Raw genomic sequence first — 139,688 nt, forward strand, 5'->3', positions numbered from 1 at the left:
TCACAGTGTGCTTGAAGAGCATATAGGTTTGCCAAAAATACCTCTGAATTCTGTTGTAAGTGTTCGAAAGAATGTAAGCCACTGAATATGGAACCGTTTGAACGAAAATCCTAGCTGCTACTATAGTGAAATGCTTTCTTAATCTGCATCAAACCATTATTGCCGTTATTTAATAATGGTGTTTTTTGGGGGGTTTGTTTAGTTGAAACATAGTAAACTCACTTAAATCCTTATTCATAGTTGTACAGCTTTAAAGTGCAGAAAACAACCTTTAATTTGGTTACTTCAAAAACATTCCAAGTCATATAGAACCGGAGACACAGATATATGAAGATTCACGGATAATTTAAGTATTAAATGTTTTAACGCTAAAAAACCTCGAAAAAATATGACAATATTAGATATTTGTCATTTTTTTAACGGTTTGTGTTATTTTACTCGCATTGAAACTGTTGTGCCCCCATAATAAATTTTTTAGCTTTGAAGAACACGAAATAACCTTTGATTTGGTCATGTTAAGAAAATTTTATTACAAACAGAACCGAAGATATAGCAAATGAACGTTTGACAAGAAATCGAGAAAAAAAGGATAAGTTGTTATTTTTAGTTTTGTTCATTTGAAAAATATTAAACACACTTTAATCCATATTTTTAGTTGTATAGTTTTGAAGTGCTGAAAATTACCTTTAATTTGGTCACTTTAAAAATATTATAAGTCACACAGAACCGGAAATACAGCTGTAAGAAGTTTCATGAAAAATCCACGTATCAAATCTAGTTCATCAACGGTTCACACATTTAATACTTAAATTATTCGTGAATCTTCATATATCTGTATCTCCGGTTCTATATGACTTGGAATGTTTTTGAAGTAACCAAATTAAAGGTTGTTTTCTGCACTTTAAAGCTGTACAACTATGAATAAGGATTCAAGTGAGTTTACTATGTTTCAACTGAACAAACCCCGCAAAAAACACCAATATTAAATAACGGTAATAATGGTTTGATGCAGATTAAGAAAGCATTTCACTATAGTAGCAGCTAGGATTTTCGTTCAAACGGTTTCATATTCAGTGGCTTACATTCTTTCGAACACTTACAACAGAATTTAGAGGTATTTTTGGCAAACCTATATGCTCTTCAAGCACACTGTGAAGCGAAAAATAAGTAAACTTTAAAATTTCGTAGCTCAGTCAAAAAAGTCGGATCGACATTTTGGATACGCCATTCGAAAGGTCTTTGCTATTGTTGATTATGAATTATTGACTATGAATTGTTATTCGGTTTATTCATTTATTTATCAATTTTTATTACACATTATTACAATTTTTATTTACATGTTTAGGGCCTTGAAGAGACTTCGCACATACGTAATTTTATTGTATTTAATGCCCTTTTAGAATATGGGTTCGCATTTGAAATTTGATTCTTAGTTAAAAAGTAATAGTTGTTTAAACAAAAAAAATAATTTTAAATTTAGGCGAAAAATTAACTTTGCGATTTTTTTTTTTGACAAACAACTTTAACTTTTTAACTAAAAATCAAATCTCGAATGTAAGCCCACATTCTAAAAGGGCATTAAATTTTACATAAAATTACGTATGTGCGAAGTCTTTTCGAGGCCCTGAACATGTAAAATAATTGCATTGATCGCGAACAAAAAATTTCGTCACTTTGAGCGATGGTGGATTAATATTTATAAAAAATAGAAAGAAAAAAATTTTCTCAGAAACGGATCGTCACTATTGCTTCTTACTGTACACATAAAAACCTACCTTTTTTGTACATAAAATTTTTTTCTACGCCCACTTGAAAGTGGTGTACAGGCGAACGAATAAAAAGGTCGTTTTTGCAGTAAAAGGGCTGTATTTTTGTGAAAAAAGCTCGTAAGACAATTTAAAAAAAAAAAAAGGATTTTAAGGTCTCGTCAAAACCTACAAGTCCATTGGTTTAACATGTTTCTACGACTCATCTAACTAAAATGGCAAGAGAAATAGCCGAGACACAAAAAAAATTTAATAACAATTCATATAGCTTCAAAGTGCTTGCAAAAATCTTTCGAATGGCGTATCCAAAATGTCGATCCGACTTTTTTTGACTGAGCTACGAAATTTTGAAGTTTACTCATTTTTCTCTCAGGTGTGGCAAAAGTAATTGACGTCAGTGTCTATGAGCAATTCCAATACTTTTTACACGACTTTGAAAATCGGATATATGGATTTTCTCCAAATTTTAGTATGTTTGAAAACATAAAAAAAAAATTTCTCAAAAAAATTTTTAGAGCTCAAGTGCAAATAGGCCTTCTGTTGAGCTATTCAAACATCGAAAAAATGGCCTATTTTGCTCTGTTTTGACATGATCGTCCATAAGTGCCCCGAGAACCGTGGTAATGATTATTATCGTGCAATAAAATCACGAGATTTTCCGATCCTTCTGATATGCATTTAAAAATTGTAAAAAAAAATGATGATCTCAAAATGGCTATATGTACAAGTTAAAGTATAAAATAATCTAAGGGCAGGTAACTATTGTTATAAACTCTGACTCGTTCGTGTGCTTATTTATGACACAGCAAAAAGAGAGACAAAACAAGCGAGAAAACGTCTGCATACACGATTTCTCTAACGTTACTGTATATGGAACACATGATCGGCAAAGGTAATTGTAGTAATAATAAAAATTGTACAAAAGAGACCTACGCGCACGAGAGTAAAAAAAAACTCAAAAAAATAATGGCAATCGTTAAATAATAAGCTCGATGTTGCCGCGTGCGTCTCAGTAATGCAAATGTCATAGCGAAGGATGGGAAAAGTATCCAGCACGCTCAGTCCGAACGAGTAGGGATAATCGTTGGGTCGGCGCGCCGAGGTCAGATCGCGACGGCCCAGGTGCTGGTCGGGGAAGGGCAATGTGTACCAGCGCGACGGCACAGCCTCGCCGCCGCCGCCATTGGCGCAGTGGCGAGAAGCCATCATGGTCGCGGCGGCGGCGGCCGCCGAGTTCGAGTTCAAAACACCACCACTTGCGCCACCCCCCGCACTGGCAAAGGAGCCGCCACCGCCACCTCTGCAAACGCCTCCAACGACGTTAAATGCGTTGTGGCCGCCGCGGAATCGGCTGCCACGGCCGTATGGATTACTGCTGCGACGGACGATCATCCCCACGTATAATGGACACATTTTTTCGTGTGTGTGTGTGTGTGATACGTGTGAAAGGAGATAGATGACGTTTTGAGAGGAAGCGAGGGTTGAGCAGGTAGAGATAGAGAAAGAGAGGAAAAGAGTTTATCGTTATAGTTTTTGCTTTTCTTTCTTAACGGGCTATTAAATATAGTTATCATGCAATTTTCAAGTGCACCCCCGACCGATTATTATGAAAAAAAAAGTAAAGGAAATCAAAAATTCTGTACAATTATTGGCAAGAGTAAAAAATTTTCGATAAACGATACTCGTTTTGTTAAACGTACAGCTATTAATCAAGATACATTAAAAGCTGATGCGAGAAATGATTATTGACATTTATTGTTTATGATGATTTGGGGGGATATAATATGGACATAAAGCAGTTACATATGTTACAAACGCATGGCAAGAGACGATAATAAGAATAATTATATAAATCTACGTAATGGATCAAACAATCGGATTTTATATATTGTACACGAGAGGATAAATGATAATTAATTTATAGAGTTACATCTGCGACTTACTTTTTCATGACCAAGATAGTAGTCGTGATGATGACGGCGCCGAAGATCGCCACGCCGATGATCATCGTCATGTTCAGCTTGGCCTGATGAGACGTGGGTTCATCGGCCCGATTGATGCGATAGGGTCCGTTGGGCTCGGGCACGCCGGCGCCGATCTCCGCGTGGGCGTTATCCACTCCGCTTCCGGATATTTCATTGTCCTGTGATAGGTAGGAGAAAAAAAAAATAATAATTAAAGGATGAATTTTTCTGTCAAACCTCGTTATATACACGTTGGATCGTCGCGGCTTGTATATTATATATTGTATTATGAAGGTCAAGAGGATGTGGAGGAGTAGCTCGCGCGCGTGTGGCTTTACTTTACATGGAAAAATGTAGCATAATGCGCCGCCGCTGCTCTATCCTTAATTGCAACGGGATTACGCGCGCTGCGTATATGGTCGATTCTCTGTCAAGTCGAATGGACAAAAAAATTTTTTTTCTGCAAATATGAAAAACTTGTTGTATCTGATGTCAGATTTGTCCCAAAAAAATTTTAGAAAAATTGGGGCCTTCTATGACACTTTTTTAGAGGCCCAAAGTTGGCCATTTTAGGGTTTTCTTGAAATTCATGAAAAATCACAAATATTCAAATAATTCCTGGATCAGGGTAGAATGATTCAAAAGTAAAAGTGCCCAGCAACTTTTTGTTGGAAATTGTCCAAATTTTCAGAAAAAAAACATGCCAAAGTGATTGGAACAATCTAGAAAAGTGTAAAGCAAAAAAATTAAAAAAAAAACAAATAACAAGAAATCTAATCGAGTTCGAACCGGACTTTTATTTCCTAAACTATGTAAAAAGCTTCTCAACGATGTCAACTAATGCCTGATAAAGTTTTGTAATGGGTCTTAAAGTTTAACGCAATATAGACAACAATGTGTGGCGAAAAACGTGCAAAAAAGGTCAAAAATAGGCCTAAAATGCCTAAAATCCCCAAAAACAGCCATTTTCAGACCTTTTTGCACGTTTTTGGCCACACATTGTTGTCTATATTGCGTTTAACTTTAAGACCCATTACAAAACTTCATCAGGCATTAGTTGACATCTTTGGGAAGCTTTTTACAAAGCGTAGGAAATGAAAGTCCGGTTCGAACTCGAGTAGATTTCTTGTTTTATGTTTTTTTTGTATATTTTCCCACTATGATCTCTTTAGGTGGCTCTAATCACTTTGGCATATTTTTTTTCTGAAAATTTGGACAATTTCCAACAAAAAAGTTGCAGGGCACTTTTACTTTTGAATCATTCTACCCTGATCCAGGAATTATTTGAATATTTATGGTTTTTCACGAATTTCAAAAAAACCCTAACATGGCCAAGTTTGGGCCTATGAAAAAGTGCCATAGAAGGCCCCAATTTTTCTAAAAATTTTTTGGGACAAATCTGACATCAAATACAAGTTTTTCATATTTGCAGAAAAAAAATTTTTTCGGCCATTCGACTTGACAGAGAATCGGCCACATATAGCGATTATCCCAGGGAGATAAAAGGTTAATTTGTTTTGATTTTTCGCGCGCGTGCGAGCTCGCACGCGCGTGTAGTATACAATAATTTCCCGAAACAATGGACCACTCTTGCTAAGTTTCTACTCTCTTGGGTTTGAAATATGGATCGAAAGAGAGAAAAAAAACTACTCAAAACTACTTTGTTTGAGCATTTTTTATAAATATAGGATGACTGTACCGATACTTGGCGAATTTTAAAATTCATTCAATTTGTATAATCGCGGAGTCAATTAAAATTCATCAAAGCGATGCTCCTGCCTCGACTTTTACCGTCCGAGACCTGAAAAACTGTGAAATTTGAATGATTTTTTTTTCTTCTATTCTAAAAACGGAGCTCAAATGAAATAAAAATCCTTGTGAATTGAAATAGCTCTGAAGGTATAACTCTTCAAATTTTTGTGGTCATATAAAAATTTCAATCATTGGACATCGCTCTTAACTATAATAAAGTATTTAACTCAATTTTCAAGTAGAACAGCTGTAAAATGTAAAAAACTTCTTTGCGACTTTTTTCTCAATGAAACTTGGGTAAAATTCAAACAAAAAAATCTTTTTATTTCATCCATAAAAAGATTACCATTCCATTATATAAATTCAATTACATAAAAGATTACAATTCAATTACACATATATAATCAACTATATAAGATACATTCGCGCGATTTGTTCTAAATCTTTCTAATATAGCTTTACTAGTTACCTTCTTCTTCCAAACATAAAACCCAAGCCTTACATATGTTGTATAATTCTATATTTAAAAATGTGTCGTTTATAATATTTATACAACAAACGTCGGGTAACTTGGTTAATGATTGTAGGCTCTCCACGGCCTGATTATGGCAAAAATTGCGCAAAAGTATTTCTACCAGGTGGCCGAAGCAGGCCAGCTGCTGCTCCCGCCACTCATCCACGCTCCTCCATGTTTCAGAAAATCGGGAGTAGTACTCGAAGGGTACCATCTGTCTGCGTCTCTGCCGCTGCTGCCCTGGCTCCAGCTGAATTATATCCCAGAGTCGGACTTCCTGGAACAGCCTGGTCCTTTGGGCCCACACGACGAACGGATCGAGCTCCGGCAGCGAGCGCAACTCACGGATCTCGTTCTCGTAGCCTCGGTTTTCAAACGTTCCACTCCGGTGGAGGAACTCGAGCATGGCCCAGGCGTCTTCATAGGCCGGCGCGCAATTCCTCATTATAAGCATGTCCTGTATCCACATGAGATCGGCCGCCGCCTTCAGTCTCGTGCCGACGAAGCAGGGCCCGATGTCGCGATACTCGCTCGGGTAGCGAAAGTCGTCCAGATGAATGTCTTCGAGAAAATTTAGTAGCAGAGAGCACAAATACGGCATCAAATTTTTAACTGCTAGCTGCAGCGGTGTCATGCCGTCGCCGTCTTTCTCGTTGACATAAACAATTTTACGAAGCTTGCTACAATTGTTTAAGAAAAATGTCGCCAGCTCGTTATCGATGGGCTTGGCGCAGATTAGATGCATGGGCGTCGAGCCCGCCTCGTTGGCCGCGTTCGGATCGGCTCCCCTCGCCAGCAGCAGCTCGATCGTGGGCCTGTGATCTTGTAGAATGGCCAAGTGCAGGGCGGTGTTGCCGGCCCTGTCGCGCGCGTCCACGCGCAGCTTCTGGCCCCGGGAGTCGGACAATTTGAAGAATTGCGCCAGACTCGCGCCCAAGTAATTACGACTCACGATGTGCAGAGGGGTCGTACCCTCGTGGTTGGCGAGGTCCGGATTGGCGCCGCACAGCAGCAGCAGCTCGGCCATCCGCCAGACGCCGTTGGCCAGGGCGTGATGAAGCGCCGTGTTGCCCTCCTCGTCACGTGCGTCGACCCGGAGCTCCATGCGCCCGGGAGTCAACGGTCCGAACTTGAACGTCTTCAGGATCATCGTCAGCGCGTAGAGGCCCAACGAGTTGCGGCTCGCAATGAGCAGCGGCGTCAGACCCTCGTGGTTGACGGCGTTCGGATTGGCCTCGTGTTCCAGCAGCAGCTTGGTCGCCTCTCTGCTCTGCGCCTGGGCGGCGAGGTGTAGCGGCGTGTCGCCGGTCTGCAGCCAGCGTAGGTCGACGATGGCACCGTGCTCGAGGAACTTGGCCACGGCCTCGTGGCAGCCCGTCATGCAGGCCACGTGGAAGTGACTGAGGCCGGTCTCGTCGTCTCTGTAGTTCACCTCCCACCTGTCGTAGATCTTGAAGAGCTTCGGGGCCAGCACGCGCCGCTCATAATTCCACAATCTTTCCTCGTACCAGTGCTGGAGGTTCTTCTTGGCCGCGTGTAGTATTGCTGTTTTTCGGAAGGGCGATGCTTCGGCCTCACTGTTGCGGCTATCTCTGTAGCCACTTGTAATCAGAAAGTCAACGAATGTGTCGTGCTGGCCGTTGGCCAATGAAACGACGAGCAGCTGCTCGATCTGATCGAGATTAAAAATCGTCCAAATGGGGGGTAGGATATCTAACCAATCGCCAAAGTGTGGACTAAGCGAGCCGAGAAACTTTTTCTTCAATTTTGACTTTTTCCAGTCCAGATTGTCTCTCAAGATTTTCAAAAGTTCCAATGCGCTCGCGCGCGCTTGGAGAAAACTGGCCCTGGACATGTTACCGCGTTTTTTTTAGGGAGGGGGACACTCGCACATACGGAATACACGACTCCTTGATCATTTATTTCTTTGCCGCGAATTATCAATTTTTTTTTCTTGCGCTCGACGCGATGCGACCGACTTGGACTTGGGCGATATTGTTGACGCTAGCGAACGAGAACGTGTACTACCGAGTACGAGCTCGTTACGAACGAGAGAGCACCGATCTTGTGCCTCTGTCTATATTTACACGAGAGATGTAAGCGACATATGGAAATTCAGATTCTAATAGTAAACAAATGATCCAATTTAATGTTCGATCTGGCGACACTCTATTGTTATTGACTGAATGATTGCGAAGGAATGAGGTCCATTTACATTGATCTATAGAGTCGATAGGCTTTAAAATTAAAAATTATTCGAAAAATACGTCACTCAATTTTCCGCGCCTCAACCCTGATAGAAAACTCATTCTTCCAATATTCGGAAACGAACTAATATCAGAACGTTTTTTATTTCTTATATAGCCGATTATACAGCCAAAAATGTTAAGGGGACCGACCTGTGTTAAAAGCTTAAATTCAAAAAATAGCTATATAAATCGAAATAGTGGAAATTTTTTTTTTGTGATCGTGTATGTTTATTAGACACCTGATTGACAAAAAAAAACTTCTATCCAAGCTCTGAAATGCCAATTACGCTTATTTTTTCATAATACTAAATATTATAATAGAATTCACTTGCCACGCGATTCTGACGTGAGCTTTTCATCAATATTGATCTATGGGGTCTCAAAATCTTCAGAACAGTACCCTCATCCACTTAAGCGGAGCAAAATTTGAAAAAAAAGTTTGTTTTCCTTCCAAGACCTTTAATATGGCTTCTAGTGTTGATAAAATACTAATTTTCTCAAAAATTGGCACATTTTGACGTGTATATAAAGTTGTACGCAATTTTTCAAAATTCTGCTCCGCTTAGGTGGACGAGAGTACTTTTCTGAAGATTTTGAGACCCCATAGATCAATATTGATAAAAAACTCTTTTCAAGATCATGCGGCAAGTGATTTATAACATAATATTTCGTCTTAAGAAAAAATTGATGTAATTGGTATTTCAGAGCTTGGGTAGAAGTTGTTTTTGGTCAATCTGGTGTAGAATGAAAAAAGTATATATATTACAGGATAATTTTAGAAAAAAATAATTTCTCTCACATCTACTCTTGCCTCGCACAAAGGCATGTTATAAGATCTTCGTTTGGCTGATCTATTATCCACACATTCAGGCGATTCTTTTTTAATCAAACAATCTTCCTTAATACTTCGAGTTTTAATATCTTCCCTGGATGGACGATCTTTTTTTTGAGAGTTCTGAAAGAAATTCAAAATTGAAAAGAGTAAATATGGCCGATTCTCTGTGAAATCGAATGGCCAAAAAATTTTTTTTTCTGCAAATATGAAAAACTTGCTGTTTCCGATGTCAGAAATGTCCCCAAATTTTATTAGAATTTTTGGGACCATCTATCACTCTTTTTCAGGGGCCCGAAGTTGGCCATTTTAGGGTTTTTTTGAAATTCATGAAAAATCACAAATATTCAAATAATTCCTGGATCAGGGTAGAATGATTCAAAAGTAAAAGTGCCCAGCAACTTTTTTGTTGGAAATTGTCCAAATTTTCAGAAAAAAAATATGCCAAAGTGATTGGAGCCACCCAAAGAGAGCATAGTGGGAAAACATTAAAAAAAAAACATAAAACAAGAAATCTACTCGAGTTCGAACCGGACTTTCATTTCCTAAACTATGTAAAAAGCTTCCCAAAGATGTCAACTAATGCCTGATAAAGTTTTGTAATGGGTCTTAAAGTTTAACGCAATGTAGACAACAATGTGTGGCGAAAAACATGCAAAAAAGGCCTGAAAATGGCTGTTTTTGGTGATTTTAGGCATTTTGGGCCTATTTTTGACCTTTTTTGCATGTTTTTCGCCACACATTGTTGTCTACATTGCGTTAAACTTTAAGACCCATTACAAAACTTTATCAGGCAGTAGTTGACATCTTTGGGAAGCTTTTTACATAGTTTAGGAAATGAAAGTCCGGTTCGAACTCGATTAGATTTCATCATTTATGTCCCTTTGGCAGTTTTTTTGCTTTACACTTACCTAGATTGTTCCAATCACTTTGGCATATTTTTTTTCTGAAAATTTGGACAATTTCCAACAAAAAAGTTGCTGGGCACTTTTACTTTTGAATCATTCTACCCTAATCCAGGAATTATTTGAATATTTGTGATTTTTCATGAATTTCAAAAAAACCCTAAAATGGCCAACTTCGGGCCCCTGAAAAAGAGTGATAGATGGTCCCAAAAATTCTAATAAAATTTGGGGACATTTCTGACATCGGAAACAGCAAGTTTTTCATATTTGCAGAAAAAAAAAATTTTTGGCCATTCGATTTCACAGAGAATCGGCTATATATTAAAGGATAACTTTAGAAAAAAATAATTTCTCTCACCTCTGCTCTTGCCTCGGGCAAAGGCATGTTATAAGATCTTCGTTTTGATGTACTATTTACGAATTTAGGCGATTTTTTCTCAATCAAACATCTTCTTCAATACTTGGAGTTTTGATATTTTCTAGCTCCTAAAATATAATAAAAATTAAATATTGAATGTAAACAATTTTACCGTAGTATATAGTGTAATTTAACTCACCGATGATATATCTCCGACATTTGAAATATAAGACAACAGCGATGAATTGATTTCTATTATGTCTCGTTGATATTTATTCATTTTTTCAAAAATAGATTCATATTTTAAGCATTTGGGGCAGCTTACATTAGTTTTCAGATTGGGTGACGAAGATTGTAGTATTTCATCAAGTATTTCTTTATTGGATAAGTTATCTTCTTTATTTTTTTTTTTATTATTTTTTTTCGGTATTGCTCGGTAAAACCTTGATTGAGATTGGTACATGGTGAGCTTTTCCTTTCCCTTTTTTTTCTTACATTTCTTCTTTCATACTCGGTAACTAAGGCATCTTTCTTGTCGATTAAAAATTGTTCATCGTCTGCAAAAATTCAAATAATTAAAAATTATCATTTTCTATTCAATTTCAAGAATCTGTCTAGTAAATGGCGACGACCTAGCCTAAATGTAACACAATCTCCCATGCGCGAAGAACAAAATGCGTTTGTAAAGATTGAATATGTAGTTGGTTAAGTTAAATATGCGCGAGCCTGTGCTTTGTGTACGCTTCGGCCGCCAGATTCTTTTTATTCACACCTCTCAACACAGCTTTTTTTTAATTATCTTCATGAAAAATAAAGCGCTTACCTGAAATTTCAAGAATTTGACCCACAAAAATTTCAGCTTTAGGATCATCATCCTCTGGCCACATGAAACGAATTTTCATCCCTTTTTTTACCACAGGATTATCGTCTTCGACGATTATCGAACTTTTATATATTAAGCACCATGACACCGGGTTTTCGATCGCGATTGGGGTACTGCATGTCCAATTTTTATTAATAATAAAAATTCTTATTGAACGGTATCGGAGAGCAGATCGAAAACAAATATTGGTTATACAGTAAGTATATCACCGATCTTGACGCGCTTTTGGTATGTTACAGTACATGGTAAAAAGGTCCCAAAAAAAAATTTTTAGACCCCCTCGCCCCTCCTACCGCCCACTTCCGGTATAAACGTCCATTTTCGATCTATATTTTTTCTGAGGACATGAAGCAATTAAAAAATCTGAAAAAATTCATAAAAATACTTTTCGATAATTCAAACAAACTTGAATTTTTACAGATTTTTTGAGTGCTTCAAGCCTTCAGATAAAATCATTAGAAATTCAAAAAATCGAGATACGGCGATATGAGCCGATGTAGTACTCGGAAATTTTTTCAGTTTTTTATCGCATAATTGAAAAACATTACCTCAATTTTTTTCAGATTTTTTCAGATTACCTAACGCACCTTTTGAAGCCAAAAACCGCTTTTTTTAACGAAAATAATTTTTTTAGAGCGATACGGAGCCTCGAAAAATCTGAAAAAAATTTTTTCTTGTTTTTTTCATCAAAATATTATCTCAAATTTTTTCAGGACAAAGATTAATGCAAATTTCTGAAGACGGTTTCTGAAGACATTCAGAAACGATAAAACTATTTTGATGCTCTAGATTGAGCTAGGAGGCTTCAATCGGAATTCTGAAACTGTCAAAATTTATTACATTTTGTCAAGAAATTCAAAAAAAATTTTTCCAAATTTTTTCACCGAAAGCATCGGGTTCTAGGAACCTTTTTTTGTTAAAAATAGCATTTTTCGGCCCTAGAAGCTATCGCCTCCAATTAAAAAATCTGAAAAAATTTGAGATAATGTATTTTGATGAAAAAAACAAGAAAAAATTTTTTTCAGATTTTTCGAGGCTCCGTATCGCAAAAAGTGTACTTGAAGGTCTATTTTCTTCCTTTTCCGGTGAAAATGAAAATTATCGGAAAATCCGACTACACCATGAGAAAGCGGAGAAAATTTCCTATCAAATTCACATGTTTATTTATTTTTCCATTGTCATACGAGCGAGTTACAAGTTACAGTGAGCCGCGCAAGGCTGGAAATCGCGGCGAGCGGCCGAGCGCTAACTAAAACCTTCCGTATTTTCCTTAGTTTTCATCAAAAATACACTCTGAAAACTACCATACCCGATGTAAAAAGACCTCATCTTTCGATTGGAACAAAAAAAGCAAAAAAGTGGCGTTTTTCGAGATATTGAGCTCTAAATGTTTGATGACGATTTTCCGGGTGAAAATGGAAAATTTTTGAAAATCTAATGTCACCATCGAAAAGCTGAGGAAATTTACCATAGAATCTATTAGATAGTTATTTTTTTAGGTACGTTTTGATACTTTTACAGCGAGTTAGAAATTGACTGATTTGGCCAAAAAATGCCGTGCGGCAGAGCTCACGGAGGAAATTTACCCCATATAGGGCCCGCCCTGGGCCCCAGGTACATGGTAGTACATTTTCGTTGTGATATTCGTGTTCAGCGACCCCAAAAACCCCCGAGTGCAGAAATTAGACTCATTTTTACCGATATTTAGCAAAATACACATATTGACCAAGTCGTGAGTTCAAGATGCATCCCTGAAATGCGTTTATTTCACCCACAGGGTGCAAATTTTCATTTGTCCCTCATAAGTTTTGTTCACGAAATTCCTAGACGCTCTCCCGAATCGAATGCCGAAGATCGCATCTCAATCGGACTTACTGTTCAAAAGATCGGAGATTTGGCCGTTTTTAATGCTTTATTTCCTCGTCTATATCGAAACACATTGAGCAACAAGCTTATTGTAAAGAAAATTTTAAACTTATTGAATTATTCATATAATTAATTATTTATTTGTTTTACCATTAATTTGATGTATTATTAATTATAATTAATCATTTTAATATATTTTATCAAATAAAGTTATAGAAACTAGAAAAAATAAAATTTCCCGACTTCTCGTAATATTTCTCGACTTCTCGTATCATTTCTCGATACGTCGAGATTCTCGGCAGTCGAGACGAGAATTAAAATTTCTCGTCTCGTCTCGTCTTGAATGCATGTTCGCAGATTTTTTTTTTTTTTTTTTTAAGTAAAGGGTTTGAATTATCATCGTTGATGTGTTCGACTCTTGATTTAGATAAAATATATATAAAATCGTGAGTTTTCCAAGAGGATGCCAAAGTAGCATCTAGCTATCGCGATTTAAAAAAAAAAAACAATTTGTATCAACAGCATTGGTAAAATATACTTGTTGACGGGTTGATGCAAGGAGGTACCGCTTCCATTGCCGTATTATTTAATAAATAAAACTGGGGCGCGAAAATAAAACTAGCAATTTAAGGGTAAGGATTGCTTAGAATACAATACATGTTCGCAGACCCTTAGTTTTCAACTTTGAAACAGTTAAATCTCATTTATACCTTGACGTCAAGAAATTGTACGTAGATGCAAAATTGAAACTATTCATGCTATTGTTGTAAAATTTTACAAGCTATTATAAAATAGTTAGTTGGAATGTGTTATATACCAATAACCTAGCGTTAAGTATAGTAAAATTTAAATATAATAATTAAAATAAGACCGTCAAATTAACACGTATGACGCTTGATCTGGCGGGTAAAGAGGCATGTGTGTAAGACGAACACAGAGACAGGCAAGCGCTGTCGCATGAATGTGTGTGTAAATGTAAGCGGCCAACGCACACCGGCGCGCCAGGTCGATCCCACACGTATATGTATCCCACACGCGTATATATCCCGTGTATGTGTACTCGCGTGTGTGTGCAAGCCGAACACAAATTATCGGGGTCTTTGACCCCAGATAATTATTGGGCACATCTTTGTCTTGCGCAAAACAAGTCAACAAGTGACGAAATAGTTTGTAGATTTGCGACTTGTGGAAAAGTACCAAGACGTTCCCCCGCCAAAAGATGCATGATTAAATTAATAAATAATGAGCCCAAAAATTAGGCCTCTGGGCAGATCATTTCATACAGTCGAGTAAGGCGAAGCTCTGTGCGCGACCGATCTAAATATTGTAATAGCGACTCCGCGATATTTAACGGACTTGTAATCGAACACGCATAACGAGTAACTATGAATTATACAGCGCAAGCGTCAAAGTGACCAATTGTATTCGCGAACGGTAAAGCTCGAGTGAGTGCTTGCACCAGCCATATACCCGACGGACAAGTAGCAGGTTCGCCACCACCAGCCGAGCAGCCACGACCGTCAGTTCAATGCACCGCCTAGGCAGCCGCGACCGACGGCCAAGCAGCAGCAGCACAACATCCCAGCAGCAGCCACGACCGTAACGACCCGACGGCGCTTCCAGCCCTGCAGATCGACAAGAATCGGCCGAACTAATTTGTAAGCTTAGTTTAATAGTATTAAGTTCTTGTAATAAAGTCTTGTGTGTAAACCTCACTTGAGCGTGGTACACTTTATTTCATGTTCCCTCCCCACTCAGCCAACAACAGAAATAATATCTAATTAAAAATAATAAAGTTATTACCCAGTACCAATGGGTATATAACAAATATATTCAATTTTTAAATAGTAAAGTATTTCACTGTTATTAATTTCTTCGCTATTGTGAAAATCCCTAGGTTGTTTGGAGAATAGGAAACGTTTTGGGTTACTTAAAAAATAATAATCATCCCTCTATCAAGTGTATTCAACATTTAACACGTGCTAAATATTGAATTGAATAAGTTTGAATTATATGAAATCTTTCGCGATAAAATTAAAAATTATAATATAATACTAAAAAATTCAAAGAATATTCATTTGTATTGTTTTTACTCATTGAATGAAATATACTAATTTATTTAAATTAATTAATAATATTATAATTCATAAAACAATTATTTGGAAATATCATATTCTAACAAATTTTATTATAAAAATGTTCGGTAAGATAAGAAAATTTTGTTTTTCTATATCCTTTCAATAATATACGTAAGTTGATTAATTTATCATTTAATATACAAGAATAGTATTTAATCATAGTTATTAAGTTTAAATAAAATAATTTTGTCGATCTTAGTGAGGCAATTGTATATGTTTTTTTCTAACAATAAAATCGTTGAAAAAAACATATACAATTGGCTCACTAAGATCGACAAAATTATTTTATTCATACAAAAATCGTGAGCGAACTTAAATTATATACTTGGTTATTAAGTTTACTCTGCTTTAGGAACAATTGTTGCCAATAATAATAATAATAATAATAATAATAATAATAATAATAATAATNGGCTATGTTCGGATCAGCGCGTCTTCTCAGCAAAAATTCGACCATAACGATATTGCCGTATTCAACGGCACGGTGCAGGGGTGTGTTGCCCCACTTGTCCCGGGCGTCGATCTGTAACGGGTAACGTTCGCTGAGTTCGATTCGCAAACTTGCGTCGCCGAAGACTTTTTCGCAGATTAAGTGCAGCGGCGTCACTCCGTCGTCGTTGGCTATGTTCGGATCAGCGCGTCTTCTCAGCAAAAATTCGACCATAACGATATTGCCGTATTCAACGGCACGGTGCAGGGGTGTGTTGCCCCACTTGTCCCGGGCGTCGATCTGTAACGGGTAACGTTCGCTGAGTTCGATTCGCAAACTTGCGTCGCCGAAGACTTTTTCGCAGATTAAGTGCAGCGGCGTCACTCCGTCGTCGTTGGCTATGTTCGGATCAGCGCGTCTTCTCAGCAAAAATTCGACCATAACGATATTGCCGTATTCAACGGCACGGTGCAGGGGTGTGTTGCCCCACTTGTCCCGGGCGTCGATCTGTAACGGGTAACGTTCGCTGAGTTCGATTCGCAAACTTGCGTCGCCGAAGACTTTTTCGCAGATTAAGTGCAGCGGCGTCACTCCGTCGTCGTTGGCTATGTTCGGATCAGCGCGTCTTCTCAGCAAAAATTCGACCATAACGATATTGCCGTATTCAACGGCACGGTGCAGGGGTGTGTTGCCCCACTTGTCCCGGGCGTCGATCTGTAACGGGTAACGTTCGCTGAGTTCGATTCGCAAACTTGCGTCGCCGAAGACTTTTTCGCAGATTAAGTGCAGCGGCGTCACTCCGTCGTCGTTGGCTATGTTCGGATCAGCGCGTCTTCTCAGCAAAAATTCGACCATAACGATATTGCCGTATTCAACGGCACGGTGCAGGGGTGTGTTGCCCCACTTGTCCCGGGCGTCGATCTGTAACGGGTAACGTTCGCTGAGTTCGATTCGCAAACTTGCGTCGCCGAAGACTTTTTCGCAGATTAAGTGCAGCGGCGTCACTCCGTCGTCGTTGGCTATGTTCGGATCAGCGCGTCTTCTCAGCAAAAATTCGACCATAACGATATTGCCGTATTCAACGGCACGGTGCAGGGGTGTGTTGCCCCACTTGTCCCGGGCGTCGATCTGTAACGGGTAACGTTCGCTGAGTTCGATTCGCAAACTTGCGTCGCCGAAGACTTTTTCGCAGATTAAGTGCAGCGGCGTCACTCCGTCGTCGTTGGCTATGTTCGGATCAGCGCGTCTTCTCAGCAAAAATTCGACCATAACGATATTGCCGTATTCAACGGCACGGTGCAGGGGTGTGTTGCCCCACTTGTCCCGGGCGTCGATCTGTAACGGGTAACGTTCGCTGAGTTCGATTCGCAAACTTGCGTCGCCGAAGACTTTTTCGCAGATTAAGTGCAGCGGCGTCACTCCGTCGTCGTTGGCTATGTTCGGATCAGCGCGTCTTCTCAGCAAAAATTCGACCATAACGATATTGCCGTATTCAACGGCACGGTGCAGGGGTGTGTTGCCCCACTTGTCCCGGGCGTCGATCTGTAACGGGTAACGTTCGCTGAGTTCGATTCGCAAACTTGCGTCGCCGAAGACTTTTTCGCAGATTAAGTGCAGCGGCGTCACTCCGTCGTCGTTGGCTATGTTCGGATCAGCGCCTCTCCTCAGCAGTATAAGAGCCGCTTGGTGGTGCCTGCGCTCGATAGCCAAGAGCAACGATGTGTATCCCAGATTGTTTCGCGCGTCGAGCTGGACGTCCTCATACATTTTGTCGTTGATGGCCAAAAATGCCTCCATCGAGTGAAACGCGTCGACGCGTCTCGCGCAATAAATGTGCAGAGGTGTCATTCCTTCCGCGTCGGGCACATTCGGGTTGGCGCCGTTCCTCAGCAGCGATTCGGCCACCGCTTGAAGGTCGCGCTCCAGAGCCACATGCAACGGGGTCTTGCCCGACTTATCCCGGGCGTCTATCTGCACCTCTCGATTCAATTCGTCCTCGCTGGTCTCGACGAACAACTTCACCAGGTCTCGAGAATCGCGAAAGTCGCGCCGGCAGATGACGTGCAAAGGCGTCGATCCGTCCGCCTCGATGGCTAAGTTTGGATCGGCGCCACTTCTTAGCAACATTTTGGCAATATACGCGTGGCCGCTTTCCAGCGCCGAGTGTAGCGCGAAGCAATTGGGATCGTGACGTAAGCCGAGAAATTTTGACACGACCTCGGTGAATCCCCACTCGCAGGCAATTTGGAAGTGGGAGAGGCCCGATTCGTCGGTGTAATTCACGTCACACTTGTTGTAAATTTGAAATAATTGATCTTTGAGGAAGAGGCAATTGTGTCTGTGCGCAATATGCACCGGTGTAGTGCGAAGCAACGCACGTGGTGGCCCCCAGTCTTCTAAGAGCGGGTCTTCGTAACCGGTTCTGACAATAAAATTGATGAAGTTTTGTAGTTTATTCTCTCCATAGTGTGGCTTCGTCCAGTTCTCTATAACCTTCGAGATTAGCCAATCAATTTCATTGGGATGAAAGAAGTCCAGAAGATTTGGATATGGACGTCGGAAGAACCATTCGCCGAATAAATCAACGAGTTCACGAAGAAGTTCGAGTCGTTCGTTTTCGATATCCCAATCGCACTCACTTCGTAATCTCTTCAATTCTCTCCAGTTGATTTCTTTGATATGAGCCATGTCGCGCACAATGCACAATCACTTGTAATAATGTAAAATATTTTCACTTTTAATCACTTGCTGCGCGATGGGAGCGATCTTCGCTCGATGCTTGCGCTTCGGTGTCGTAACGAGTACTGGCTACTATAGACATACGTTATATTAGAATCTATATTAGAAAGTAAAAAACACACGGTCGAAGTTATTCACTAAAAATTTCAAGCATGTAGTGTGTTGCCACAGCTGCCCATCAGTGCTCTTAAAAGTGGTACCCACCGGAAGCGTGCGATTCAAAATTATGAAAATAAATTTATAAAAATTTTCATAAAATAATTTTTTTTTTCTCTATCAATCATGTCAAATGATATGAATAAGGTTTTCAATGTGAAATCATGATAATTGAATAATCCTGATTATGGACTATAAATTATTTTAAATTATCACGAAAATTCACGAAAACTATCAATTGAACCTTTACATTTTTTTTTTATAAATTAATCATTTCCATATATGAAATTAAAATATAATTAAATCTTTTATTTAAATGTTTGTAAATATTTTTTCAACGATTGATGCTGCCAATTGATCGCTGCGTTAATGGAATGAATCAAGATTTATACTGATTTTCGTAAATAAGTCTAACGCAATAATTTCAATTCTTTCTAGATTCAATTTCAACTGTGTTTATTACTGAAAATACTTTTTCCTCCAAGGCAGACATAGTATCACTGTAAGCATTATTTGTAAATTTCAAACACTGTTAATAGACGTTTGTACTGGAATGTTCGATAGAGCGGCCGTAACTGAGAGGCCGAGATCACGTGAGCTTACACATGGCCACACTTTCTCTCGTCGTGCACTCGTGCCACTGAGATGCGCCAAATATTCCCGATAATTGAGGCGATGACAAAAAGATCCCACGTACTCGGTATGGAAATGAATGTGGTTTCCTGGTGGGCCTCGGAGGTTCCTCCTAGTAGATGATGTACCTGGGCCTCGGTCCTCAGAAGTGGGCGATATCTCTATACATATATCGCCACAGTTGCGCGTTCGAGTTGCTATAGAGGGAGTGTAGAAAAGGTAGAGTTCACCGTTTGCTGAGATCGAGAGAAACAAGGTACAAAATAACTATATCGCTTGAGTTATGTTGATACGAGAATTTGTACACTTTATTTCCATTACGTAGCGGTTTTAAATCGGAGCTTACAATAGATGCTCACTCGAAGAAGGTCCGACTATATGAGTCGACTATTGAACTTGAATTGAGAGCCGCTGCTACTCGAAAGGCAAGTTGCAGCGAGTCGGCGGCGCGATTGTATAGAAATTCGTGGGCGTGAGCCCACACTCGGCAGTCGGCAGTCGTCAGTCAGCGCCAGGGATCCCAGTCTTGAAAGAATTCAAGATGGTGCTCGGGCGCGCAATTCAAATGATTCAAAAAGTTGAATATCAAACATGATTAGAAAAAATTGTCTGGTTAATTTTGAAAAATGTATTAAATGAAATAAAATGCATATTGGAATAGTAACCCGCGTAGCCGAGCGCATAAATGTTTATAAACAATAAATCTGCTACCTGAAGTGCCGTAACTCACGCAGCTCGTGACATATAAAAAAGCCGCTGCCAATTTATTGGCAAAGAGCTTCCTCATACAAAATAATATTAATAAAAGGCATCGGTTACTAACGTGAAAATGCGTATTTTTAAATTTTGATTCACTGTCTAGTGTCCTTACTACCAGTATATCACGACCATCAGGACCATCACTACATTTCTATGTTAAAAGGCCGAGAAAACAAAAACTCATACAGACATTTGTTGAGAATTGAATATAGTTTACAAATATATAAGGGTAAGGCTCAGAATTTTTTAAATAAACCTGCGGTCGTATGTCACCGATCTTGACGCGCTTTTGGTATGTTATATTACATGGTAAAAAAGACCCAAAACCAAAATTTTAGACCCCCTCCCCCCTCCTACCCCCCACTTCCGGTATAAACGTCCATTTTCGATCTATATTTTTTCTGAAGGCCTGAAGCAATTAAAAAATCTGAAAAAATTCACAAAAATACTTTTCAACAATCCAAACCTTGAATTTTTTCAGATTTTTTGAGTGCTTCAGGCCTTCAGAAAAAATCATTGAAAAATTTGAAAATTCATGCACGGCGCTACGATGCAATACAAAGCCCGATCTTTTTTTTCACTCATTTTTGGCATCAAAATACATAACCTCAAATTTTTTCAGATTTTTTCAGACACAACTCTGGCGGTTATAGCCGAAAAACGCCCTTTTTTACGAAAATAATTTCTTTAGAGCGATACGAAGCTTTAAAAAATCTGGAAAAATTTTTTTCTTGTTTTTCAGGTCAAAATACATAACCTTGAATTTTTTCAAATTTTTTAATTGAAGGCGATAGCATCTATGGCTGAAAAACGCTATTTTTATGAAAAACGGTTCCTGGAACCCAGAGGTTCCGGTGAAAAAATTTGAAAAAATTTTTTTCAAATTCTTTGTCAAATTTTAATAAATTTTGACCGTCGCAAAATTTCGATTGGAGCTTCCTAGCTCATTCTAGAGCATAACAAAGATTCGAGCGAAATTCTGAAGACGTTCATCACAATTACATTATTTTTCAAATTTCTTCAGAATTTCGCTCGAATCTTTGTTATGCTCTAGAATGAGCTAGGAAGCTCCAATCGAAATTTTGCGACGGTCAAAATTTATTAAAATTTGACAAAGAATTTGAAAAAAATTTTTTCAAATTTTTTCACCTAAAATTTTCTAAAATTTTGGTTTTGGGTCTTTTTTACCATGTAATATAACATACCAAAAGCGCGTCAAGATCGGTGACATACGACCGCAGGTTTATTTAAAAAATTCTGAGCCTTACCCATAAACAAAATTGTCCTACGAGGTCTGGTTCAAAATCTCGTTTTCGAGCCTATCACAGAGCTTCCTCTATGAGGAAGCAAAAAAAACAACTTTTCATTTCGAGTCGTTAATTTTAAAAATATTCAGTGAATTTTTATTTTTTTGGTCTTAAATTAAAGCCTGACTGCTCTGCTCTCATGATGACAACAAAAAATTTGTGATAATTCCGGCAATTATACGTAAAAAAATGAAAAAAAAATTTTTTTTCAAATTTACAAAAAAATTTTTTTTTCCCGTGTATTGCTAAAAACCTTTTTCTGGTCTCATTAATACTACAAACGACAATGAATGCAATTGAAATTTATGCAATCCACCGTAACATTTTCGAGATTTTGCTTCGGACATACGTACATATGGGCTAAGCCATAGTTAGCGTGATGGTCAAAAAAATTTTTTTTCTCAAATTATGTACTTTTAAAGAGTACATTGAAAAGTGAAAGTCCTGAAAGTTTCAGCTCTCTAGGTCCAACCCTATCGGATTTTCAGGGTCTTAAAGTTGAATTTTCTTTTTCTGACCATATTCTGCTTGCAATGCTGATTTTCTGGGATTAATATGAAAAAATTGTTGAATCATGGTTTTTAATGTAAAATTTGATGTAGAATTCAAAGTTGTACTTAAAAATCATATTAAGAAGTGGAGTCCCCATAAAAATGATATTTTCATGTATTAATCATGTTACTGTGTAAAAATAAACATGTTCGTATCCAGCGATATGGCCAATATTGTAATTTTAGTCCAAAATTTTAATTGCCTTAGTTGTGCTATACGAATTTTATGCGATTCAGAATATTATAGATCAAATTACGAATTTACCAAAGAACTATTAGTATTATTTGTTGATAATTTTAAAAAACAATTTCCTGGATTCACTACTTGGAACGTCCATAGTTTAATCCATTTGGCATATTTAATACATGGACCATTGGATGAATTCAGTGCATTTTTATTTGAAAATAATATGAAATTTTTAAAAAAACTATTGCGAAAAAATGAGAAACCACTGCAGCAAATTGATAGAAGATTGAACGAGCACAATTATCCTTCAAATAAAAGAAAAAAAGGAAAAAATGAATTATATCCTCAACTTCTACAAAAAATCAATAGAAGTATGCCATTGGAATGTTCTCAACAGTAAAAAAAATTAAAATTCGCTAATTATGAACTCAGCAATCAAATTCCAGACAACTGTTGCTTTTTAAAAAATTGTTCTTGTTTTGTTATTGATTTCATTGGGAAGAAAAGAGGTGAAACAGTCATCGTAGGTTCGACACATCGTAGGACAGTTCGAAAAGCTAGATTTCATTGAAAATTATCCAATGGATTCTACTTTACTGGGCATCGGCAAAGCAATGGAGTTATCAGAGCTTAAAGTTGTTTCAGCCGAGGAAATAGAAAAAAAAGCTTGCTTATTTAAAATAGGTCAAGATATTTGTATTGTTCCTTTGTTACATCATTAATTTAATTTTTTGTACTTGAAAATTTAGTAAACTTGTTGTTAAAATTATTGGAATTGTTTGATATAATTGTAAGTATTTTTTACGACGCAATTGAAATAAAAAATTTGGTCGTAATAGCACGGACTTTTCACCCACGCACTTGCATGAAAAATTTTTTTGTGTTAACTTACACACGCTCTTACATATGTATAGTTAATTTACAGTATACGCAACTGTAGATTTTTTGTGGTAAGTTTTCGAATATACTGAACAATCATATCCTGGTTATTGAAAAAATTCCGTTAATGCTTTTTTTTATTAACGCAAATAGAGTCTTATGGACAGGTTAGCATAAGTATCCGAACTTAGTTATAATTCGGAAACGTTATGAAAAGACATTTTTTGAGGGAAGAATTGATATTAAAACTTACAAGCTTTGAATCTCAAATGGTTTAATTATTCGATTGAGTGGACGGTTAATTACAGGACGTATCTGTTTTACGTTCAGAGCTAATAATCTAGACTACCTCTCGCTATATGCTAAGGTACAAATGTTGAAATCGTTACGCTGAATACCAATTTTTTTGTTAAAATGTAGAAAAATGTTTTGTTCCCTTTTATAATTTTTTTGTTGAGAAAAAACCAAAATTTTTGTATAATATATCATTTTGAAAATGAGCAACTCTGATGATCGAGATAATTTTTTACTAATTGTTCGGTAAATTTGGCCATAGTTTTAGTTTAGTATTTGTTAAAAAAAGCCCCTTTTACAATTTATTGAAAACTCTGGTGATCCATATTTTAAGCTAAATTTGCAACGGTAAGTTGTTTAAATTTATGTATGCTATCATGAAATCCCAACTCCGTCACAGTTACGTTATTCATGAAATAGTTGAAAAAACTTTTGAAATTCATTTGAGCGTCACCACATTATTCTCACACCCTAATCCTATATGTTTGAATGAACTCGCTTGATATTTTTATATTCTTGAAATGATTAAGTTATAATTCTGTAACAAATTTTAAGCGATATTTTTCACGTGTCAATTGAAAAACGTTAATTCAAAAGACTTGTTTTTAATTTTAATTTTAGGTTTTTAAAAATGAATTATTACGTAGCTATTTTCGATGATTACGTATCGATGGTTCCAGAAAAATGGGTAGATATACATAAGAAAATCGTAAGATGGCCTTTAACGAGGATTAAAGATAGGAATAAACTGTTTTCTCTAGACGTTGAAGATGATTGGTATACGTACCAGTGCAAAAAGCTTCACGGACCATACGGTTTGTAACACAATAACAAATTGAAAAAATATTTAAAGTGTAAAAGTATTAAAAATTATGTAAATAAAGTTTCTGCATAACTGTATATTTTTATAAACCCAACAGATTATGATTTTGCCTTGTTAATGGAAAAAAAGTGCACGACAGTAGATTCAGAAGTTTCCTCTGATAGAATAAAATCCACATACATCAATAATAGAAAACGTCTCCAATTTCAACGACGGATTAGTTCAAATGATGAAGACAATGATAATCGTCGTAAATATAATTATAATAATCTGCAAAATACTACAAATTCTAACAATGAACACAATTTTGATGATACCGAACATTCTAAAGATGAACGTGATGAGGACGATGAGAGCAGTACTGAAGGTAAATGTAAATTTTTTTTTTTAAATGTTGTATAATGGTAGATTCAAGTATAACTGTTATAGTATACTATGAACCGCTATAAAAAGTCGCATTTTGAACTACTTTTAAAATTTGTTAAGGGTACATTTACTTTCATTATGTTGAAGACAAATCATGTCTTCGAATCGTGTTTCATACTCTTCAATTTGCAGAAAAATTACATCTCATTCCGTTGGATGATAGTAATTTACGATAGATGGGCCCCAAATCATGCCATGCTATAAAGTGTTATTTCTCATTTATGATAATTTCATCGTACATTACTACTACTTTTACGATGGGTAATTGCATGGATACAATAATCTTATTTTCGTAGGTTCAAACGAAGAAACTGTAGACAGTGTCTCGGATAATGACCCCTTAAAAATTGCGATAAAAGGCATAAGAAACAATTGCGAACGTACCCATAGAAGATTGGCTGATCATTTTGACAGGTTGATTGCCACTGATCCTTTCTATAAAGATGCAATAAATCCTTACAGACGGAAGAGTTTAAATTTTCTCTTTATAAACCAGTAACTTTAACGTCTACCGCTGTTATTCACCATGAAAAAATAATGAAAAATAAAATACTTTGTCTTCTGTATTTGAAACCTGCTCTTTCTGATTAATTTAATTAGTTATTATTTTTGCTAAATTGAATTGTTCTACGATTTAACACACGAAAAAAAAAATTTCTTATAAACTCTCCCAGATAGAATTACTCAAAATACTCACATTTCATAAATGGATTTCAGAAACATTAGAGTCTTCTAAATCTAAGAAATCTAATCCTACCAAGTCAAAAACCAAACCTAAGGTTTCATTGAAAAAATCGAAAGCAACTAAAGATTCTGAACCTTTACTACCTTCAAGTAAAATTTTGACTTTGATATTATTTATAATATAATATCAAGTTTTACTGATCATATTGATTTTTTTAGAAAGTCAGACGAAACCTGTTATTAAAAATATCGAGAGCATGAAGACTAAATTTAATTTCGCGAAGGATAGATGTAATACTACGCCGTCATCCTATGCCAATAGTGATATTAACAAAAACGAAAATGTAAAGAATACAAGTAAATTTAACTCGTTGGTGGGAATATCTCATCCTTCGACTTCATCTTGTGCTAATGGTAATATTTTACAGTTATTAAAATATCTTGTTTCTTAAGTTTTACTGCATTAAGATGCAAATCAGTATTTTCGAGTAAATAAACATTTGAACGAATATTATGCAGGAGGCAATAAAAATAATGCATATATCAACCATGCGTACGTTGATGATGAAAATAAGATGATCGATGATGATGATGAATATAACAACGACCACGAAGATGACACATTCCATGATAGCATAGAAAATCACTTCGAACCAGCTGTTGATCCCAATGATTATTGTAGCCCGGAACTTGGACAAAAAAAGTTAACTAGTATGTTTCTTTTCCATTTATTAAGCTATTTTAACGAATTCAAGTACAGATCTCGGCTGAAATTTAATTAACCCGTTTCGGGCCAAACGGACGAAATTTTAGTTAATTTTTCACTCGCTGTAAACTCTGTGAAAAAATTATGTAAGAAATGTCAGAATAGTCATAACCGACGTAAAATTTTATGAACTTTTCGAATCTGGCGTCAGAATTGTAAAAAAAGTTGATGTGTAGAAGTTATGAACAATTAAACAATAAAAAACACAATTTTTTTGAAAAAAAAATTGATTTGATCCGAATTTTCGAGTCGAAACAGATTTGCTCTATAGGTCTAACACGTTTTTTTTGCGTCCATGGGGTGTAGACTTAAAAGTCCAATAGTTACGATATCGAAATTTAACATGGCGGACACGAAAATGGCGCTTCGTAGAAAAAAACCGTATATGAATGTAGTCAATTTTTTTATATGTCAACCAAGCGCCTAGGAACAAAACGTTATCGAGAAAATGTTGAATTTCGATATCGTAACTATTGGACTTTTAAGTCTACACCCCATGGACGCAAAAAAAACGTGTTAGACCTATAGAGCAAGTCTGTTTCGACTCGAAAATTCGGATCAAATCAAATTTTTTTTCAAAAAAATCGTGTTTTTTATTGTTTAATTGTTCATAACTTTTACACATCAACTTTTTTGACCATTCTGACGCCGGATTCGAAAAGTTCATAAAATTTTACGTCGGTTATGACTATTCTGACATTTCTGACATAATTTTTTCACAGAGTTTACAGCGAATGGAAAAATAACTGAAATTTCGTCCGTTTGGCCCGAAACGGGTTAAAGGTTTCATTGTAAAAAATATAATTCTATATTCTAGCTAGAATTTCAAACGATTTTAGGTTGTATTTATGACTGAATCTTTAATACCAACTGAAGTAAATTTTTACGTGTAAATTAGGCTTCGATCTCGACATAGATTTTTGAATAAAGTTAAAAAGGCTTTGAAAAATGGGCCTCAAGGCCCACGGATCAAACTAAGAATACTGGGCTGCATTGCTAAAGGTACCAGGAATCCACAAAAAATGTGGGTAAGAATTGGGCACCCGCACCTGGTGTAGTCTTCTTGTGAGTAAGATAAATTAAATTTAATAAATTAAATCTAACTATTTATTGAACAACACACTTAACTTTGAATACTGTTTCTGTAACATCGCGAACTTCGATGCGTATTTGCAGTACGACAGTTTGAACTGTAGTTTGACAAAAAATTTTTTTAACATCAATTCTACGACAGTAAGAAAATGTAATTATATTGAAAATTTTACGACTGCTTTCAGACGGGTTTAGCACCAGATGTAAATGTTAGATTATCCCATCAATATATTAAAATTTATATTTGACAATCCTGACTAGAGTAGAAAAGATTTAACCTCAAGAAGTCCGATCGAAATTTGCGGAAAATAAAATCGTACATTCAAGGTAGGAAATGAGAAAATAACGTGACAAAATTTTATACGACGTCATCACCGCCGAAGCAAGTGTTTAATAACATATTTATTTATGTTTGTTTCTTTTCATTTTTTTTCATCGATATCTTTAGTCATATTCTGATTCCTTACATCTGATAGACATATATTTATATATATAATTTATATTGTATATGGCAGCGTTAGGTATCATGACATTGTATAATATATATTTATTTATATATTTATATATTCATTATTAGATGATAGTGACTGACAGAACGATTCGATAATTTTTTTTATCATTTATTGTTATTGATTATTATTTATTCGTCATTTATAATCTCAATCTCTCAATTTTCTTTTTTATCTTATTTTCATATATCGATGTGAGGGCGCGCGTTTTACATATAATAAATACGCACGCACACGCGCGCACGCACACACACAAACGCTCTTACTATTTTATTTTTTATTATTAAACAACGAGCGATCATTTCGAGCGAGTATTGCGCGTCAATTTTCGCTCCAATTCAAGTTTTTTTATCGTTATTGATATTTCTCATACAATACGTTTCGCACAGTGAAAGAAAACAAATATATAACGTTACAATTGTCTACGACCACTAATATTTATACGTATTATATATACATGTATCGTATTTATAATATTTACTGGCATACTCTCGATTTTTTCTCTTTTGTTCAATATATACGCGGCTCAGCAGCATCACAATTGTATACTTTTCATCATCAACATCACTCGACAAATCTTATTGTAAACTTTTTTTCATGTATATTTTTATGTATAGTATTTATATATATTTTTTCAGCAAGTTATTATCGTTATTATTTTTATGTTTTAGATAAATTCTCATCAAGCGTTTGTCATTGTATGTATACAGATATATTTTTTTTCACATTCATTTATCAGATTGCTCATTTGTTTCATAACTGTTTTTTTCTCTGTCACATCGATACGACCCTCGCGATTTGGTAATACATCGTCTCGGTCGTACATTTTTTTCGAATGCCGACTGAACGCACTCGGCGTTTAATCTGCGTAAATTTAATATTTATAATATGCATGTCATAATGTCTACGTTTATAGTACTTGCTTCTATTTTACACTCTGACTACACTCACGTCGTAAAATATTCAGTTATTTAATGGTTTTTTTTTTGGTTTTACTTTATCAATTACACATCCTAACAACGCTGATATAACCGATGGCAATATAGTACCATTTTTATAGTAATGCATTTCATAAATCATTTTTTATTTTGGTGCAACTTAGAAAAATATGTCCCCCGTCGAGGTCATTGAACGCGGCTGGTACGCGCGCGGACGCACGTCGCACGTGTTGCGTTAACAAATTTTTCTTTTTCAACGTTCTTATTTTATTACGGCGATGTTTTCCTCCATTAATTCCTTGTCGTTACTATTTTTATTGATTGCGAATATATTTGACTTTTCGAAATTGACCCACGTTTGCTACTCCACATCTCGTTCAAAATTATTACACAATTAAAAATTAAGCCTACGTACGTTCGAAATTTATAGTGGAACACAATTGCATCCGAGTTATTTACATTAATGCATGATTAATACGATTAACAAATTACAATATGTAATACGATTAGCACCTATTTATTTATCAACGAATTTATGAAAAACTGTTTAATCAAAATGAATTCTAAGAAATTCAATCGCATACATCAATTCCACATTAGAAATTCATATACCCGAAGTAATGAAAATACACTTTTGTTAACAACTATTAAAATTTACTTAGATCGATACGAGCTTGACTAGCATATAAATATGATATACTATTTTCGCGTAAAGATTCAACGATTTTGTCCGATTAAATATACTTATACACGAATGTCTCCGTCGATGTCACTTTACTATATCAACGGCGAATCGAAAATCGCTATATATAATATTCGGACGCGTCAATAAAATCTATAGAAATAATCAACATACCCAACGATAAACTTTATCATACCGATTAATATTTTTTTTCTTCTATGTATAGATTCTGCTATCGCCTTTGCTATACCTTCCAGGATAATTTAAGAAAGTTATCTTCTTTTCTATTATATTCATTTAATTGATATTACATAATTTAATAATTCAATATCGTAGTATCATTTTACCAGAACATTTTTTAATCATCTTTATCTCAAGAGCTACAATTGACGTTCTTCATTGCCGGCTATATTAACATGCATCGCTAGATGTATAATACCTTAATCGAAATTTCATTCGCAGATTGAGACAAACCAGTTTGGCTCACTTTAACAAACCACTTATTTTTCTTTTATATGAATATAATCTCAGTTTTTACGATTAATGTAACGAGGTATTAAGCGTCGTCGCGATGGAATGCTTTCAAAGTTTACTTTTTTGTATTATTATTCATTCTTTATTTTTTCAACTTTTCAGCGAGGTGGGATATTCGTCGTATCGATGTGACTTTTACACTTGAACTTTATGCAGAGAATAATAATGAATCGATGAACGAACGAGGCTACACAAATATGAAATAGTTGGTGTGACAAAACAGAGAGAAAATAAAATATTGCCGCATTTTTTTATTAAACCTATTAACTATACAGCTTACATATAATAGATATATTGCACGTCGTCGCATTTCTGTGCTATGCTCTATACGAAAAAAAAGTGATCCTGTGCGGCAGCGGGACCTTCCTTTTTTTATACACATTAAATATATTAATTATACACAATCTAACGTAAAGTCGTGTGATACGCATTTCACATATGTATTTTACTGCTTGAGTAAACGTACTTCATTCATTCTATTATTACGTCTATGCATTATAAGATATCAATATTTATAATGAGATGTTTATTTTTTTTTTACCGATGAGTATATCGTCAAGGGATTACAATATAATGATTATTTATGCATATGACTTTATGCAGCTAATGGTAAATGTGAAGTGTTCGAATAATAGACGCGATATAATTTTGAGAAAATGCGATTTACAAATCAATGAAATCTGTACGAATTTCTCATTATTTAGTGCATGTGTTTCATTTATTTTTTATCCAGTTGGGTTTATTCATATTTTTTTTTAATATTCATAAGTGATACGAAAAAGAATTTAATGAAACGTTGCTTCAATCGATTCGATTGGTTTTCATTCTGCTAGGCGTTGTAAAAATTCAGTTATCCAACTTGTTCGCTACAGACAAGTCAGTGCGATCGTTCGAAAGATTGTTTTTCCACACATTTTGTGCATAACACGGTATTCATTTTATTTTTCACTCAGTCTCGTGGCAAATTTATATTTCGGGCAACGATACGCGATACACGATGATTCTCTATGAGATGCTTGCGATACGATAATGGAAGTAAAAATAAATGCGACTCGATAGTTATTTGATATTTTTTTTTTGTTTTTATACAATCGTTTTCTGTCAATCACGGTGTTCCCTTTCGATATTAACTGGTTGTAAAAGCGTATAGTAGTTTTATTCTCTCGTCTATGCGTTTATATTTTTTCGTCCTATTGTAATTCGTGTTTTTGTTTCTGAATTTCACGTAGATTTTAAGTTTTTTTTACATACTTCATTCCTTTTTTGAGAAAAATCATTTCTCATTTGGTTAGTCAACCTTACAAAATACTCACGATTAATATGTGATGCGTGGCTTAATGATAATAATCATGAGTACGATAGATGAGTCACATTGCAGTTGCGTATATGTATTATGTAAATTGTCATTTGATGCAATGGCATTTGTGGGAGGCTTTTTAGACGATATGTGAGATGAGCAGAATTTTCTTGTTTACTTGCCAATTCTGTAAAGCATATATATACATTCGTAATTTTCTTTTTCAATGGATATGTGCTTTCAAAATTCAATGAGGTTTTCAATGCAAAGGCTCGGCGTTTGATGATAATGAATGAATTTTAATGGATAATTCGCACGGTATATTTTTGTGCTTTACGTAGGCCTGAAGAAAACAGTAAAAAATGTATTTTTCTCTCATTGAATGGCGACTTGAATGATGATATGTCAGTTTACTTAATGATTCGCTATTTTACCAACATTCTCTATCGGATTATTCTTTTGAAAAGAAGTTCAAAAAGTTTTTTTATTAAATTTTTAGATTTTGAAAACTTGCGGGTTTTTAAAAGGAAGTTATGCAGTAATTTTTTTCAGATTCTTACATTTCATTCAAAAACATTCAAAAAACAAGAGAATTTAATAATTATATATATTATCATAAACGTCAATTATATATCACATTTCATTCTCATTCTTTTAGTTTCGTACTTTCTGTATTACGTAATTCACGAGCTTAAGGATGATCTTTAGTATCGATCGATCTACAGATATGTTACGTTTTTATTTGGTTGTAAGTTAAAAAAGATTTGTATTGTTTCGAGTGCAATTATTATAACCCGAATTCGAATGTAATTCATGTTGAAAAATCCACAGATCGAAGCATATTATTTACAATTCTTTAAAGCTCTGGTTAGATCCTCACAATGCACAATTATGTTATTGCAAATGATTTTTTCACGAATACCCTCCACATTATATATTTAGAGTATACATTAATACCGTTGAATGACTAGTTGAGTAGCTATTATTATTATTACTATTATTATTATTATTCTTTTTCCATCGTGTCAGATTTAATGTTTCTAATTATCATTATTATAGAGAATTAAAAAAATATCTTCAGTTAAATAGAGCCTTTATATTTTTTTTCAAAAAGTATTACTTCAAAGATTGTTGTGAGGTATTATGAAAAAGCCGCGAAGTTTTTTCTTTTTTTTTCAAATTAGACCGTCGTTTTTTTACAAGTGTTCGTATATTGACGAAAGCTTGTTTTTATCTTTATAGATGATTAAAAGTGTGAAAGTATTTACCAAAAGAATTCTCAAAACATTGATCGATTTTTCGAGTTAATGTTATTTTAAATGTGGACCCAAGAATGAAAACAGACCAAAAATTTTTATAAATGTCGATACTGCTTGTATGGCAAAACTTGAATCCTCAGTATTATGAAAGTATTTGAAACTTTATTGTAATATATAATATGAAGATTAATACAAAGATGAAAAGGTTAGATTGACAATGATTGCAAATTTAACGATTTTATTATTCAATAATTATTTCGATTCATAACAATATTATGGAACGATGACTTCATTAATAGATAGTCCTAAGTTATTTTCAAAATTCAATCGATTCACAAATGTATTTATCCGTGTTTAAATAGTGTCTTAAAGTGTATTATGATGTGTTATCAATAAGCAAGTTTAAAATGTTTAATGCATCGTTTTAGAAATTTTTGAATAATGTTAGCTTTTTCATTTATGCTAAACATCATTTTAATTTGTGTATCAATAATCTGTGGTCCATAGCGTTTACTCGATTTGTTTCAATGAAATCGTTATATTATCTCAGTCCCAGTTTTATTACGGAGGAAGACAAAAATCGAACTTATGATTATCAAAGAACATATCGTATTAATAGTATGATGATCTTCTTAAGTTTTGTTATTACAAAACATTACGGCTTTAAACAATAAGCAAGAAGATTAAACTGTGCGTTTTCAGGAATGCAACTGAGACTGAGTTTTTCTTTGAGAATTCATTATAGTACAAAAATTGAATTTAATAACGAAAAAAATTATGTCAATAGCGGAACGATTTCTTTTATTATTGTTACATAGTCGTAAATATTCGTATTTGCTTTTTCATTTTTTTTTGCTATATTGTCCAATGTGTATTGTTGAGATTGAAGTATTACATGTCTTTCCGTATTAAAGACACTCGAAGCGTCTTTAGTTTATCACGGTAAATTGTTACGATTATTAGTCAAGAACTCGCGCGACAAAATGACTGTTAGTTCATATATATATTCAATATTAAAATGACATATTATGGCAGTGTGCTGATTCAAAAATTTCGGTAGAAAAAGGGGTAGAATACGGGTAAATTATTTCTTTCATAAAGAATACTGATTTTTAGGGAGTTATTGAAAATTAAATTAAATTGAATTTTTTTCAGTCCTGTGTATGTGTGATGAGATATAACCATGAAAATTCACAATCTAATGTTAGCAATGGGCACTGATAAAACGATGTGGAAAATGAGATTACATTTTTATGATACACTTATTTTCAGCACCTTATACAATCAGTACACGTGGCGTTTTTATTCAATTCTAAACTAACGGAGCTTTCTATTAGACGATTGAATTTTTTTACTCTGTCGTAAATGTCTATAATGCGCGCGTTAAGTTAACTGAGATCTAGATCATAAAATTTCGAAACTGTTTTTTGCGCATCTTATTAAATTTTTAATTTTAATTTTTTTTTTAAGAAAAGGATTTTTCGTAAAGTGTACAAATGGTTCTCTTGCACTTTATTATTTACAATATCAATAGAGAAAATAAGACAGTTTAATGAAATTTTATAATCAGTCTCATTTTTATTTTTATTTTTCTATGTAATAACATGATTTTTTTTGAATGTTTGTGAGTGAATGATAAATGAAAAAAAAGTTCTATTTAATACGATACACTAACTTTTTTGATGAACATTCGCAAGCGATTAACGAAGCACATTAATATAAGAAACTTGTATCTGAATTGAAGTCTATTGTGATTTTCATCCCTATTCACGAGTTATATTAAAAATTTTTGGTCAATGCGCACTTTTATAATGCGTCAATATTTTAGCCTATTTTGTAAAAAGATTTGAAACAGTAATTATCGCTAAGATTGAAATAATTTATCAAAGTGATTTTTTTAGAACTACGTCAAAATGGACTCAAGTGATGTTTTCGTCAAACTAATAAAACCCTGTTTTGTGTTTTTAAAAACTTATGGTGAATCACCCAAAATACAAAATTATGAAAAATATTACTTGGAAAAATGTTCGAACTTATTTCATTGTTTCTGTTTATGTAATCGTTCTGACAACTTTTTATTTATAAACGTTTACATTTTATCAAGTACACGGACATTCTAAATTGTTACTTGTTCTTTTAAATCTACATTTTGATATCATAATATTCACGATGGAATCGATCAAAATTATCGAGGCGTATACTTCACGGAACAATCGAGGAGAGTCAAAAGATTCAGTGTATGCGGAACAACAATACTGACATACTACGGCAATTTTACGAATAAAATCGATGTATAATTTTAAAGCTTTCTTCATATTGCTCTATCTTATTTTCTGTAAGATTTAATTTTAATCTGTTTCAAACTAGTTGCGTACCATTATTAGTAATTTTTTTTTTCATAAGCACGCAAATTTCATCTAAACATTCGCTAACAATGATAATACTATTAATACGCTTACACGAATAAAGTTGCATTGATCTTCGTTCGTGTATCATTTATCGCTTACATATTTGATCAAGATTAGGCAATTTTTTTTTCTCAACGATATCCATAAAAAAGAAAAAAAGAAATACGAAATATTGCGTTGTTTTCTTTGTTTTGTATCTGTCTCTTTTTTTTTTCGTTAATCCAATCACTGCGCACTGCAATTACATATCGTGTCGTGCGTTCAGTCATTAGTTCAATAACACTAAGTGTTCATAAGAATCCTTATCAAAAGCACATGTATACAGTGTGACTATACTATTTATATGTGTTTATGCATACTTCGGTACGTGTTATGTTTTACATAAACGTCGCTTGATAGTGCATTTTCAATGTTATTCTAATATTCGAGGCTGTTATTGTTAAATTTCAACAATTACCTCGTTTTTCTACCCCCCTTCCCCTTTGTTACACGTCATAATTAACAAGATAGAATCGAATAAAAACTTTGGCGATACAAAGTCTTGGAGAAATCCGATTCAAATCGGTTGTTTCGCGTGAACGCGCGCGGTATACTCGCACACGCTCTCGTCAGCCGTTATTATATCAGACTTTTTTTCATCGTAATACTTTTATGGCTATTATGTTCGCTCATCTAATTGAAATCTGCAATAATTATGCACGAAAAACTTTGCTATCTGTTCGCAGACGTCGTTCATGCTACTCGAAATCTCGTTTCGAATATTTCAAAAAAAAAAAAAAAAAAAAACAATAAAATTGAAGTAATCGGCAAGTAGTCTCGTGTATTTTTCTTCTCCTTCCCGAATGGAAGTATGGGTACCACATACAAAATGGGAACATTTACAGCTACTAGCATTATTGGCATCGTGTCGCTCTCAGTTATCGCCAGAGACACGCGCGCGTGCTCATAAAAACATCGACGCCAAAATCGACCATTTGTTCATTCGTTCGTGCAGGCGATCGCTTGGCGATTCATTCAGTTATGGTAGGCGTATCCAGTGTGATTCATTCGCAGGATCTCGCGTCTCTTCGAGCCTGCGATGTCTTCGTCTCATGGCTTGCCGCCGCCCATTTTGCTGAAGCAGTCGTCGTCGCTGGCCTCGATGTCGCCCTCGACTCCGCGCTCGGCCTCCTCGGCGGCGCCGGTAGCGCCGTCCTCGGTGTCGACGCTGCTCGTCGGCGTCACGAGTTCGCCCGTGCCGTTGCCGAAGAAATTGATGCTCGGCAGTACGCCGGCTACACCGACACCCACGCCGCCACCACCGCCGTGACCGTTGCCACTTCCGTTCCCGTTGCTCATCGAGTTGAGAAAGGGATTGGTCGAGTGCACGCGCGGCTTCACGGCCGGCAACGGGCTGCTGTTGCTGCTGCTGCCGTTGTTGCCGCTCTGAATCCGGCTGAACTTGCTGAGGGCGTCCTGGTAGCTGATGGGACTCGTGCCGGCCGGCGATCGCACGTACTTGCTCGAGTCCTGGTAAGATCCCGCGGAATTGCCGATGGTCGGCGACCGATTGAACTTGGCCGAATCCGGCTGCATACTGTTGAGGTTGAATTTGACCGATTCCGGCTGATTGCCGCTCGCGTTGTAACGCACCGAGTCGTGCGACTGCTGTGGCCCGCTCGGATTGAATCTAATGGTGTCCGGCGGCTGAGCGCCGATGGAATTGTACCTGCTGGATTCCTGCTGGGCGCCGGTAGGATTGTACCTGACGGAATCCTGTTGGCCAGCACCGCCGAGGCCGTATCTAGCCGAATCCTGCTGGGAACCGAAGTTGAATCTGGCGGTGTCCGGCTGACTGTTGGTCGAGTTGAACCTCGGCGAGTCCTGCTGGCTGCCGCTGTTGTGGCTGGCGAATCTCGCCGAGTCTTGCTGGCTGCTGCTGGTCAGATTGAATCTCATGGTTTCCGGTTGTGCGTTGGTGGAGTTGTATCGAGCCGTCGGTGGCTCCTGGGACAAGCTGTTGCTCTGAGCTGCGGCGCCGCTCACGGGCGAACGCGTGAACTTCATGGGGTCCTGCTGCTGCTGAGAGTTGGGGCTAACGATCGCGTTGTTGGACGCGCGATTGAATCTCATCGAGTCCTGCTGCTGCTGCTGCGTGCTCGGGCTCCCAGCGGTAGTGGGCACGACGCGATTGAACGTCGGCGGCACCTGCTGAGCTTGACCCGGTGGTCCGGCCAGGGGCGATCGGTTGAATCTCACGGACTCTTGCGGCTGAGTACCGCTCGGACTGCTGCCCATGGTCGTCGGCACACGGTTGAATCTGACCGAGTCCTGTGGAGAGCTATTTCCGCCGCCAGTCGTGCCCTGAGCGACGCGGTTGAACCTGACCGAGTCCTGTGTCTGCTGCTGCTGCTGCGAGCTCGGACTGCTGGCGTTGCTGCCGGCCGTCGTCGGCACGCTCGGCACGGCGCGATTGAATCTGCTGCCGACCGACGAGGAGTCCTGGTAGGGATTGTTGCCGGCCGGATTGGCGCTGCTGCCCGCGGCACCGGTGGCCGCCGGTCGGCTGCCGCTGTACTTGGATTCCGTAGTATAGCTGTTGGCCAACGAGCCGCGCTGCCCCTTAGCCGATTCCGGATGATAGCTGCTGCTGCTCGGCGGCTCCTCGCTGCTAGGTGAACCTGGGGACGAGACTATCACCTGCGATAGAGAGACACAAGAAGAGAGCGACGTTTTTCAATCATTAATTCGACAAACAATTGACGTGCTCGAGGCTATGCATAATAATTATTTTGTTATTCTGACAATTCAATAATCGGGAATAATTTATTTTATCATCATTACTGTTATTTTATTCTGGAAGCCCATTTGTTCTTTAAACAAAACGTTCTTATCCCAAGTGTCATTCCGTCTAGTGCTGCGAGGCATAAAATCCTAAAAGAGGAGAGGCGATACTCAAATTAATTTTTCTGTTTTTTTTTTTTTTTTCAATCGATTATCAGACGACAGTTAAAATAACACAATTAGCATCAAGTATTAGAGCACTCATAAAAGTCGGATGATCGTGAAGAGAAACCATGGTGTTATTATTGTTAATGGATGATTATAAAAACTGTTACGTTAAGCCGCGACATGAACTTCCGTATAAAGACGTGGAAAAAATTTCAGTACCACCTCGCCACGAATATATATCGACTGCGCTGAGTGTTATATATTTTATTTGCATTGCGGGGTTGGACTAATTTGCATAAAGCGAAGCTGGATTGAGTTATTATACAGATATTCAGGCATTGCACAATCCTTTCATATTTTAACGAAGAGAATAAATGGGACTTTCCATAATGCATCATTCACTTTGATTGTAATTAGATAAATGAGAAGATTATTAATCAATTCATTAAATTTCGATTTAAATGAATCATTGTATTATGCGCAAGCAAACGTTCAGCCCATCAGCGGCATGCATTATTAAAATTTGATAATGTCGAAATAATCGTAAGCTAAAAAATGTAACATGTTAATCATGATCATCATTTACTTGAAGCGTGAGAGAGAGAGGCAATGATAAAAGTGGTTCATTTATTATGCAAGTGATAGAGTGTAACGAGTGCCACATCACACATAGGAGCGAGCAAAGATGGATTTTCGTATAATTAATAGGGTATAAGAGGGTTGATTCGATCGGTGTGTTTTTTGAAAACGAACATAAAAAAAAAGAGGGACGATCCAATAAAGAAAACAATTATAAACGAGGATATGTAGGTCAAAGGCGAGAGCAGCGGGCAAGGATGGCTGAGAAGAGTAACGATAATGTACCTGTGCAAGAAGTGGCTTCTCTGTGCTGTTAGCGATTCGGTAGAGCCGGCAATAGACGTTTGCCCTAAATACGCGATTAAACAGAGTGTAGAGACATTAAATGAACAGATCGAGATAGAAAATCGAGTTTTCGTGCTCCAAAGTCAATTATCATGGGATTTTCGAGAGTATGACGTCGGTATCTCTGAGTTACTGTATTATTACATTTACACAGTGGGGTTTTGTATGAGTGTTAAATGAAACAAAAAAACTTGTAAATTCAAAAGCTAACGAAGAAAAATGCCAAGTGAAAGAGTAGAAAATTTAAAGTAGTATTGTAGCATGCAGAAAAAGTTCGTTCTGCAGCGAGAATCGAGAAAAGTAACTCGATGCATTTCATAGACATCTCTATGAAAAAATTTTGAACTAATAAAAACGTTTCGACGTACGTGCAAGTCGCATGTGGTATCTTTTTTTCTCATTGCACTTTCCACAGTCATGAACGAGAATACAAAACAATGAAAAAAAAGGAACGCGTTCGAGCGAATAAAAGTTTATGAAAAATGTCAAGCGATAAACCGCAGAAAACAAGAGAGATGATGAAAACGAGAGAGGCAGAAGTCGAACGAACCTGCTGGCGCGGTTTGACGGGCGGAGGCGGCGGCGGCCGCGACATAGTTGTTGTAGTTGTTTGCTGCTGCTCCGAGGACGAAGCCACCGCCTGCTGGTGCTGCTGGTGCTGCTGCGTTGACTGGGATTGCTGGGAGGTAGCGTTGCTGATGATGCTGCTGCTGGTGCTGTTGTGGCTTGCGTTGCTGCTGTTGCTGCTGCTGCCGTTGCTGGAGCTGGTGGTGATGCTGCTGGTGATAGGCTGGTGCTGTTGATGAGGCGAGGGTTGCTGCTGCCAGGGCAGCCCGGTTCGAGGCAAGGTTCCCCGCAGCGGCGACTGCGACTGCTGCTGCGCTTGTTGGGATTGATGGATTGGCTGCTGCGGCGCTGGCTGCTGCGGCGATCGCTGCGGTTGCTGACTCGGCGGCTGCTGCGGCGACTGCTGGATTGATGACTGTTGATCGTGCTGCTGCTGCTGTTGCTGCTGCATAAGATGCTGATGCAGCAGCTGAGATGCGCTCGAAACAGGCGGATGATTGCTGCTGCTGCTGTTGTTGCTGTTGCTGTTGGCCGTAGACGTAGTACGTGGAAGCGTTGAAACGACGGAAGTAATCTTGCGAACTGTCTGTGAAATAAGCTACTGATTATCCGGAACTTAGCTGGTTGGCTGGGTTATGGGGATTATTCGATGACTCTCTCTGGAAATTAAGGCAGTTGTTTTCGCGCTTGGGTCCGCTTCCTCTGGCTCCTTGGGATTCGCGACTGGCGCGATCCAATGGAGACAAAAATAGCGGCTGCGCCCTTTTTTTTTACAACTTTTCCAAGAGAGCCAACAACGGCTACTTTTTACTTTTCTTTTTTATTCATTATTTACTCAATTTATTACGGTGAAAATCGTGTCATTTTATTGGTCATATGAATAATGATGACTGTGATAATCATGCGAATGCAATAGAGTTTTCGAGTGATTCGTGAGATAAGTGATACATAACAAAATATGATCGTGACGAACGTGAAAATCAAAATTCGATCGATCCATAAGTTCCATATATAATCAACGTGATACGTGTTTTGTGCGCCAGCAACGAATAATCAATCAATCGTATATAAGAAAAACAACAGTAAGAGTGAAAGGAAAAAGAAAAAAGCATTGCCATTGGTGGATGATGGGTGTAAAGAGCACAGAGCGGGCAATAAGAAACGGATCACATTACCTGACTTGACCGGCCAGATCTCCAGCAGGTACTTGAGCACGGCGATGGGCTGGGTGAAGTCGAGGGGGGCGCCCGTGTCGTCCGAGTGCAGCATGAGCACCGGGCCGAAGCAGACCGCGAGGCTGCCCGGTGACATTTTGTTGCATTGCGAGATCACCATGGCCAGATGATCGAGCAGGTAGATCAGAGTGCACTGCAATTATAATTTTTTTTTTATTATTAAAACTGTTTTTTTTTTTTTTTTATTACAACAGAAGGGGCTTTCTCGAACTCACTTTGTTTACGGTCGGCAGGCAGTCGAGTATGCTGAACATGAGCTTGGCATTGCCCTGCGGGTCGTCCGGCAAGCAGACTCCGAGCGCGTCCACCATCATCTGATAGAGGCACTTGGTGAACAATGGCTCTGGTAGTTCTCGCAGGTAGTCCTTCAGAACGCCTGCGCGCAAAAAATTGAAAAATACCATCGTTAAACGTCGTCGTCGGTTCTTAAAACGTTACGTGACACGAAAAAAAAAAAAAATAAATAAATATTAATCAGCTGCGTGTGTGACCTGTGATGACGTTGATGTCGGGCACGTTGTCGGACGACAAGTCAACCGATCTGGCGTTTCTCTCGAAGGCCTCGCGCAGTATGCGCTTCTTGGTCGCTGATCCGCACAGTCTGTACAAACCTGCTCGCGGCGGGTAAAAGAAACAGTGAACATTTTTAGGTGAAATCTGACTGGCCTCGAATCGGTTAATTAATCAATGATTTTTCACATTCACACATGACGATCGTAATGGAATGGCACATAATTGTATAAAAATAGAGCTATGAACTGATTTATTTTCTTTTCTTTTCTTTTTTTATGATTTCTATAAGTGATCGTATGTATACATGAAGTGCATATGGGTGAAGGTGAAGGTGCAAGTCGATTTATGAGCTTGTGCGGGCTCGCAACATTTTCTCGATGATTAAGAAAATTTTGTGAGACCTACAGTGGTTACCTATGATGTCTAAACCACGCCTCTCGACCTCCTCGACGCAGCGCCAGATGATGATGGGCACGTTGGGCACCCCGCTGCCGCCCATCGCCAGGGCGGTCGACACGCCGCCGGGCACCCCACCCGTTTTCGCCTCTCGCGACACCTGCGTATGTATTATTAACAGTACATGAAATCGAATCGCAAAAAAAAAAAGATAAAATACACATGAAAAAAAGGCCACTCACGACCGTCTCGAGATCGATGCCGAAGAGGGGCGCGATCCTGCCGGCCAGCGAGACGACGGGCAGACAGCGCCTGCGGAACGTCTGATTGGCGTCGGTGTACCTGAGCCGCAGATAGATGGTGCCGCGGGGCTCGACCTTCACGGCCAGCTGGTGGAGCGGCGACTCCTTGAACAGCGTGGGCAGATAGACCGAGCCCTTGTAGCAGAGCTTGTGGCGGTACTGCGGGTCCCAGGAGTAGACCAGCAGATCCAGCTGACGATTGCCGACGAGGTCCAGCTCGAAGTTCTCGTCCCAGTCGAACATGAGGTCGCCGGTGCGCACCACAGTGCGCGCCTTGTGCACCCGGTCGCACTCCAGCACGCAGTAGAGATCGCGCAGCGCGCAATTCACCAGGCTGCCGTTCGAGCCGTTGTTGGCGTTAGCGTTATTGCCGTTGAGGCCGGACTGTGTCGAGCCGCCGGGCGTCGTCACCGCCGCCGAGTTGGTGGGATTGTTGACGCGCAGACCGCGGCCCGCGAGCAGGTGCACCCAGAGCAGGCCGCTCACCCCGTTGACGAAGTCGCTGCTGCTGCTCTGGTTCTCGGCCAGGGTGAGCAGCGAGCTCGTCGTCGAGCTCGGCGTGCCCACCTGGGCCGGCTTCTCTATCTTGTATTTCAGGAACTCTGCGCGTCGCGGTAAAGTCAAGTTTTAAACACATGGGTCAATGAGTTGTTATTATTATTTTTTTAATGTGTCAGGTTTTTTCAAAGTTTCCATTTATTGTTTACTACGTGTATAGTAGTCACGATTAGACACTTGAGTGTTGCGCATCGACACTCTTAAAATCCTATCTGAGCTAGTGCGTAAGAAAGCTTCAATTCATTACTGACCAATTGTGGGTGTTCTTAATACCCGTATATTATTTCATCCCCAATATCATTTTTATTATTTGAACAAGAAAAACTAATAATATTCATTTTTTCGATTTACTCATCAATATGGAATAAACATGGTATATATACCGTACGAAAATGTTTTTGCCACTTGCGAGTTTGCAACACTCCATCTGTTGATGGAATCGAAAAGCTTGCAGTGGAATATCACGCCTTTGATTACGATAAATTGCGCTACAATACAACACGTATTCTGGAATATTAATCCTTATAATTTCTTTAAAAAAATCCAACTCCTTTTTACAATAAAATAAGGAACGTTGTAAGAGGTAAATTTCGCAAAAAAAACCGCAAATAATTTTTTGAAAAATTTGTCTTGCAATGAACATAACATCATTATGTATAGTCGCGAGTTCTATTTCCACGAGGTAGAAGCGAGCGAAATACTCTACATTCCTTCGATCAGGATCCCGCTCGTTTTTCACGAACTAGCCCGTCAAAGATTCAAGATAACAATGGCACTGGGAACAGCGATCGAACTCAACGATACAACGTCTCGTACTCACCAGCTGGATTAATGTCTAACAGTCTTTGCTCGATGGGCCGGGTCGGCGTGGACGTCGAGCCACCGGCGCCCAGAACACCACCGGCACCGACGGCCGCCCCCCGGCCGCCGGCGGCGAGCGCCGACATGACCGCCGAGTGATGATTGTTGTTGTGCGTCATGGCGGTCGCGGATGAGGACGAGGACGAGGGCTCGAGGTCGGCCATGCCCCGCATGCGCCTGATGCTGTTGGCCCGCTGGCTCGCTGCGCTGCCCAGGGTGTTCTTGCTGGCCAGGGCGGCGCGCACGTTCGAGGCCACGAGGGCCGACGAGGTGACGCGCGGATTCGCGTAGCGCGAGTGATGCACCCCGCTCAGGCCGCCGACGCCGCCCAGCTGATGATGGCCGGACGACGATGCCGCCGCGGCGGCGACCGCCGAGCTGATGGCCGTGGAGGCGCGCAGATTCGCCAGGTTGACCTGCTGCGCCGAGGCCGAGCGATGCGACAGTCGGTCGAGCGTGCTCGTGGCGTAGGGCCGATAGCCGTAGGTCGCGTAGTCGGCCTGTATTTTTTTTTTTTTTAAGATAACGTACGAAGGAAGATTAGCCAACTTGTTGCGTTGTTTACACGTAATATGATAAAAATACACGCGTTAATTACGATCCTAATGTAAAAAAAGATAAAAGCAGGATTTTCGCGCACGACTATACCGTACAAGGCGGCAATAGAGCACTCTCGAGCTCCGCAGCTTAATTAAGCCTCGAGCACGTTCTCGCGGAGATGTATGCGATACGATACGTATATAATGTATACACGTGCAGCTCTCGATGTATGTATACAGTCAGAGACACGCGTGCACGCATCGCATAAATTTCATTATAGCTCTCTGGAGCGAGTCCAATGCCGCGCATTATAATTCGGGGAATGCAATAATCGAAAGACGGTTGGGCTTTGTCGTGCTCTGCATCGGTACGACGCGTATATACAAGGGTTGTACAACGGGAGACGCAGGTGCGTTATGCAGTAATTACAACGAGGATCGTTCATCGTCATTTTTCGATTCGATGCTTTCACAGAGTTAGATGAATTTTAGGTAAATCTAATCACCAGAAGTGAAACTTCAGAGTTCTTTTCCCCGGTTAAATTTCCTTTCTGAAGTTTTATTTAAGTTTGCTCGATTTTTGATTTGCTTGAACTTAGTCATTTTTCATGTTTTTTTAATGATCTTTCTTTTTTCATATATTTCATATATTTTATGCCATCAATGAATTTAATTACAGAGAAATTTATTTGACTTATACAACTATTTTTACTTCACCACTTGCAGATTTACTATACTCGCCATCTAATGGCAGAGACTTAAAGTGATATTATCGAATACAGTGGTTGAAAATCAGTCTAAATTTTTTGAAACAATTGCCATTTTAAAATGTGCTTAATATTTGCAATACAATTGTATAAGAACAATTACTATTTGTTACAAGCCAAATAATGTTTATTTATTTCAAAACATGTTTGATCATTGGTCATTTCTATCAGGATTCCATTAGCTTTAAGATTAGCAATGAGTGAACGATTCTTGAATTTATTTCTACAGTTAATCTTTTTCAAAACTTTTATCAACTTAATTTTGAAGAGTAAAAAAGTTATTCTATGAAATAATAATTACTCAAAAATTAAATTTTTTTTCTTTTTTGTTAAGTTATTAGTGGATTTAAAAAATCAAATTAAGCTTGGAAATGTCAAAAAAAAGAAGTACCTACGTCACGCGGGGTTCCCAGTACTAACCGCGCTCAACTTTGTTTATATTCGGTGATCGGACGAGAACCGTAGCTTTCAAAGTGATATGAACGTAGACAGAATGTCATAGAAACATATCAAAATTTAACCGAATTTTTTTTTCTTCTCTCTATTGCACCTTTATTTATTTATTTTATCCCACGTTTTCGGAGCAAGTCATAATTACGAGTGGGTTTCATGTGACAATGTTGAGGGTACTTAAAACACTTTAAAAATTTATATTTCAATAGCGTGGAGTGTGGAGGGCATCGAACACAGCGATCATTAAAAAAAAATGAAAATCTCAAATGCAACTCGAGCTATATCTATTTTAAGATTTATTTGTAATATACAGCGTGCCTTTTCTACTTTACTAAACAATTGAAAAAAGTAATTCGGATACATCATCCCCACACCTTTATATCATACTAGAATCTTACTACGCGCACAAAGCATACTCGTAGTCGACTCGTAGTTCTCCGTATAATCGCTCGGATATTTAAGCAAATTATATGTACCAAAATGAATGAAATTTTCATAGCTATTTCGATGTAGTTTTAACAAATCCCTTTATGTATCGCAGTATATTACTGAGCATAGCCAACCGACATTGGAGGGGGAAAGTATCGCCAAGGAGCGACACAGTCGCGAGGTCGAGTCGCTAATAACGTACTAGTACAGTGTGTACAATCGCCAGTGAGTTTGTGCAATAAGCAAATGTTTACAAATTAGTGATACGAAGATTCGAGTTACAGTGTTGGCTACTCAAGGCATCTAACCTCAAATATGTTCTCCGTGTAAATTGCGAAAATTCACTGTGATTTCATTACAATCAATCGAATGATGGAAAGCCAAGAGGGCACAGTCAGGTAAAACATGTTTTATGCACGACGATACATTAATTGAAACTTTACTAATCAACAAACTTTATCATTCTTAAGAGTAAAAGAAGAGACTAATGACGTATGGCCAGATGCCGTCGACGACGATATTTTCGATTCGGTGGACTCTTACGATGTCAAAAATGTTCAAACATTCTCGTTTCATGAACCATCAGTGAGTTGAATGATTCGAATTATGTCCTGTTTCTTCGCTATCAAAAACTACATTACACAATTTTAATTTTAGACAAATAACATGAACGAGTCTATGCCGTTACAGAGGAAGTTAGATGAAGAAATATTTATAGATGATGAGTGCGAAGATGTTAAATATGAATTGAAATCATTGACAACTTTCTGCAAAACAGAGTATCAAAATTATCCACCATTTGTGAAAACAGAAAACAAAAATCAGCTCAATGAAATAAATAAAAATATATTCATTGATTTCGAGTGCAAAAATGTTAAACCGGAAATGAAGTTTAAATCCACAAGCATCTGTAAAACAGAGAATCAAAGTTGTCTACCTATTGTGAAAATAGAAAATGAAATTCAAAATAATTATTCGCATGATGAAGATCGGGTACTTTTGATACAAACAACATGCGATCATAATGATAGTCAATTTCCATCTTATGAAAAAAAAAAGAACCGAAAGACTTTTAAAAGAGAATTAAATCTGAAAAAACACATCTACTCGGTACATAAGGGCATTAAACCATATGCATGTAAAATTTGTCATAAATTATTTGCCTACAAAAGCTACATTAAACGGCATGTCAACACAGTACATAATAAGAGAAAGCCCTTTAATTGTGATGTCTGTCAAAAATCATTTGGATACAAAAATCATCTTAGAATTCACATAAATGCAGTACATAATCAAAACAAACCCTTCGAGTGTGACAAATGTCACAAATCATTTGGGGGAAAAAGTACTCTTAAAAGACACATAAATGCAGTACATTATCGGAGCAAACCCTTCGAGTGTGAGATTTGTCACAAATCATTTGGAGAAAGGGGTACCCTCAAAAATCACTTAAATACAATACACAATCGAAGCGAAACCTTTGAATGTAATATTTGTCACAAATCATTTGGATGCAAAAATAACCTCAATAAACATGTAAATGCAGTACATGATCGTAGTAAATCCTTTGAATGTGACATATGTCACAAATCATTTGTAGAGAAAAATAAGCTCAATAAACACATAAATGTAGTACATAATCAGAACAAACCCTTTGAATGTCATATTTGTCTTAAATCATTTGGACAAAAAAGTACCCTTAAAACTCACATAAACACAGTACATAATCAGAGCAAACCGTTTGAGTGTGACATTTGTCACAGATCATTTGGAGAAAAGGGTAAACTCAATAGGCACATAAGTATAGTACATGATAAGAAAAAACCCTTTGAATGTGATATTTGTCATAAATCATTTGGACAGAAAGGTAACCTCAATAAACATGTAAATGCAGTACATGATCGTAGTAAACCCATTGAATGTGATATTTGTCACAAATCATATGTAGAGAAAAATAAGCTCAATAAACATGTAAATGCAGTACATGATCGTAGCAAATCCTTTGAATGTGATATTTGTCACAAATCATTTGCTTATCACAGCTCCATCGAAAATCACGTCAACGTTGTACATTATCGGAGTAAACCCTTTAAATGTGATATTTGTCACAACTCATTTGGGTACCAGATTCAACTCAAAAGGCACGTTTTGAAAGTACATAATCTAAGCAAACTCTAGGAGCATATAATTTGTCTAAAGAAATTTGGACGAAATAGGATTTCTGAAATTACATTAGTAAGCTCCGCAATTTTAGAAATTCTTTTTTATAAATATCCTTCAATTTAAAAAAATAATAAATTATTTCAAACTTTTATTTATTTTGTTGTGATTGTGAAAACCTACCCGCATTTCTTACATTATCTAAAATGTGAATAAAATTTCCCAAGCATCCATTCTAGTAGAGAATCCTTGGTTTGGAGCTAGAATTACTTCTTAACTTAACACGCTAACCCCATAACTGATTTCGATAAACCCAGATAAACTAAGGGGTATCAGTTTGCAATCATCGACCCCGATCAACTACGTACCGTAAGGCCATCACTTTTTCAAAGCGAGGATATATTAATCAATAAAGCCTGTCCTTAAAAACACCAGTAAAAAAAAACTCTACGATGCGTGCCCTTAATATTTTTTTTTTATTCATACCTGATTGACGGCCGCGTGTATGTTTTCGGCGCTGTAGGTGTAACGAGGCGGCCGGCTCGAGGTGGATCGTATCTGATCGTAGAGGGCCGACGTACTCGGCGTCCGGCTCAGCCAGGCCTTGTACTCGTCCGACGTGAAGACCGACGTCGACGACGGTATTCGTCCTGCAATATTTTTTTCCGCAATGAGCACATGCGAGTATCGGGCGACAGAACGTAAAACTGAATGAATATCATTCGAAAAACGTCGGTCCTTTTTTTTTTTTTAATTAGCCTCGTCGTTCAGTCATTATACAGAGGTTTGTACTGTGGGTATAGGTTGCATGAGAACATACGATTTATTAATGTGTGCTGTTTATATACGTTTATCAGAAAATCAAACAAACATCATATGCTAATTAAGCGCTTGTCTAGCTCTATATAATAAGTCTATAGATCAAAGTATCGTGAAAACAGTAACACACAATCAACGATGCAGCTAAGTTCGATATGATGAAAAAATCGGTCATGATACAAAATGTCATATAAGTACAATGAGAAAAATAAAAGTCAAAAGATATATTTGTAACATCGATGAATTAATGATTGATTAATTTTTTTTATACTTTTGTCGAGTACTTCGTGGGTACAGTGGGTAGGGTGTATTTTACGAATGATGGATGAGCTGTATATTTTTTTTGTTTACGTTACCTCGATCCTGTCGTATGGAGGGCATTTCCGGTGCCGAGAGCGCCCCGTCGTCCTCGTCAATGAGACTCTGCGCCAGGGTGCTAATTCCCGATCTTAGCCCGCCCTGCTGGTGTCCGCCCGGCAACGTCCTGACGCTACGCGGCAGCGAATTCGATCGCAGGCCTAAAACATGCGTGCGCAGCGTTTTCGCTGTTCGCGGCAATTCGTTTAATGAGAATGATCGAACGGAGTCGCGCGACGGCTTTGTTTTTTTTTTAACACACATTTTTATATGATATGACAGTTCTGAAATGGGCTGGAAATTTCGGAATGGAAGTTGAATTTTGACTTGAACGCGCTTGAAAATTTTATGGTTTTTGCTTTACATTCAACGCGATTTTTCAATGCGAGATATATTGACGAGCGAGCATGTGGACGTTGCCGTGGAAAAGTATTGGTTTATTGTGTGTGAAAACTTTTCATGCCAGTGTATCCAATACATCGCTCTATTTTGTTTTATCTATGGTTTGTATAGTAGAATGATACAGTAGTATGAGTATGTCTAAGTTTAATTGCTAAAAACATACTAAATTGCAGTTATATATAAACATTTAGATGATATGTAATTTTTGTATTGTGATGTCATCTATCATATGATATATATTTTTTTCATTAAATCATTTAACAAGTTGACAGAAGACAATGAAAAAAAAAAAAAAAAAAAATACGATACTGAGACGTGAATGGCGATGTGAAATTGCCGTGTTGGTAATAAAAACAAAAATGAGAAGACTTTTTATGATCAAAGCTCCAACGCATAAACACACATATCCGTGCTTGCAGAAAAATGTTATTGCATATTATAGTTTACGGACTGCACGTAAGATATAGTGTGAGTTGTATAAAACTAAGATAAAAACACTCAGATAAAACGTTCATACGCTAAGATATGTGATTTATAAAAAATGTTCTTATCGGATGATATTTCATCCTTCAACTAATTTGTTATTTATAAAATACTGTTTAATCATTGAATTCAATCTAAAAAAAAGAAAAAGGGACAATACGTACGACGTATTGCCTGTGCATCAACAACTAGATCAATCAATATGCTAATTCAAAAATTGTATAAATATTACATCGTATTCCGTGTGAACTTGTGTGATGTTTAAATATAAAAAAAAAAAAAAGAAGAAGTCGAAACACCGAAAAGTAACAAAAACTGCCTCGCCTCGGGAGGAGGGCAGGGGCGTCGTCGCTCACCTGTGCTGCCGAGCTGCGAGCGCGACAGGGTGGCCAGATGCGACACGGCGCTGCTCGGCTGGGGATTGTTCATGTTGTGCCTGTAGTAATAGTAGGCCGAGCGCGGCGAGCTCGAGCACGTGGCCTCGGTGTCCGAGGCGTAATCCAGCGACGGCCTCTGGTGGTGGCGCCTGGTCAGGGTGCCGTACTGGGCGGCCTGGGAGCCGCGACCCCCGGTCCCGCTCACGGACGACAGCAGATCGTTGCCGGCCATGCCGTAGCGCGAGCCGTAGCGCAGCGCCGCCGACGCGCCGCCGCCGGTCTTGAGGCTGGACCTGAGCAGGGTGTGCCTCGCCGGCGTGGTGATGCTCGTGTAGTCGACCCGCGGCAGATGCTGATCGGAGCCGCTGCGCGGCATCAGTCGGCCCGCGGCCGAGTGCGGCTGGCCGTAGGCGGCGTAGCCACCCGATGACGAGCCCATGCGGCCGATCGTGTGCATGCCCTGGCCGGCCGACATGCGGCGCGACGACGAGCCGTTGGCGATCGACGTCGTCGACGGATAGAACGAGTGTACCTGCGTGCGTGCGAAGCGATTCGCAAACAAATTTTTTTTTTTTTTTTTGGTTAAATTCGTTATTCGTGATACGAAGAAGGAGCGATCGTTATGGGATCGTTTATTTTTTTTGTTTGTTATTTTTACTCGTCGACCGTGTTCTGGTAGAAATGCCCAAAATTTTCAAACGAGGAAGGGAATACATTAAAAATTTCCTCCGTGCTTTGACTTATATCATTATTTTCAATTTGCTACTTGCGGATTTACAGGATACAGGTACTCGCCATCTAGCGTCGGAGACTCAAAGTAATATTATCGTATCCAAAGTAGATCTACATTTTTTAAAACAATTTTCCGGTCATTAAGCCATTACCAATATTGAGCATTTCTACCGGAATGTTGAATGAGAAATGTTCGAAGCTTTTTGCGTATAAATACGATATATTCGATTCATTCGTTATGAACAAAAAGCTCGCGTGCAATTATTTTTTTCACTGCGTAATGTTAGTAATAACGACAAGTTATAAGCAATTTTTCGTTGTTGTTACGATGGACTCTCAAACTTTCCCCTATTTCGAGCTGTCGTGTCAAAAATGATTGTAAAGTAACGAGCTCGATAGGGGAAGTTCGTGATCCGAAAATAAGCAAATTTTTCTATGGATGTAAATGTATGTCATTTTTTCGTAAATAATATTTCTTTGATAATTTTTGCTGCTAGTAAAACGGAAACAAAACGGCAAATAATAAATTGCGATAAAGCTGAGTACAATACAAAACACACACGCATGAACAAAGAAAAAAACAATACATCTAAAATTACTACGATAGACAAGCAGGTGAAAGAACACAGACAACGATGACACATGATGGCACACACACTGGTTATTTCCTAATGTATATCGATATATAAGGGTTAGTCACATATCAGCAAGCTTCATTACGAGGTCAATAGATTGTTAGTATGATTTTCAGGAAAACAAATCAATCGGCCAAATTATAAATTGATTTATTATCGACGTGACGCATAAGTTGCCTACATCAATAATGAATCTTTCAACTTTTAATACTATTTTAAAAAGGCGTTTCACACATTGAATACGGTAACAAGTGTAACATCGTTTGCTCGAGGCAAAAAACAGGCTCGAGGTTTTTCGATCAAATTTTTAAGTGCCACAACAATGTCAAACTTGTTTCGTATGTTACATGTTTCAAGTATTATGCAAAAATATCAATGGATATTAATACAGTAGCTATATGGTTTTATCAAGAAAATTTGTAAGTGCTATTACCTTTGTGAAATCCTGGATTGATTTCAATGGAGCGCGTCGTGTACGTTTACATAGAATCGACAAGTTCAATTAGTTAATTTTTTTTCTCTCTCTTTTTTTTTTGCATTTTCATCGTTCAGTTACGATACGTTCTGATATCGATCTACCGTACGAATGATAAAAAAAAAGTAGTACAAAAAAAAAACATTATTTTTCCTCGAGAATCACCATTACTTTATCGACGTTCGCGAAACCAACGAAAAAAAGTATCAAAAAAAAAAAAAAATTTTTTTTTGCATTTTTCGGACGTTCATCATCGTCGCCATAGTGACCTTAGAGAGTGGAGGGCTGACACAGTGAATGGAGTATAATAATAATATAGATATAATATAAGTACGACTTGGTGCAATATAATGAGGTGTGAGAGGTGCTTTCGATCCACATCGTCTAAGACATCTATGCGTATTATAAAGTTACAATAGAGTATTCTCGATCGACGCTCGAGCACAAAGGTGAGAGGCGTATAATGCGTTTTCCAATCAAAACGACGACAATGTTATCTTTATGCTCTTTTTTTCGTCGAAGGGAATACTCTTTTGTCGGTGCTGTATAAAATTAATACGTTTAATAACGATAATAATATATATGTAGAAATGTAAATCGTGTGTACGTTTGACTCCGCTGAAAATGCAACGATCATTAATAATTGTGCATCGGATATGGGACTATGTTTGGCTAAATATCGTGAAAACAATCAATTCGTCAAATCATATATAGACTACCCACTATGACACATTTCAGCAGAGTCAAAGCAACTATATATCTCATGACGATATAAGTAAGAAAAAATTCATAGGTTCGGTACGAGCACGAACGCACGTGTATAACAAGAAAGGAAAAAAATATATATCTCCCGCTGCACTTCGAGCTGTGCACGTATTATATATAAAAAAAAAATATATATATATCATATGCGAGTCGTCGTCTCACCTTCTCGGCCAGGCTCTCGAGCGTCTTGGGATAGCCGCGATCGTACGGCTGGAAGTGCTGGGCCTGGGGCCCGGGCTTGGGCTGCTGCGTGATCACCGGCGGCGGCGGCGGCTGATACGACCAGCCGAGCTGGCTCTCGGGCCGCGAATTGTAATAGAGGTCGCCGTTGCTGGCCATCGCCTGATTGATCTCGTGGCTCGAGCCGAGGCCCGCCAGGCCGAGCTTGGAGCGCGACGGCAGCATCTCGCGCCCGTCGCCGCGGCGCCTGTCCCGCTCCAGGGTGCTCATGTGATGTTGTTGCTGCTGCGACTGCGACTGATGATGATGATGGTCCGTCTCGTCCTCGTTGTTCAGCTCCTTCTTGATGACGACGACGGGCGGGCCCTTCTGCTCGTTGCAGCGATTGTGGCCGCCGACGAGCTGGTGCGGGCCGTGCCTGATGGCAAGCAGCAGCCGCCGCGGTATCGACATGATGATGACCACGTCGTCGAGGCTCATGTGCGTCACGTCCACGAGATTCACCGCGAGGATCTCGTCGCCCACCTGTATATATATATGCTATATGTAATAAGGCACGACTTTTGTGCGGGAAAATAAGCTACTCGAGGAACTATTTTTGTGAGGTCGAGACGTGCACTCGTGTATACGGAATTTATTTTTTTGTTGCACAAACCTTCAAGCAGCCGCTATTGTAAACGGCCGTTTCTACTGCTATCCTGGAGATGAAAACGCCGTCGTTTCTGTCGAGGCCGTTGCCCTCGCGTATGTACAGGCCGAGGGTCTGCCCGGGCCTTTTGATAATCTCCACAAAGTGGATGGGATGCTTTGAATCCTGCACACGCGCACACACACACGAGTAAATCAGTCCGAGGAAGAGATCAACGTTAATAGGGCAAAATCTTCTCTCTCTCTCTTTTCTCGTGCACGACTGAATTCATCCTCGATTCTCTCGTTTAGAAAAGTATAGAGAGAGAGAGAGAAAAAATAATTCATAAATACGAAAGTTAATAATAATTTACCTGTATCGCGATGAACTTTTTCGCCGCCTCGGAGGCGTGCCTGCCGAGCTGTCGGGGCTCGATGATCCTGACCACCATCTCGCCGTGCTTCTCCACGGCCTCGAGGGCCGCGGCCGTCGACGCGTCGTGATCATTCTCGATGGTCTCCAACTGACGGAAGATCTCGCTCGTGATGCCGCTCACCTATATGCGACAGGTTGGATACGACGAAAAAAAAAGACGTAAAAAAAAAACATACCCCAGATAAGACATCGTGTATGTAGTTACGTATAAAAAATATATATATGTGTAGGCGTACTACAGCGTAAAACGTGATATCTTTACAAGCGCTCGCGGAGGGACATTTCAAAGCCTGTCGAGTCCGTTCGGATCCCGGAGATGTGGCTTACATACACACACATAAACTCGACGTATATGTATCTCGGTGACACGAGAGCCCGGAATATGGTTTACAATGCCCTTTGACTTGGTTTTCGCAGCGAGAAGGGAGATATTCGTTCCGTCTGATATGTACGTATGTACAGGGCGCCGCCGCGCGTAATTTCGAAATCCAGGCTATGTTTGCGCGTTTAATTGCCATGGGAATCGGCTAGTAGTAGTACCTATATACGCGAGAGTCAGAGAGAACTCTCGAATCGTCGTCGTCGTCGTCGTCGTCGGTGTTGCGGCCCCGAGCACACGTTCTCGGTAAAATTTATCCCGATATAAAATATGCATTTTACACGCACACGCGATGTATATATAGAGCTCGATAAAACATTTAACGCGTTTTTCGCTCTTGCCGTGCGGTAGTGGCACCGTTTGAATTTTGTCTCGAGCGCCCGCGCGACAAAACGTCAATTATCGATCGATACGATAATTATCGTGTACGCGACACGATGCACGCCATATGTATATAGCTATATAATTCATATACTACGTACCTTTCTGAAGTCACCCTGGATGACCATAGGCGGCGGATCCTTGGGACGCAACTGGTTGACGTTGGCCTGCCTGCCCGGACTCGCCGTTATGTCCGTCACGTCGCCGCGTCCTTCCTGCGCTCAGGCGAACGAAGAAACGAGACAGAAAAAAAACGTGTCAGAATGTATGGAATCGATTTAATACTTTATAAACAACGATTATGACCATGACGTATTTGATCTTTTTTGGTGAATTTTCATAAAATTGCGCTAGAACTATTTAACGTATAAAACGACATGCGCTTCGTTCGCTACACGTACATATGACATAATAATAATATCGAATGAATGAACGAAGGTGAGTCATGATTTTTCGTGCGTCGCCGCCACCGCCGCAAAAGACAAACACCCCGTGGATATTACGGCACGTTGTGCACGTATAAATGTATCTATATATATTGAAATGCACACATAAATAATGTATTCATGGAAACACTGGCGTCTGATTCGGCATGCATTAAAACGTAGATGTACATTCGCGCGCGCGCGTCAAAGAGAGAAAGAGCGGAAGATGTCATCTGCAGATATATCATATAAAATATTCCACTTTATACGATTCAAATGTATATCGTATCGCAAACTTTCTCTCTCCGGTGTATTACGTGTGAGATAGCGCAGAAAACGTTGCATCCTCTCTCTCGCTTTGACCTATTACACGTATTTAATATATACGTAGTTTATATATTCGTCGCGCGACACGCCGTGTATATGAATCGATTCGTGCGTATAGGTTTATAATAAACATACGCGTGGATGAGAGAAGATTATCGTATAGACGCGTTCGCAAATCGAGATATATAATGCCGATGTAACGACAATTAGAACGAGAGCGACAGTCGATGAAAAATGATACAATGATGGTGATGATGATGATGATGATGATGATGCTGTCTGCGTTTAATTGACATAAACGCATGGTCGAGGTATACATGAACTGTATATATGATAGATACATCGAAGTATGTAATTTACTTAACAATCAAAACGTGATCGCATTCCACATTCCGTGCGACAGATAAAATAAAAAATATATATAAATTCCAGGGGGTCTGAAGGGGGGGTGAGTTGGCGAGCAGTAATCGGGGGCGGCAGCTACGATGTGTATCATCGTGTAATAATAAAACGAGGATCGGTGTATAAATATATACGTACGCGCGTGTAACCGGTAGCATGTCAGCGTATTTTCTGCCGTAATACTTCTTTCTTTCTTTTTTTTCAAACCACACGAAAAAAAAGAAAAGAAAAAAGTTACACGACTCGCTGTACGCTGTACATCGGATGTTAACAAAACGACGGAGGAAAAAAAAGTAGTACCGCGATGTAGTACTCTGTCAAAAAAAAAAAAAAAACTACGATGCAGATACGTTGATAATAAATCCATGCATACGGAGCAAACATTTTAGCTTGCCGAGTGAAAATGATGATCTTTAGCTCGCTCGCTCGCGCATTCATACACGCATGCAGCATATTCCGCGCTGAATGGAAATAAATTCAAAGAGGGAGAAAGAGAGAGAGAGAGAGACAGACCGAAAGTTCCGATGCAGTTTACATTATTATACAGACACACACGCGCACACACACAAGTTCGAGGTAATAACCCGGTGTGGTGGATGGCTGCTGCCGTTGCCGCTGGAGCCAAAGGTTGCTGATCTCTCCCACAATGAACGTATATATATATGTGTACAGCATATATACTCACTAACATACATTCGACGCAGGCGCGGCAGCAACTTAACACGATTTTCATCATCGCATCCCCGTTCCTTCGCTGCTCGCTCTCTCTGTCTCTCTTTCATATTTTTTTTTTTTTTTTAATTTTTTTATTTTACGGCGATGCCTTCGACGTTGTTTTACTCCACCGTGTTTTTTCTTTAATTTCGGATGATTGACGATTAACGAACACATCGATAGTATAACAATATGTAGATGCAAAAAAAACGTTTACGGGTTTGTAAGAGGATCGTTCTCGTAACTTATTAACACACATATAGAAGTATATAATAATGCCACATAGAATTCATAATAAAAAAGTCGAAATACTACGTATGGGGGTAGTGTGTGCTTTTGTGCATTGGCTTAAAAATGGGGGGGGGTCGGTTTGAGAGAAAAAGGGGGTGTAAGGGGGGGGGGGCGCTAAATATATGATATATGTCACAGAAAAGACACAGAGAGAAAGAGAGATAACGTTACAAAGAGAAGGAGATATTAACATGTACTGAATACAAAGTGAATCGACTATATATATATATATAATATAATGATGCATTAAAAAGGAAAAAGAGAGACACATGAGATAAATAAAAGAAGATGATGAACAACAAGACGTGAGCTTGTTAACATTAGTTGTTTTTTTTTTGTTCACGTGAAAAAGACAGTCAGAGATAGATAGATTGAGAGAGAGAGAAGAGAGAGAAACCTCGGTGAGAACGGCCCGGACGAATTTAAGGCATCGCGTCCTGAGGCCCGCGCAGGGCAGCAGAAGGACGATCCAGGCTCTCGAGGCACTGCGACTGCATCGGGCGGCGTTGCACAGGCTCTCGGTGGCGCCGCCGCCTCTTGCTCCAGTGCCCGCTGCTGTAGCTGCACCACCACTTCCACCGTGTATCAGCCTGTTCAGATAGGCCATGGGCTCGAGGTCGTTTGCCCCGCTACAGCAACGCGTACTACCGCCGTTACTCATCGTTTCTTTTTTTTTCTCTCTCGACGGCTAGTATTATATTTTATCAACTGCTGGCCGTATATAATGCGCACATACACAAACACGCGCGCGGGGGGAGAGAGAGTTTAGCTGCTCCTCCACGACGACACACAATCGCACACCCACTTTGTAATGATAAACCCGCGATGTGTATCATATATGGCATTCGCGTGTGTATGGGTGTGTGTGGATGTGAGTGTGTGTGTTGTGCCGATCAACCCCCGAGAGAGAAAGAGAGATAAGTACGCGGATGGATGGAGATATATTCAGATACAGAGATAGAGATCGACGATTTTTTTAGAAATAATTATATTTATGGTTGCTTTTCGTTTGGCTCGGCCGTTTCGTCGATAAATATATCATTTTTATATTATTAAACGCTCGACGCGTGTTTGCATATCAATTATGTACCTGTTTGCGATAGAAGAAGCAACCTGTACCGCCACGATCGCACATTTTTAACACACTTTTTTTCTTTTCGTTTAACGATTATATTTTATTTAACTTTTTTTTACTTTTATATTTTTTTTTTGCACTATTTGAACTTTTTGGTATTATTTCCAAGAGAAAAAAAAGACACAATATCTTCGTTGCCTGTCGTTATAACTATGTGGGGTTTTTTTTCTTGTTGCTGCTGCCGATGTTGCACTTCACATTACAATTCTCATTGTTGTTGTTGTTGTTGTTGCTCGTTGCTGTCAATCCATCCCTTGGCGCGCACGAAACCTCGGATCAACCCATAGTTGCCGCACACACACACACACACACACGCACACACGGAGTCGGGGGTGCAGCTCAACTCGGGCTTCGCGAGCGGAACAACACGGCTCGCAGCTCGTTCGCGCACTTCCGCATCGCGTACATGCTTCTGCTTCTGCTTCGTCTTCTCTCTTTTCCTTTTCTCTCGCTGCTGTCTCTTGCTCAACGTGGTTTTATATACGGGGGGCCTCGCGGCTGGTGTGCGGACTACTGCACACACACTCGTTGCACTCCAAAATACACGATACTTATTATATACACACATGTACAAAAAAAAAAAAGCTTTACATCATAACAACGCGGAACGAGCGAGAGAGAAAGACTACACTATGTCACTACACATGACGACGACGACGACGACGACGACGTGGAGCAGTTGGCTGCTCGCACGCAGAGGAGCGACGTGTGTGTACACGAGCCGAGGAGAGGAAAGCACCCTCTCTCGCACACGCACACACACACACCCCTGCAGCTGCTTCGTATTATTACGTGTACCGCACACGAGCCCCAACGCACATACACACGCTTACGCGAGAGAGAGAGAGAGCAAGGCCCGCTCGCTCGTTCGCGGGTTAGAGAGAGAGAGAGAGAACAACCCCCGGACACACGGCCACTGACTTCTTCTTCTTCCTCTACTACTACTACTCTCTCTCTCCGTACTCTATACTCTCGCTTCGACTCGCTGTGCGCGTTGTGTGTATGCCGCTCGGCGCGCGCTCGCTCGCGTTCCAGCCAGCGGGTTGCGATGTGTGTATGCAGGCCAGAGTTAGGCACGGAGAGAGTACGCTGCACTGCCTCTCTCTCTGCGCATGTGTGTGTATGTGTATGTCGGTATACGCGCGGAACTGCATGCATATATTATATCCACAGGCACACACATACGTACAAAGGGGTGGCTGGCAGAGAGAGAGAGAGAGAGAGAGAGAGAGAGAGAGAGAGCGAGGGGATCGGAAAAGCGCAAACGCGTACGAGCGCCACCTCGCGCTAGCTCCGGTGTTGTCTGGCGATTATCGATCCGCGGCGAAACTGACGTCAGCCTTGCCGTGTATGGGTGAGCTGTGTATATATGTGTATACGTGCACGGAGCCGCGGGAGTCGCAGGTGTGTGTATGCAAGAGTACACACACACACACAGAGGGAGGGAGGAAGAGAGAGACTGTACTTAAAGCCGCCCGGTTAACACGCAAGCGCAAACCGAATGAGTCGAGCGAGGGAGAGAGACTCCAGGTTGCCCCCGCGACGACCAACTGTATACGTGTATATGTTGCTGCTGCTGCTACTACTGCGTTTTATGCCTCGTGTGTCTAGTATGTAGTAAGAGTAATCGTAGTAGTAGTAGTAGTAGTAGTAGTATTCAGCAGCAGCGGCAGTAGTATACACAGCAGCGATCCTCCTCGTCATCGCGAAGCTTGCGCGCGAGCTTACGAGAGAAGTGCAGCAGCGGCAGGAGCTTTCGCTCGCTCGCTCGCAGCAACAGCAGCAGCGGAGCTTGCGTTGCCTCGTTATAAAACGGGAGGGTTTACACGTATATACGTATACACGGCGAGCGAGCGAAACGAGAGGAAGGGAAATTGTATCAGTAGTTCAGTTCCATCATGCCGCTCAACGAGAGTGAAGAGAGCCGCCGCTGCTGCTGCTACGGAGAGGAGAGGAGGAAGAAGGGATGGGCCGTTACCGCTACCACTGCTACTACTGCCGTTGATCGTTGTTATTATTATTGTTGTTGTTATTATTTTTGCGAGCTTTTTCTACACTGCACCCCCTCTGCGTGCAGTAGAACAGAGCCCGAGAGAGAGAGAGAGAACTTCGTTACGAATTCTTAAACGCGCGTATTTACGGATTTATACATGCAGCGCGCACGCACTCGGTCGCTGCTGCAGCAGCAGCGTGTAGTAGTAGCAGTAGCAGCAGCAGCAGTAGTAAGCATAAGGTCGACGAACTCGGCGCGCGCGGGCGGGCGGCGATATAACCTCGAGCGCGAGCGAGGATGCATATAGGTAGTAGAGTATATAGTATACGGTATATATATACGCGTGCATGTATATGCCGGTGCTTGCAGCTCGCGTTTGCGCTTTATATTATATATGACCTATATATGTATGTATTCGGTATACGCGGCTTTATATTTATGATGCATAAAAATGGGACTACTACTGCTACCTGTGTGTATCCGCGTACACGCAAGCGCGCAGCCACCGCGATGGCAAATTTTTTTCACTCTCTAGCCGCCCGGGTGCGCAAGTTTGAAAGCGTGTGGGGACGCGACGCGAGAAAGAGAAAGAGAGAGAGAGAGGCAAGAAGACGACGAAATAGAGAGAACGAGAAAGAGAGCACCGCAACGAGGAGAAGAAAATATGGGTTAACGATGATATTTTCAAGCGAGCTTGCATTTGTCTCGTGTTTTTTAGGGTATATATGCTGCATGTGTGTGTGTGTGTGTGTGTGCTTGCATATTACAAACGGTATAGTGCGCGCGCGTTATATACATACACATAGCAGCGAGTGAGAAACTTTATATGTATATATATATTTTTTTTTTTACTCGCAACGCCCCAACCAAAGCGTGAAAAAGCAGCTCTCGTGGCAGTAGCGGCAGCAGCAGCAGCTTTGCACAGGAATTTAAATAAAGCGCGCAATGCCGTATATAGTTTCTAGCTTTCTCTCTCTCTCTCTCTCTCCAACTCTCGAGTTAAACCTTTTTTTATTCTATTTGAGCTTGCGTGCGCGTTCTTGTATATTTAATCTTCTTCTCTCTCTCGCTCTCTCTCTTTGGGTATTGAATCACATTTATTTTTTATTTAGAACATATCCACGTATAAAGCAATAAAGTGTTATTGCAGAAAAGCTCCTAAAATGCAAATGCCGAGTACGCAGCAGCGCGTATATACATAGCACAGAGTCATCGTCGTCGTCGTTGCAGGGATTGGTCATCGTTCCGGGGTAAAGCTCTCCGCTATAATACCCCGTTTCGGACTTCTGAGCAAGGCGCAAAAAGCTCGCTGGCAATTAATTTTATCTGTGTTATATATTAACGAAGTTCGCCGCCCCCGCCTCCTCGAACGAGATACAAAGATTATACAAAAGTGTACTAATTAAAGGACTAGTATGTGCAGCTGTATAAGCTAGCTAGCTAGCAACACGCCTGCGACTCTCGTGTCTCTTTCTTCTTCGAAGCAGCGCCAGCAAAGCTCTGCGCGCGAAAGCTTTTAATTACGCAGTGTAACTATGCCAAAGTTGCGCGCGTGCGGAGAACATTTCTCCGAACGTTTCGCAGCAGCTCTCTGCGCTTCCTCCGAAGGAGAGTCTAACGCGTGAAAAAATAAATGAAAAATAAAAAAAAAAAAACGTAAAACGAAAAAAGGAAAACTTTTTGCGCTCGTACGAGTTATCAGGCAGTTTTTTTTTTTGCTTTTTGTTCCGAACGTTTATTAAATTTTATCACTTGTTCCAGCAGTCCATGTGTACGCACGACTCGCGCGCTCGTTCGTTTACTTCGTATGTATCTTGAAAAACGTTGTATTTCCTTCTTACTTTATATACGCGGGACGTCTGACTGCTGCCGCTGTTACTGCCACGAGCGGTTGGTAATATTTTTTTTCTCTCTCTTTCTCCCTTTCATCCACGTCATTTATTAAATTATATTTCCTTTTTATTATGTAGGTCACGACGACGACGTCGACGACAACGTCGGTATGGTACATGTACGAGCGGCCTCGATATTTCGAGCTTTATATAAACATGCGCGTACACTTGTGTGTGTGTGTGTGAGTCGACTAAAATTCAATTACACGACAAGCCATCATCATCGTGAGTGTATGCGTGTGTGTGTGTGTGTGTACGCTACGCCTTTGTGGTGTAATTTAATTTCTCCTCGACGCTCTCCTCGCATCGTGTGCCCTATGGTGGTTTGGCCCCGCGCGCGCGCAGCGTGTGCTCCTTCGCACACATACATACATATAACCTATCTTGCCTTATAATACTAGTATATACGCCGTTGTGTATGGACTACTGTGCGTTCGATCACGTTTACTCTATGTGTGTGTGTATGTGTACAGAGGTATGCACACAGAAACGAAGCCTTTCACGGCGTATTCCCATGTCAATTTTCTAAATACACTTTTTTTCCACTGTGCGCGCCTTCGAGTAGTCGTCTAATTGCTTTTCTTACCGCCCCCCGCTGATAATATTGTTTCGATTCTCTCGATTGCGTGTTTGTGTGTTGTGTGTGTATGTGCAGTAGCGAATTTCACCGACTCGATATAGACTCACTCTCTCTCTGTAAACTTTTCTTTATTAACCTCGTTCTCGTCGTCGGGAGCTCGCGAGACGTCGGGAGGCCGCCGGCCCGTTATATATATATATCGAATTAAAAAGTTATCCGCGCAATTTTATAACGACATTAAACACAGCATTACGTACAATTTATATTCTCGCGCGGTTTCGAAATTAAATTCAACAGTTATACCGTACGGCGTCGAGTGAATCTGCGGTGCAAACGTATATATAATATCGTCTCGGGTTATCATCATTGAATAATACGAAAAATTACTTTGACGCGTTCTTCCATATAATTATACATGTAATACGGGGGAAATTAGCTACCATCCATCTCTCAGGCATCGGTGATGCAGCAGCAACAGCAGCAGCAGCATATATATGCATCATGTATGCGTAAGTGATCAAAGTTTCTTGCTCGAGCAAGTTGCACAAAGCTGCGTAGTTGCGCGCACATACACAGACACATACGAGGCGCGCACGAGGCGATTCATCGTCAAACACACATCGTAAAATACACAAACCCACACGTACAACTCCCAAAGAGAGAGAGAGAGAGAGAGACTAATAGCTCGGCAAAAGGAAAGCGAGGGGCAAGATCAAGTAGTCGAGGCCAACGTATTAGTACACTTTGTGTAGTGCACATGAGTTAGATATATAGATATGGAGCTAACATATACACAGAGGCCTCTCTCTCTCTGAGCTTTGCAAGCGAAACTCCCTACTATCGTATGCGCCTCGCGCGCCTGCATGAAGCAGAGAGAAAGAGAGAGAGAGAGAATCAAAGTTGAACACCGGGAATTGGGTTGAGAATTCCTAAGTGCAAGAAAAGTCGCTTGTATATTTTATAACGTTACAGTGGAAGGCGGTAAAGCCTTCGAGAACAGCTTTACCGAGACAAATTTTTACGATAACGTCGCCTAGATAGGTATAGCTGTATACGTACTGATCTCTCGCGAGCGACGCTTCGCACACAGCGATGAGTGCAAATCCCTCGTATACCCCCCTTTCCCGAGAGAGAGAGAGGGATATGTATATACGCACATTTACATAGGCATCGATCGTGAATCTCGATCTTTTGCCGGTGTATAAGGCTCGATTCGCGCGAAATTTACGTATTGTTTTATACAATAAAGCGCATTTTTGAGAGCCATTAGTGCTGAAGGTAACATTTTTAAAATTCACCACTTTTTCAACCAGTGATGAATCTTCAGATACTTAAAAATTATTGATAAAAAGAATTGATTTTTCGTAGATTAAAATGAAATAAAATTGAAACGAAAAATTAAAAACTAAGTTAATTAGTTTATTCAAATTACTTTCAATGACATGAAAAATTTGCATACTTTAGTAACGCCTGATATACTAAGAAACACTGCAAATATGATAATCACTATCTATTCGAATTACATGTTACGCAGTTTTTACAATTTCTGGAGTTGTTTCAGCACTCGCGGTTGTTGTTGTGTCATTACCAATTGCAGTCGCCAAGCAAATGTTCAATAAATCTTGGTTCCCCAGATTTTCGATAATCATGTCACAGCAGAGAAGCGGCAGTCGGCAGTGAATCAGCTCGTAGAAACAATCCAGTGCCCAGTGCAGGATAAATTTTCTCGAAATTATCTCGCACAGTTGCACGCCACGAGCCTTCACACGCAGTAAGAAGCGGCTATTATCGCGTTTTTTCCTCTTGAATAATAATAATTTTCTTATTAGTTCGTTACCCTTTTCGCGGTCTTTCCAGAGCAGCTCGTGCAGCTGCAGCTTTGGACCGATTATTTCCTTCTTCACCTCCGTCGCGAAATCCTCGTCCTCGTACCAACATCTTTTGAAATTCGCCGACTTCTCGAACACTTTGTACTTGTCGTACAACGACACGATCTTAAGGGCATCGCTTCGATACAGCTCGTATCCTCCTTTTTTCAGGCACTCGACGAGGGCCAGAAGGGAGAACGCTAGTCTAATTTTAAAACGAAAACACGATTCTTCGCGCGAAGGTGTGAACGCCTCCATAGTGTCGATATCATCGGGAAACACAAAGCTGGACAGATCAGCGCCGCGATCAAAGAGTACAGCGACTGCGTTCGGCTTGATATTTGCCACGGCCAATTGCAGCGGTGTCCGGCCCAAATTGTTCCTCGCGTCGACCGGCACTTTTTGATGCGTCTCGTCGCAGATCTCGAAGAATAGCTCCATTATGCAATCGTCACCGAAGCTCTCGCAAATAACGTGCAGAGAAGTCGATCCACGATCGTTCCTCGTAGCCAGATTCGGATCCGCGCCGTTCCTTAGCAGCAATTCGACCACTTCTCTACTTTTGGAATCCAGAGCCACGTGCAGTGCTGAATAACCTTGCGCGATGTGATTGACGTCCTGTCCGAGCTCGAGAAATTTTTCAACGACGTCGATAAAGTTGCACTTACAGGCCACGTGAAAATGCGAATAGAATTCGTACTCGTAGTTAACGTCGAACCTGTCGTAGATCTTAAAAAGTTCACGGATCGTGGCAGGTTGGATCTGAAACGGTTTGTCCGCCGCGCATATAATTACCGTGCGACGCTGCAGCAATGGCTTGCCATCTTTATCGACCGTGGGCTCGTCCTTGTAGCCGCTGCGAATCACGAACCGAATGATTTTTTCTCTTTTAAAAGTATTCCAACCTCGGCTCGTGTGAGTTAGACATTCCGTAAGAAAAGTATTCATCTCGGCATCGCTAAAAAAGTGCCGGAAATTTGGAAGTCGGCCCTCCCAAAATCTGATTAAGGAATAAAATTCCGGGATAAATTTGCGTCGATCTTCCTCGATCGTGAAATTCGTCTTATCGCGCAAGATCTTTAACTTTTTTAAACTCGAGGCAGACTCCTCGAGGCGATCTGCGCCGTTGTCGTCGGACTTGCACATCATTATTATTATTATTATAGTTTCAATATTCTTTTTACTTCTCACGAGACTCACTTGCTGCGATCGACACGATCTTTCTGGCGACTAATCGGTCGTGTCGTAGCGTTTATCGTTAATTATACGATACACAATGATCTATATACGTGTAAACATGCGCGCGATCTTACAATAATAATTGTCGTTCGAACGAGCAACTTGCGCGAGCTAAGCCAAGCGAGCGCCAAAGAGACAGATCAACGCGACGCTATACACGTGTAATTTCTTGACACTATTACGTATACTGAGAAAAAAAATTCATTGATTCGATGAAATATAATTTAATATTTTATTTACTATTAATTTATTCAAAAGATCGATTGAGGCAATGAAACTTTGGTAAAAAACAATTAAATATTTTGTTGGATGAAATAAAAAGAAGATTATTTCAATGAAATTATTTCATAAATTGTATTTAATTAAATATTTCATAGAATCAATGAATTTTCTTTTTTCAGTGTACGCACGAGAACTGCGTACGTAAAAAAGAAAAGAACAAATTGTTTCTCCGTGCACGCGATTTCGTGCCCAATAATCATCGTCATTATCGAGCGTTATATTAACAAAAGTAAAAATAAAAAAGGAGCTACGAAATCGAGTACGGGTAATGCAGCAGCGCTATATATACTGCATAACGTCTGTAACAATATATAACTGTATCTATGAGCAGAGAGAGAGAGAGAGAGAGGCTTGGAGAAGGACCGATAACGATGACGCTGCGAGCTCTGTATGTATTTGTGTGTGTGTGTGTGTGTGTGTGTTCACAGGACCATTAGTAGCCCCTGGTAACCATTAGCGTCGCGAATCGTTACATAGCTCGCGCGCTCGTAGCTGCGTTGCTGCTGCCGCCCAAAGTCGAGAGAGAGAGCTCGACGTGCATTAATTAATCATGAGCGCGCGCGGCCCGCGTAATATAAGGTATATAGTATACACAGCAGCGATACTACAACTGCACACGTACACGCGCATTTGGTACACACTCTGCGGAGCGCACAGTGTTTTTCGCTGCAGTTGCGCTGAATTTTTACTTTTATTTTTCATTTTTTTGCGGGCGAGTATACACATATATATATATACATCAGCGGGGGCAAAAAAAAAGCCCCGAAATTTTTCCGCATCAAAAGAAATAAACATGCGCCTAATTTCTTTGCGCACTCTGGCAATTGCGCTTTTTTTTTTAGCTCTCTGCCTCTGCATCTCGACCGGCCGCGAGATAAAACGCTCGACTTCACTTCTCTCTCCCTCTACCTCGCTAGCTCGTGCAGTAGTATATTTACGCGTTAAAATTTCATATTTTATCGGAATACTCGGGCGCAAGTTTTAATGGTTAAAAGCCTACGTGTATCTCTAATGAGCGTAAGTATGAGTAACGACTGCTAGGCAGGGGGTGTGCGTATTGCGGTGGTGGTGATGGTAGTGGCAAAAGGTTAGAAGTAAATGTATGTGCGCACGTAGAGGCATTCGCCAGGCTTTCTATCTTCGGCTCGAAGCCTCGAACTTTAGCTCGAAGCTGCGCGACTTTCGGACCGGCCGGGTGCTTGGGCGCCACCGACCGCCACCAACCGCCGCCGCCGCCGCGCTATATAGTCTCTGCTCTCGGCGCAGGATCAATAGGCGCGCTTATAACTTTTTTTTTTCCTCTCTCTCTCTCTTTCTCTGTCTCTCTTTTAGTCCGGGATGTTTCTCTTTCTCTGTCCTTTTTTTTTTACTACTCCGCGATGCTTTCGAGTCGCGTTTACGGATAGTACAAACTGCAAAGTTTGTATATATTTTTTAAGAGCTGCGGAGCAGCTATTTCGCGGACTTTTTCTCGCGGGACTGATGAAGCTTGCATAAAATTTCATCTTATCAGTCGCCAAGCGTAGAGGGAAGGAGGGAAAGAGAGCTGTAAGTGCGGAGACGACGACGAAGAAAGAAGAAAGGAAGAGAGAAATACTTTGAGAAAGTCGTGGAATGAATCTTCAAACGAGAAAAATATTTATTTACGACCTCTCTCTCCCTCGCGTCGTCCGCGATCTTCATCTACTAGATTTATACGAATCGCGCGGAAAGATGAGGATATCAAGATATTCAAAGTTAAAACGAGCCGCGTTTACCTCCTTTTTTTTCACTCGTTGCATTTATTTATTTACTTTCTTCTTTTGCAATTAAATTTCGTTCAATTTGTTACAGCAATCATTTTCAACTTCTCGATTCGTTAACGTGTATATACGCTATACGCGTCCCGCCGCTTCACGCGCGAGCCCAAGGTCTTAATGACGAAATGAAACTTTAAGGAGTCGTAAATGAACATTTAAGGAAACGACCCCTAAAAATTTTGCCGGATAGAGACGACGACGACGACGACGCTCGACGTGGAAATTTTGCCCGAGCAACAAAGCTATTGAAAATGCAATTTGCGAGGACAGCTCGTCGTAATCTACATTAACTTCGCAACAGAGCTTTTAGTTCTGAGGAGAAAAAAAAATTTTTTTTTTTCTATGAAGGGCTCCGCGCGCACAGGGGGCAGCTGTGTTACTCTGTCGTGCGCTAAAACGCTCCACGGAAGGTATAATCATTTATTGCGTGCCACTCAGCTTTTTTTTTTTATTAAAAAGTAAATGACGCGTTAGAAATTATAGGTGCGCTGTACAGGTGTCACCGATTTTTCGTCAAATTGATTGAGCTTAAAATGTTTTGCTTTCTCCCAGAGAAAGCTCGAACACTCGAAAACGATTTTTTAAACCAGCTGTCGCAGGAAAATTGGATTTACATTATTACAAACTAGTTTAAATTTCTGACAAATGTGATTGATCGAGGTTCAGCGATTAAGACGAAATAATTTCTTCCGATGATTGGATACACGATAAACTTTGCGAATGAGCTAAATTGCCGAACTTCAAAAGCTTTTTTATCGACCACTGATTCTGTTGAAATGATCTGCGTGTGCAAAAGTAGCGGGGTCCACGCGTGAAGTAAAGAAATAATTCTAGCTCCAAGCCAAGGATTTTCTACTTGCATAGCGTAAGGAAGTAGTTGAAAGTAGAATAAGTTAGGAACCTTTTGTTTTTATTTTGAATCATGTAGGAAATGCGTGTAAAGGCTTTTTCACAATGACGACAAAATAAATAACAGCTTAAAATAATTTATTATTTTTTACGAATTTTAAGGATAAATAAAAGAAAAATTTTCTAAATTTGCGGAGCTTTCTAATGCGATTGCAGAGATCTTATTTCGACTAAATTTCTTCAGGCAAATCGTACGCTTCTAGAGTTTGCTCCGAATATGCATCTTCATTATGTGACTTTTGAGTCGATTTTGGTATCCAAATGATTTGTGACAAACTCGAAGGGTTTGCTCCGATTATGTACTGCATTTATGTGTGTTTTAAAGTTACTTTTTTTCGCGAATGATTTGTGACAAATGTCACACTCAAAAGGTTTTCTACCAACATGTACAGCATTGACGTGAGATTTTAGATCACTTTTTCGTCCAAATAATTTGTGACAAATTTTACATTCAAAGGGTTTGTTTCGATCATGTACTAGGTTTTTGTGATTTTTGAGTGTACTTTTTTCTCCAAATGATTTGTGACAAATGTCACACTCAAAAGGTTTGCTGCAAATATGTACAGTAGTTATATGAGTTTTGAGGTATTTTTTTTGTCCAAATGATTTGTGACAAATATCACATTCAAAGGGTTTATTTCGATTATGTACTGCGTTGACGTGACGTTTAAGGTAGCTTTGGTAAGCAAATGATTTATGACAAATTTCACATTCTTTTGGTCCTGTGCTTTTGTGTATCGTGCTGATATGTCTTTTTAGATTCACTTTTATTTTAAACGTTTTTCGACACGTTTTACACTTATAAGAGGGTTTGGTTTGAGAAGTTTTGCTTAATTTTTCCACCTCATATTCTGCCACTTTCATTGGGGAATTTACTTGAGAATGACTATCATTATGATCGAATGTGTTTTGCATCAAAAGTACCTGATCTTCTTCATTCAAATAATTATTTTGAATTTGATTTTCTGTTTTCACAATAGGTAGACAACTTTGATTCTCTGTTTTACAGATGCTTGTGGATTTAAACTTCATTTCAGGTTTAACATTTTTGCACTCGAAATCAATGAATATATTTTTATTTATTTCATTGAGCTGATTTTCGTTCTCTGTTTTCACAAATGGTGGATAATTTTGATACTCTGTTTTGCAGAAAGTTGTCAATGATTTCAATTCATATTTAACATCTTCGCACTCATCATCTATAAATATTTCTTCATCTAACTTTCTCTGTAACAGCATAGACTCGCTCATGTTATATGCCTAAAATTGAAATTGTGTTATAGCTTTTGATAGCGAAGAAACAGGACATAAGTCGAATCATTCAACTCACTGATGGTTCATGAAACGAGAATGTTTGAAAATTTTTGACATCGTAAGAGTCCACCGAATCGAAAATATCTTCGTCGACGGCATCTGGCCATACATCTTTAGTCTCTTCTTTTACCCTGAATCAAGATCAAATTCGATGAAGCGATCGCATAAAAAGATATGATGGAATGAACGAAAATTACTTTTACCTAATTACGTCCTCGTTGCTTTCCATCGCTCGCTTGATAATACGTATTTACAGGGAATTTTCACGTTATGCACTAAGAAAATATTTGAGGTTAAATGACTCGAGTTGCCAGCACTGTACCTCGATTTAAAGTAGAGACCTGTGCTCTTGATATTATTTGTAAACACTCGATCACTTCAGGAATTTAGCTCTTTGCTAGAGACCGAACGCAATACTACTATATTAGCGAGTAAGTGGACCCCGCAATTGTGATTGCTTCTTGGCGATATTTTCCCCCTCTATTCCATCGGCTTTCTAGACACAGCCATGATACTGCGACGCATGCTTGGCACTCGCGACTCTTAAAAGTATATTCTTTAAATTTTCCAGTTACTTGAGAATAGTTGATAGATTTAAAAAATTCTTAGCTCAGTTCTATTCAACTAGTATTTGTACATAAAAATAGGAGTAACAACATTTTCAAGAGGAAACTCTTCGCTAATGTATTATCATAGTTTTTCTTCTACGACACGATGAAAGCTGTCTATAAATTTTTATTTTTGAGTTATCTGCAAATGTACACTAAATCGTATCGCTTACTTTCTGTTAAAATTTATTCAATCAATTATTTAACGTCTTTAACGAGAAATAGTTCGGACCGAGTTTTGATGAAATAAAAAGAAGAAGAAAAATGTTAAGAGAAAAAATTGCGAGCCGCGCGCACTGCACACTCGCACAGCTTAACTTTCCGCTGCACTTCAATCCCAACCCAGTTTACGATGACTATGAAAAAAAAAAAAAAAAAAAAAAGAAAGAAAGAAGAAATTCCCGCAGCGATGCCTCGCATTTTCACGAAAATGCCAGAGAAATTTTAGAACCGGGCCTCTCTCTGTTCGAGTGTCACACATATAATACGTGTACGAGCGAAAAAAAATCAAAGCGTGAATTCATCGTCATGTAAAATGGCTACACACTTCTCGCGTGGCTGCTGCTGCTGCCGCAGGAACCATTCAATCCGAATGAAGAAGGGGATGTGGGGGGTGGTTAGGCTACGGTCGCGTCCCCGTATACGCTTCGGTATTTTTCTCGTTATATGCATATAAGAAGATTCCTCGAGGGGCGCGAGCGACGCGACGGTGCGGTGTTTTCCACGCGCCGCGAATATAATGCGAATTCTTTCGTGAGCGCAATTTTTTATATCTATCCTTAAAAAAAAAAAAAAAGGAAAAATTCTTCCTCCAGCTTCGAAAGCGAGCGGCGGGGGGAAATATCATCGTCGTCGCGGTCGTTCCTCAGCGCCTCGTCTTGCTACACGCGGGGGGTATTCGGGGTAGGTTGGCGAGAAAGACGGATATAATTATTCAGCAACGACTTTATATATATACGTATCTAAGGCCTGTTGCTGCACGCGTTGCCTTATCCTCCTCCTCCCTCCTCCCTCCGGTCGACAAACTACGGGGCGCGCGGCGGCAGCAAAACGATATTCCACGTTGATATATCTATACGGTATACACAATGATGAAGTCGGCAAAATTAAATTCAATTAAAATCCTCGACTTCCTCGGGCACGCGGCGGCAGCAACTCGCAAATTATATATACCCACCCGCGCGATAATATCGTCTATATAATAATAATAATTTCATTCGATTATGACACCTCTGCTCCTTACTGCTGCCACACTGCGCACACCTCGAGAAAATGAAACAATCTATATGTACGCGCGAAAGTGCCGTTATTATTATCAAAAGAAAAGAGCGCGAGAGAGAGAGAGAAAAGAAAGCAGTGCTCGAGAAATGGAAAATTCATCCGATCTTATCGAGAGAGAAAGAGAGAGAGAGAGAAAAAGTCTGAGAGGATTCGAGAGCGAAATGGTTTTAGCACGTGGGGGAGGCTGGTATAGCTCTAGCTCCCTTCGGTATTATTCGAGCGCACATATATATAGCGTGGTAATAAGTGGCAGGCCTGGCGCTCTATATATATGTGTACCATATACCACGTACTCGCACGCGCGTCTCGAGTATTTAAACGAACACAAATACTGACCCCCTTTAATGCACCTTATAAATACACACTTTTCCTTCCTTTCCTTTTCCCCTTTTTTTTATTTTTGCTTTCCGTTCTCGGGTTGGTTCGCGCGCGCACGGACGTGCGTGTACTTACCGAGAAATATTTACGTCGCGTATTATATGTTACACATTCATGCGTACTACTGACTTATTCCCTTTGAGACAGGGATACGTTACACGCGTATCGCCTACGCGTGCATCGAGTGCGTCTTAAATATTGCAGAATTATTATCGTAAACATATACAGCTCGAGAAGTAAATTAGGTCGCGTACATAATAGCTTCGACGACGAATTTCGTTTATAATTGATACGTAGAGCGAAAAACAAACGACTCGCGTGAGCAAACGGTGTTTTGCTTATTATCGATTCGCGCGCAACGATACAAAATCGACGTTTCGATCGTCTCTCGAAATCGTCAACGCGGTACATTTCCCGAGCTGAATGCCGCCAGTTTTACAATACGACGAGATGATTAGCCTTGTGTATACACCGCGTCGCGATTGAACTTCACGACCGAGGGATAGAGAAAGAGAGAGAGAGAATGAGAAAAAAAACGTCGCGATTCGCCTTGCGAATGGCTCAAAAGCAGCGACATGCGATGTTATAGAAAGAGAGAGAGAGAGAGAGAAAGAATAAGAACATAGTTCAGATAAAGCGAGGGTCAAGTGCGCACCGATGTTGCCTCGACGTACTTTTAGATATATATACATATGTGACACACACGTCCCTGGCCGTAGAATCGGCTATCATAAGTTCTATATATATATCACACAAACACACACGAATGCTCAGGCAGCCAGACACACACGCTCACACACAGGTATATATATAGATAAGCTCGAGCTTACAGTCCGAGCCGACTGCACCGAGGTAGACGACCCGAAAGAGCAGCGACGCGATTTTCTTTCTTTTTTTTTTTTTTTTCATTTTATCTATATATACCTGTATACCTTACACGTAATAATACGACATCGATCGATCGTAAGTCGTAAAAATTGGATACGTTTTGTTACTCGATTTGTTTCCGAGCTAATTCACCCGTTGTGTGTGTGTCTATATATCTATCGGTAAAAGGTCATCGACACTTGCATCCTCTTCTCGAACGTCGCCTAGATATAAAAGGAGCAAAAGAGAAAGAAAAAGAAAAAAAAATCGGAGCTTTCGCGCCCCACCTTGGAGTTTTATTTTTCAAGAGTAGCTCCACCGGTGGCACGGTATATACGTATACACGCGTACACTCGTTTTTTAGCCCTCTTCATCTTCCATCTATCTATCTTTCCCTCTCTCTCTCTCTCGTTTTTTTTTGTGCTCTATATAAGTTCCTAGTGCTGTACATTGTCTCTCGTTTCTCTCTCTCTCTCTCGGCTTTTCTCCGGTAACTAATCGCTATATCTTCCGAAGGGACGACTAGAAAGAGAGCCAAAGAAGAAGAAAAAAGAAATCGATCGTTTTAGTCCTCCGAAAAATCCTCTGTGTTATAAATATATACCACACGGCCGGCCTCGACGGAATGTAACGAAGTTTTCTCTCGCTTGGCGCGCTGGCAGCTGCTGCCGCTGCTGCTGCTGGTGAAAATTTTCCCCGACCTCCTCTTTCTTCTCCTCCACCGTGCCAACTGCTGCCTGTTAATATTACACACGACGTAGTATATATAGCCGTGCGGTGCGCCGGGCGCAATCTATATACATGTACGGTGCACTTCGTCTCTCTCTCTCTCTCTCTCTCGTCGCTCGCGGGGCTTCATGTAAATTTATGAAGTCACTCGAGAAAATATAGATCGTTAACGCCGAGATTTTCGAAATGCTAATGAAGTTATTACACGTACACGTAGTGCGACGTAGCCCGTGGTGTACGTGTGTTGGAAACGAAAGAGTCGATTGCATGCACGCGGCTGCTGCTGAACACGAAGAAACTGATACGCGAATAATTGATATTATACACACTGCCACTGGTCGAGGGAGAAAAAATAATTCCCCTCTCCTCTCCCCCCTTGGCGTAATTTTCATCTGCATCGATATGCACGCTCGTCGTAATGCGATTTGACGAACGCGATATGTATGTTTTATTATTATTATTATTTGTTTTTTTCGGTACGTGTAAAAGTCATTAAAATTGTTTGTTACAGTTTATATTGAGTTTTAAGCAAGGGCAGGGAGGAGGAGGCGGGGGGACAATCGTTAAAACGAATTCGATAAAGCAGAACCGATGAGATTCCTCTCCCCGTAAATTGGTAGGGTATTTTTCGCGGTGAAAAAAAAATGCGGAGAAAATAAAACTCGAAAATGAAACGACCGTTTATATTCGAGGCACTCGTTAGAGAATGAAGGGAAAATTTGATCCATTCATCGATTGTACACTGGCGGCGCGTTTTTATAATATATAATATACACAATTTGATGCCTCGTAAACGGGAGTCGAGAGAGGGAGAGGGAGAAAGAAAATCCTCGGATTGATTATAACGCGAAGACCGCAGATTAAATCTACCGCAGTTGAAAAGCAGCTTCGACTGCTGCGTCGAAGGGTAAGAGGAGAATAAAAAAAAAGGAGGGAAATAGAAGGCGAAGAGCGAAAGGACCGAGCAGCCACGGCAACGAGGCCCGTGTATATAGGGTCGAAGAGATAGCGAATAAAAGCCGGGGCGAGTATAGGAGGAAGAAGAAGAAGAAGAAGGAAAAAAAAGCAGAGCAGTTTGTGCTGAATTTAGACTTTCACAAAAGCGTCCTTTTAAAAAAAGCTCTCGCGAGCTCGAACTTATTTCAGGGATTCGATATATTGTAAGCGGCGAAGAAAAAATATTCGATTAAACAGTTCTCGCGCTGCGGTTATGTTATTAATACGACCGACTCACGTTTTGATGGAAATTTTTTTCTGCGCAGCGAGTGCTCGTTTTTAAGCGGTTAAGCCTCTTTTTCGCGCGTGGCTTTAGCGCTAAAAATCAACGACAGGTACAAAAAAAAGAACGCCACCTACAACTCCCATGTGGCTTACGAGTCAAGGAAGAATTCCTTAAAAAATAAAGCTCTCGAGCTTGCAAAATGTTAAAAGAAAAAAAATTAATAAATAAATAAAAGAATAGAAAAAAAATAAAAACTCCTCTAAATCCAGAGAGAGAGGGAGATGATATTCCAGCCGAGATAATTGCACGAATCAAAAAGAGCCTCCGTGATGCGGAGCCATGAGCGAGAGAGCAAGAGAAAAGAGAGCTTGCGCCAACAGAGAGCAGCAGCAGCTCACTCGGGCAGACGCCGTCTCGTGCCCGCAATTTCTGCTTTGCCTCATTTCCCGTGTGCCTTTCTCTCTCTCGTCTCTTTTTTTCCTCTCTCTTCCTCTCTGCTTTCCCTCTGCGCACGAGAGAGAGAAAGAGAGAGCCTCGAGTTTTATCCATCACGTGCGCGCGCGAAGCTCGGCAGCAACACACACACATATATACCTATATACGTACGTACACATCGCCCCGTGTGTTTGTTCCCTACTTTTTTCTTTCTCTCCGGCTCTTCTGCTATATACTGGCAAACGATGAATGCGTCGCGACTATTATGCGACCGTGCGTGTGGGTATGCGAGACTATTTGTTCGATTGATCCTCGAGATGCAGATTGAATTAGGTCACGCGCGAGACTCGACGGGGGGGTAGTATTATAGATGCTGCGGAGGAGGAGGAGGAGGAGAAGTAGGTATAGGTAAAGTAAAGGCGAGAGAAGTATAAGCGAGAGGCGCATATATATAATACACATAATTAGAAGGCGTGAAAGCGGCTCGAAAATGTCAAGAGCTTAACGGTGCAACTCCGAAAAGTCAAATATAAAGTTTCCTAACGACTGGTGGCGCATATATAGCGCGCGCGTCTGTTGGCAGTGCGCGCGAGTGGCTCGTTATAAAATGGTCCTGCGCGCGCTGCCTATATGGTTTCGTTTGCGATCAAATGTTGGATCGGATGAAGACTATGCCGAATTGTTCATTTTTTGATCACCTGATCGCGAAAATACATTTCAATCTGAAAGTGGTGCTGTGTTGGTTTTATAAGAATTATCTTGAACAAATAGTCCAAGTGGACTTTTTTTACTCAGCAACACTGTCAATTGAATTAAGCAATTTTAAACAGAAATATCGGTGATACAACAACCATGAGTATGCGTGTTTTAACTATTGGTGGATTAGAAAGTGTAATCCCCACATGAATATCAATTTGAAGAGCTTTTAAAATTATTTTAAATTTCAGAAAACAATTACTGGTCATTTAGTAATAAATAGTTTCCACTTCAAAAAATATAACATTAAATATGACGGTAAACAAAGGTGTAATGATAGTTGATACGGGGTTTAGGTATGACGCAATCATGCTCGCACAATTTTTATTGAGATTTTAGATAATATTTATGTAAGTATGTGTACATATTTACAATTGTCAAGAAAAAAAATCAACCCTATTATAATTTCTGCAATAAGATACATGCTATTCTCTGAGAAACTTTTCGAAGTATATTTGACTGCAAATGAGTTCGAGAATTACGAATAAGCAATAAATTATTCATTAAGACTCGATCGAAGTTTCACAAAATCTTAATGATCTTTGTGGGCTCTTATTTGGTGTCTATTCAAATTGTATTTATCCTTAAATTTCTGATCACATTTGTCACATGCGTAATCTTTACGACCTTCATGCACTGTTTTTTGGTGATTGACCAAAACTGATTTATATCCAAATTTTTTCTCACATTTGTCGCATGTGTAATCTTTGCGACCTTCATGCACTGTTTTTTGGTGCTTGAACAAGTCTGATTTATATCCAAATTTCTTCACGCAATTGTTGCATTCGTAATCTTTACGACCATCATGGACTGTCTTTTGATGGTCAAGCAAATGTGATTTTCGACTAAATTTCTTCTCACACTTGTTACATGCATAATCTCTTTGTCCTTCGTGTATTGTCCTTTGGTGTCTGAGCAAATGCGCTTTCTGTCCAAATTTCTTCTCGCATTTATGACATGCGTGATTCTTACAACCTTCGTGCACTGTCTTTTGGTGGGTGAGCAAATGCAGTTTGTGTCCAAATTTCTTCCCACAACTTTGGCATTCGTAATCTTTGCGACCTTCATGGACCGTTTTTTGGTGGTTTAGCATATTCCCTTTTACTCCAAATTTCTTCTCGCATTGGTTACACGCGTAATCTCTTTGACCTTCATGAACTGTCTTTTGGTGTGAGAGCAAATGTGGTTTTCGCCCAAATTTCTTATCGCACTTGTCATGAACTTTTTTTTTGTGTCTGATCAAAGTGCCTTGATTCCCAAATTTTTTCTCGCACCAGTTACAAGTGTAATCATTGTGACCTTCGTGAACTATCTTTAGGTGCAAGATTAAATTCCGTTTTTTCAAAAATTTCTTCCCGCAATTGTCACACAAATAATCTTTGAAGACTTCATGTACGGTCGTTTTGTGAATGAGCAAGCGTGATTTTTTTCTAAATTTCTCCTCGCACATGTTGCACGCAAAATTTTCGCAACCATCGTGTACTGTTTTTATGTGCAAGAGCAAACTATGGTCATTATCAAATCTTTTGGCGCACTTATCACATAAATAATCTTTGAAAACTTCGTGGAATATTTGTTTAGGCTTGAATAAATTTGATATATTTTCAAATTGGTTCTCGCACTTGTCGCTTTGTTGATTGTGAGTTGCGTCTCGATGTATTATCATGCTTGATTCTAGTGTAAATGCCTCCTCACAAATATCACAAACGTATTTTTTGTCAATTTCACTTGAATAATTTATCGAGACAATTTCCTTGGATTTCTTCTGACTTGTATCCATTTTAGTCGTTAAAATAAGCGATGGATCAGTCTATTTAGTGCCACGGAAATTTAATAATTGATATTTATCTTTTGGTTTTACGGTTTGTTTCATTGGAAAAGACAACATTCAAACTAATTTGCTTTTACTATAAACGCGATTAGTGTTCGTGGTCATATTGTTTACAATTGAATTATAGATTTATCTGTGTATACATCGCCCTTCTAAAATGAACCAGTTTAAAATTCTAACTTTCCATGGCGTAGTTGACATGCTCCATAATTCGTCATCGGGTTTAGGGCCCGAGCGCAAAGAGGACTCACCTCTTTACTCTACGACTCTTACAAAAGAATGAGTACTTTTATTCTCGTAGTCTTTACAACTTCAAAGAGTATAATTATATAACAATAATCATAATATTGTTATTTATAGTACTAAGTTAATTATACTGCACTCGTTACTATAATGAAGTATTTAGTTATACCAATCGATACAAAATTAGCATATTTTGTATCTATTGGAACTATTTTATTTTTTTAAATAATTCACAAACTAAATATCCTCATAAACTCATAACATTCAGGGTAATTAAATCTCGTATATGTATTTTAATGCTCGTCCATCACAAAGATAAGCGAAAGTTTTTGGGTCTCGCACTATCAACGCATCTGCCGAAGATAAACATAAGTTACAGACGCAGCAAATCATACTCCGTCGTTGCGCTACTTTGCGTCATTGTGTTATACATGCCCATTGGATACGAAGAAGAAAGTCGTCGCCTCGAGGCTCCATTTTCCAACAGACGCACCATAATTCGCCATCGTATATATGATATTCGTTTACTCACACTTGTACACACACACAGACACAGACACACATAGAGGGGGGGTTCGCGCTCGGCTTTAATGTAAAATCGATATCTTATAATTATCTTTCGCTCGTACTACTTCGCCGTGGTGCCCGTAGGCAGCTCGTGTCGCGCGCGCGCGCGTCTACATTCTCTCCGCGCAGTCACCCAAACACACGCGCACACTCCCATAGCACGGATATTATAATCTATATATACGTGCCGTCGCAATTACAGATCGCGTGTCATATTTTTGCCGGCGCGAGCCCAGCGCCCAGAGCTTTTGTCAGCGCGCGCGGCTTCCATTACTTGCCTCGAATGTCTCCGTGCGCGTATAACACACTGCAGCCGAAAAGTTACATCGTTACGAGCGCGCGTAAGAGATTTAATTAATTTTTCGACCGATCGTAATTTCCCGAGGTGGGTGCTCACGTTCACGAGCTCGTTACCGTGATAACAATTACGATCCTTATCGCGAACGTATTATGCAATGATACGCGCGCAATGGTCGATTAGTCGCGGAACGAATTACGCGCGCGCGAGGACATTTTTCCATTTTCTTTTCTTTTTTTTTCGTGTTAAATCCGCGACGAGCTATCGAGTCGGGCGTACGTACGACCGAAAAGATTAACGTTTTATAATCTCGACTGTATTAGCGCAGTGTAGTACATTATGCGCGTCTGCGAGCGATCGAGAATCGATCATTGTGCTCACCCGCCTCCTCCACCTCCTGATCACCAGCTGCATAGCTCAGAGACTCTCGACGCGGATGATGGATTATTTCATATATATGCTTTCACACACACATACATCAAGCGAATATTGCTCCGGAATTGATGTATAAGTATCTCAGAGAATTGATTGACTTTTTTTCCATTAAAAAAAATATACAGCAATGCAGGTTATATTATGTACGTTATGTATACTGTACATGCGTCACTTCAACTCCCACGCGCTCGGTCTCAAAATCATTTATAATTCATACGTCGTTTTGTAACGCAGTTCTCATCGCGCATGGCGAGGAAATGAATAGCGCGAGGTAGCTGTGCCACAATGATACAAAAAAAAAACAAAAAGAGAGAAAAACCGCTGTCAATACATTGTCAAAGAGCTCATCTAAAAAATGAAATCAATTCTGCATTTGTTTTGAATTTACCAATTAAATAAGACTTTGTCCTAATAATTTCCGTTAAATGAAAAATTATGCTTGTACAGTAGATACGAAAGAAGAGGAAGAAAGAATAAAGGAAAGAAAGAGCAGTTAAGTTGCAACTTTTGAAATGTTCAACGAATCCCTACGTTTCAGGTCTTAAATTGAAGCTTAGCTGTCCCTTTTTTACCGCAAAAATTTTTCGAATAACACTTCAACCGTGTGAAACAAAAGAAAAAACTAACATTTTCGGAAAATTAAAAAAAGTGTCTTTCACGATTGAACTTTTCAAGGTGAGTGCTATATCATGTCGACCTACCCACAATCGCTACCTGAGCTTACACGAGCCAAGATAGTATACTTGTAATAACGAAAAAAATAAGCCCAGCTAGAAGTATGCGGCTTAAACTGACAATTCCGCACATGGTTTAACATTTTTAAGTGGTACAGTAACTCACTGAGCAAATTGCAATGATGAATTTCCATTATTTACTCGTTAAACTGTAAAAAAATTTAATAATTATCATGTCACAAATATTAAACGCATTTCAAATGATCTGGAAATTGCAATTTAATTGTTTCAAAAAATTGTACTAGTTTTCAACCTTTTTTATACAGTAATATTACTTTAAGCCTTCGCCACTAGATGGCGAGTACCTTCATTTGTAAATCTGCAAGTGGCAAAGTCAAAATATTGGTATAAGTCGAAGCCGATCTATTGATAAAAATTTGTAAATATCGCACTTGGGATAGCTGTGCAAATCAGGACACAAAATACGCTTTTTTCGATAATAGTTTATGTATCTATACAAGAATTCATTTGATTTTTACGATGTAATATAACATTCTTGATATGTATGCTTGCCTATGTGTATAAAAGTATGGTAACAAAGAACAATAGCTGCTACTCCATAACTAATTTAACGCATTTTCAAATATTCATACAAATACTTTTAAAAGGTGTAAATGTGAATCCAACTTTACTTACTGATACATATTTGAATAAACACGACGAAACTCTTGTAAAAAAATTGAACCTCGATAAGTTATTAGAATATAATTTATCATGCGTGATTTCTTGAAATTTTCAGTTCTGTAAGTATATTCTCAGAAAATTCTATGAAACCTAAGTTTTTATAAAAGTATAGTAAAAACAATGTCAATTTTGCTCTTCTTATTTTCAGATTATAAAATAGTCATTTTCTTGTGCAGTAGCTTTTAGATCAGTCTACGCGTCCCAATGAAAGAGTTTTTATTCCACAATAAATTTGATAATATCTTCATTAAACTGCGTGCTTTGGTTTTTATAACATAAGAAACCTGCGTTTCAAATTTATTAGATTCTGCTTTATTTTAGTTAAAGTAATACACGGCAATTTGATTCTCCCACGTACATATACTTTTATATACATTTTGGATGTTTGGAAAAATTCTTAAAAATAAGTCTCTCGCTCGACGAATCGGGCTCACTCAAAATAAAAATATCAAAAAACGTAATTCTTTAAATGTGACTGATTTATAAAATTACGATGAAAATAGAATTTGCTTAATTGTTTTCCAATATATGTGATTAAAAAAGGCATCGCGTGGGTCCTAGCTTATACAGGTCATTGGTGGTTGAATTCGTTGAACGTTACGGCTTTTAGATATATTGAACTTATTTTTCCATATCTTTAGAAAATTATTCAAAAGATCATTCAAATATACTATTCAATAAATATAGCAAATTGAAAATGTTATACATTGTGCAATTCAGCCATATAACGATTTTTCAGCCAACCGACAACGTATGGATTTTTAATTTTTAATTTCTCTTCCAAACAACAACAATTTAATTAACTATTTTTTCACCTTTCTTACTCACTATAATTTTGTGTCTAAATGTAAAAAAACCGCTTGATATTCATTGGCAAAAAACTTCCTCCTTGAAATATCCATTCTCCTTATTTATATTTATTGATATCAAATTAATCTTTTAATGACACACAATTTTTTTTAATCGAAATCATTTTTTCTTCGCAATTGATTAATCTTCAACCCACACCCACATACAGACATCCGTCACAAATCTAGCCTTCTTGCGGTAGGAAGCAAAAAGTAGAGAAATTTAATATTTCGCAACGCAATCAGCGTTGAAAAATAAGTAGGGCAAACGCGTGTGTCCTATAGGCTCTCTCTCTCGTGTCGCCACCGCTATATTATACGCGTCTAGGATATATAACGTGCGGCGCTGCTGCTGCCGCTGTAACACGTAGAGAGAGAGAGAGAGGGAAACAAATCTCACTGTCACACAGCAGCCACGCGATATAGTTTTTCGTCCCTATGTGCTCTCTGCTACATACGTGTGCGGTGTGTGTGTGTGTGTTGTATAGCTATACAGCCGCGGGGGATTAAAAATGAAAATGAAAATTCGGTAGCTCGAGTGTTGCGGGGGCTCGAGTTTCATTTATAAATAATTTATATAATACAAAACGAGCTTCCAACACGCGCATAAAGCCTTTGCGTAATATTCCGACTGACGAACCGTGACAACTAAGTAGCGCATGGCGTCATTAATTAATTAATTAAACGATCAATGATAATAATTCGGATGATTGGATGCGGTAGTCACTGCAGTGGTGGCTGGCTACACACACACACACGAGCATGACGGAGTCGGTTACATCGCCCGTCTCCGTGAACACATATTATACTTCAAGCTGGCGTAAAATTGAATTTTACCGGCAGCTTTGCGCTTCGCTTGGTACAATCTCTCTCTCTCTCTCTCTCGTCTGGGTCGGATGTAATATGTTCGTAATATCATTATACGAAGGAGGATCGGTTGAATCGATTATACTATAAAGTTAAGAGCTTGAAAAATTTTTGAGAAGTTTTTCGAAGCAGTAAATCGTACTTTATATATACTAGTGCAATTGAGTAAGTAGTCGTAGTCAGGAACGAGTCAGCCAGCGGCTGGATATTTTTTAACATCAGAATTATAACGTGCTGGCGAGTAGTATACAACTCGCTAGTAAATACTACTACTACTACTACTACTGCTACTCTCACTGGTATACCATATACCATAATAATGCAAGCTCGGCAAGCGCTTGGTTTATTCAGCGAGAAATCTATCAAAGTCATTGAATAATGAAAAGCGCATAACGCCACCCGCGCATACACGTTGTACGAGTGTAGGCGATTAGCCTGCCCGAGCGATTATTATCTCGAATATTTCAGGAGCATAGGTGAGCCGAGCGAGAGAAGCGCCGGTGAGCCGGTGATCGATACAGTATATACACGACCGAGCATACAGTACGGTATTATGGCATATTATAAGATATAGATGCGTTGTATCAGATACACACACACACACACACATACATTGTATACAAATTTTCGGGAGCCCCCGCGGCGGATCGCTGGCAGCGTATAATATTTATCATCGTCGCAGGCGCGCGCGAGACATTATATGGTTTTTCGCCGAAGGATATTTTACGCTCACGTGTTTTATATTATACAATACACGGCTCGGGAGGTACAGGCTGACTGACGAAAAAAAAAGGGAAAAAGAGAAAGAAAGGCAGCCGGTAGGAAGCAAAAAAAAAAAAGAGAGAGAGAGAGAAAGAGAAGGAAGGCGAAGCCGCCAGCTCGCGTGTGCCACAGTTGCATATTAGCCCAATCCTGGCCAGCCATCTAACTTCCAACCGAGTAAACAAGCGCCTGCACATACATACCTGTACAATACGCGGTTGGGTATGTGCGATGCGTTGGTATTGTAACCACACGGGCATATATATATACACACTGCCGCAGCTGCTGTGCAGCGATATATATTATCTCGACTCGCGCAGCGCGCGCGAGAGGAAGAGGAAGAGAGAGAGAGAATTATGAATTGCGCGATCGTGGATATATATAAACACGTTTTCTTTCTGATGTAAAGCTTAAACTCCGGGCGGCTGCGTTTGTAATACATTTTATCGTGAATAACGACCCGCCGAATTTCAACCCCCGCGCGGAAATGACTTTTAATCAGTTTTTCCTGCAGTCAGTGGGTGTGTGTGTGCGCAGCGTCAGGACCGAAATTTAGCGTATATAACGCGTTCTGCGGGCGGCGCTTTGAGCTCGACGCGCGCGCGGGAAAAATACCCGCCACTTTGAAAACATACCCGCGCGTATACCCCAAAATTCGAATCAGCCCAGGCAGGTATATACACACGTGTGTAAACGCGTAGTACCTGTGTACGCGACCACTTTATGGCTTTGCCGTTGCAGAGCTGGGCGCAACTTTTCTCATTCCCTTCGTTTTTTTTTTTTTTTATTCTGCATACCGTCGACTCTCGTGCGCGCTCGCGTTTCGGCTTCTTTTACTCGCTCGCTGGAGTTTTCTTTTCGGTTATGCTCCCAGCAGCGGCAGCGGCAGCGAGGGAGCGAGAGAGTATATACGCACCGCCTTTGAGTACGTACGTACGTACGTTTGTCAATCCCAAAAGAGTCGAGGCGGCTGCTGTTGCTGCGCACACACGGGAGGCGGCAGTGCAGAGAGAAACGAGCGAGCTCGATCGATATTTATTTCTTTCTTTCTCTCTTTCCAACCCCCCGCTTTTTTTTATGTTTTAAAGGCTCTTCTCGTATAAGCTCGCGGGAGAAGCTCAAGGATTAGAGCTCGAGAGTTCAGCGAAGCTTCAAAGGGATATCACACATATATAATATAACTTTTGCTTAATCCTAATCTGGCGCAATGAAAATTCACCAAAAAAAGAAAGAGTCCCGCTTGTAGGACACTTTCTTCGTTATACGTACACAGTTGTAATAATTAAATAATATAATTGAAATATACGAAATGTTACTCACTTTTCTGCGTCCGCAGCAAAGCATGGCTAACGGGCTGAGCCACAGCAGCAGCGGCTGGCCAAGAATCAAACGTTGCTGATAGTACCGCTGCTGCTGCTGCTGCTGCTGTTGCTGATAATCGCGATGATCGATTAGCAGCTGCGGCTGGGGCTGGGGTCGCTGATACTGATACTGCAGCTGCTGATGATAATGCTGCTTCGGCAGCACCGGCTGACAGATGTAGCTCGGTTTACCGTCCGCGGTGCCGGGCAACTGTATGACCCTCAGCACATGCTGCTGCTGCTGCTGCTGCTGTAGCTTGCTCGGATGCCTGGCCGGATAGAGCTCGAGTAGGAGTTGGCGCAGCTCCTCTATGTCCTTTTCGTGGCTCTTGACCGAGGTGGAGCTGCGACGACGACGACTCTGTGAATTTTCTGGCTCTTGTGACTGCTGCTGCTCTTGACCGACTCGCGGACCGGCGTACTTGATGCGCACGTGTTTTAACCACTGCATTAGTACTACAGAGCTCGAGCGGCCTGACCCTCGTCGTCTGCCCCCTGCTGCATCTGCGCATCTGAGGATTCAAACAAACAGAGCGAAAATTAGACATTATTACGTGATATTATTTTGCTGACGAATATTATGATTATTATTTTAATTTCTATTTTATATCGAGCTTCGATCACATCGCGTCGTGTGTTGTGCCGGCGCGTGTTTACATTAATCGCTCGAGCCGCGCCTGGTCCTCTATACTCGTTTCGAGAACGTAACGGCCGATTCGTGGCGATTCTTCGGTTTAAAATATACTTCGGTGCTAAAATATACGAGCGCGTCAAGAAGATGATCCACGAAATCGAGTGCAAAAAGGATCTGAGTTTTGCCGTGGAAGAGGACCATCCGGAGAAAGTCTGGACGTGCAAAATCAAGAATCGCGATGGTCAAGAGCAATTGACGAAATTGATAAGAGAATCGGTCGATTGGACCAACAAAGAGGAGAGATACCAGTTTTATGAAAAATTTGCACAGCTGATTCGCGAGTGGCAGGGCCGGCCGCTCAATCCCCAGAAAATCGGTTTGACGGGCGGACAAATCGACTGGCTTCTGATGGAGGCGGCCAACTGGAGACGTACCAGATGCAACTATCGGGGCCAACTGGTCGTCAAGTTCGTGAGGTGCAGCGGTTACAAGGACAGAGTGTGGAAAAAAGGTTGGAAGAAGAACGCCGCGGAGCACCCGGTGGGCCGCACCACGGCGCTGCACGTCGCGGCCAGGTACCACTCGACGAGCTGCTACTACTGCCACAGCTTGATCGCCGATCTCTTCGAGATCTACGACAGACGCCACTTGAACTTCGCCGAGGTCGAGGGTGGTACGGGCCTCACTCATCTGCACGTGGCCTGCATGTCCGACCGTCACGCGGGCGTCGTGCGGAGCTTCCTCCTCGCGGGCCGGGTGGATCCCAACTGTCGCGCGTCCAAGACGGCCGACACGCCGCTGCACTACGCCCTGAGATGGCTGACCCATTGGCGGAATATCGCGCCGCTGCTCGAGGCCGGCGCCAATCCGAAACTGGCCAACGCCCGAGGATCCACCCCGCTGCACGTCATCTGCCAGAGAGAGGAGTTTCGACCCAACAACAGGGCTAAGCAATTCTTGGATCTGACCAGGCAAATGAGGAGGCCGGTGGACGTCGACGTCTGGGACGACGCGGGCTCGCCGCTCGAGTGGGCCGTGGCGAGACTCCTGCCCGACACCGTCGACGTGCTCGTGGACAACGGCGCCGATCTGTCCAACTTCACCTTTCCCGCCGCAGATTTCTTCGGCGAGTGCGTGTGCGCGTTCAACAATCAGAAACCGGCGTCCTGCGCGCTCTATAAAAATCGACTGAGACTGGTTTCCGGCGCTCTCGCGGTCGTCGGGCGTCTCAAGAAGAGAGGATACCAGCTGGAGGCGAGCGACGCTCGGACCATCGAGCAATTTTTCGCCAAGCACGGGGTGTCCGGCCGAGTCTCGGCGGAGGATTCGAAGACGTCGTACGATAAAGGGATGAAGAGATCGGAGGGCAAGTGTTTTCGCAAACCGACAAAGTCGTTGCTGAAAGAGTGCGAAAGGCTAAAGACACCGACGCAGTACTACGAGTTCTCGCGCCGTCTCGACGGCTTGGATTTGCATCCGGATTTGAGGAAGGCTCTGGATCAGCACCTGTGCGAGAGAGCAGTGAGAGGCTATTTTTGGAAATGACCACCTATAGAGGTGCAGTCCAGAGTCGAAGCCTTGAAATGAGTCGTTTATTTTATTTTTATAGAATTTAAGACATACGGTATTTACCGATCGTTGGTATTTACCGCAACGCAATTGTCAATAACGTATAAACAAAAGAATATAATGTATTGTAGTATCTTTGTACAATCACGCTAATTGTAATAATAAATTTGATTTTATCTCGATTCACGAATAATGAACGAGCAAATGAATTTTTCAATCTTTTTCATCCAGAATAAATTTTCGACTTACATTCGGTAAGTTTTGTCAGTGAGTGCCAAGGGGCTATACGTCAACTATATGTCGTACGTGTTGACTCCAAATCGATTCTTTTGACGCACCGAAAGTATGCAAATTTTGGAAAAAATGCGCGTGTCCGTCGGTGACGATATAACGAATTGATTCGCGATGAAAAATTAATAGGCCACGAGAAAGTTCGACGAAAAAAAAAATAGAACATTTTTATTAATTTTCATTTTTTCATCCTTCAGCCTTCCATCAACTCTATCGCTCATGCGTAAAAGCTCGTCTCTCTATCGCCCTTTATTTCTCTTTCCGCATTCAGCGCGTTTATATACACGAAATATAAATTCAAGGGAATCAGAAACAGTAGCAGCAGCAGCAGCAGCAGCAGCAGCACTGGTGCAGCAGTGTAGCAGCCCAAGAAAGTGGAGCAACCGCTCGACGGCGTACGCGCGTCGTGGATATATATTTTATTCATCGTCGACTTCTCGAAAATAGGAAGAAGCGAATTTCCGCGCGGAGAGAAGAAAGGGAAACGAGAACAAGCAGACCCACTGGGCAGACACTGGCTCCGTGCAGACGCGTCTTTGGTGTATACGTAAGCTTTGAATTTCGATTCGCCGATACTTATGAAATTCGCATTACAACCGACGAGGTGTAACGAGTAACGAGCGATTTTTAATTAGTTTCCATCGAGAACCGAGAGTTCAAATTATGCATCGAGTTTCCTGTTTTTCTTTTTATTTATATATACGCTGAGAGGCATCGACGATCAAGCACAAGTCCGCCGCGCGATAATATCGAAAGTCTGAAGAAATAATGACGAGCGAGCCGTGTGCAAGCTTAACGACGCGTTTATAACCGGATTTGGAATTCGGGTCGTTTTATTTCGGGCTTTCTTTCCAATTGAAAAATCGTTAACACCGCCGCTCGCGTTCGTGCTCCTGCTGCTGCTGCTGCTGGCTCATACTGCCCGAGACGTAGCAAAAAAAAATTTTTTTTACCTCGCGCGCTCGAGTCGAGGCCAACCTTTACCGGCGAACGTTAATGTTCCGTAATGTAACACGCTCGAATTCCGAGTCTATGGAAATTGCGATATTACTCCGCTTACGCTGGATTCTCTGCTGCTGCTGCTGCTCCGAGCGGCACACGATCATAGAGGAGAAGCACAAACCATAGCTCCGGATGCAGATAATTTCCGCCGCGCTGCTGCTGCTGCAAGCGGCGCAACTCGCGAATATCACAAAGCTCGACTATATGTATAGCCGGTTCGCGCGTGGATTAAACTTTGCAACGCGCAAGCGACTTTGCGTAGTAAGTATCTATATAACCCAAGTTTAAATTACCCGAGACCCGGGTTGAAAGCTCGTAAGCATAAATACGTGCGGGTAAGTGAATCGAACGCGTATTTTCGCCCGCTGACGTTATGCGCGTATGTCGCTTCGCTCGTTTATAGCGCGTAATTATATATACGAGTTAACGATCGAACGCTGTGGGCTACGTGTTTTTTTCGGTAAATTTTTCCGCGTATCTCCCTCGGCTGCTTTTTTGTTAATTTTCACCCTCCTCGCGCGAAACGCAATGTGTTTATGCGTGTAACTCGCGGTATACACGCACACTAACGCACCAACAACGCACGGGCAGCTATACGCGTAATCTGTCATTCGCGTGTCATGGTTCCGGGGGCGCGCGAGGGCATATACGGAGAGAGCCCCGGTGTATCAGCCTTGACCCAGAGGGAAAGAAGGAGAGAGAGAGACAGACAGATGCTACGTGCGCGTTTGTCGGTATATATACGTACGCACACCGCACGGAAGACGAAATGTAATACGGACGGAGTTGTTGCGTGTGTATTTGCGTGCGTGGGTGTGTATGGGCACGGGTTAACTTAGACTCTGCGGTACATAATGTATTGTATATACGGACATAGTTTTAACCATAAACATGTAGGCTCGAAATGCCTCGAGCCCGGGGGCCAATAATCGCGGCGCGCGTTTCTCTCCACCGATTTCGTTGCGGCTGATTTAACCGCGAGCAGCAGCAGAGTTGGACTGTGGCTTCGCAATTGTCCACATGAACGTGGACGTGGATAAAATTTCGCCCCCTTCGAACTCTTTTGCGCGTTGCCGCAGCGGTATATAGAATTACTTGGGCTATATAGTATATCGACGAGCGAGAGAGGGACCCCGAGAAAAGGAGGATCGCGGTCGAATCGCTGTTTGCGTCGAGCACACACACACCCGTACATGTATATGCCGACAAAGTCATCGTTGTGACGAACTCGTGTGTGTGTGCGTTGGCGTATACTTCATTATATCATCATCGTTTTGCAATCCTTCCTCTTTTTTCGTTGCCTTATACCCACGCGCCTTTTTTCCCTATCGAAATTCGATAATAATATTCCCGCGTCGAGTTGCAGAGGGAGAGAATTTTAATTTTCGCGCACACAATTTCTTTTTTGTACTCGCATCGACGTTACGTTATGGGTATGTTGGTGGGGTTAAAAAATACTGAAACTGGAAAGTACGCAGACTCAACTTTATTTATACTTTTTATTTCTTTACTCACTTAAAAAATAGAAAAATATAAAAGTAAATAATCGATCGAAACCAAAAGTCGTGTCGACTGCGAATGATCGAGGAGCCGCGCATATAGCAACAACCATGCACTCGGGAATTTTCGCGCGCGCGAGCGCATAAATAAATACACATCATAGATTTAGCGAGCTCGAGCGCGAGCGACATCGAGCATTGATGAGTTTATAAAATTTGCATACGCACGCGCGCGACCGTCGGAATTTATTCTCGTTCGAGTGCGCGCATAATGGTGCACCGTTTACAACACACTACGGGGCGTACAGAAAAATTGTCACGCGCGAATGCGAACAAAGAGCTCGAGCTGAGTATTCCGAAAAAAAAAAAAAAACGAGAGGCAGGGAGTTTGCACGTTACAGCTGGGTATCCGTATGCACACAAATGCACACGAGCGCGTATGGACTAATCGAATAGAGTGGGTACTTTCTGCCCGGTGTATACGCGATGTGTATCTGTACGTCCCGATATGCATCGGGGGTTTTCCTTTTCCTTTTTTGTACTCTATAATTTTCTTTCTTTTTTTTTTATTACGTGCCGATAGGAGAGTATAGGGTATAGAGAGAGAGAGAGAGAGAGAGAAAAATGGAATATTACAAGCCACAGTAGAGTGTGTGTGTATATTGGAAAAGCTCTTACGCTCTTGGCGTGTGTGCGAGTGCTTATCTCGACTTTTTATTGGAAAGAAAAATATTGCCTCTTTGGACTCGTGTGTGTGTGTATGTATGCGTACGTGTATGCATATGGATGGAAAAAAGAGAGAGAGAGAGAGAAAGAGCGACGTGCCAACGAACGCAAAGCATACGTCAAGTGCAGCACGCAAACAGCAATGAAAGGAAAAAAAAACACACACAGGGGGCGGGAGGAAGAAAAAAATGGCACACAAAGAGACACACACACACACGATGCAAAATTTTCGCGAAAAACAATCGAGCTTGCGCGTGAGTTCCGCGATACGACGTAGCGGTAAAATAGTATATACGGCATATATGAATTTGTTTATAAATGCGCGATATAGCGAGAGAGGAGCACAAAACGTGCGCACACGTGTATATTGCCATTTTTTTACGAGCTCGTGAATCCTCATTAGTCCTGCGTGTGCAGTTTTTTTTCTCTTTCTATGTGTGTACGTGCGTGCTTGTGTCCGTACACGTTTTTACAACCGCCTACTCGCGATGCAGTTGCGCGCTTAAAGAGAGGTAGGGAAAACTCCACGAAGTTATAAAAAAAAAAAAAAAACAAAGCTCAGACTTAGTTTAGCAAGGAAAGAGCAAAGATAAAATCGATCTCTTGTAATATACACAAACTAAGATCGATGAGTTATATGCGCGCGTATCTCCCTCTGTACGAAGGACTCGCGCACGCCTCGTGGCTTTGCGTTACAGACCGATGTGCAGATTGCCGGCGCGCGTGTATATGTGTAATACGCTCGACTTCGCGAAGAACCAATAAATCTTCCTATTATCTTCGAGTTAGAACTTCCATCGTATTTGCGCGGGCGAATTGGTGCGTGCGCGTGTGGGTGTATGTGTATTTGTGTATAAACCCTCCCTCGATTCTCTGCATTACGATTCGGCGAGTAATATAAAAAGTCTTTGTAAAAGATTTCGGCCGATCGAGCATTCGCTCCGCCAGTCTGTATAATAGGATATATATGAGAGAGAGAGAGAGAGAGAGAGAGGAAAATTTCGGTTTTTCTCGCCACGCGTCGATAAAGCCGAGAACAGAAAAAGAAATAACGAGACGTGACTCACGCACAGGTTTATAATTGGTTTTTCTCGCCAGGAAAGCGAGTTTTCCTTTACGTCTTATATATATAGCATAAGGCGCATAGATATACGCAAACACACTCGGACGATCTGCGGCTGGAATTTTCAAAAAGCCTAAGTAGAAAAATCGATAGGAGAGCTTGGGGAAAAATATATAAATGAAGAAAAAATAAAAATAAAATGAAAATAAAACGCACAGGCGACGGTATGTACGATAACGGATAAACGGCGCGGAGGTTTAAAATTGTTGTTACACAGCGAAACGAGATACGAGAGAGATAGAGAAGAGAGAGAGAGAGAGAAAGCTCGAGAGCTTTTATATATAGCAGTGACAATAAGAGAAATTGCGAACAAAAGAGCCGAGGTTTCGCGTGGCTCGGTATATATATATACGTAAAATATATCTATATACGCATGCATACCATGTATATATGTATGAAATTGCTGCACCACTAGAGCAGCAGCAGCAGCAGCAGCGGAGAAAAGATAAGACTTTGCCGGTGGGAGCGCGCCGTGGCGCTACTGCAGCTGCAGCCGCCCCGCGCACTCGAGTGGGAAAAAATTATGGACTGTGGAACATATACTCGGGGCAACCTTTGCTCGAATTTTCGTTCTTTCTATCTTTCTTTGCTTTTTATTTTTTATTTTTTATTTTTTTTTCGTCAATCTCTCGCTCGCGTGGCACGAAATTTACGCTCCGCTGTATAATTGATAGTTTCACCCTTTCTCTCTATCCTCTTATAACTTGCCGTGATTCGCGGAGCTTTTAAAAAAATTATAAGGCCAAGATCGTTACGCCGTTTAATTTTCTGCTCTCGAGCTCCTTTTTTTTTCTCTCCCTCCTTTTTGTTTGTTTGCGACTTTTTTTTTTTTGTTGTTGTTGCTTTATTCGCGAAAATTTACGGGTGTATATTTAGAGGAAAACACAGTGTTTCGCAGCGACGCGCGCCAAGCTCATGGGGGTATATTATAATGAAGGCTTTGGCGTTCGTGCACACACACACACACACACCACACACATACCGAGTGTGTGTAACAACGACTCAATCGCGCGCTCTACACGGGTGTAATTTTTCTCTCTCTCTTTCACTCGCCCTTACATCGCTCGAAGAAAGTCGTATAGAGTATATACACATACACAGTCGTGATACATTAGGCTTCGAATTATTATGATTACCCGGAGGTTAATTTCAATCGCGTGTGGGGTATAAATTATTACGGCGCTATAATATACGGCGTAATGTATGCGAACGCGTGATTTGTTTCTATATGTAAATCATTTGCTTAATAACTCTCGTCCCGTCGTGTCAGACTCTTTTATCTCTCTATCGAATTCGCAGCGAGTATACGTTTTTCTTTTCCTTGGATCGCATTCGGCCAAATAAACCCTCTTAAATTACGAGATGCACCGCAGTCGTAGAAAAAAAAAAAACTAGATATAAATACTCTCGAGATAAATAAAGTCTCGAGCGAAGGAGAGGAAGAAAAAGTAGAGAGGATATAGTCCCGTGTCTGGCAGTTGAATTTCTCGAGAAAAGGGCCCGAGGCGCCCTTCGCCTTGACGTATACCCCCCCGACGTCTCTCTCTCTCTCTGTATTTTCCAACTTACGCCAGGCCACGTACACGGCGCTATATACGAGAGAAGCTGCGAGCGCAACCCTCGGCCTATAGATATATCGCTCGGCTCGATGTCGCCCGAGCTATATATACAGGTACACGTATATACACACTCGTATAAACGGCAAATCGAAACTCGCCCTCCTCGGCAGATAGTTTCGAGCATATTTCCCCGGCACCGGTGTGTATATCGTTGTAATATACCTACCTACCCGCGCCTTTTCCTATCTCGTCATATGTATTAATTCTCGTGTATATACATACAGCAACGCGACGCGTAGTAGTAGTAGTAGTTTTCGAAAAATGGACGCTGAATTGGCTCGCGAAATGTATACTCGTTTATAATTGGATGCATCGCGTGCGAGAGATTTATACGTACATCCTCTTCAACGATATTTTTAATCCACATCTCTCTCTCTCTCTGTCTTTCCTCTTTTTCATCGATTTGAACGAGTGATGTTTTTTTTTTTAAATACACACAGATCGGTCAGGCTGTCGCGGCTGCGGGTAAACGAAAACTCATTGATTTAAATGTGCACATATATAGCGTGGCATATACTGCTACGTATGAGCACTCGTTTTATTTTTCGTTTTTATTTTATTTTTTTCTGTATTTTTTTTTTGTTTTTATTTTTTTCGACGCCACCCGTCGTGCTGAAAGCTCTCTCGTACACTACTCTCGAGTATATACCAGTCTCGATGCGCTTAATGGTCCGTGATGCGTGATGATGCCGCGTCGTAACCGTATCATCGCATCGAGAGAATTTTGACGTTCGACCTGTCGCGGGTATTACATTATATAAACCGGTCGTTATATACTGCTACGCGCGCGGACTGCATTGCAGGGGGATTATTATATTTGAGAGAGAAAGAGAGAGAGATCGATCGACTTTATACTCTTCGAGTTTATTCGATTCAATTTTCGGCGTCACTTATAAATGTTTTGCGCGATATATATGTGGCAGTACGGCAGAATCATTTTTCAATTTTCCATTTCCCTATAGTAATAATAATAATAATTATTATCATTATTATTAAAGTATTTACTGGTCATTAGAGATGACATACACAACGTCATTTTTCAATGATACAATAATAATGACTCGATTTGGATAATTTCGTTAAAAAGAAGATCGAGAGAAACCCGAGCATCAGAGAAAATGTGGCCACGTCCATGAATGAGACAATTCAACTTTCCCGACGCTAGATGTCTATCTAGCGATACATCGAGGTACCCGCAAGTGGCTAGAAATTTCTCTCGATCACTATATAAGAGATCATGCTCGCATCAGTTGTCAGATTCCAATTTTATACACCACACTCAGATGCTGCTGTCAAAAAATAGCTCTGGATAAAAAATGTGTTGTCCCGTATGTTAATCATGCGGCTTAATCGAGAGCAGTAATCTAAATGACTGATAAGAGGTGGTGGTATAAAATTGGAAACTTTATGTAATCGGTCGCGATTGCATTGATTTATGGAGAAATCCCTCTTCAAAAATTACATCATTTAGAGAGAAAAAAAAACATGGCATAACTGCAAAGTTAAGAAATAATACGAATCAACGAAAACAAAGAGTTCCGCAATCAGGTTTCGAACCTTCATTCTTCTCACGGGGCGTGAGACTACTGCATCCCACGGAGAGGGATAGAGAGGAAGATATACTATTGATATTCTATTTATTTTTGTGCTACCCCAACCTAAAGTAACATTTTACTCCCGCTTCGCAAAACCAAAATGTTACTTTAGGCTGGGGGATTCACAAAAAATTGCATTTGCACCTATGCAGCGAAAAAAGAAAATCTCAGAGCACGTGATTATCAGCCTCGGCTTCGCCTCGGATGATAAATTACACGTGCTCTGAGACTTTCCAGTTTTTCGCTCCCTGGGTGCAAAATATACTATTTCCTCTATTTTCGCGTATTACAGGCACAGATATCCTAAAAGGCAATGAAATTTCCGGCGTTTTATTTACCAGGAATTACAGATATGCGCATATAGACGCGGCGCTCGAACCGAGGCACGCTCCGAAATTCCTCCGAGAGGAGCTGTTTGTACGCGGTCATATATATGTATATCTGTATCGAGAGGGTCGCGACGAGCCCCTTCAGAATGGATGTATATAATCCCTTGGTACAGGGTCTCTCTTTAGCGCTGTATATCCGTATATATTAAACTTTCCTCTCTGTCTTTCTCCCTCTGCCCTTTCCGCCGCGCGTATACATCTTAATTTGCCGACTTTTGCCGCTGCCGCTGCTGCTGCTACCTAATTCCTATATAGATAGCAGCGACGCTTAAAAGCAAAGTTATCATTCCGGGCATTATTTCGAGGAACTATTTACCATAATGTAGCAGACACAGAGAGGGAAATAACGTAATAGCTTATATAGACGCAGCTTATGGACAAACTCAACGGATGACTTTCCGCAGGCTTGGAGAATAGTGCGTGCGTTTCGCGATCGATACAACTTTTTTTTTTTTTCGAGAGAGAGTGAGAGTGAGAGAATATCCCTTGTCTATATACGGAGAGAAGCGAGTTCCACTGAAGTGGAGGTAGAGAGAAAGAGAGAGAGTCGTCGTCTCGAGAGCTCGCATCATCGTCGCACTGGTGAGCTGTACCTACACACGACGACGACGACGACGACGACGACGACGACGACGATGTGCTTCAGTTTTTACACACAGGTACGCGCGCGCGCGATCTCGTTTATTGCTGCGCTCCACGACCGAAGGAAGAAGAAGCCTAGTATACCCATCTATATATACCTATATATATCACGAGGAAGTAGCAGTGTGGAAAATTCTCCGCGCGTCTCTCTTATTCTCTCGCTATACTATGCTACGCCGCGTATATATATGCGCGCACGAGTGCGAGAGCTGCTGCGGCTGCTGCGTTTGATGTTCATTGTAATGCATATTACACCGTGTTTACGATTTCTTATACCCTGTTAGCTCGCGCTTCTGAATAAAAGTCTACAGTGGCTCCGTTATTTAATGCTGCTTTTCATTGAATTACACGGCGTCGTCTGATAATATAAGAATCGTGCTCAGTTCTTGTGGATTCATTCGATTCTCATAATGCGCGTGTAACAATATTTCCGCGCCATAAAACGGAAATCATCCCCCTCTGCCGTCATCCCGTAAATACGTCTCGTACCAACGGGCAGTGAAAAAAAGCGAAGTATCCGATAAGAATTAAAGATACGAAGAGAAAAAAAAATGTCGAATAAAAAAAGAAGAAAAGAAAAAGGAAAAAATGAAATGAAAAATCGCCCGGGAGAATAAATAGTCACGCCGTCGCGCGTACACATATTATACTGCGCCTATATTATATCGTACTACTGCTATATATGCGACGAGAGAAAAACGCCATGCCGCCCGCCTATATAGAAGGAGCAGCAGCAGCAGCAGTAGCGGCAGCACCGCTCATACACACACACACATATACACGTGCACACACGTATATATACCGTCAAAATCAATACGCGACCGGCCGCCTCGCGTTGCGCTGCCTGCCTGCCTGCCTGCCGCTTTAATGCCACTACCACCGCTTCTGCTGCTGGTCGGTTCCACCCTCTCTCGCCCTCGTGCGTTATGTCTGTGTGTGTATGTACGTATATATATCTCGTCTCTTTCTAGCCTATGCCGCCTTTTTAAACGTTCCCTTATGTATGTGTGTGTGTGTGTGTGTATGCGGGTGGTGCGCGTGTCTCGTGGTGTGCACCATGTACACTGCACACACCATGATATCCGCGCCCAAACGCCGCGCGCTCGTGCCACTACTGCTGCTGCTGCTGCTGCTGCACCGCACGGCGCAAACCGTGTATATATGCGTGTGCCGTATCTCTCGTGCATATGTATACACGCGAAAAAAACGAGCCGAGGGTGTATGTGTGCGTGGTGGCGGCGCGGAACTGAACGTGTTATGTGTACGGTATAAGACGTACACACACGACATACGCTCGTTCCTTTCCTTTTTCTTCTTTTTTTTTTTTTTTTTGCAAAAAAAATGTCGCGCTGATGCACCGGGAATAAAGAGAGAAAGAGAGAGAGAGCGAGAGAGATGCGGCGCGTTCGAATTCGCTTTTTGATTATTTATCTCGCGCTCGTGCCAAGTTTTTTTCTCGTGCTATAGGAGATACCCCGTGTGCGCGTCTCGCATTTGTTTTTGTTCCGCGCGAGAGGTATCGCCGGTTTTTAATTTAACCAAAATAAACTGCATAGAAAAGAGAAGAGATAAGATAAAGCGGGTGTGCGCGGCGCGGCGCGTATACGCGTTCGAGTTCTTTTCTTTCTTTTTTTTTTCCTCGGAGAGCTTTGTATCAACGTACCTAAAAAATATCGATTCTCTTGGCGGTTATCATGGCTAGCTTCTTCCTCTTCTTCTTTTTTTCAGCCCCTTACGTTCCGTGAATACGTCCTCGGGACGCGGGATGCGTTGATCCTCCCTCGCCGAGTATCTCTATTCTTCTGTGTTTATCATTAACTGACCACACGAGAGAGCTATAGCACACGATCCACGCACACGCGAACACTCGCGAGCATTTTTTTCTTTTTTTTTAATTTTACGTTGCACGTTCACGAGTCACATTATCATTATTTTTTGAGAGAAAAAAACGAACGTAAACAAATAAACGAGAAACACCAAACTCTTCTCTTAGTCGGCCTCCCTCGAGGCACCTTCAATTTTTTTTTTTTTTTGCTCAAAAACAAAAACGAAACGCTCACTTGGTAATTTTTCGTATATTCTTTATATCCACTTCTCGCGCGTTATACACTGCATAGAATGCACAGAACACAGCTCACGTTCACTTACACACTTTTAATATTTCGCGTGACATTATCATCATCATCATCATCATGAACAGCAACAACAACAACTTTCATAAAACAAAAAATAAACAAACGCGAGACGACGCGTACCTATACACGCTCACCAACGCGGCACATACTGGCGCGAAATTTTTTTTTTTTCACGAAGCTCGGATGTGTATACACTCTTTTTGTTTTTCTTCGTATATCTATCTATCGTACGTGTACACAATAGTGCAAAAAAAAGAGAGGAGAGATATACAGAGACGGGTAGTATATATATATAGCGAAAGAGCTAGAGAGAGAGAGAGACGAAGAAGATGAAGAAGAGGCACGACGACGCGCACTCATCCAAGTACGAAGCGCGACACACGCAGTAGTACAGCAGTCGGCGACGCCAGCCAGCCGCCTAGTATACAGCAGCAGTACAGCGAGCCTCGCATGACTCTCTCTTGCGCTCTGCCTCTGCCGCCGTTACCGCTGCCGCTGCTGCCTCATGGAGCGCGCCAGAGAGCTTGCGGATACAATATAAAAGCCTGGCGTGTATATATATATAGCACACAGGAGAGAACTGGCATGTCTCTCTCTATCTACTCGGCGAAAAGCCGCCAGCAACGCAGCAGCAGAGCGCACGAGTCGTGATGTGTGTGCAGGAGAGGCTCCTATACACACACACACTCAGATATATATAGGGCTACACAGTAAGGGAGCGCTTATCAAAGACTATATAGAGAGCGCGCGCAACAACCCCTAACTATATATTTTTCTTTCCTTTCCTTCTTGTTTTTTTTATTTCATTTTTTGCTTCTCCTCCGCAAAGACGACGACGACGACGCTGTTGCCTCGATCGCGCGTGCAGAACACTTACACCGGTGACTGATGATTCGCAGGCTATAATGTAGACACTTTTTGCGCGCGTGCCTTCGGTGTGCGTTACGAACGAGAGATGACGGGCAACTTCTTCTTCTATATACTCTTCGGTTGTCGTCGTTATTGTTAGGCCTCGACTATATAATTTCACGTCCTGCATATACGAATCGCGGAGCGATTCCTTTTTTTTGAAAAAAGCTCCGATAAATCGAACTCTCTCGGTTCGTTCGTACTGCGCAGCGCATCGCGTACCTCGTGTACATTATGATAATATATGGCTCCTGTGCGCGCATGAGCTTTATACTATCTACGTAACGTTGAAAAATCTATACTTTGATATAACATCCGCAGTCATCGTTGCACAGCCAGATAGCGCATATATATGATATATATAAAACGGAGGCGATATAACAAATGCGATAGTCATGCCGCGAGGATCTTGTGTTTCTTTAGCCGCTCCGTTTGCTGCTGCCTGCTGCTTGCTTGCTACGCATTGTCTATCTCGCGCGGCGCAGTACTACAGAGTAGACGGTGCTGCCCCTGCGAGGGTAGAATTGTGCACTATCAGTCGTGCACACATATATACACATACATACACATACACCCCGCGCACGAAGGATCACAGTCGTCGTCGGCAGCCGATCGACGTTCCGTGCGCGCAGGCTTCGAAACTTTCTGCACCGGAGAGAGAATATCTACCTTCTCGCTCGCTCTCGTGCGCTATAAATAGGTGTATACCTATATATATACATATAGCCTAGGACAGGGGGCGATGGCCTTATGCACTCGCGGCTTCTGTGTGCACTATACCTATATATGTATCTGTGCAACTAGCAAAGTCCTTTCGCCGCACGATACATATATATAGATGTATGTATATAGCCTATATACAGGCGCGCATACGTTACAGAAGTTGTGCACTAACGAGGGCCGGCGGCCGGGCGCACACACATGGCTGCAGGCCTCGATGCTCGTGCACGAGTTTATATACACAGCACAGCACACACACACACATCTATTATACACATTTATGCATATTATCTGCCTTGAGTATATAATATATCGGAGCGCGCGTTACACTGCCGACTCGCCGCGGGCCATATTATGCGGGAACGTTCGAATTTTCCCAAAAGTATCGGCTACATGGATATCCATCGATTTTTCTTCTTGCGGATTTGGATTTCGATAGTATATATGTACCGAGAAGCTGTTGAAACTTGATACTGTACGTTATAGGTACGTCGATGGCTCGACCCGGTAGAGGTATGTCAAGTCCTTTTTACGATGGGATTATGATTGTTATTGCCTTTATTCATACGAGCGTATCTGACGGTCGAGAGTCGGAGCAAATAACGCACCGACAGTTGTATACACATGGAGCATGGATGTATCCCATCGGCAAACTCCGAAGTAAACGAGCGAACGCGGCAATGAGATATGGGGTACTGTCTCGCGATTGTCCCCTCGTTAAGTATCCCTCTTGAATATAGGTGTATAACGATATACACGCGAATCGTGGTTCGAAGTCAAATTAGGCCACAAAGATCGATGCTCGATGCCATTTCTAATTGGTAGAGAGAGAGAGGGAGAGAGAGGGTTACTCGCCGGTCGATTGGCAATTCGACACACGAGAGCTGAGAGTATGTCTAACGTTTATCTCGAAGTTCGAAAACGGTCGTTATAATTTTTCACCTAACCTACCGTTTTGAAATCTCCAGGGCAAAACCTATACACAGCGTATATTTTTTAATCGATGCTTTTCTCGTGAAAGAGGGAAGTAACGAGCTTAAAACTCGTTTGAAAGTTTCGTACGCAACAATGATTCAAGTTTCGTTATCGCGTGCATTCCGACTTTCAACTATTTAGCCTAGCCCGTAACATTTGATACTCGACAATACGAGAGTGTCAATTTATTTAAAAATAAGAACGCCGAGTTCCGAATCCGAGTACGCGCGCATTCCGCGAGTGTTCGAGAGAAATTAGAGAAACAGAGAGATCGGGTGTATTCCAATTTCCAGAGACGAAAATACCGTGGCGCCTGAAAATGAAGAATAACATTCAATAGATATTTGTACAAGGGCTTTGTAAAATTTTTTAAATGCCAATGAAAACCTAGTACTACTACTACTACTACTACTACTACTACTATTCAATATATACACATTTTTACAGAGGGTTCCTCCCAGTTTATCTTTTAGATTTTTGAAAACGTATTGTATGATAAACTTTTATGTGCGAGATATTGACACGACTAAAGACTCCCTTACACTTAATTTTGCACGCAGAAAGTCAACCAGTTTTTGAAAAGAATGATTCGAGTACGTAGAAACTTTTTATTACATTAAAACTGCAATAAGACTCGAGGTAGAAGTGGGCACGATTACGATATCCGTGGTCCCGCGATTTTATGCAAAACACACACAGGTCACGAGTTGAGTCGACAACACTTGTAGTCGACTTTTTTCACGTTTAGATACTTAGTTACGTCGACCTGGGTCGAAATTTTGCATAAACTCGCGGGACCACGGATATCGTAATCTCCCCTAGAAGTGTACTGAAAAAAATAAAATGGAATGTTTCGCCTTTTTCAGAAAGATACTCCAAACGACGTGATAAAAATTGATCAAATAATTATTTTAACGAGTTATTTAATTCAAACAATATAGACTTGATAATACTCAAGGCCTATTAAAATGTTTCATGAGCATTTTTAATCCATGTATTCTTTGCTTTAGAAATTAAAGCGAAAGTTTTCACTAGTTTTTCATGTTTAAAGTCTTGTGAAGAGTAAAGATTAACATTTATAGTTAATAATTTTCTGAACCACCAAGATCTACATTGCATATGCTGTAGTATTTATTTAAAACTACGATTTAATTAATTATATCAAATGTATTCATTGTATGTAAAAAATATTTATTAATTATATTATCGTTACATCTATACTAAATTAGTAACAAAAAAAAAAATTTACAGCGCCAAAACTCTGCATAAAAATGATATGATTAATCTTGAAATGCGTTTCATTTGGTTAAAAAAATTTTTTATAATAAAATTCTGTATCATTGATCGATGCACCGTTTTAAATTCCCGCCGACGCTAGACACGACCATCTTTGTTTTCTGCGAGTTCGATGCCTCGTTGGCAGCCTAGCATGCGATTGAACCGCGCTATCTCTTTTTTTTTAACCCGTGCAGTAGTGGTGTGTTGAGTGATTTTAAATCGCAGGTAATCATGAAAATCAACAATGTTGCTATATAATTTTTTTAAGACTAATCGAGTATCGAACGCTCGATTAATGTTTATAAGAAAATTTTTGGTTTTCTCAATTTTTACCAACTTTTGTACAGTCAGCTGATACAAGGTAACCTTCAAATTAAGCACTGTGTTGAGCTCTTCGCACGTGGGCTTTTTGTTATAGCATTTGTTTAAAAATAGAATTCTGTTTATTTATCTATTTATGGTAAATGTATACAAGTCAAGAAGCAAGTTGTTTAAGCAAATTTTTTACTTCTCAAGGGATGTCTGCTATCCATCCTGTCATACTCAGCTGATAATTGTTATCATGAGAAACCAATTTTTTCTTTTAAATGTGAATATTACTTTCTTGATAGCTCTGGAAGTATTGATTTAATACTCTGTATATCTAATGCTCAATATGTAACAGCCATATATATCATGGAATTGTTGTGATTCATAAATGATTTACTGTTCTTATTTTTGTTCCATTGTCCAATTTAGCCATGGTGCGTATGAACGTTCTCGCTGATGCTCTCAAAAGCATCAACAATGCAGAGAAGAGAGGCAAACGACAAGTCTTGCTGAGACCCAACAGCAAAGTCATTGTCAAATTCTTGACAGTGATGATGAAGCATGGTAAGTTTTAAAAATAATATTTCTACTATTAGTAAATATATTACAGTGACAATTCAATTTTTCAAAAATATATCTAAAAGTGATTGTATACATTGAATAAGTTTCAACTTATCTTAACTTCAAAAGTATCAGAATCATTAAATAAACCTTTTATTGTTTATCACAGGATATATTGGTGAGTTCGAAATTGTTGATGACCACAGAAGTGGAAAGGTTGTTGTCAACCTTACTGGCCGTCTTAACAAATGTGGTGTTATCTCACCAAGATTTGATGTGCCAATTAATGACATCGAAAAGTGGACAAACAATCTGCTCCCATCCAGACAGTTTGGGTAAGTTATATTATTTTTAGTAACAATGTAACATTAGAGATACTTTGCATATTCTTACCTGTGTGCATTCAATTTCAGTTATGTCGTGTTGACCACAAGCGGTGGCATCATGGACCATGAAGAAGCCAGAAGGAAACATCTTGGTGGCAAAATCTTAGGATTCTTCTTTTAAGTCTATTTTATACTAATTTTAAAATTAGTATTGACATTGATATGTTATCGAAGGCATAAATAAATGTCAGTACTTCAAAAAACCGATTTTTCTTTTTCTTTGACACAGTTCAAGTAACCAGACTCTTATTATATGCATACTTTCAATATTCATTAATAACATTATCAATGGCATTGAAATCTCACTTCATGTATCATATAGTGAGCCAAAATAAATTTTTTTTTTTAAATAATCCATTTTTGCGTCAACACTTTCATGGTTTTATGATACAATATTTTTTTTGGTAAAACTTGAGAAAATTCAGTTATTCATTCTGCAATCAAAACTTACGCATTCCAATCAGGCATTTTGGTAGAAAATGTTCAAGTTTTACGGTGCGCGCTAGTACCAACATGCAAATGCACGCCCCTGTTAGCAAAGCTTGTAAGAGGGAAAATTTTCGCTTCGGTTTTTCTCCACACCCCCTTTCCCAGTTTCACAGCCACGATAGTCTCTCTTGGTCGGTAGTCCAAAAGAAGTAAGGTGAAAGAAAATAACGACTGGAGCGTGAAGCGAGGAAGAATAGTAGGCGGTACGTGGCATCGCTTGCACATAAAAGAAGAGCGCGAGATTTCGCCTAGAAGATGAAAAAGAAAAAACAAACGGGGGAGAGAGAGCGAACTCCTTTGCAATCCGATTAGCTTCCTTGACTCGATTTTTTTTCTTCTCGTTGCACGCAAGGAGAACGAATTGTTTGGGTGCGCGTAGGCGGCATGTGGGTTTGTGTATATGAAAATGCCAAGGGGAGCAAAAAAAATAAACAGAATAGATTGAGATAGAGACGTCAACGGGTGTCACGGCAGTAATGCCGAATAACGTATTACGTACACTCGCAATCATAAGTCACATCGTGTCGCGCGCGTACGTGAATAGAATCGAGACGATTTCACACACGCACATATATATATAATAATCATAAAAGAAAAGGTCGAAGGTCAACCCACCCCAATCGCAAAATCATTCGTTCGACTGTCCGAGAGGGAAATGAAACGTCGATCGGGTGGATGATTTATCTTTTAATTATTAATATCCAGCGCAGAACATTTTTCAAATTTATATTATTACATGAAAGCAAACTTCTTCAGCCTCCCTACTTCCCGTTTTTCCTACTCTCCTTGAAAAACAGTTGTAATTTTGAAATTCTTCGCGACTCCGACCTAGAGAACAAAGATATAACTCTCACGAAAGAAAGGAAAGAAAGAAAGAAAGAAAAGGAGAAAAAATCGTCGCGCCTCTCCCTCGCGCGGAAATAAAAAGCTGCGAGAACTTCAATTAAGGCGTCGCGTATAGCTCTGAAAAAAAAAGTTTGCCTCTCGCCGCGGCGGTGGTCTTGGGCAATCAACAAAGTTTTCGTTTACGTTACGAAGTATATACCACGGAGTATAAGTACACAGTTGATTGTTACGTACTTTTATGCCAGGTCGCGTAATATCGTGTGCTTTCAACCTATATCCCGACGCGATGATAATATATATATATTAATTATATTATCATGTAGCGTCGCTCGACCTGTCAAGATTCGCACGTCGCGTTTGAGTAGTGCGTCTGTGTTTGTGTGTAACATCTCTGCGCTCGTATATATACACGAGACCGATGCGGTGGCCCATTTCGTGTGTCGCCTGTGCGTGGCACATGTCGTCGTTGCGTTATAGTACACGCCTTCGTTGTCAAATCTACACCCACGATGTGCGCAACTGTGCTCGCACTGGCACGTAACCGATTTTTCCAAAATTAGATAACGGAGCTCTCGATCTCGTCGGACGAGCCCAAATTTGCATATAGACACGCGGGCTAAATAAAGCAATGTTCAAAGTTTGCTCGTGTCAAACACTCGCTTTTTATTTAATTTAATTTAATTTTTTTTATCTAACTATAAATCTTAATAATATCGTCGCTACTGCTCGTACGGATAGCCGAGGAAGATGTCGCGGCGGAACTTCTCGCAGTCGACGTCGAGGACGATGTTGGCCACGGCTTGGCGCACCTGATCGACGAGGGTCGACAGGATCACGGGCTTGCCGCCGAACACCTCGACGCTCTTGATCAGCAGCGAGAAGCCGAGCTGCGAAAAGTCGAGCACGCGCTCGGGCAGGTGGATGGCCATGTCCTCGACCATCAGACGGCAGGGCTTGACCTGGTAGTCCAGGGCGAGGCGCAACCGGGCACTGGAACCGGTCAGATTGGCGAATAAACGCCCGTTGATCTCGTTGAAGATCACCGGGACTTTCAGGCGGAGCTGCAAGATACGAAGAAGGAAGGATTTAGTTCAAGTTCGGTTATATTGCATACTGTAGTTGAAGAGTTTAAACTCACATCCTCGAGATTGATGCCTCCACCGACGACGTCCAAGCCCAGCTCGATGACGTACCTGTGATCGAAATGCGTCAATTTGATGTCGCCGCGGCGTTGGATGTACTCGACGACGCTGCAAACAAAAAATTACAATTACTTTCGAGCAACTATATTCAGCCAGGCGTGTATCGAAACTTACTCGACCAATCCGCCGCTAGTTTTGAAGTAAACCGAGTAGAGGAAGGTCGATTTGTCCAGATCGATCGGCGGAATTCGGAAGGTCGTTTTGTTCGCTTTGCTCAGGACACCTATGCCCAAGGTTAACAAGTCGTCCGTCAGCGAATTGATTGTATCCTATAGCAAAAATAAAAAATAGACAAAGACAAACGTCAACGCATCTCGTGCATTATGAATACGAGGTAAAATATTATGCGTCTCACTTGCGACGTGCGATTTTTCCAGGCCACGGGCTCCACTTGGATGTTGTCGCCGATCTGCTGCTGATTCGGCCGGAAGCTGCACAGCTTCGCCTCGATGCAGCCCTCGGCGAGCGACGTGATCCTGTCCTCGATGTATCTCGGCAGCGATATTCTGTTAAATATATATCGACGAGTTAAATGCGTCGCTTATAAGTAATAGGCAGTGGGTAAAAACGACGAAATTTATGCCTTACCTCGATTCGTCGTTGTAGCTGAAGCTGACGATGCAGCGGCTCTTGGTGCGGTCCATGAATTTTTCATGGTAGTACGACTGAGAGAAGACGCGATTGGGATAAGTGATAATTTTTTCTTTGTTGGCGATTTTATGTACTCACAATTAGTCGCTGCACTCGGACCGATTTCAAAGCGTCGAATTTGGTAGCGACCGATGCGTTAACGATTTCTTTTCCAATGGTCACCACTCCTGTTGGATTATTCACGGTGAGACAGTGTGGCGATAATCAAATGTGATTGCAAAACTTTGCAGATACATACATGATATCATTTCGACTTACCTTGAAAATTGCTGTCGATGACGGAAGCCGCGTCGTGAAATAGATCGACTCCATTTAGATTTATGGTCAGATTTCCCGCGAGAACTACCGTCTCATTTTCATCGTTCAAAAACTCGATCGCCGATCGAAAGTTGCAGTCGTCTGTGAAAAATTGTAGAGGATTTTTCATCCGATAATTGAGAAAAATTCAAGATGAAATTTTCGTTAATCTTTTTTTACCTATTTTCAAGGAAACACTGTACGATGCAGCTGTAATAAGCAGGATTACTTGTAAAACTGAACAGAACTTCATGTTTAAGGCCTGGAGCGTCTTTACTCGAAGAGTCGTGAAGTAGAATTGAAAGTGTATAAATTTACATAACTGATTTTCAAGCAAATTTCTTCTTATCACTAATTTAATATTTACAGAGCATCCCACCGAAATCTGTCTCAATACTTTGATGTTAAAATAGTATTGCGGTAAAAATCGATTTGATAGATTGCTAATAGCTAATACAAATATAAATCACTCTTGATTTCACAATTTTTAGTTAATAAAGATAGAAATGTTTAATATTAATACGAATCGAAGGATTTGAAAAATAAAATAGTCAAAGCTGGTTGTATAGAAATTCTTTTAATTACAAACGTTTAAGAAATACAACAAAAGAATTTAAAATCATTGATTCGATATAAAAACTTTAATTACATTTTCATAAGAAGTTCTAATTAATATTTAAACGAAATTCTGTTGAGATTTTTTAATGAAAAGAAGTTTCATCGTTATCTAACAATATCATTTGCAATAATACTATTTAAATTTATCTCAGATAGCTTTGCACAACTGTATATCTGCATTCAATAGGATAGTTTAAAATTTTGTCAAAGCTTTACACTCCTATATTTTTAAAAAATCCAGTGATTGAACATTTAGTCAAATGTCCAAATACAAAACTTGACAAATTAGAGAATTTTATCATTTCACGAAAATCTTTACTATTAATTATCACCCTGTAATTGGAATTTTTTTAAATTGCATATGCTTTATCTGGATTGAGTCCTTTTTATCAATAACACCATTCACACTTGATACTGCTTAAAGTGGAAATTTTATTGGAGTTGTGCTCATATTTTGCAATGAAAAAAATGTTACTGTTTTCACTATCTACCACATAATCTCTACCTTACAAAATAGCATTCTCTTCATAAAACTAATTAAATTTTATCTCTGATTGCTTTGCAACCCATTAGAACATCTTCAATGTCTAAAAATTTCATTACATATCTGCAACAGAGAGTAGGTAGTTTACCACGTGTCAATTCAAGCAAAAATTCTACACCCTTGTGCTTTACATATCTGTCGATGAAACTCTTGGCAAAATGTCCTTGAACAAAATATGAAAGGGGATAGTGCTCAAAATTTTTAGAACCAATGATCTTCCTGTAATTGGAATTAATTAAAATTGGATATATTTTATCTGGATTGGATCTGCAAAGATCAAGAAGTGAACAGTTATCATCAATCAATAACGATCTTGCCCATTCAATTGTTTCAGGAATTTTAAAATATGAATAAAGATTATTCCACTCGAATTCATCTGAATTATGAAAACTCTTTATTTTCTCTGAAAAAATATTATACTTTTCTGTATCGATGTATAACTGACCAATTTGCACCATATAGAAATAACTTGCAACTATAAAGGGTGGTGAATTTTGACTTGTAAAACAGTTCACGACATCATTTGTAGAGCCTAAAACAATTTTTATTGTTAAATAAAACAGAATATCGTATAAGTAACATAATATAATTTATTACCTAATGTAAATGCATAATTAAAATCCATGATGGGATAATGATTGCGAATTGTAATGAACAAATCTAATGCTGCAAGGTCCCAACTGTCATCCATATAATCTATTCTATTCTTGATCAATTCAATAATGTCCAGAACATTTTGGATTAAATAAAAAGAATTAAATCGGATTCTCTTCAAGTTAAAGTTTTTCCACTCTCAAATGATATTGCGTGCATCAGCCTCATGATCCAAAAATAGCTTTACTAGATAGGGAACTGCATTAGACACTGCAATCTGCAAGGGAGTATTTCCATTACAATCTGTGGCATTTACATCAGCACCAAGATCCAAGAGGCTGTTAGCTAGTGCAACATGATCAGTTTGAACATCATTGGAAGTAAACCAATACCAGCTAGCAATTAAATGTAGGACATTTTCTTTTTTTTCATTAATTTCCATGACATTGGGACTGTGTTTTAAAAATAATTTTGATGACTCCCAAAGCGTACTATTGAAAACTTCTACTTGATTGAATAATCTAAACATGGGACTGTGACCATTACCATCTTTGGCATTCACATCTGCCTTGTACTGAATGAGAAGCTCAATCAATTCCACAAGACCGTGAAATGATGCCATTCTAGGTTTAGCTATAACATCACAAATCCAGTGCAAAGATGTAGTACCGTCCTTCCTGTAGACTAAGTTTGGATCAGCACCATTCATCAACAGCAATTCAGTTATCTTATTTAAATTACAGTAATGGGCAAGGCGTAAGGGTGGGAGCATACCCTTTTCGAACCCAATGTTGGGATCCGCGCCTTTTTTCAGTAATAATTCAACAATGTCGTATCGAGTACAATTGACGGCTACGTACAACGGTGTGTAGTTGAATTTTCCAACGCAAAGATACTCGTTGACGTTGCGATCCATTAATTTTCTCAAAACTTCATCGTCTCCAAACTCAAAGGCTGCTCTGTAGAGATTGAACAATCCAACTGGATTAGTATAATTGACGAAGTCGTACATCCGAATGATTACTTCTTTACTTTCGTGAAATTTCAAGAAGTTAGCGAGACCAATTGAATTTAATCCACCAGTTTTTGGGTCTGGATGAAGTTTCACTTTAGCATTGTTTGCACAGAACTCAATGACGTCAAGACGTCGGTTTCTAATTGTAAAATATTCTCAATTTCGACTATTTTAGTCAACATTTCACTATTCTTAAATTCAGCATACTCCAGCTCATCATTGTCGAGCGCGTTAACCAATTTAGAGTAATAATTCATATTCTCGCAGTAAGGTAATAGAAAATATAATGACATTTTAGAAGGTACAGAATATCAATTCTACTTCTCCGTCGATTTTTTCCTTTACAAACCGACTATGGTGCGTATTATAATGCTGAACCAAGTGCACCTATATAGACACGATCAGAGTTTAAATCTAACTTCTTCTTCTTCTCAATGTATTCTTAGAGAAGTTGCAAGAATTCAGTTTTATCTGTTAAATAATGTGATCCAACACTGTCTTTTCAATAAAGCACGAAATTTTTCTGATCGATGGGAAGAATACACTATTCCAACGGACAAGTTCGCACGTTCACTCGCATCGCGCTATTTTGTTACTTTGATTGAAATTACCACCTTCACGTAACGTCTAATGATGATAGAAACACAATCGAACTTAAATTCTACGACCGATAAAAAAACAATCACACGACGCAACTTCTATACGTTAAGGTGGATTCCCGAATCTAGAATCCCGAGTCGAACGCTGCGTACAAGTATTTTGAGCGACAGGCCCGACAGTTAGGTCGGGATTCACAGAATCACAATTATTGCTCGTGTATTCGCTGGTCTGCAACGCGCTCGATCCCCTCTATTCACTCGCCCGTCAGTGCGGCTCGGTATAGACTCGGACTGGAAGCTGCTTTCTTTGTAACGAAATAACGATATCGTCCTTTTTCAGTCTTCAAACATTTACTTTCGGCAGCCTGATATTCCAAAACTGAAAGCAGTTGAGGTTTTCATTATTCTCATATTAATTAGTGAATTGTGTTTCGGCAGTTTTATTTCAACTATTGTTGTGCAATTATAGACGGTAATAAAAATTAGTAATTGTTTATTGTGAACATTTTTATCGCTCATTGCATTTATCATGGAGGAAACAGTTATCGTGAAATCTTACCCGACTCACTGTGATTGGCTCATTAGCGAATACATTATAAGAAAAAAGTATGCATCTGATCCTGTCAATTCCTTCATCAAGTCCCCAACTTTTTTATGTGTGAGAAAAAGAGAATGGTATCTTCAACTATATCTAAAATCCAATAATTATAATTATAATTATGGTCATAATCAGAGTACAATAAGTGTTTTAACTGAAAATGAAAATGAAGAATTAGATTTCAGTGGTAGTTTTATAAGCATATTACTCTCAACAGGAAAAGAGAGTTTTCGTTTGTCCAATTTTCAAGTGGGTAAAAAATATTATTTTCCTGAATCATATGATATTTATAGTCAACTAAAAAACTACTTATCAAAAGGACAAATAATAATAAGATTTTTAATCAATGCTCGACCGCTCAATGAAACTTCATCGTTATTGACTTACGAATGTTCACCTATATCACTAGCAAACCTTTATAATAATCCCAGTTTATCTGACATTCAACTGATTGTAGGAAAAGAAACATTTTATGCCCATAAAGCTATATTAGCTAATCGCTCTCCAGTTTTTACTACAATGTTTCAAATTGAAATGGAGGAAAAAAGAGGAAACATTGTTGAAATTAAAGATTTAAGTGCTGCTGCCGTACAGGGAATGTTGAGTTTTATCTACATGAACAAAGTACTTATTGAAATTGATACAGTGGATGATTTATTAAAAGCTTCTGACAAATATGAAATAATAGATTTGAAGAATTTATGTGGTAAATATTTAATGAACATATTAGATATAAAAAATTGTGTGAAGATTGTCTCCATAGCAGAATTGTTCAATATGCAAGAACTTAAAATTTCAGCTATCAATTTTATTGTTAGCATAAGTCATCATGTATTTGAAATGCAAGAAATTGATGACTTGGCTGTATCTAATATGGATCTACATTTGGAAATAACCAAATCATGTTTCAAATTTCTACATTTCATGATGGGAAAGCAGTCATGATTTAATATGACATATTAATTGTCATACATGCAATGCAAATGAATATCATTATAACTATATATATTCATAATTTTGTTTATGTTGATTGATTAATATTTGTCATCAAGAGACAATTTTAGTGTGCACAATAATTGAATATTATGTATTTGAAGTGTAATTTTTTTTATTAAAAAATTTAGTTTATCAAATATAAAAGTCTAATGTATGTTTAGCTTGATATATTTATCTCTGAATTTAGAACTTTATTTTTACAAGTCTTTCAAATAATACAATTTTTCTGTAATTTATTCTACCTATCAATTTTTGAGTTAAAATGATGCAAAAAAAGAAAAATTTTAATCATGTTTTTACAATCATTTTTTAATCCTTCAAGAAAAGTAATACCTGTAAAATTTTAGAAAAGTTCATGATAATATTACCAATTTTCATAATACAATAATTGCGGATTCCAGGCTAAAAGTGAGATCTGTGCTATTTTCCAATATATTTTTAAAGTTTCTTTTTTTTGAAGAATAATCGTTGCAGTTGTTTTGGTTGTTACTTCGTAAAGATACTAGTTAAGAGTTATATTTGATAGCATTGCACAATGGGCTAGAACATTTATTACATATTATAACAATGGGTGGATATATATTACACTATTTTTCCTGAGATCAAATATCTACAGTTTTACGCTCCTTGAATTCTTTTGTAAACTTAATATGTCCAAGTAAACAAAATTTAATTTTCAGCCCAAACATTTTTTCTGAGCCTTTAGGTATGATGGATAATGTTTTAAAATTAAAATTTTTTATTGACATTAAGGTTCCATATCTTATTATGGCTTTGTTAAGCCTAAATATATCGTTTTAGGATCAAGCGTCTTTATGCTTGTAGTTTCTAACTATGGTATAGGCAAAAGCTCTATCTATTTTTTAACCAACAGTAATATTATTTTCTTTCGATCAAATTCAAAAGTTTTAAAGCCGTAAAATTTGCAATACCTTCAAAACGCTCCTAATGCTTTCGCGTATCGTGCCTGATGCTTTGACTACTATATTTCTATGACTTTGAGTGTCACGAGTTTTGTTTATTACAAATTCGATTATCAATATTTAATACAATTTTTGACAAAATGTAAACTTCGCCAAAGGCAAGGTGAGCTGATTCTCGATCTAATGGTATAAATTATACCAACGAGAGAATAGAAAATAAGTAATAAATGAAAGTATGAAAAAGAAATCAAATTTTTACTGAAAAATCGGTTTTTTTTTAAGGGGACCGACCTGTGTTAAAAGCTTAAATTCAGCTTCAGCTAAAAATAGCTATATGAATCGAAATAGTGGAAATTTTTTTTTGTGATAGTAAAATATGTTCATTCTACACCAGATTGACCAAAAACAACTTCTACCCAAGCTCTGAAATACCAATTACATCATTTTTTTCATAAGACGAAATATTGTGTTATAAATCACTTGCCGCATGATCTTGAAAAGAGTTTTTCATCAATATTGATCTATGGGGTCTCAAAATCTTCAGAAAAGTACTCTCGTCCACCTAAGCGGAGCAGAATTTTGAAAAATTGCGTACAACTTTATATACACGTCAAAATGTGCCAATTTTTGAGAAAATTAGTATTTTATTAACAATAGAAGCCATATTAAAGCTCTTGGAAGAAAAACAAACTTTTTTTTTCAAATTCTGCTCCGCTTAAGTGGATGAGGGTACTTTTCTGAAGATTTTGAGACCCCATAGATCAATATTGATGAAAAGCTCACGTCAGAATCGCGTGGCAAGTGAATCCTATTATAATATTTAGTATTATGAAAAAATAAGCGTAATTGGCATTTCAGAGCTTGGATAGAAGTTTTTTTTGGTCAATCAGGTGTCTAATAAACATATTTTACGATCACAAAAAAAAAATTTCCACTATTTCGATTTATATAGCTATTTTTTGAATTTAAGCTTTTAACACAGGTCGGTCCCCTTAATTCGTCACGAGCAAAACTGTTTTATTTCGGCTCTATAAAATTATAAGAATAATTTATCCTGATACACTAGTGATCTATGTTGTTCTATTCAATAGTTCTGAAATAAAGAGCATTCTAACTTTCAGCCATACATTCAGCCAACATTTTTGTAGTTTTTCATGGGTCATAATTTTTCGATGTCTCTTGAATGGTTAAATATTACAAGTAAATTATTAAAAAAAAAACGATGTTTATTGAAATTCCCATTCTTTTTATTCATTTACTTTTAAAAAAGTGATAGCTTGATTCTGTCATCTATTGGTCGTTGGATTTGGGTAGGTGTTGTAAGATTCCTGATGAAGGGTGTAGCGCGTGATAAAAGGTTCTAGTATTATATACTTTAAGTTATTAGATTAAATATTTTAAAATATTAAAATCGTTGCAAATATTTCTAGATCTACCGAATCTACAAAAGTAACGCGCTCATAATAACTGTATGGCAATAAATTGTATTCAAATCATCACGATTCTGTCGAGTTGAGGAAATGAATGCACAATATACCCTTATATTATATTGCTTCGTGTACAAAAACCGTGTGAAATTATTACTTTTGCGTGCAAGAAGCTTTTTTTCCTGCAAACGATACGCTTTAAAACCATGAAATTCGAATTTTCTTTACCATTCTCTTCGTAATTGAAAACTCGGTAAATTTTCGGCAAGTACTACCGGGAAAGAAAACGGTTGTAATTTTGTGTCACAGTATCGCGTAAGCCTTTAACATGCGTTCTGTGCTAATTTTTTCGACTTTACTGCTGAATTTCTTTAGTTACCAACTTGTACACTCCTCAACGCAGACTGAATTGGCTGAAAAAGTATTGGGCGAATTCATCAAGGGACAGGAAGAATTCGATGACCTCGTAAAACGTGTTGATATACGTCAAGCTACGACATTACTCATTGGTAACTCCAAAGCTATAGATAATCTTTTCATTAATCAATCCGTAATCGTTGACTTGACCCGCAACGCAACAATTCTGCCACGGTTGATGCTGGATACTAAAAGAACCCAATATTTGGAATTTTCTATCATTGATGAGGATATTGAATCAGTTGAATACATTCCAAGAGTTTATTTCAAAATGAAGATGTTCTACTTGGTAAAATCTGTAAATCTGTTCCTTCTCGTTGATTTTCCCTCGTTCTATGAGCAGATCGACGTTATCCTGCAAAAAGCAGCTGAATCCATTAAAGAGGTCGATCGCATCCTGACCTGCTTTGCTCTAATCGTAACGCAAGTGGAAAACGAGCAGCAAATTCAAAAAGTGAAGGACCATTTGATAAACCTGCGCAACTCGACAAAAACATCTGACAAAATTGTCTCGATCATTGATGGCTTTAAGGATATTTCTTTTACTCGTGGGCCAAATGGCACGATAGTCCAACAAGTAGACTATTATAGATTGGGATTTGTCAAGAATCCAAGTGGTAGCTCGTTGGAGAGTTACAAAAGGGAAGATCTGGAAGACGTTATATACTATTTAATTCACCCAATCTGTTATAAGACCCAATCTGGCAATGTTATTATCTACAAGCCGTGTCAGAACGAACTGAGAATTTGCGACAATCTGCTCGATCTACTAAGACGAAAATTGTCCGAAGGACTCGGTCAGATTGGACAAAAAATGCTCGATTTTCACATATTGGTCGAAAAACATGTGCAAGACATAAAAAAATTGTCTGCGTACTTCTCGCATGCATTGGACAGTTATTACAAGTTTTTGGAAACTACAAAAGTGATAAAAAATCCTGAACAAGTGATCGATCGAATTTTCAACTATTCAAGAGCTGTAAGAACCGATTTAACCAGCGAAAATCTCCAGTTATACGCCAACTATGCGAAATACTTGGTTTTTGTCCAAGCACCCAATGTGCCAGAGGACAATTCGTGGATTGTCGATCACTTACTTCCTGTGCGCAAGTATTTGTACTCAACAACCGTTTGGTACGCATTATTATTAAATTTAGATAGCGAACTTCTATCCAATTGGGTGGTACAGAAAGATATTAGTCCATACAAAAATGTAACTTCAAAACTGCTCGAAGAAATTGAAAAAGTCCAGGATGTAAAAGAAAATAAAATAACCGAGAATTTGAAAAACTTTTTTGACTCATTTCCGGAACAAGAACGACATGATAAATCTGTAAATCTTCGAGACGTGGAAGTGGCTCAGTTGGAAGTATGGCAATTTGAACCATTAAAAAAATTATTGTCTGCAAAGTTGATGCACAATGGTCGGCCGAGCGTAAAGTGTGACACTGAATCGAAAAAATTAACAATCAGCGGTTCGTACGTCAAATCGAGCGACGTATCCAACTCCAAGTGTGACAATGCAACTTTCATCGAAGTATTCGCGTTGAGAAAAGTATTTTTCGATGAACATTTGTACCTACTCGGGAAAGAGGTACATTTGGCCATCATAGCCCCAGTTTGGGTAATACTCGGCGATCGAGTAATCAATCTCGATGGCGAGGATGCGAAAACACTGCGGTTGGTAGATGGAAGAGCTAGAGATGGCGCAAGGCCCGGAAGTGTAGGAGAAGATGGAAAACCCGGACTCCCAGGTGGACCAGCCGGTAATTTTCTGGGTATTGTCCCGATCTTACACGGTCCGCGACACCAAAACTGGGGACTCAAAATATATGTCAGAGGTGGCTTTGGCGGCATTGGAGAATGCGGAGGCTACGGCAACAATAATACTGAAGGAAAGACGGGAGCTCACGGACTCGATGGAATAAATGGTAACGTAACGATCATTCGAGCTTCATCGGGGAACTTCAATGATCCGCATTTAAAGATAATATCTTCCCGTACTCAAGAATGGGGAAATGCACTCGTTTACCACATCGATACTCGATGTTCAGTAGACTCACCTCAAGAGCTCAATAGTAAAGGAATAAAATTGCCCGATACACTGACGCCACTGCCATTCTATCGATCCATTAACAGCTATCAATACTTTTACAGAGAAAGCAAAATAACTGATATACCAGAGTTAATTTTAGAAGAATTTTCCAGGTTTTTAGATAATAGCGAAGCCGTCTTAAATTTGTACAACGTCGCAGGACTTATAGATAAATTCCAAGGACTCGAGAATCAATTCTGGCATCTCAGTCCCAAGATATCTCTATTGACAGATTATCACTCCTTTCTAAGTCAAATCACAAAGTACGCCAAAAAACTTGTGAATTCTATGCAGCTGTACCAAGATAGAGCCAATGCACTTCGGTACCTGTGCACAGCTGCACTGAGTAAAATCATCAATTTGGAAAAGAATGCCGACGCTAATTTGATTGTCGGCTTGAAAACTTTTTTGCACGCAATCAAGACTGACATCGACTCGATACCAAAATTGAAAAACATACAAATTATCAATGGATATAAAAGAGATTATGTCCAAGAGTTTAAGGTAAAAATTGAAGCAGCTCATCATTACGTATCAGACATCGTTGCCCCGGAAATACATAAAATTACTAAAGAATTTGACGATACCGTGATCCAGTTGGTCGATGAAACTGTGGCGCTTCAAAAAGTTGCTGAAAAGGAAAAGGAAGAATTAATCAAGCACCAAAAAACTTTGATACAATCGATGATTTGGAGCGGAGTATTAGGTACAGTGCAAGTGACGGGTATGTTCTTAAATTTTTTAGGTGAAAAGGGAGAGGCAGCAAGTTCATTAATTACCGGATTCACTTCTTTGCTCGAATCTATATTCGTCGATTCTTCAGATGTCAATGAAAAAGCTTTACTTAAGTTACCCGCCGCAGTTCAAGCAACTATGTCACCTCTGAAAAAGTACTTTGAAAGCAAGCAGAAGCAACTCGTCCAACGACTGCAAGACGCAGAAGATATGATCAAACGCGAGTATTCACTGAATAAATGGGAAATGGAACATATCGCCGACATCAACGAAAAAATCAAAGCAGCGAAAAAAAAGTTAAAGGATCAAATAAAGAAAGGCAAGACACTTGATCCAGCTTCAGTTGATAAAATGTATGACTTGAGGCAAGAAATCAAACAATTATGTATAAAAAGGATAAAAGAATTGGAGAATAAAAAGCTAAATAGCGGTCCCAAGGTATCGAAGACATTAAAAGTACTCAAGCGCATTCAGATTGGATTGAACATTGTTCAAGCGTCAGTTGATCTCGTCCAAAAACTCGGAGGTCAATGGGAAAGAATCAACACGGTCGGCGACCTAATTCGCGAAGCCGGGAAGAAATTCGAACGGCTGGAGAAATACGAGCGCGAAATTTATCATGTAATCATTCCCTTCTGCATGAACATCCAAGCCAGGGTCGATCAGGTGCAGGAACAGCTGAAGAACAAAACCTCGACGGATCTGATCGTCAGCAAGTGGGAGATCCAGAGCGCCTTGAGACACCTTATGAATGTGATGAAAATGGCTACTCAAGGTTTTAAGACCCAAAAAAATGTTTTGGACATTTTCAATAGGGTTGAAGAAGGTATAAACGTCATGGTTGCTCTGTACGATCACGTGGACAAGTATCAATACAGGATTGGGCTCGGCAAGTTCATCGCCAATATTAATTCCCGTTCAGAAGTCATAAGGAACAACGCAGATCTCGGCGAGGCAATCAATGACTTGATTCTTTCGGTCCAGAACAACGTAGTGATGCAGAATTACAAAGCAGCCACCAATGCCTTTAAGCAACACGTCTTTCCGTTCGCTCATGAATTTTTTCGTTATTACAATTTGCCGGAGATTCTAAAGACTAACAAGACCGATGTTATTGTGACCTATGTTTTGAGCGAACTCGACCAATTAGAAAATGAGTTGTTGAAATCCGATGCCATGATCTACAAGTACGATCGTTTCGTGCATCAAAATATCGTTTTCAAACATACAAAAGGAGGATCGAAGCCATTCTATAAGTGGAAATACAACAAGCACAAAAATAATATCGAGAAATTATTGCACGGACATAGAGTGACGCTAAAAGCTGATATAAAGCACGGATTCAAAGGCAACGCCGTAAAATTCAATAAAATCGGTATCAATTTTGCCTCGCCAAATAAAACGATTAAACAAAAATTGGGCAAATTGCTGTCAGGCTTCAGCGTCACCTTGATCCATTTAGGCCATTCATTTTACAGATGCGACGACAGAATATACATGATTCCGAGTGACAATCAGGCTATCGTATACTCGATGACCCATCATCCCGAAAGCAATGTACCGATCACCACCAACAAAGTTTACGACAAAATAGCGAAAAATGAGCCTGTCCTCAGTCCTTATGCCACGTGGCAGATACAATTGAATGGCGATAAGGATCGTTTCGATGAACTATCGAAATACGCAAACGAAACGATCGATTTGATGCTCGAGGGGACAGGACAGTACGTCGACTTAAATCTGCCGGTAGTGTGCAACAAACAGCTCGATCAATACTACACACGGTCTAACAATCAAATGAACACGATTCAAATCTACGAAAAACTTCCTGAGTCTGATTTAATAAAAGTGGAAAAATGGATCGATGAGTTATTGTACAGTATAAATTGATAACATAAATTAATTTTTCGATGCGTCATTTGAGCGGTAGCATTCTCAAGAACTTTCTTCAAGAAGAGATTATTTCGAAAAGAATAATAATCGAAGAAAAACTTATAGCAAATTTCACTACGATTCATTATAGTGAAAATTACAGTGTTAGAAACATTTTCTTTATCGTAGTAATTTTTTGTAAAGTATTTTTTTGAATGTCTAAATTGATTGTTTTAATAAAAATGCGACTTTAATGAAAAAATTATGAGATGAAATAAAAAAAAAAACGGATTAAAAATTCTTATGTTTTTGAAATTATTTAATACAAAATAATTTTCTTATTAAGTAATCTCTCCTGCGCCCGGGCGGTAGCCTCCTGCAGGCCTTCTCACAGAAAAATGTATAGAGATAGAAAAAAATCCTACATGAAGTAACACTTGTAATTTGAAGAAATATTTTCGATGCATTAATGAAGCACTCATCCGTTATAAAGATAATTACCGATGACAAAATCATTTTTATTTTTCGTTAAATTTACTTCAGAATCAGAGATCCTAAATGTGCGCATAGTAATTTACTCTATTTATTAAAAAGATCTTTATGATTGATTTGGATAACAACTCAATGTACGAGATCCCAGATTGTATTTTTTACGAGGCAAGACATCTTTTTGATCATTTTGCGATTTTTAAGTCAAAGACCCAGCGCTCTTTTTTACTTTAAAAAAATTGTTTCCCCAACGCAACGAAGAACTTGAGCGGCACATCGGGATTCCCAAAATATAATCATCGTGCTCGCAGCCGGCCGACAACTGGACTCGACGCGATGTTTGTTACAAAAACGCTTACTGTATACTTTGTTCGTTTTCTATGAGGCCATTATTTTTTTGTCGTGAAACATCAATTTTGAGGATTTGCTGCCAGTAATTATTCAGCGTGAAGTTTTTTCATCGCCCATTACATTCAACATGGAGGAAACAGTTATCGTGACATCGTACCCTAGTTACTCTGATTGGCTCATTAGCGAATACATCATGAGAAAAAATCATGATTATTCCATTGAGTCCCCAATTTTTTCGTGCAATATGGACAAAAAGTGGTATTTTAAGCTAGATTTTAATTATCATACAAAATTAACTGCGATAAGTTTAGTCGCTATTGATGATTGGGAGAAATTAGATTTAAGTGGAAGTTTTATGTGCATTCTAAACTCTGCAGGTGAAGAATGTTTGCGTATTTCTGATATCAAAGTGAATAATATATATTCACGTAATATTTATAGTCAATTACAAAACTACTTGACAAGAGGACAGTTAACAATAAGATTCTTAATTAATACTCAGCCACTTGAAAAAATTTCATCGTCAGCAACTTATGAATGTTTACCTATATCACTAACAAAAGTTTATAAAAATCCTGATTTATCTGACATTCAACTGATTGTTGATAAAGAAACATTTTATGCCCATAAAGTCATATTAGCTAATCGTTCTCCAGTTTTCAGTGCTATGTTTCAAATTGAAATGAAAGAAAAAAGAGGAAATATTGTTGAAATTGAGGATTTAAGTGCTGTTGCTGTGGAAGGAATGCTGAGTTTTATCTACACAAACAAAGTTTTCATCGATATTGACACAGTAGCTGATTTATTGAAAGCCTCTGACAAATATGAAATTACAGATCTGAAAAACTTCTGTGGACAATTTTTAGCTAGTATATTAGACGTACAAAATTGTGTCAGAATTATCTCCAATGCAGAACTATTTAATATGCAGGAACTGAAAGTTTCTGCTATCAATTTTATTGTCAGCAAAAATGAAGAGATTTATCAAATGGAAGATATTCATGAATTAGCAGAATCACAAACTGATTTATATATGGAAATCACCAAATCCTGTTTCAAGTTTTTACATATGATGAGAGATTACAGTAGTCTTGGTTTAGTTAATATTAAATAAGTTTTATAGAAAAAGATAATTTCAGCTTGTATTGTAATTACCCTACTAAAATAATTTGATTTTTGAAGTCAGTATTTTTGCCATATGTTTAAAAAAAATACCTTTATTACAAATATTAAAATTTTTTTATTCAAAATAAATATACTTTTATTAAAAGCTTTTTGTGCAGCCATATTTATTTTCCAAATTTTCTTTTCTAATTCATTTTACTTTAGTCGCTTATAAAATTATAACGGTGGCAAAATTTCAAAATGCTGCCTACTTTTTTTATACAATTACTTACTAATCTTCAACGATTGTGTCGTAAATAATAGTTTTTTATCGAACCAGGAATAAATTATGCCTACAGTTAAAAGTAGGATAGCTGTTTTTGATTTCCTATCCGTTGAAATATGTGACAGCTGCTTTAAAAAGGCATTTATGATTAAGGATGGTCAATTTTTATGCAGTTCCTTGTACCAAATTTATATTGGAGCTATTTTTTATGATTTTACGTATAGGGATTCCCTATGTAAGTCACGTGATCTGGTACTGGCATTCAAGCTATGATCTTTGCTACTTTATCTGTTCTGTACGCTCAAAGTTATATTAACCCAGACCGATGAACGAGTAGTTTTTGACTTATAATCATTCTGCAACTGATTAGTTTTATTACTTCTATGAGCCGGTCTTACTAGTCAAAGACATTTAAGCATCGTTAGAGTTTTTGTTTTCGTGAAAATTGTTCACCGCAGTTAATCAAAACATAATTTCGTTTGATATGTATGAAACGGTTATCATGACATCATATCCATCTCACTGCGATTGGATCATAAGTGAATACATAATTCGAAATAATCGTCCTAATGCTGCTATAATTTCTCCAACGTTTTTGTGTACAAGAGGAAAAGAATGGACTCTAGAGTTCTTCATATGGCGCGATTATTCTTCATCAATTGGAATCAAGTTAAAACGTAAAGGTCTTTCCGAAAATTTAGATTATAGTGGAAGTTACATATACATACTCGACCCCACAGGAAGACAAGATGACTCTTATCTCACTTATGTTACTGAAGGAAATTTTAACGATTTTAACATTAGTTCTGATAATTTTATGAATCAATTACAAAACTACTTGGCAAAAGGACAGTTAACAATACGATTTTTTATTAATGCCTGCCCCTTGATTCGGGCCTCATCTTCATCAACTTTCAAATGTTCACCCATGTCACTTGTGAACCTTTTTGATAATCCTGATTTATCAGATATTATGATTATTGTTAACAATACAACATTTTATGCCCACAGAGCTGTATTGGCAAATATATCACCAATTTTTGCAACTATGTTTAAAAACAAAAAAGAACATAAAATTATAAGGATTAATGAGTTGAGTGCTGCTGCAATCAGAAAGATGTTGTATTTTATTTATGTAAATGCAGTCAATTTTGATGATAACACAATTAATGATCTGTCAAGGGCTTCTCATAGATATGAAATAAAAGAATTAAAAAATTTATGCTGCCAATACTTGATTGGAAAATTGACCGTTCAAAATTGTATAGATTCTATTCAAATGGCTTATAAACTTAATATGCATGAACTCAAATTTTCAGCAATGAACTTAATTGTTAGTGAGAGTGAACTAATTTATCAGACTAAAGAGTTTTACGAGCTGGCACAAAAAAATTCTGATTTACATGTTGAAATTTGTAAAGCATGTTTCAAATATTTGAATCTGATGATAAAAACTAAACCCAATTATTTTTATTTCAAAAATTCCATATCACTTACTTGATTTTTTTAATCTTCTCAATTTTATAATTATCATGATTAAAATTCAATGAAAAAACTTACTACTATTACTTGTCAAGTTATAAATTATTTGTATTCGGTGAGAAACATGAAAATTATTATAAACATAAAATATTATTCAATGAGCAATTATTAGAATGAAAATAAAATCAAACTAATGATAAAAATAATATAATATAGTATTTTATTTTTTTTATATTTTTACAGTGACTGTACAGATGCAATTCATACTTGAATTTTTACAGTGGTATTTTAATCAGTTCTCTGTAGAGTTATCTACAATTATTGAACAAGAGAAAACAATTTTTAGTTTTCAATAAATCTTGAAGAAAACAAGTATTTCAACTTGAGAAAATTGAAAATTTTCTCACCTGATAATATGTAAATCTTACAATAATGATTTTTTCCTAGTTCAAACGTTTTACCAGTCAATGGTTATTTTCCAAAAAGACAATTACATTATTTGTTCCATATGTCATTCTATTTTATTATTTATGTTACTCATAATTTCTTTCAAAAATTCTGTGTTTGCCGGAGCTGTTGTATAGAGATTACCTAGAAAATTAAAAAATATTTTAATAAATGATAATCAAAATTAACTTATTACAGAAAAGTTTTGAGAATTTACCAATAAAATTCTGTGAATCATTATCATGTGTTATGACTTTGCAGTTTTGTTTTTTTTCTACTTTAAAACCTACTGATCGAAAACGTTCATCAGTTTGATACAATACATTATTCTTCTGATTTGAGTATGGTTGACCACTGAATGGATTGATAAAATCTGCCCAATACCCGCACATTTTCAATTTTTTACACACATCAGATGCAGCAAGCACAAACTAAAAAAAAATTCAGATAGCAATTAATAAAACTAATAAATGTCTTTAGCAAGCTAAACAAGATACTTACATATTGCGCTAATCTTTCTGTTTCCAATTCTTTACTCCATCTTGAGTTTTTATTGTTGGTCTTTTGACTGATTGTAATTATGGTTAATTGTGGAGAAGCTACTTCCAGGCACCCTGGAAATAATTCTAAGATATCCTTTCGAAGCAATGTCGGACATTCTTGAGAATGACAATGCAACACGGAATACACTTCAGGAACATTCAGTATATTTTTTCTTTTATTTACATTTGACCTTGCTATTTCTATATCTTCTATCTCATTTGGCACTAAAACCGACTGCACTTCTACTTGAGCCGTTGTTGTTGCATCTAGCCATCCTGGACCGATGCTACCCGGTAAGTAGAAACGAAATCCTCTGGGTGTCAGGAGCTCCCAATTGGAATCGATACCAAGAATTGCATTATTCTCCGTCTCTACAATTAAAAAGAAGAATAAGAACTGAATGCAATCTCATCATTAACGCATGTGAATCTATCTACAGTCGAAAAATAATGCACTGTTTGTTTTTGTTCTCAATCGTGTCAGATCGCAAGGTGACAAACAACTGGCGAACGTATACTGCGTGCGTATGTTGTTATAAAGTGCACATTACCGTCAAGGGCATCGTTCCTCGAGGCGACGAGCTTGTAGGAGCTGGTGCTCTTGTCGCTGCGACGCGAGTACCTGGCTCTGAGGATGCGAGCGACGAGCAAGGCTGGCTGCTTCGTTGATTGGCAACTGCGCTGAATATTACGTACACAAAACATCTGCAAGCACAAAAATTGATACGGATGATGCAATGTTGAATTGTAACGGGACACGGTTGTGTGTATTAAAAAAAAAAAAAAAACTGATGCAACGCGAGACAGTTCCTCGACGCGAGGTTATGACCGCGTACGGGAGCTTCACACAAGGGTCGTGGCGTACACCACCTACGATTCGAGGTTTCGATCCGTAATCTCAGCGTCGAGGCGAAAAAACAAACACTCACAATTAATCAGCGTTGACGCGATGCATGTTGACGAAAAACATTCGCTCGATATGCGTACGTGCATGTACTTTGTTCGTACGATATATGCAGTGTAACGTCGTATACGTATGGCTAGAAGTGTGTTTATATGTTGGCGTATGCGCGTTCGACTGCTGCTGCTGCTGCTGCTCACTGCTGCTGCAGACGAACGCGTCGTCCGCTACGAATTATTGCGACGCGCAAGTCAACACTGACAGTCCGTACTTCGTATTTTGCAGTATATAGTGCACAGTAGATAACGAGTGTAAATAACAAGTCGAAATGATTGGATCAACGGGCAAAAAATTTAAAAATAAAATTGACGAACAGAAGAGAGAGCGTGAAATTTCGTGGCGGGAAATTTCAACGTGTTTTCATCGAGAACGTGGCTATATCGTATTTAAATTGACTATAATAAAATACGCTATTATGAACTTTCAAAATATCGCATCTCTCCCGTTATTGATAGAAATATTCCACTCCCGTTAATTTTCGCTCGGATTACACGTCGATCTGAGCAAAACAATAGTCCCGAAAAAAAAATGGAAAAACCCACTATCTTAGATTTTATATTTAATTTATTCAAACCCTCGTAATTTTTGATCATAAATTATTTTTAAAGGAAGTCTTATGAATAGGTCTTACATGTGTACTGTGTATGTGTGAAATTTGTATGTAAGACAGTTTTGATCAAGCACCAAAGGACAGTCCACGAAGGTCGCAAAGATTTCGCGTGTGACAAGTGTGAGAAGAAATTTGGACAAAAAATGTGTTTGTTCCGCCATCAAAAGATAGTACATGAAGGTCGCAAAGACTACGCATGTGACAAGTGTAAAAAAAAATTTACTCAAAAACAGCATTTGCTCCTCCATCAAAAAACAATCCATGAAGGTCGCAAAGATTATGCATGCGACAAATGCGAAAAGAAATTTGGACAAAAATCTGATTTGTTTCGGCACCATAGGACTGTACACGAAGGTCGTAAAGATTTTGCATGCGACAAGTGCAAAAGGAACTTTGGAAAAAAAACAGATTTGTTTCGGCACCATAGTATTGTACACGAAGGTCGAAAAGATCACCCATGCGATAAATGCGAGAATAAATTTGGACTCGAACATCAATTGCTCTACCACCAAAAAACAGTCCACGAAGGTCGCAAAAATTTCGCATGTGACAAGTGTGAAAGAAAATTCGGACGAAATTCGGCTTTAATCAAGCACCAAAAGACAGTCCACCAAGGTTACAAAGATCACGCATGTGACAAGTGCGATAAGAAATTTGGAGATCGAAGCAATTTGAACAGACACCAAAAAACAGTTCATCAATTTCGCAAAGATATCGCATGTGACAAGTGTGAAAGAAAATTCGGACGAAATTCGGATTTGATCAAGCACCAAAGGACAATACACGAAGGTTTCAGAGATTATGCATGCGATAATTGCGAGAAGAAATTTGGAGAAAAATCGAATTTGCTTAGACACCAAAGAACAGTCCACGAAGGTCGGAAAGATTATGTTTGCGACAAGTGTGAAAAGAAATTTGGACGAAATTCGGATTTGATCAAGCACCAAAATAGAATCCACGAAGGCCGCAAAGATTACGCATACGACAAGTGCAAAGAGAAGTTTGGAGAAAAATCGAAATTGATCAAACATCAAAAAATAGTTCACGAAAATCGCAAAGATTTCGCATGCAACAAATGCGAGAAGAAATTTGGACATAAATCGAATTTTCTCGCCCACCTAAGGACAGTTCATGAAGGTTGCAAAGATGCGAGTAAAAGTGACGATTGACAATTGTAAATATGTATCGATACTCGTACATATATTTATCTAAAATGTAAATAAAAGTGCCGAACTGATTGAGTCTTACCTGATTTTAATTATCAATGCACCATTTTTTAGCTATTTGAAGTGCAAAATCGGATCTGTCATTGTCGCATCTGATTTTTAGGCGAGGCACGCGAAAGTTTAATTGGATCATTTCGATTACATCTGATATTTAAGAATATTGATTATTTTTCAGAGTATTTGATACAAATTTTATCACTTCGGGATTAATATCTTCCAACGCGAAGAGCATATTCGATTTTAAGATTTTGATTTATTAGTTCAATACCAATTCACGAATTCAAGATTTTGGTCGACTTATGATGTGTCATGGCTTTGGATTTATATAAATGCAAAAAAATAAAGAATGATGTTATTAACCGTTGATCAACCCAACGCGTTTTTCTGCTACGTTTAATATTTTTATTCCTCGATAAAAAAATAATATCTCGCATTGTGTCACGAGAAATAAATTATATGACGGTCGCAGACTCGACTTATCTCCAGAATGTGGCGGGATACGAGTATAACGACCGAGGCTTGAAGTTGGCATTTCGCTGCGCATTTCGAGTAGCTCAGATCAGTGTAGAGTCGTTCGCCCTCGCGTTTAGTCACGTCAGTGCAGGTTACGACGCCCTAGTGCAAACAAAGAAAGATCACATAAACTCGTTCGACTCGAAGTAAAACTTGAGAGTGAGTGTTTCGAAAGATGTTCGATTACTATGACGATAGCGACGATAGTGGTGGATATTGTTTCACTGATGATGATGAATATGCTGACTACTACTACGCCTATAATTGTGAATTTAAAGAAGACTATTCAAAAGAATTGAGAAGCGTGAGACAGAAGGTCAACTGGGACATTGAAAAAGAACGACGGAAATTTCTCGGTAAATTATTTTACTTGGTCCATAATTGGAAGGGCCAACTTCCGAATCTTCGCGAATTTTTTCGTCGCGAGGATGTGGATTGGATTATCGTCGAGTATCTGGACGGCTTGCAAAGAAATTACGGACGTGGTCCGGATTGTTCATTCATCAAGTTTGTGATTCGCACTGGTTACAAGGACGAGCCCGAACTCGATAAAGACGGCAAGCCCGTGTTAAGTCGCACTACGCCATTGCATTATGCGTCTGAAGAATTTTCCGGGGTTGTTCGTTACTACCCCACAGGGCCCGGAGTGTTCAATGACCTGTTTCAAATATACAACAGATACGACGCGAATTACCTCGGCGAATATGGCCTTACGCACTTTCATGTAGCCTGCCGGTTCGGCTGTAAAAACGTCGTCGAAAAGTTCCTCGAGCTCGGTCAAGATCCCAACGTACTAGTGCAAAAAACCGGCGCTTCGCCGCTACACTTGGCTCTAGCCATGTATGCCTTGGAAAGCCCCGGACGCGACGAGGTGCTCGAGTTGCTGCTGAAAAATGGCGCTGATGTTAATTTAACTAATGCCAAGGGATTGACTCCTCTGCATGTCATTTGCAAAGATCGCAAGGACGACAATTTGGCGGAGATGTTTTTCAAGCTCAACGACCAAATCCAGCAGACGATTCAGTTGGATGCCCGGGACAAGTTGGGCCGGACACCTCTGCAGATGGCCGTGGCGAGTCTCATGCCGAAAACAGTTGACGCACTCTTGGATCGTATCGCCGATCTGTCTGATTTTGTTTTTCCAACCGAGGATTATTTTGGCGCGGGACATAAAGGAAGTTTATTTGTACCAACGTCCAACGACACGAATTTAGCTTCTAGAACACTGATGGTCATCGAAAGCTTGAAGAAAAAAGGATATGAAATAAATCAAACGCACGCCCTGACAACCATGAAATTTTTTAACTACATAGGAGTGGTTCGCCAGTCGTTAGCGTTCATGTTCACTGGAGATTACGATAGCGATGATAGTGAACCGGGTTTCGAATATTGCACGATGTGTCATTCCTCTCGTGAAGCACCAAAGGAACCATTGTGCCATGCCCACAAATCCACCATAATATCACGAGGATTTTTCCAACATTGGTCACTAGGATTTTTCTTGAAGCTGACTCACCCTCCACTGCCAACTCGTTGCTGTAAAATAATCATCGACAAGCTTTCGAACAAAGATTTGTTTAATGTATGCATCGCAGTTGATAGCGCTATGAAAGAGCAGAGCCAAACACTAGATGTCAATGGTAAAGGTATTTTCATATTCATACACTTTGTAATCATACTTTTTTTCTGTTGTTCAATCAATAATTTTTATCTTTCTTTTTCAGTTGAAGAGATTGAAGAACTAAAAAATTTACACATAACTGAATGATTTTGGAATAATTTAATCTATACGTGTTCAATTGTACTTAACTGTTCTTTTAATTGAAAGATTTAAATTTAGAAGAAATTGATTTGTCATTGATTGTAATCTTGAGTTCAATCAAAGCTATTTCAAGACGCTCATCAACTCTAACTTTGAAACCTCTGACAGTGAAAAAATATATAAATTTGCTTGCTCAGTGTCATGTTAAATTTTAAAAACCGATAAATGCATAAAATGAAAGTAACAAATTTGAAAAACTACACCCTATGAGTGAGTATAATTGATAAATTATTACAATCAGTATGTAACTTTATAATAAAATAATGTTTAACGCTGAACTTCTATTGTTGAAAAATTCTTGTTATTTATAAACCTTTATTTGAATCCATTCATATTTGTGTTTATTGAGTTGCAAAGCAACTATCAAGTTTATATGTTGTACTTAAAATAAGATAAAAAATATATATGATTTTCGACAACATAGTCTATTTTTCGAGTTTTATAAAATTATGAAAAAAAAAACGATATAATAGGAAAAAGTAGTTTAAAATTGATGATTATATACGGATAGGATTTGATAGCGATGAAAAGCAAAAAAGACGCGCATAGTTAACGACAAATGCAGCAACAAACTTTTGCATTCAAAATAATTAGAATAACAATTCGCGGGTATTAATGAATTTGAAATTGTACACGATGTTGTCTGAATTTTGTTTTGATGAATGTCGTGCCGATCGACAAAGCCTCATAGCTCTATATACCGAAGCTTCGACCGAGGCTATTGATTTTCGTGAAAATAATCCAAAAAAAATACCAGAAAATGATTTCTTTGATCAATCAGGTCCGATCTATTATTGCAAATTGTCAGCGATTAAAATTTAGCTGGCTGACGCTATTTTGCAATCGTATTATCACAACTTGTACACTACTTCATACTTAATATGCCAATGAATTTTATTTGATAATAAAGTTATTTTATAATATTAGATACTTATTTTATAATATTAGATACTTTTTGACCTGAAAAAGTTTTGCTTAAAAAATTCAAGAAAAATTGACTCATTGCATGTGTAATAACACGAATACCCAATCATTATTTGCGATCATCATTTTGGTAGCTTCGCGTGCGAGTTCCATCAAATAGGAATGTATACAATGCAGGGGTGGGCATTATTAACCCAGTAATCCAATTTAGACTCAATTTACATCCGTTATTAATTCACTCGGATTTAACGTTTTTCCATATTTGCTCTTCAGTTCGCTCGTAAAGTCTTCGATAATAAACTCGCAGTTTTGGTCGGGAGTACTTAGTTTTAGAAGGCCGGAAAATTCCTCGAAGAAATCGACGTCAAGTAAGAATTTCAAAATGTTGTAAAGTTAATGTATAAACAAATAAATCAGTACCTAAATTATAAACAAACTAACAATTTTTTTGTTTTAAACAGTTATCATACTGAAATGTTTATAATAGAATAATTCAAAATCGTTGTAATACTTTTTTCAAAAGTTTAAATATGGGCAAGTATGACAGTCTGATCCTTATAATTTTAATCCAACTTTAAAATTCTCTCTCTCTGTCTCTTTCATTTATGAAACTTCTAATATCAAATCATCAATGATCAATTACTTAGCTATGATAGTAATGAAATCCAATACATTCCGACAAGTATTCAAGCAAACTAAAATTTTTTTTCCCTCAAACTATAACCATAATATAAAGTTTATTATAAAATAATTTAATAATTAATTATATGATTTTTAACATAAGTTCAATAATCAGTCACGTAGCTATGATATTATTGAATTCAAATACATTCCGACACATATTCAAGCAAACTAAAATTTTTATTTCTCAAACGATAACCATGATGCAAAGTATAATTGTTAGAATTTATAGTAGTTATTGTTTAATTAAATACAGTGATAAGTGAAATGATACTCTCATGCGACCATGCAAAGGTAACAGTGGTTTGTAAAAAAACATTACTTATGACTCTACTTGCCCGGCCGTCTCGAACAAATTCAAGACGTTCGCAATCGTCATATAATAATTATCAATGCATACAAAAATATAGTTTTCAAAGTTTTTGTCGTTTTATTAGAAGCTTTTAATTTAATGGGTCTGCAGTGCATTTTCTCACATAATCTTTATAAAAACATGTGATTTACTCAAATAAAGACAATGTATTAAGTCATCACTCTGTATTGTATGTATTCTTTTTCTGTTTTAATATACAATTTTTCTCAGAACCANCGAAAGTAAACAATATATATTTTACAAGTTTGTTATATTTTTTAATTCAATGATGTATAATAACATAATTTTATCTTGTAGTTGCTTTCGTTACACTAATGACATTTATTATTTTTTATGAATTGATGAATGGTTCTGAGAAAAGTTGTATATTAAAACAGAAAAAGAATACATACAATACAGAGTGATGACTTAATACATTGTCTTTATTTGAGTAAATCACATGTTTTTATAAAGATTATGTGAGAAAATGCACTGCAGACCCATTAAATTAAAAGCTTCTAATAAAACGACAAAAACTTTGAAAACTATATTTTTTATGCATTGATAATTATTATATGACGATTGCGAACGTCTTCGAATTTGTTCGAGACGGCCGGGCAAGTAGAGTCATAAGTAATGTTTTTTTACATACCACTGTTACCTTTGCATGGTCGCATGAGAGTATCATTTCACTTATCACTGTATATAATTAAATAATAACTACTATAAATTCTAACAATTATACTTTGCATCATGGTTATCGTTTGAGAAATAAAAATTTTAGTTTGCTTGAATATGTGTCGGAATGTATTTGAATTCAATAATATCATAGCTACGTGATTGATTATTGAACTTATGTTAAAAATCATATAATTAATTATTAAATTATTTTATAATAAACTTTATATTATGGTTATAGTTTGAGGGAAAAAAAATTTTAGTTTGCTTGAATACTTGTCGGAATGTATTGGATTTCATTACTATCATAGCTAAGTAATTGATCATTGATGATTTGATATTAGAAGTTTCATAAATGAGAGAGACAGAGAGAGAGAGAGAGAATTTTAAAGTTAGATTAAAATTATAAGGATCAGACTGTCATACTTGCCCATATTTAAACTTTTGAAAAAAGTATTACAACGATTTTGAATTATTCTATTATAAACATTTCAGTATGATAACAGTTTAAAACAAAAAAATTGTTAGTTTGTTTAATACTTGACGGAATTTATTTGATTTCAATAATATCATAGCCAAGAAATTGATCATCATTTACGAGTTGAGATTACCAATTGAATAGTTTAGAAACATAAGGTAGCACAAAAATATAAGGATAAGCTGGCCATACTTGCTCATAAATGTTCTTTTAAAAAACAAAAGTTCATGGGATTCCGAATTATTATATGATTTATATAAGTATGCTTGTGATCCACGTAATTTGAAAAATAAGTCTTGACAATGATATTCATGCGAAAACATCGCGACTTCTCGGAGAAGGTCATCGTCGAGTCCGGATCCCAAACTAGTGCGTCGAGCTGACTAATCCAGGTGATTTCCGTACGATAACATCGCGATTTCCCGGAGAAAATCATCATCTAGTCCGGATTCCGATATATTGGGTGAAGCGTGCCACCCGGGACGATATTCATGCGAAATCACCGCGACTTCCCGGAGAAAGTTATTGTCGAGTATAGATTTCGACCTAGTGCTTCGAGCGAGGCATCCGGGACGATATTCGTGCGAAAAAACCGCGACTTCCCGGAGAAAGTCATCGTCGAGTACAGATTTCGACCTAGTGCGTCGAGCGAGTCACCCGGGATGATATTCGTGCGAAAAAACCGCGACTTCCCGGAGAAAGTCATCGTCGAGTACAGATTTCGACCTAGTGCTTCGAGCGAGACACCCGGGACGATATTTGTGTGAGTGCATCACGACTTCCTGGAGAAAGTCATCGTCGAGTACAGATTTCGACCTAGTGCTTCGAGCGAGACACCCGGGACGATATTCGTGTGAGCACATCGCGACTTCTCGGAGAAAGTCATCGTCGAGAACAGATTTCGATCTAGTGCTTCGAGCAAGACACCCGGGACGATGTTCGTGTGAATACATCGCGACTTTCCGGAGAAAGTCATCGTCGAGTACAAATCTCGACCTAGTGCGTCGAGTGAGTCGCTATTATATATTCCCCGCGGAAAGTCGTCGCCGAGGTCGTATTTATACCCAGTGCACCGGATAGGGCACCCGGGGGTACAAAGTAGCGAAAACATCTCGACTTCCTCGGAGAAAGTCGTCGCCGGGGCAGCGTTTATACCTAGTGCACCGAATAGGCTACATGGGTATACAAAGTAGCGAAAACATCTCGACTTACTCGGAGAAAGTCGTCGCCGGGGCTGTACTTGTACTTAGTGCTCTGATTAGGCCACCCGGGTGAACAAAGTAGTGACATCACACATAGAGCATCGAGTGGGCTACCGGGGTATTGTAAAATTTTCGACTTCGATCTAGTTAGTCGAGCGGGTCTTCACTTGTTCATCATCATCAATCCGATACAAGTATACAGCGTATAGCGTTACACATACACAAACTATACGTACATGTATGTTGCGTGAGAACACGTATACTATACTCTGCGTGAGAACACTTGTATACGCTAGCGTGATAACATTTTTAGCGTGAGGACACTTTTCGAGAGACTCATATATTCATTTTCGTTTCTGTAGGAAATAGTGGACCGTTGGAAAATCTAAATAGCTCATATTGATAGGATTTTTTCCAAGGAATCTGATGGGCTTATCAGATTTTCGATAACTCTTATCAAATTCAAATGAGAGCCAAAAGAAAGTCGGCGGATAGGTATGGGCTGTATATGAGTAGCGGCGTGTCGTCACTTAGTTCCTGTCATACTTGCCAGGTGGAGCGCGACACGCGCTCCTCGATGGAACAGTGAATGTAGAAGCAATTATATGGCGGGAATATTTGTTGATTTTAAGGGTGCGTTCGATAATTTAAGGTGGGGTATGATTGTGAATAAGCTTGGGGAAATAGGATGTATGGGGAATGAGTTGCGGTTGTGGATGGATTATTTTAGAGAGAGAAAAGCATGTATGAAAAGTCGGAGGGGTGAATATGAATGGATGAATGTGGAAAGAGGGTGTCCGCAGGGTTCGATCGGAGGACCAACCCTGTGGAACCTCTGTGTGGATGAGCTGCTGTGGACTCTAGAGGATAAAGGGATTAAGGTCGCAGCTTTCGCTGACGACTTTACAATACTGGTGGAGGCAAGGACAAGAAATGATTTGGTGCAAAAGATAGATGAGTATATGAAGAATATTTACAGATGGGGGGAGAAATATGGTGTGAGTGTGTCGAGTGACAAGACCACTGTGATGATGCTGAAGGGAACGTTAGACTTTGGCAGGCATCCGGTGGTCAGAGTGACTGTGGATGTGCAGACGCATGCATTGAAGGTTGTTGATGAGGTGAAATTGTTAGGGATTAGTATGAATGTAGGAATGAATGCGAAGCCGCATGTGTATAACCTGCGGCCGAAGCTCGAATCTGTGGTGGGATGTATGAGAAGAGTGTTGAGGAAAAATTGGGGGGTTAAAAGGCATGTATGGAAAGTGTGGATGAAGGGGTTGTTTGAGCCGATTGTAATGTATGGTGCTGGGGTATGGGGGGATTTATTAAAATATAAGAAGGAGCGGGAGGAAATTGTAAGATGTCAGCGAGTGGTTATGTATGCGTGTTTGAGTGTGTGTAGAACGGTGTCGACCTCCGCTATGCAGGTGCTTGCAGGGTCCCCACCGTGGGATCTTGTCTGCAGGCGGAGGAAGACGCTGTACAGAGTGAAAAAAGGAATGGAGATGGATGAATTGGATATGGTGAGTGAGGAAGAGAGATTAGGAGAAAATGAGCGTGACTTGGTGGCATTGTGTGATGAGAGGATGATGAGTGAATGGCAGAATAGATGGGATACGGAAACGACTGGTAGGGTAACGTATGAATTTATTAAGGATGTTAGTTTTGTGAGTAAATGTAAGAAGTTTGATTTTAGTTTAAGGATGGGCTTTATTTTAACGGGACATGGGAGTCTGAATGCGTGGCTGAATGAACGTGGACTAAGCGATGACGCCAGGTGTGTCTGTGGACAAGCAGACGAAGACTGGCGGCATCTTTTGTGTGAATGTGATATGTATGCTGGATTTAGGGATTTAGAAGGAATCGGTATAAGAGTGGTAGAAAGGGAGGATAGGGGGGTAGGGTATGATGTAAGTGCGGTAGTATGGAAGGAAGAGTGTTACAGGGAGTTTGAAAGATTTGTTGAAAGAGCGTATGTTATGCGGGAGAGAATGATTGGTTTAAACTTGGGGGGATAGGGGATAAGGGAGGATGAGAGAATGTGAACGATCAGGAGGTAAAATGAAAAGTATGTGTGCTGAGTGTGATTGAGTGAGTGATAGGGATAGAACGCAGGGGGGTGTCCTTGGGCGCCTTCGGGTCTGGCAGTCCTGCGTACCCGAGCAGCCCACCATGTGCCAGAGAGACAAGTTTCCAAACGTGGTAGAGGCCCCTTGGGGGCCTCGAACGCCGACCGGGCGCTAAACGGTACCGCGGGGTCAGGGAGCCCCCACGGAGGTAAAACTCCGTGGCCCTGACACTGGGAACGGACTCGCGGGGGCAGTGGTTACAACCCTACATCGCTTGGGGTAGTGGACGGGCAGAGTGAAAGAGCTGTGGGTGTAACAGCTCTACGCAGCTCTGGATCTCTGCTTGTCCACGACGTGTGAGTTGCGGTCTCAACTCGGGCGCCGGCCTGCATAGCCGGAAGGGGTAGAATAGGCCCCGCCCCCCACCGAGGGGTCCACTGGAAGCTTGTCCCTTCCAGTGGGAATCGGTAGTCGGGGGTGACTGAGTCGTCGGGTTCCTGGGAGATTTCGATCTCTCGGCAAACCGGCGGCAAAGTCAGCCCCGACGCGCTGGCTGGGCGTATCCCAGCTCCACGCTAAATGGGGCCGTGTGGATAGACCGGAAGGTAGGAGCCGCACGCTAAATCAAGACACTCATATGTCCCTATCTCAGTATAGTTCCAGACTCTGAGCAGAGCAGACGTGTGTTGCTGGCTCTTGCGAGTTTGTTAGTTCAATCCAGGAAAACCTAGCAATTTTCTCGATTTCTCTTGCGCTCTCTTTAGGGCTTGTGATCCCGAGTGAGCTCTCACCACGCTTATCGGACTCGTGGTGATCCTGCACTACGAGCTGGGTCGACGACTGGATTTCCCGGGCTATTCGGACCGGTCAGACAATTTAAATTCACAACGGTTATTTACGGATTGCTCATACTTGTTAGCCGTTCTTGTTTGTAAACAAGGTTCACTTCGAGAAGTTCCACAGGTCTTCACCACATAATTTACCAAAACAGACGGCTAAGATGGTCTCGTGCGTCAATTGTAGGCAAAAATTGAAGAAGCCTTCACTTGCGCGTAAATGCTACTGTGGTGGGCACTGCCACCCGACGTGCGTCGTCAAGTTCATTGCTCAAAACCCCGATACTTGCTATGCCTCTTCATTTATCTCGCTGCCGAAATCGGATAAGGCTAGTACCAGCCGTGCCGCGAAGCGGTCGGCCGAACAGGATGGTAGACGAGGCCTTAGTGATCCTGACGCGCTCGCCTCGGCCAGCGCTGCAGAGGAGGTGGACAGCGAGGGCGGCACCCCGTCCGATGTTGAAGATGCTGAGGACGCCGAGTGCGAGGCTCTGCGCGGAATCAGCGACGTCACGCAGAAAATCGACTACTTGTTTTGCTACATGCGCAAGCGTGACAAGGAGTACGATAGGGACCGCGAACGGGTAAATCGCACGGTGAAGGCTCTGAAGGAGGAAAATGCCGCGCTCCGAGAGCAGGTGAAGGGCCTCACCTTGACAGTCAACGGCCTGACCCAGATCCAGCGACACCCTTAACCCTGGACCGAGGTGAAATTCATTAATATAGATTCGTCGAACGAATCGACAGCAGTGGAGGTGTCTGAGAAGATCCTGAGCCACTACGCGTTGAGCGGCTTCGGCAGCGACATCATTACCGCGCGGAAAGTCCCACAAGACTCGTCTGCGACGAGCGCGCCGCGCACTGATAGCTCTTCTACGGCCGGCAAGAAGGACTCAGTCATCGTGAAATTCAAGAGTGCCGCCGTACGAGACCGTGTCCTCGAGGTGGTGCGGGAGAAAGGTGCAGCTCCTTACTCGAAGATTTTTGGAGGTGCCGACGGCGCACCGATTCGAGCATACGAACTCGTGAATCCGGCGGTCTTCGCTTTGAAGAAGAAAGCCAGCGCTCTGGCGAAGGAGAAAGGTTACCGCTTCGTCTGGGTCAGAGAGGATGCGCTGCACGTTCGGAAGGACGAGCGCTCGCCCGTCATCCATATTACCACCGAAGCCGACCTCAAGCAGATCGCCTGAGGGCCCGCGCACAACAACGAACGGAATTACCAGCAGCTTGAACCGAACTCAAATGAAACTTTTTATATTAACCCTCGTAACTCTCTACAAAATTGTCCACGTCAAAAAATTAAATTAGTGCAAATAAATGCCTTTTCGATTAAAGAGCGCATCACCTTTTTGGCCAAATTCACGAAAGAACATAATATCGATGTAATGTCAGTCTCCGAGACTTGGTGCACACCAGACATTCCCGACGCCTCCTACAAGATTCCGGGCTATAATTTCGCTCGCGCCGACCGTGGCTTGAAGAGATCAAACGACGAAAGAAATACAAACAATCGAAACAAGCCAAGTAAATCAGATGAGTATATGCACGGTGGCGGAGTCGGACTCTATATACGCGATACCATCAAATGGAGGGAAATCCGAAAATCCGCGATAAAAAACATGAATGAAACGGAGTTCATTATCGTCGAGCTACACGGCCTGAACGGAGATCGTGCTCTTGTAGCCTCAGCTTACCGCCGCCCCAAGGGCCGCTGCCTCGCGGACTTTTTCGAGGTTTTATCTGCCGTGTCGGAGAGTTACTGTGACGTCATCATCATGGGTGACTTAAACTCGGATTTGTCTGCCACGGACGTCAACGAGGAGGGCCGCGACTTGGAGAGGTTACTCGAGGAGAACTCATATCACCCAGTGCCTTTCGGACCGACGCATCACCAGGCACGACTTCGCGTGGACCCCGTCACGGGCCAGCGAACCTTGAGAGAGTCGCACACCTGGATTGATGTTATATGTGTCAGTCTGCCGGAGCGAGTCCTTTCGCACCAGAAATCGAGCGAGCCGTTCATCCAGGAACACGACTACATCGCGATTGACTATGCTTTTGGTACAGCTGCGGTTCAGGAGATGGTCACTGCGTCGCGCGACTTTCGACGATGCGATGCCACATTGCTTCGGGCCGATGTCGGCCGGGCACTGGACGACGCGGTCCCGGCCGGCAGGAGGGACGTGACCACTCTGCTACGGAGCTTTTACTCGGCGACGACGACGGTCTTGGACAGGCATGCCCCGATGTCGGTGCGAGCGGACCGTGGACTTTCTAGGCCTTGGTGTTCGGGTGAGCTTCGGCGTCGACTTCGTGAGCGCGATGGGCTGTACCGGACGGCGCGGCGCAGCGGGAACGTTGAGCTCCTGCTGGAGTATCGCCGGATTCGCAAGGAGCTCAAGATGAGGATGAGAGAGGCCCGCGACGCCTACTACAGCCGACAGCTGGCCTCGGCGGGGGATGCGGCGAGTCGTTGGTCGGTTCTCCGCCGGCTTGGTTTGGCCCGGCCGATTCTGCCCTCTCCTCTGCAATTTTTCGGTGCCGACGAGCTCGTTTCGCACTACGCGTTGGTGACAAACTCGGGAGCGCCGTGCGCGCGCGAGGAGCTCGACGAGATCCTTCTCGCCGCCCCTGTGCCCTCGGTCGTCGGCTTTGGACTGTCTCGGGTCGAGGCAGTCGATGTGCTTGGCGCGTTGCACGAGTGTTCGTCGAGAGCCCGTGAGCGGAGCGGCGATGGCTTGTCACTGCGATATCTCCGGGATGTTTTTACTGTCGTCGCCCCGGCGCTCACTGAAATCTTCAACGCTTCCATCGAGGAAAGGACCTACCCGGACATGTGGAAGGAGACTCAAATTGTGCCGCTGAGCAAGAAGTCCAGGCCCGAGACACCGGCTGACACCCGGCCTGTCGCGAATTTGCCGCATTTGTCGCGCGTTTTCGATCGACTGATTGCCCGACAGCTCAGCGAGTATTTGGAGTGTCACGGGATCCTCTGGGATTTTCAGTCTGGTTTCCGACGCGGCTTTAGTACTCAGACGGCACTTTTGAAGATATGCGGCGACGTCCGCAGTGGCATGGAGCGCGGCGAGGTCACGTTACTGATGCTCTTCGACTTTAGCAAGGCCTTCGACACCGTCTCCCACGCTGTGCTACTGAAGAGGATGTGTGACCTGCGTTTTCAGCCGTCGACAATCGAATGGTTTCATTCATACCTCACCGGTCGGAGGCAGGCAGTGTTATGTGCCGATGGTTCGACCTCGCGATGGGAACCGTCGGCCACGGGGGTCCCTCAAGGATCGTCAACTGGGCCTATACTGTTCCTCATATACATCAATTCGCTGCTCCAGGCCCTCGGTCACAGTAAGAACAATTACATGATGTACGCCGACGATTTGCAGATTTATGGACATTGCGCACGAGGGGACCTGCCGGCCTTGGTACGAAGTATGAACGAGGACGCGGCGACCATCAAGGATTGGGTGGATCGAAACGGACTCAGGTTGAACACGGCGAAGACGAAGGCCGTTCTGTTCGCCAGCTCCCAGCAGCGACGCTTTTTCAGCGACGCGGATGTCCCACCACTCATCGTAAACAACACCACCATCCCGCAGGAGGACAAAGTGTGTAATTTGGGCGTAACGATGTCTAAGGATCTGTCATGGGCCTCGCACGTTCGTGGCGTGTGTTCACGGGCTCATGGAGTTCTGCATTAGGGTGTCCGTTATTTCCCGACTTTTTTGTATTGCTTCTCCCCCCACCTAGATGTCTTCTATTTGATAAGACAATGAGAAAGCCGGGTTATAGAGTTCGAAAAAATGATTTTAAGGTAGCCCCCAAGCGGTTTGAAGCTTACATGTATTTTAAATGGGAAAAACTTAAAAATTTGATTCTCAGCGATAAAAATGATGAAAAAATTTGAAAAAATTCAGCAACCCATGTATTTTATGTATTTTTTGACGAGGAATCGATTGGTGACCTTGAATTTGACCTTGAACATAACCTCAAAGCTACAG

The 139,688-nt window shown here is 39.8% G+C and overlaps 7 protein-coding genes across 11 annotated transcripts; 3 read left to right on the forward strand and 4 right to left on the reverse strand.

Annotated features, from left to right (window-relative positions):
* Positions 1-10,423: 10,423 nt before the first annotated feature.
* On the reverse strand, positions 10,424-17,784 carry LOC106655798 (ankyrin-1-like). Its single transcript, XM_023461292.1, has 3 exons — positions 15,696-17,784; positions 10,836-10,897; positions 10,424-10,468 (listed from the first exon to the last, which is right to left on the reverse strand). Exons 1-3 carry the CDS (start codon positions 17,782-17,784, stop codon positions 10,424-10,426), a joined length of 2,196 nt encoding a protein of 731 aa, XP_023317060.1.
* Positions 17,785-27,144: 9,360 nt separating this feature from the next.
* LOC106655797 (rho GTPase-activating protein 100F-like) lies at positions 27,145-84,835 on the reverse strand. Its single transcript, XM_023461407.1, has 18 exons — positions 84,299-84,835; positions 54,365-54,478; positions 53,442-53,624; positions 53,096-53,254; positions 52,423-52,965; positions 51,454-51,465; positions 49,633-50,185; positions 48,391-48,579; positions 47,702-47,865; positions 43,001-43,367; positions 42,827-42,886; positions 41,389-42,050; positions 41,156-41,306; positions 40,729-40,848; positions 40,453-40,613; positions 40,178-40,370; positions 38,986-39,584; positions 27,145-37,259 (listed from the first exon to the last, which is right to left on the reverse strand). The coding sequence occupies exons 1-18, from the start codon at positions 84,788-84,790 to the stop codon at positions 35,670-35,672; spliced, it is 6,312 nt and encodes a 2,103-aa protein (XP_023317175.1). The 5' UTR covers positions 84,791-84,835; the 3' UTR covers positions 27,145-35,669.
* LOC106655855 (zinc finger protein OZF-like) lies at positions 68,234-69,837 on the reverse strand. The gene is made up of 3 exons (XM_014376437.2): positions 69,637-69,837; positions 69,450-69,564; positions 68,234-69,379 (listed from the first exon to the last, which is right to left on the reverse strand). The coding sequence occupies exons 1-3, from the start codon at positions 69,660-69,662 to the stop codon at positions 68,348-68,350; spliced, it is 1,173 nt and encodes a 390-aa protein (XP_014231923.1). The 5' UTR covers positions 69,663-69,837; the 3' UTR covers positions 68,234-68,347.
* Positions 84,836-101,584: 16,749 nt separating the features above from the next.
* On the forward strand, positions 101,585-102,904 carry LOC106655825 (40S ribosomal protein S15Aa). The gene is made up of 4 exons (XM_014376390.2): positions 101,585-101,670; positions 102,184-102,318; positions 102,485-102,650; positions 102,729-102,904. Exons 2-4 carry the CDS (start codon positions 102,186-102,188, stop codon positions 102,820-102,822), a joined length of 393 nt encoding a protein of 130 aa, XP_014231876.1. The 5' UTR covers positions 101,585-101,670; positions 102,184-102,185; the 3' UTR covers positions 102,823-102,904.
* Positions 102,905-119,586: 16,682 nt separating this feature from the next.
* LOC106655796 (TD and POZ domain-containing protein 4-like) lies at positions 119,587-120,573 on the forward strand. Its single transcript, XM_014376354.1, has one exon. The coding sequence runs from the start codon at positions 119,587-119,589 to the stop codon at positions 120,571-120,573; it is 987 nt and encodes a 328-aa protein (XP_014231840.1).
* A 1,961-nt stretch (positions 120,574-122,534) lies between these two features.
* LOC106655846 (methylmalonic aciduria and homocystinuria type D homolog, mitochondrial) lies at positions 122,535-124,431 on the reverse strand. Of its 4 annotated transcripts, XR_001339463.2 has the most exons (6): positions 124,250-124,430; positions 123,872-124,025; positions 123,280-123,692; positions 122,996-123,209; positions 122,739-122,922; positions 122,535-122,643 (listed from the first exon to the last, which is right to left on the reverse strand). XR_001339463.2 is itself a non-coding variant. In XM_014376426.2 (5 exons), exons 2-5 carry the CDS (start codon positions 124,023-124,025, stop codon positions 122,843-122,845), a joined length of 861 nt encoding a protein of 286 aa, XP_014231912.1. In that variant the 5' UTR covers positions 124,195-124,431; the 3' UTR covers positions 122,535-122,842. The 4 variants fall into 4 exon arrangements, 3 of the variants coding, with proteins under 3 accessions (XP_014231912.1, XP_023316983.1, XP_014231910.1); XM_014376426.2 differs by having other exon boundaries at positions 122,535-122,922; positions 124,195-124,431; XM_023461215.1 differs by having other exon boundaries at positions 122,535-122,922; positions 124,188-124,431.
* Positions 124,432-126,694: 2,263 nt separating this feature from the next.
* On the forward strand, positions 126,695-128,624 carry LOC106655852. 2 transcript variants are annotated; one of them, XM_014376433.2, is made up of 2 exons: positions 126,695-128,276; positions 128,355-128,624. In XM_014376433.2, exons 1-2 carry the CDS (start codon positions 126,806-126,808, stop codon positions 128,396-128,398), a joined length of 1,515 nt encoding a protein of 504 aa, XP_014231919.1. In that variant the 5' UTR covers positions 126,695-126,805; the 3' UTR covers positions 128,399-128,624. The 2 variants fall into 2 exon arrangements, with proteins under 2 accessions (XP_014231919.1, XP_014231920.1); XM_014376434.2 differs by having other exon boundaries at positions 126,695-128,270.
* The last annotated feature ends 11,064 nt before the right edge of the window (positions 128,625-139,688 follow it).

Source organism: Trichogramma pretiosum, unplaced genomic scaffold (assembly GCF_000599845.2).
Source record: "Trichogramma pretiosum strain Unisexual culture from Peru unplaced genomic scaffold, Tpre_2.0 scaffold49, whole genome shotgun sequence".
NCBI lineage: Eukaryota > Metazoa > Arthropoda > Insecta > Hymenoptera > Trichogrammatidae > Trichogramma > Trichogramma pretiosum.

Coding starts and splice junctions, on each gene's coding strand:
- LOC106655798 (XM_023461292.1), bottom strand. CDS start 17,784: ATGTTGCTAAGAAGTGGCGCCGATCCAAACTTAGCCATCGAGGCGGAC. Junction 10,898..15,695: donor GCACCGTGCCGTTGAATACG/GCAATATCGTTA, acceptor GAATTTTTGCAG/ACGATGAACAATTTTTAATC. Junction 10,469..10,835: donor CCGAGTATGAAAGAAGAAAT/GTAAGAAAAAAA, acceptor ATTATATTTTAG/GAGCTAGAAAATATCAAAAC.
- LOC106655855 (XM_014376437.2), bottom strand. CDS start 69,662: ATGGAAAGCAACGAGGACGTAATTAG. Junction 69,565..69,636: donor AGCAACGAGGACGTAATTAG/GTAAAAGTAATT, acceptor ATCTTGATTCAG/GGTAAAAGAAGAGACTAAAG. Junction 69,380..69,449: donor TCTCGTTTCATGAACCATCA/GTGAGTTGAATG, acceptor TTTCAATTTTAG/GCATATAACATGAGCGAGTC.
- LOC106655797 (XM_023461407.1), bottom strand. CDS start 84,790: ATGCAGTGGTTAAAACACGTGCGCATCAAGTACGCCGGTCCGCGAGTC. Junction 42,051..42,826: donor GTTAGACATTAATCCAGCTG/GTGAGTACGAGA, acceptor CGCGACGCGCAG/AGTTCCTGAAATACAAGATA. Junction 40,371..40,452: donor GCCTGCCGACCGTAAACAAA/GTGAGTTCGAGA, acceptor TTATAATTGCAG/TGCACTCTGATCTACCTGCT.
- LOC106655825 (XM_014376390.2), top strand. CDS start 102,186: ATGGTGCGTATGAACGTTCTCGCTGATGCTCTCAAAAGCATCAACAAT. Junction 102,319..102,484: donor GACAGTGATGATGAAGCATG/GTAAGTTTTAAA, acceptor TGTTTATCACAG/GATATATTGGTGAGTTCGAA. Junction 102,651..102,728: donor CTCCCATCCAGACAGTTTGG/GTAAGTTATATT, acceptor ATTCAATTTCAG/TTATGTCGTGTTGACCACAA.
- LOC106655796 (XM_014376354.1), top strand. CDS start 119,587: ATGGAGGAAACAGTTATCGTGACATCGTACCCTAGTTACTCTGATTGG.
- LOC106655846 (XM_014376426.2), bottom strand. CDS start 124,025: ATGTTTTGTGTACGTAATATTCAGCGCAGTTGCCAATCAACGAAGCAG. Junction 123,693..123,871: donor GAGGAACGATGCCCTTGACG/GTAATGTGCACT, acceptor TTTTAATTGTAG/AGACGGAGAATAATGCAATT. Junction 122,923..122,995: donor TGATTCACAGAATTTTATTG/GTAAATTCTCAA, acceptor TTAATTTTCTAG/GTAATCTCTATACAACAGCT.
- LOC106655852 (XM_014376433.2), top strand. CDS start 126,806: ATGTTCGATTACTATGACGATAGCGACGATAGTGGTGGATATTGTTTC. Junction 128,277..128,354: donor ACTAGATGTCAATGGTAAAG/GTATTTTCATAT, acceptor TTTCTTTTTCAG/TTGAAGAGATTGAAGAACTA.